We start from the raw sequence: 144,179 nt of genomic DNA on the forward strand, positions 1-144,179 counted from the left end.
ACTTACTTCCCATATTAACTTCATCAAACTCCATAAAACCAGTTATTACATTAAGATGGCCACACTTAAAACATTCTTCACTAAAATACCCTTATTTCGATCCGTTAAAGAAGCACTTGTTAAAAGGTCAATTACAAACTTAACGTTGCCGGGCACTAATACGCCTCGCTTTACTTTCCCATATTGCGCGGCCGGTGTGACCGAGCGGTTCTAGGCGCTACAGTCTGGAACCGCGTGACCGCTACGGTCGCAGGTTCGAATCCTGCCTCGAGCTTGAATGTGTGTGATGTCCTTAGGTTAGTTAGGTTTAAGTAGTTCTAAGTTCTAGGGGACTGATGACCTCAGCAGTTAAGTCCCATAGTGCTAAGAGCCATTTGAACAAATTTCTTTTTATTTTCCCATATTTAGAAAACAGAATTACTGACATACTTCAGAAATTCAAGCTCCTATATAGGATTTCCCTCAAAATACATATAATGGAAACAGTTACCAATAAAGGGTGACTTAATGACACTTCAACACTAGTGCCAAGCTAAGATTAAACTACATAACATGATAGAACCACTTACATAAAAAAACTACAACAGAAACACTGATCTTTAAAAATGAATGTTCCCACGTGTTAATAAAAGACTACTAGAAAGAGCTGCGCAAGGAACCCAGCAAATGCTATGGAATTCAAAGTTTAGCCAGTTGCCAGTCGCTAATATTTAAGGAAACATGTTCGTATAAGAACAGGTTACATACAATATAAACAGGGTGGTCCATTGATCATGACCGGGCCAAATATCTCACGAAATAAGCGTGAAACGAAAAAACCACAAAGAACGAAACTTGTCTAGCTTGATGGGGGAAACCAGAAGCCGCTATGGTTAGCCTGCAAGATGGCGCTGCCATAGGTCAAACGGATGTCAGCTGCGTTTTTTAAAATAGAAACCCCCATTTTTTATTACATATTCGTGTAGTACGTAAAGAAATATGTATGTTTTAGTTGGACCACTTTTTTAGTATTGTGATAGATGGCGCTGTAATAGTCACAAACATACGGCGTGATTAACTGTACCTAACACATTAATGTAATAAATGCTCCGTTAACTTCAATGCATTTGGGAGTACGTGTACCGATATTCCTCTCAACAGCGAGTAGTTCGCCTTCCGTAATGTTCGCACTTGCATTGACAATACGCTGACGCATGTTGTCAGACGTTGTCGGTGGAGGCGTTGTCGGTGGATCACGATAGCAAATATCCTTCAACTTTCCCCACAGAAAGAAATCCGGGGACGTCAGATCCGATAAAGGGCGGGCCACGGTATGGTGCTTCGACGACCAATCCACCTGTCATGAAATATGCTCTTCAATACCGCTTCAACCGCACGTGAGCTATGTGTCGGACATCCATCATGTTGGAAGTACATCGCCATTCTGTCATGCCGTTAAACATCTTGTAGTAACATCGGTAGAACATTACGTAGGAAATCGGTACACATCGCACCATTTAGGTTGCCATCGATAAAATGGGAGCCAATTGTCCTTCCTCCCATATAATGTTGCATCATACATTAACCCGTCAAGGTCGCTGATGTTCTACTTGTCGCAGCCATCGTGGATTTTCCGTTGCCCAATAGTGCATATTATGTCGGTTTACGTTACCGCTGTTGGTGAATGACGCTTCGTCGCTAAATAGATCGTGTAGAAATAATGTGTCATCGTCCCGTAATTTCTCATGTGCTCAATGGCAGAACTTTACACGACGTTCAATGTTGTCGCCATGCAATTCCTGGTGGATAGAAATATGGTATGGGTGCAATCGATGTTGATATAGCAATCTCAACACCGACGTTTTTGACATTCCCGATTCTCGCGCAGTTGGTCTGCTACTGATGTGCGGATTAGTCGCGACAGCAGCTAAAACACCTATTTGCGCATCATCATTTGTTGCAGGTCGTGAATAACGTTTCACATGTGGCTGAACACTTCCTGTTTCCTTAAATAACGTAACCATCCGGTGAACGGTCCGGACACTTGGATGATGTCGTCCAGGACACCGAACAGCATACATAGCACACGCCCGTTGGGCATTTTGATCACAATAGCCATACATCAACATGATATCGACCTTTTCCGCAGTTGGCAAACGGTCCATTTTAACACGGGTCTCACGAAGCAAATACCGTCTGCACTGGCGAAATGTTACGTGATACCACGTACTTATACATTTGTAACTATTACAGTGCCATCTATCACAAAGCGAGAAAAGTGGTCCAACTAAAACATTCATATTTCTTTACGTACTACACGAATATGTAATAAAAATGGGGGTTCCTATTTTTTAAAAAAAACGCAGTTAATATCCGTTTGACCTATGGCAGCGCCATTTAGCGGGCCAACTATAGCGCCATCTGGTTTCCCCCTTCAAGCTAGACGAGTTTCGTTCTTTGCAGTTTTTTCGTTTGATGCTTATTTCGTGAGATATTTGGCCCGGTCACTATTAATGGACCACCCTGCATTTATGTACCTACCAGCTTAACCCGCGTTGGCGGAAGGAAGATAACTACTAAACTTTGTAAGGCGGTATGTGAACAACTCCTGGTAGTGGCCAGGTACTTAAACACTGCCAGGCCTAGAACTCGGATGACATTTCACTCCCCGCCAAGGCGCTGGCACAATCAAAGATTTTTCCGCGAATCAGAAAGAGATTCCAATAACTCTTAAACATAGAAACACTCAGAAAAACCTTTGACTCGGTATATGGGGAAGCGTGTAAAGAAACAAGTTACACCACTGACAAATTCGCAACTTTGACCTTAAGCATTTTACACATGGACAACTTTGAAAACGCCAACATAAAATCATTTGATTATAAGAAACACAGAGCACTAGTAAAACTTCTGAGAAAGCTTTCAAATAACGGCCACCATTTAACTAGGCCAACTGAACCCTTCCACACCACCTTAAAGTTCGACTATGAAAGTCTCACCATAATAATGAAATTTAAATGCCTCTGAGTGCGTCGGTCAACAGAACACCATTACGAACACTTACTCATATCACGCACACAATAGTAAGGAACGGGTTCCACAGCTTCACCGCTTCACTTCAAATTTTATTCCCAGCGAAGTCACAGAACTTGTAACTCCAAGCAGCCCATGTCGCCAAAACGCCCGACGAACTTCACACCACGACATATAACAGTAATCACGCTCGTTCGGCAGCCGTTGACACTCGTCTCCCAGCGATTGTCACGAGATCTCCGGGGTCTCGCACTTGTCAGCTCTTGCCGTCTTCGGAATTGTGTGGATGATGCTTTTCCGAAAGTCAGATGGTATTTCGCGAGACTCATACATTCTACACACCAACGTGAATATTTGTTTTTTTGTCATTTCCCCAAATGATTTTAGCAATTCTGATGTAGTGTTATCTATAGCTTCTACCTTATTTGATCTTAAGTCCTCCAAAGCTCTTTTAAATTCTGATTCTAATACTGGATCTCCTATCTCTTCTAAATCGACTCCTGTTTCTTCTTCTATCACGTCAGACAAATCTTCCCACTCATAGAGGCTTTCAATGTAGTCTTTCCACCTATCCGCTCTCTCCTCAGCATTTAGCAGTGGAATTCCCGTTGCTCTCTTAATTTTATGACTCTAATTTTTAATGTCACCAAGGTTGTTTTGACTTTCCTGTATGCTGAGTCAGTCCTTCCGACAGTCATTTCTTTTTCGATGTCTTCACATTTTTCCTGCAGCCATTTTGTCTTAGCTTCCCTGCACTTCCTATTTATTTCATTCCTCAGCTACTTGTATTTCTGTATTCCCGAGTTTCCCGGAACATTTTTGTACTTCCTCCTTCATCCATCATTTGAAGTATTTCTTTGTTACCCATGGTTTCTTCGCAGTTATCCTCTTTGTACCTATGTTTTCTTTCCCAGCTTCTGTGATGTCCCTCCTTAGATATGTCCATTCCTCTTCAACTGTACTGCCTACTGAGCTACTCCTCATTGCTATTACTATAGCCTTAGAGAATTTCAAGCTTGTCTCGTCATTCCTTAGTACTACCGTACGCCACTTCTTTTCATATTGATTGTTCCTGACTAATGTCTTAAACTTCAGCCTGCTCTTCATCACTACTATATTGATATCTGAGTTCTTGTTGCTCTTGCGTACGCCTTACAATCCTGTCCTGATTTTTGAACTCTGTCTGATCATGATGCACTCTGACTGAAATCCTCCCGTAACACCCGGCCTTCCCAATTATATCTCCTCCTCTTATGGTTCTTGAACAGAGTATTCGCTATTACTAGCTGAAATTAATTACAGAACTGAATTAGTCTTTCTCCTCTCTCATTCCTTGTCCCAAGCCCATATTCTCCTGTAACCTTGTCTTCTACTCCTTCCCCTACAACTGCATACCAGTCCTTCATGACTATTAGATTTTCATCCCCCTTTACATACTGTATTACCCTTTCAATATCCTCATACACTTTCTCTATCTGTTCATCTTCAGCTTGCGATGTCAGCATGTATACCTGAACTATCTTTGTCGGTGTTAGTTTGCTGTCGATTCTGATAAGAACAGCCCTGTAACTGAACTGTTCACAGTAAGATACTCTCTACCCTACCTTCCAATTCATAACGAATCCTACTCCCGTTATACCATTTTCTGCTGCTGTTGATATTACCATATACTCATGTGACCAGAAATCCTCCCCTGCTATATCTAGATTGAGCCTTTGCATTTCCCTTTTCTGATTTTCTAGTTTCCCTACCACGTTCAAGTTTCTGACAATCCGCGCTCCGACTCGCAGAACTTTGTACAGTGGGGGCCGTTACTGAATGGATCTAATAGTATAAAATTTGATTTGATTTTTACTTGAGGTTCGTCAGTGACTTCTTCCTGGTGGCTAGTTGCAGCGTATGAGTCACGTTGTACGAAAGAGGACAGAACCAGTTTGAAACTCACGTACCATCAGCAGCTGAACTCACGTGTTGCTGGCGAGGTAACGCTACCAGACTGCGCGTCTACAACTTGGCTCTCCAATAGGTTGAGTTGGTTGCGGTCACGGTGGTTGGGGAGGTGGAGGGTTGACGGGGTGCAACCGCGGACAGCCGTCTGCTCTCTTGTGCTGGCAGCTTCCGACCCGACCAGCAGATGCTCACCTCTCCTGTTCTCTTGGGCAGCAGCCCAATCAGTTTCGGCGGCTCCTCTAGGCCTGACTTTCTTTCTTACTGCATTAAATAACCATGCTCTTAAAACATGTTTGACTTCTTCAACTCAACGGGTGCCCACTGCTTTCCCTTCCTCGCCAATCCTGACACTTTGACAACGTTATCCTTTCGTTGATTATTCAATATTTTTCTCATGGAAACCTCCGCTTTGGCAGTCCCCTCCCAGAGATCCGAATGGGGGACTACTCGAGAATCTTTTGCCAATGGAGAGGTCATCATGACATTTGTTTAATTACAGGCCACATGTCCTGTGGATACGGGTAACGTGTCTTTAAAGCAGTGGTTTCCATTGTCTTCTGCATCCTCATGCCGTTGATCATTGCTGATTCTTCCACCTTTAGGGGCAGTTTCCAATCCCTAGGACAAGAGTGTGCTCTGAACCTCTGTCCGTTCCTCCGCCCTGTTTGTGAAGGCCGTTGGCAGGATGATTGGTGATTTCTTATGCCGGAACTCTTCGGCCGCCAATGCTGATTAATAATCAAATTTTAAGCAGCGACGGGATTCGAAACCGGGATCGAATCCGTTTCTAATTATGAATCAAAGACACTACCCCTAGACCACTGGTCAGACGAAAATGTAGTACAACATCAGAAATACCAGTATTTGATTGTGGTACTTGAAAATTATGCTAACGGACACCACTGATGCTAACGGATAATATTATGGAATGAAAATTAACACGAAGAAAATAAAAGTATTGGCACTAGGAGGAAATAAAGAAATAAAAAATAAGCTGCTTGGAGAAATATTAGAACAGGTGCAAAATTTTTTAAGTATCTTGGAAGCAGGATAGGCACCGACTGGATGTGCAGCATAGAAATTAAAACAAGGATAGCAATGGTGAAAGAGGCATTTTATAAGAAAAGGAGAATTTCCTGCAGCAGTCTGGAGAGAGAACTGAAGAAAAGATTCATAGATTGTTTTGTATGGAGTGTTCTTCTCTATGGCGCTGAAACATGGACTTAGAGGAAGAAAGACAGAGAAAGGCTGGAGGCTTTTGAGATGTGGACAGGGCGGAGGATGGAAAGAATAAGTTGAATGGACAGAGTAGAAATGAAGAGGTACTGAGAAGGGTGGGAGAAAAAAGGCAGTTACTAGACGTAATAAAAAGAAGAGAAAGAAACTGGATTGGACGTATATTAAGAAAGAATGACGGACTGATAAAAACAATTTTCGAAGGTTATGTAGAAGTAGAACGGAAAAGGAAGCGAGGAAGGAAGAGATTTCAGATATTGGATGACGTGATGGACGGTACAACATACAGCAGCCTTAAGAAGGAAGCAATCTTCCTTTCTTTCTTTTGCTTGTGCCTTTTCCCACGATGACGCAGGGTCGGCATGGTTAATCGGATTTGGCAAGGTTAATTTAAGGGGTGGCTGGATGCCCTTCCTGCCGCCACCCCGTACCCCCCCCGGGACGGAATCAGTGTACCCCAACTGTCTGCGTCTAATGTAATCCATGGAATAGTGCGAATGTGTTCAGATGTCTGCGAGCCGTGTAACTGAATCGAGACGTGGGGACCAGCTCGGTATTCACCTAGTGGGACGTGGAAAACCGCCTAAAAACCACATCCAGGCTGGCTGGTACACCGGCCTCCGTCGTTAAGCCGCGGGACGGATTCGATCCGGGGCCGGCGCACCTACCCGAGTCCAGGAAGCAGCGCATTGGCGCTCTCGACGAACCTGGTGGGTCCTTAAGAAGGAAGCAATGGATCTCAGAAAATGGAGAGGCAAAGGACCTGCTAATATATAGCAGAAAACTGATGATGATGGTGACTTGGAAACGGCCAAAAGCTGAAATCATGATTGCACAGCAGAATTAAACAGTTTATTCACTCATATGGGGAAACTTTCATCTAAAGTGTTTTATATGACTGTAGCCCCAAACTATAGAAATATTACCGAAATTTAGATTTTCGATAAATTATCGATAAACTACTCATTATTCTTCCCTGAATGAATGCCGACTTCCTCAGTTGTAGCTGTTCCCAGTTTCTCCCGTAGTGAACATATTGGAAGGCCACTACAGTTAAGGTCAGAAATGATCTTTCACTGGTGGCCGCAGGAATTCATGGAAGGGTCAAGCCCCAGGTTCAACATCACTTGTGCTTGACAGCGTCAAGGTTAATTTCGTGAAAACATTTAAAATTTTCCCTTACCGTGGAATGAAGCGAAAAGCCAGTTAACAACAACCGATAATCACAGAGCACCGGCAGGCTTAGAATTTTCATCAAAATTCTCTCTTCAAAAGTTTACAAGATCAAAATCAATAACCACCAAGCGCCAGAAGGCTTAGAAACTACCTTGAAATTTTTAAGTATTACAAGGTCGAGATCAATACAGGATCCCAGAACGCTATCAAATACAGCCTTTTTAAAAAATTATAAAGAAAACTCCTTAAAAGAAATAGATCGTGACATTTTACTTTTTTCCAGGTTGATTCCGGGAGGGGTATGCACGAAATAGCGTATTTAACGAGGAATAGAAAATTAAGAAGATCGCAGTGGCAGAGCGTCGCAATAAGCATAAGAACTTAAGTGACAGACGAACCGCAACGGCAACTCGGCATGGAATAGCGGTCCCAGTGAGATCCTAGAACAGTCTTCCGCCCAAAAATGCACCCGTGCCTTCTCCCGTCGTCAAGTCGCATCAAGTCGACCGGCTGGTGAAGCACAGCGGAACAGTTTGTTGGCCGGTCGGAAAACCAGGAGCTGGGTCAGCAAACAATGTGGCTAACTAGGCCAGCCTGCAAAACTGACAACCTGATATTACTGTTAGATCAACATAGACAGTAACGACGTGAAAGACGAGGATAAGTCGCGTGGGATTAGCCGAGCGGTCTCGGGCGCTGATGTCATGGACTGTGTGGCTGGTCCCGGCGGAGGTTCCAGTCCTCCCTCGGTCATGGGTGTGTGTTTTCGTCCTTAGGATAATTTAGGTTAAGTCGTGTGTAAGCTTAGGGACTGATGTCCTTAGCAGTTAAGTCCCATAAGATTTCCCACACATTTGAACAAAGACGAGGATAATTCACCATTTGAACCTTCTGAAAATTTGTTCCTTTAAAACAAATAAATGAAAAACACATAAAGAAGGCCATAACACCTGAAATAGAAATCAGTACCCATAACAACACCCTCTGGCCGTAATAACGGTCTTGATACGCCTCGGCATTGAGTCAAACAGAGCTGGGATGGCGTGTACAGGTACAGCTGCCCATGCAGCTTCAACTCGATACCACAGTTCATCAAGAGTAGTGACTGGCGTATTGTGACGAGCCAGTTGCTCGACCACTATTGACCAGACGTTTTCAATTGGTGAGAGATCTGGAGAATGTGCTGGCCAGGGCAGCAGTCGAACATTTTCTGTATCCAGAAAGAATCGAACAGGACCTGCAACTTGCGGTTGTGCATTATCCTGCTGAAATGTAGGGTTTCGCAGGGATCGAATGAAGGGTAGAGCCAAGGGTCGTAACACATCTGAAATGTAACGTCCACTGTTCAAAGTGCCGTCAATACGAACAAGAGGTGACCGAGACGTGTAACCAATGGCACCCGATACCATCACGCCGGGTGATACGCCAGTATCGCGATGACGAATACACGCTTCCAATGTGCGCTCACCGCGATGTCGCCAAACACGGATGCGACCATCATGTTGCTGTAAACAGAACCTGGATTCATGCGAAAAAATGACGTTTTGCCATTCGTGCACCCAGGTGCACGCAGGCGCTGCTGTCTGCGATGCAGCGTCAAGGGTAACCGCAGCCATGGTCTCCGAGCTGATAGTCCATTCTGCTGCAAACGTCGTCGAACTGTTCGTCCATATTGTTGTTGTCTTGCAAACGTCCCCATCTGTTGACACAGGGGTCTAGACTTGGCTGCACGATCCGTTACGGATGCCTTTGATCTCGACTGCTAGTGTTACGAGGCCGTTGGGATCCAGCACGGCGTTCGTGGAGGAAACTGCTGGACTTGCTTCCGTTTCCTGACTTTCCAATCTTGGAGCTGCAAATCTCTCGCTCTATCCCTTAACTGCCCCACTCTGGCAACTTCAGGTTGGCTAAGTTGCAAGGAGGTAATGACCCTCAAACGATTGCCCAAATGTGCTAGGTGGGTCAGAATTTTACCAATTATGCCAATTTTGCAGGTTGACTGTCCTGCAGAAAGGAGAGGTTCCGCTGCACCTCATCCAATGCCCCGGAAATATCATCGAGAGAAAAACTTACCTCCCCAGTGGAGCTCGCTGAATGCAACCTGGCCTCCAGCTCTAGAACACTACCCTCGGTGCTAAGCTCTCGAATTCTAAGCTCATACTGCAAGTGCTCCTTCTGTAGATGCCCGATTCTGGGGCAGCACTTTGGATCTATAGCAAACTAGCTTCCTGCGAACAACAGAATAAATGAATACAATGTCGACAGACAGTAAGTAATCTTCATGCACTAAGGAAATGATCACAGCAAATGGCAAATGACCAGAGAAAGGGTAGACAATTCTAGACCCTCCTCCAGGCCTTGATTAATAAGAGTTCCAACTAACCTAAATTAGGAAGTAGCTCTTAATTTAATTAAAATGGAACTGACATGCCCCCAATAACAACAGCTTCTCTTAAGTGAAATTACCAAATAGAGAACAGGCAGGCCTTCTTTAATAAGTAAAGATAAAATCAGGTAGGCCATCTTTAATAACAGCTTCAGTTAAGGTAAAGTAACAGATAGAAAACGGGCAGACCTTCACTGATAACAACTTCAGCTGAGCAAATTACCTGTAGGTACCAATAAAAAATGATAGCTAAGATCTGAAAATCCAAAACGTACGTGAAGTTCACGAATCAGAGCTGAAGCTTACCGGTTATAAATAGGGTCCAGAATGCAGCACAGCGAGACCCACTTCAACTCTATCATCGGTGTGCCACGTCCCATAGCTGGCTGGCCAGGCTACGCACGAAGACGGCACTCGAAGTCAGCCAAGAATTCAAATCGACCCACCAATATGCCCAGCAAGCACATTCCGGACTGATTACCCAAGACGTTTGGGCAAGTGTTCGCCTTAGTCGCTGGACATATCTCTCATACCGTCCTCCTCGCTCCGTTACGACACCCCAACTCGCCACGTCACAACACGCCCCATCAGCAACCACGAGCAAAGATCTTAGTGACGTCAAACGAGAAGGACATCAGACGACAGAACGCGCTACTGGCGCCAGGAATTCGAAAGATGACGCCAGCAATGTCAAGCTCAACCTCCCCTCAGTAGGACTTCTGTTAGTTGGAGCCTTCACAGATCCACCAAAAAACAATACCTTAAGCAACTCCAGCAACACTAAACCCAGTCACTGTGCAGCAACAGGGACGAAGTGCAAGTAATTCGGAGCACACAGAACCTAGAAGCGGCGAAAAGACCCAATACACTTCGTCTACTGAGACGACCAGCCAACGGTCATTCCTTATGAAATCACAGGCAAGGATAAAGTCTGCAAATGAATCGCCAACTGACAGCTTATTACCAAGAGGTCACTTCGACGGACGGCAGCACAATAGGTGGCGGCGGCAACACACTTTCGATGGAAAACCAATAACCATCAGCCTCTTGCGGAACAGATCCTTTGATTACTTCCTGTAGAATCGACCAACCGTCGTCCCGATAGCTCGGAGCGCCAACTCCTCGCAGAGCTGTCGAAACGACACTCGCATGTCGTAAAAATTCGGCCTACCGGTCAGAAGAGAAACCGAGGAGAGGAAATCGCCCGGAAGAGAAATCGATACGAGCCGGTGCGGCTCAAGGCCTGAACGCTTGTTTTACCCATCAAGTAACAATTACTTAACAATAAAACGTGGCTCCACAGCCAGAAAAACGTATCTCAAGTACTTCTGGCTGAGAAAGCGTACGATTACACGCTTACATACCTCTCGAACGTTTCATTTTGTCCTATATTAGCATACCTTAACTTGAGGCACACTAACATCGAGAATTTCCCACTCAATTGTTGGAGGCCTGCCCGGTTTGTCTGAAAAACAGGGTTCAGGCGCTTTTTGTGACATAAAGATTCTGAGCCAGATGCATTCGCTTGTCCTGTTTCAGGGGAAGCCACTCGGTCTGCAAGATATGGGCATTAACTGGGGGTGGAATTGCTGTTTGTTGGGGCCTCCAATGTTAGACGCATAATGGGGTTCCTTAAGAATATGATTGCCAAGCTGGAAAAGAATTCCACCATGCTATCCGTGTGCACACCAAGGGGAGTCATCCAGATGTAGAACGGATCTTTCCAGACGCCATGAAGAGCACATGGTACTGTCAACTGCAGGTTGTGGTTCATGTCGGTACCAACGACGTGTGTCACTTTGGACCGAACGAGTTTCTCTCAGATTTCTGGCGGCTGCCTGAAAGGGTAGTGACTGCCAGTCCTACTTGCCAGGCGAAGGTTGAGCTCACCGTCTGCAGCATCATCGACAGGACGAGTGCGGATGTGGGACAGAGCCGAGTGGATGGCCTGAATCAGAGGCACAGACTGGTTTGAAACCTTATAGGCTGTAGATTCCCTGCCTTGCACCATAGGTTGGCGGGATATCGGGCCCTGCTTACCATGCTAGTGGTCCTAAACACACAAGAGGCGGCTACGGGTAGCAGGGGCTGTGTGGAGTGGACTAGGTGATTTTTTAGGTTAGAGGGCCACGGGAAAAACAAAGAGGGTCTCAGTCTCAAGGGTAACTCGCCAAACACAGGACTAGGGTAGATCTAGGTGGCATTGGTATTATAGTAGTAAACTGTCATAGCAGTACTGGGATAGAACCAGAGCTCCAAGCGCTAATAAAAAGCACTGATATCATTATTTACTCAAAGCTGGCTGAAGCCGGAGTTATGTTGAATCAAAATTTTAGCAAAGGACCTAAGAATGTTCAGAAAGAGTAGATAAACGCAGTTCGTGGCGGCATGTTTGTTGCTGTTGGAAGTAGTTTCTCTTCTAGTGAAATTTAAACATAGTTCCTGAGAGTTATTATGGGCATAGGTTATACTTGACAACCGGAATAAATGAATAATTGGTTCCTTTTACCGACCCCTGACTCAGACGATACAAGATTCAAACCACTCATACTACAATCGATATGTTGGCGAAAAAAGTAGGTTCAAAGCCGGTGGTAGGTATTAAACATAGTCCGAAACTGTACTAAATGCTTCCTCTGAAAATTATTTTGAGCAAGCACTTCAGGAGCCATCTCGAAATGTAAATGGTTGCAAAATCATACGTGACCCTCTTAGCAACAAATAATCCCGGGCAAACAATAAGCATCATGACGGATACAGGGATCAGTGACCACAAGGGGGTTGTAATGAGGCCCAATAACGTAACATACAAATCCGCTAAAAATAATCGCAAAATACATCTATTTAAAAAAGCAGATAAAAGTTTGCTTTACGCCTGCCTAGGAAACAGCCTTCATTACTTCCTAACCATGAAGGATAGATCAGATATGGCCTAAATTCTAAGAAAAAGTATGGACAAGGATTGAGAGATCCACACTAAATACATTAGTCAGAGGCGGATATGATCCCTCACGGTATACAAAACACGCCAGAACACCGTCACAGGACCAATGAAAACAAAATGACAAACTTAAAAGAGCACAAAATCCCAAAGAATGTCGAAGTTTTACAAAAGATCGAAACTTGGCGCTATCTTCAGTACGATTTTCTTTCAATAGGTTTCACAACGAATCTGTCTCGAAATCTGGCAGAAAATCTAAAGAGATTGTAAACTACGCCAGAGGCAAAATACAATCGATACCTAAACGATATTTTGAAGCTCAGTCAGCACACATTAAGATAATATCGCTCTTGTGCAATACGACTCACTCTTTATTCTCAGGAGGTAAAGGGTACTATCGAAAGGGGAGCACAAATTGTTTTCGTATTTCTATATTTCCCGAATGCTTTTGATATTGTTCCTCACAAGCGGCTTAATAAAATTGCGTTCCTGTGGAGTATCATCTCAGTTGTACGGCTGGATTCGTGAATTCCAGTTAGAAAAGTCACAGTTCATAGTACCTGACGGAAATCGAGCAAAAGAGAAGGGATATCTGGTTTCCCAAAGAAAATAGTATAGGCCCTCTGCTTTTCCTACTCTAGTAGGTGAAATGAGCAGCCTTCTTAAATTGAGTGCAGATGACGCTGTCATTTACCGTCAAGTAATAGCATCAGAAGATCAAAACTAATTGGAAAATGATTTGGACAAGATATCTGACCGGGGTGAAAAGCAGCCATTGGCTCTAAATAACGAAAAGTGTGAGGTCACCCACATGAGCACTAAAAGGATTCCTTTAAATTTCGGTTACACAATAAATCACACAAATCTAATGGCTGTCAATTCCCTTAAACTCCTAGGGATAACAATCAGGAAATACTTAAACTGGAACGATCATATAGATAATGTTGTGAGGAAGGCGAACCAAACAGTACGTTTTATTGGCTGAACACTTAGAAGGTGCAAGAAATCAACTAAAGAGACTGCCTATAATACAGCGCTGCTGTGTGGTAATGGATCATTACCGGATAGGATTGACAGAGGACATAGAAAAATTCAGATCAGGATAGCTCGTTTTGTACTATCGCGAAATAGGGGAGAGTGTGGCTCGAATGAGACAAGCGATTTTGGTTGACAGTCGTTAAAACGAAGATGTTTTTCGATGTGGCGAGATCTTTTCACGAAATTTTAATCGCCAACTTTCTCTTCCGAAAGCGACCATTATTATCGACGATCAATTACACAGAGAGAAATGAAGAAATGATCATCGTCATGAAACAAGATAAAATCAGGGCTCACACAGATAAACTGAAGTACTCGATTCTGCCACATGCTTTTCGAGAGTGGAAGGGTAAAAGAATAGTTTGAGAGTGATTCGATGAACTTTCTATCTGTTACAAAGGTGTGAAATACAGAGTACACTACTGGCAATTAAAATTGCTACACCATGAAGAACTGCAGATGATAAACGGGTACTCATTCGACAAATATATTATACTAGAACTGACATGTGATTACATTTTCGCGCAGTTTGGGTGCATAGATCCTGAGAAAACGGTACCCAGAACAACCACCTCTGGCCGCACTAACGGCCTTGATACGCCTGGGCATTGAGTCAAACAGAGCTTGGATGTCGTGTACAGGTGCAGCTGCCCATGCTGATTCAACAGGATACCATAGTTCACCAAGTATAGTGACTGGCGTATTGTGACGAGCCAGTTGCTCGGCCACTATTGACCAGACGTTTTCAATTCGTGAGAAATCTGGAGAATGTGCTGGCCAGGGCAGCAGTGGAACATTTTCTGTATTCAGAAACGCCCGTACAGGACCTGCAACATGCGGTCGTGCATTATCCTGCTGAAATGTAGGGTTTCGCAGGGATCGAATGAAGGGTAGAGCCACAGGTGGTAACACATCTGAAATGTAACATCCACTGTCCGAAGTTCCGTCAATGCGAACAAGAGGTGACCGAGACGTGTAACCAATGGCACCCCGTACCATCACGCCGGGTGATAGGAATACACGCTTCCAATGTGCGTTCACCGCGATGTCGCACAAACACGGATGCGACCATCATGATGCTGTAAACAGAACCTGGATTCATCCGAAAAAATGACGTTTTGCCATTCGTGCACCCAGGTTCGTCGTTGAGTACACCATCGCACGCGCTCCTGTCTGTGATGCAGCGTCAAGGGTAACCGCAGCCACGGTCTGCGAGCTGATAGTCCATGCTGCTGCAAACGTCGTCGAACTGTTCGTGCAGATGGTTGTTGTCTTGAAAACGTCCCCATCTGTTGACTAGGGATCGAGACGTGGCTGCAAGATCCGTTACACCATGCGGATAAAATGCCTGTCATCTCGACTGCTGCTGATACGAGGCCGTTGGGATCCAGCACGGCGTTCCGTATTACCCTCCTGAACCCACCGATTCCATATTCTGCTAACAGTCATTGGATCTCGACCAACGTGAGCAGCAATGTCGCGATACGATAAACCGCAATCGCGATAGGCTACAATCCGACCTTAAGTCGGAAACGTGATGGTACGCATTTCTCCTCCTTACACGAGGCATCACAACAAAGTTTCACTAGGCAACGCCGGTCAACTGTTGTTTGTGTATGAGAAATCGGTTGGAAACTTCCCTCATGTCAGCACGTTGTAGGTGTCGCCACTTGCGCCAACCTTGTGTGAATGCTTTGAGACGCTAATCATTTTGCATATCCCAGCATCTTCTTCCTGTCGGTTAAATTTCGCGTCTGTTGCACGTCATCTTCGTGGTGTAGCAATTTTAATGGCCAGTAGTGTAGTTTCACAGGGTCGTTATAATTGAAGTTCCAGTCTGTAAACGGCCACTGCGTTGTCTATGGTGAGACTTAATGCCTGGAATCTGGTATTCGCGCCACACTCTAACCACCGTGGATCTCGGAATATTGAATTCCCTAACGATTTCCGAAGTAGAGCATCCCGTGCGTCTAGCTCCAGCTACCATTCCGCATTCAAAGTCTGTTAATTCCCGTCATGCGGGCATAACCGATTCGGAAACCTCTTCATATCAATCACCTGGGTGCAGATGACAACTCTGCCAATTCACTGCCGTTTGATACCTCGTATGCGTGTTACTACCACCATTTGTATAGAGTGGTGCAAATAAAAGTGGCCCCATAGAGTGCAAACCGCTTGTGGGAGCATTAAGGTAGCAGGAAAAGACGTACAGTTACTTCCAGCACGATGGAGCAACTGCCCAGACAACTGGCCGAACCTTGGAGCATCTTCACGGGTGACGGAGTTGTTAGCAGAGGTCCGTGTGGCCGCGGCCCTGACTGTCGAAAAAATGGCTCCGAGCACTATGGGACTCAACATCTGTGGTCATCAGTCCCCAAGAACTTAGAACTACTTAAACCTAACTAACCTAAGGACATCACACACATCCGTGCCCGAGGCAGGATTGGAACCTGCGACCGTAGCGGTCGCGCGGTTCCAAACTGACGCGCCTAGAACCGCACGGCCACACCGGCCGGCTGACTGTCAGTGTGCGATTGCTTTTCGTGAGGAGCCCTCAAGTCTGAGGGTATCACAACAACCCTCACAGTCTTCAGGAACTGCAGAACATTCCAGCAGTCCGGCTTCGGTCCGCTTCAGCAACTCTCTGACGAGGGCCGAAAAGTACCAGGAGCTGCACGGTGGTCAGTTGCAGCTTCTGCTATAGTCAGGTCAGTGCTGTATTTCCTTTCCTCTTCTGTTCTTCTCTGTTCGCCCGACCACTTTTACTTGCCACAACCTGCATATGTGCGTATGACCATCCCATGACCTTTGTCACCCCAGCCTAATGCAGAGCAGCCTCTACTTCCTGTTCGTGTGTCCCAGGCTACAAATTACACACGCGCGTCCGTTTGGAGTGTCTCCTTCTGGGAAATAGCCACCGTATCGCCTAGTCAGTGCGTATCACCGCCACTCCACAATCTCTGATAACACCTACACTTATCTGCCCGGCGCCACGAGGAGCGGCTCAAGAGCGACTTGCACTCGCTAACCTAACCCGCAACAAGCGGGTATTTCTTGCTGCGACCACGCACGCCGATTAACAACAGGTAAGTTTCAACAACCAGTTACTAGGAGAATGAATACCAATCTACTGTGTAAGTCGCTACAGTTATAAAACATGTTTCACCTTAATCTTCCTTGTTTGTGGTTTCCACCTGATAAAAGTTGTGCTGCACGAGTGATATACGTGTTCTGACGCTTCACAAGCATTCCAAGCGTCGTAGAAATACCTGCAGTTGGGACACAAATTGCTGTTTGTAGTGCTGTATGCCATCATCATTATCATCAGTGTTCTGCCAAAAGGCAGGTTTTCACATGGTAGTTCTCCATGCTGTCCGATCTTCTGCCATCCTCTTCAGGTTTGCATAATTTCCTCTTCCCTTTATGTCGTCTATCATCTTGTATCTCCTTCTTCCCCTCAGTTTTCTCCCACAAACCAATCCTTCCAAAGCATCTGCTAGCAAGCACTCCCTTCTCAATGAATGTCCGAACCAGTTCTTTTTCCTTTCTCTTACAACCTTCAGCAGACATCTTCTCTCACCAACCCTTTCCAATACCCTTTCACTACTTACTCTTTCCATCCAGCTTATTCTCTCCATTCTCCTCCACATCCACATCTCAAATCCTTCTAACCTTTTTCATCGTCTCGTCTCAGCGCCCATGTTTCTGCCCCATGTATTGCCACACGTCAGACAAAACATTTGCCAAGCATTTTCCTTAGTCCTTTATCTAATTTGCCACATAAGAGTCTCCTCTTTCTGTTGAATGCCTCCTTCGCTATGGCAATTCGAGTTTTCACCTCCTGGTGACATCTCAAGTCTTCTGTTATTGTGCTTCCAAGATATTTAAATGCACTTACTTGGCTAATGGTAGATTGTCCTATTTTAATATTTGACAGTCTGCGTCTTGTTCTGATGACCATACTCTTTGTTTTTCCTGTGTTTATTTGCATCCCATATTCCACACAAGCTTCATTCAGATCTTTCAGCATGTTATTCACTGTCCGCTCACTTTCTGCCACTAATACCATGTCATCAGCAAATCTTATACCTTCTATTCTCTTTCCACCAATACATATTCCGCTTTTCCCATCTATGCATTTCGCAATAATCACTTCAAGGTATACGTTAAACAACAGCGGGGAAAGGCAACAACTTTGTCCAACACCTCGTTCAATGCTGCTTCCTTCTGACATTTCATTTCCAATCCTTGTCCTTACTTTCTGGTGTAAATATAGGTTTTGTATCATTCGTCTCTCTTTCCAATCTACTCCTTTCCCCTTTTGCTGTATGCCAAGATCTATTAAATAGTCCAGTCAACCATTTTGTGGTACACACTAGGGATACACATGTTGGTAGAGCACGGTTTCTGAATCGCTAAACAACCTACTTTAACTTAAATTTATCGCCTGGTATGTATTCGTTGGAGACGAATAAATGTATTCACATGTGAAAATAGTCTTTGTTTTAACGTAGGAGCAATCGAACCTAATTTCGCAAGGGTAGAGCTAATTATCAATGACAGGACGACTCGTTTATGATGTGTAGTGATATCACCAACATTCCTCATGAATCAGCCTACCTATCTGTGAAGACCGTATCAAAATCCCTACAATAGTTCTTAGGATTAGCCTTCACATACAATGACATCGTGTTGGAACTTTAATTGGTGGTATGTATAGACATTTCGCTGTTCTCTGGAGTTCTACCATCTGTTTGGTTTTCTGCTTTTCCCGTCAGATATCGCCTCCTCTGTAGCTGACCAGCTAGTAGCTCCTATCACTGCCACTAAATATCGTTCCGGACGCCAGTTAAGTAAGAAACACGCAACAAAGCCTGTATCACGTGCTCACCGTAACTACACACTGAGATGACAAGAGTCATGGGATGCCTCGTAATATCGTGTCGGACCTCCACTTTCCCGGCAGCAGGTCGACGTGGCGTGGGCTCAACAATTCACTGGAAGTCCCTTGCAGAAATATTGAACCATGCTGCCTTTATAGTCATCGAAATTCCAAAAGTGATCCCGGTGCAGGATTTGTAGCACAAGCTGATCTCTCGACAATGTCTCATAAATTTTCAATGGGATTCATGTCGGGCGATCTGGCTGGCCAGATCTTCTCTCGAATTGTCCATAATGATCTTCAAACCATAAGCGAATAATTGTTGCCCAGTGACATAGTGCATTGTCATCCATAAATATTCCATTGTTGTTTACGAACATGATGTCCATGAAGGGCAGCAAATGGTCTCCAAGTACCTGAACATAATCAGTTCCAGTCAATGGTCGGTTCAGTTGGACCAGAGGACTGAGTCCCTTCCATGTAAACACACCCCAAACCATTATGGAGCGACAGTGTCTTGCTGACAACTTGGGTCCATGGCTTTGTGGGGTCTGCGACACACTCAACGCTGTCATCAGCTCTTACCAACTGAAATCGAGACTCGTGTGATCAGGCCACGATTTTCTAGTAGTCTAGGGTCCAACCGATATGGTCACAAGCCTAGGAAAGGCACTAAAGGCGATGTCGTGCTGTACTCGCGTCGGCCATCTGTTTCCATAGCCCATTAACGCAAAATTTCGCTATACTGCCCTAACGGAAACGTTCATCGTATGTCACGCATTAATATCTGCGATTGTTCACGCCGCGTTGCTTGTCTGTCATCACTGACAACTCTACGCAAACGCCCCTGCTCTCGGTGGTTATGCGAAGGCCGTCGGCAACTGTGTCGCCCGTGGTGGGAGGCAATGCCTAAAATTTGATACACCCGGCACACTGTTGACATTGTGAATCCCGGAATATTGAATTCCATAACAATTTTCGAAATGGAATGCCCCATGCGTGTAACTCCAACCATCATTCCACGTACAATGTCTATTAATTCCCGTCGTGGGGCCATAATCACATCGGAAAGTCGGAAATCTTTTCCGCATGAATCACTTGAGTGCAAATGACAGTTCTGACAGTGCATTGCCTTTTACACTTTGTATACGCGACAGTACCGCCGTCATGTGCATAACGCTATCCTATGACTTTCGTCACCTCAGTGATAATGTGCGGTGTGTCACATTTAATGTTCCTTTAATACATCTTCATCCATTTTGCGATCCCATACGGTGCAACCGGTATTTAAAATCAAGAATTTCATTTCACAGTCTCTTGGAATTTTCGTATCCTTTTCCTTTAACTTCCCTGATTCGGCGTCAAAGCCCAGCGCAGGTCTTAAAAAGCGTATTCTTCTCATGGACTAGGTGATGTTTGAGTACGTTATTAATGACTCCTATAGGTTTTGTACACCTAGTGGCTTTTCGAGCTAGGACTGTCTCTTCCAAGAAGAATACTTTATCGCCTGAGTAATGTGAATGTGTGCACTGTGAACGTGGTTCGATGAAGCCTCTGCCAGGCACTTCAGTGTGATCGAAAGAGTATCCATGTAGATGTAGATGTATGCCGGTGAGCTTATAAGGACGCTGCTGAGAAGAAAAAGTAGGTACCACGTAGGACAGGACCGGTTATGCCGAAAGCTAAGGCTTTTACTCGGTGAAAGGGCTCAAATAGTAAACAATGCAGACTCTATAACAAAACGTAAAAATAGCGACTGCCTTCCCCTACTATCTACTTCAATTTAAGTTTTTAAAGAAAATAAACTGTACAGTCAGATCCAAGATACTATTAAATTCTGAAACGATGTGGTAAAGAATAAAAGACCTTGTCATGAGGCTATCGACGTTCACAACATCTATTTGTCTTTAGAGATGCAGCAATACACCAAGAAATCTGATAAGTAAGTTGCTGATGCCGAGCCCTACAGAAAATCTAAAGGTCAAATTCCATTAACATAGTAACGTTAAATAAGTATCTACGAAAAAATCTTGTAGAATAAAATATTTCATTACAAACGTAAGTTTTGGTAGTCTGTGAATTTCGGTGTAAGTGCATCACGTACCACGAGCAGGTGAATGAAATTCTGAGACGTCGTATTCAAGACTGACGTCCTAAGACCATCACTTCCGACCATGGCGAATACTACTCATTACCATGAACGAACCACTTAATCAGCTAATCAGTGAGAGCGCATGCGCTTCTCCGATACTGATGACGATATCTTCCTGTTCACTGTTGACCTTCTCTCGCTGTTCTGTGTGTTATCTTCTGCTGTAGAGCCAACGGATGTAGATAAATGTGCCTTCAAGTAATCTATCAGGCATGCGAAGCGATGATTTGCCATCAGTTTATTGCCTCCAATATCTACAAACGTAATTCAATTATTAGGCTCACCGCTACGGCAGCTGCCCACACTTGTGAACGTCATTAAGTAGCGACTAGGAGCGCAACAACATCTCACACTTGTTCGCTTCTTCTGTAAATGTCGATGAGAGACCTTTCTCTCGACGTGTGATAATGGTGACACTTTTCTGAAAATGTTATTTCTTCTGCGAGCGCCGTTCAACTAAAACTATTACCAAACTGAAAAGGGAGAGAGGGCGGCGATGATTTTGATAGTGGATGTACTGTCCCCCAACATACGCTGTACAGTATTTACACGCACATGCTTGGCTGAGATAGCTTAAGGGGCCACAGTGTACTCGTTGTTCGCAGATACTTTCAACAAAAGCTGCTCATATTAAGAACTGGATCGGCCATTACTACTTCTGTCCGATACTGTGGAATTAGGAAAGTTGTTCGGAGAACTCTGAAGAGAGTATACTATTAACACAAAGATTTCCAATTTCTGTCGACTAAGGGAGGACCTGGACTAGACGTTATATGGCTCTGAACACTATGGGACTTAACATCTGAGGTCATCAGTCCCCTAGAACTTAGAACTACTTAAACCTAACTAACCTAAGTACATCACACACATCCATGCCCGAGGCAGGATTCGAACCTGCGACCGTAGCGGTTACGCGGTTCCCGACTGAAGCGCCTAGAACCGCACGGCCACACCGGCCGGCTAGACGTTATATGGGAGCAAGCATACAGTAAGGTGGGTGCCAGGAGATGCCTTTTTTTGCTTTTTTGCATGCCTTCCCAGACGTCTCTTTCAGTTGGGTTCAAATGGCTCTGAGCGCCATGGGACTTAACATCTGAGGTCATCAGTCCCTTAGAACTACTTAAACCTAGCGAACCTAAGGACATCACACACATCCATGCCCGAGACAGGATTCGAACCTTCGACCGTAGCAGTCACGCGGGTCCGGACTGAAGCGCCTAGAACCGCTCGGCCACACCGGCCGGCCCAGTTGGGAATGTACGAAGTTTAAAAGTCATCGTTTCTGCTTTCGGTTTCTACATCGACATCTAGACATCGATCACCGTCAGTAATCCGGCCGATACATCGATATTGTCTAACTTCGAGGTAAATTACAAATTTACTGCATGGCTAAAAAGCAATATACACATGTATGAGACGTCGAATTTGTTAAAAAATAAGAACAGTTCTAATAAGCATAAATATACACAACTTTTTGCCTGTTGATTTTAGAGACAATATTTTTAAAGAGTAGCTGACGCTGTGTTTATGCCGATCTTGAGAGCAGTCTTCCAGATGCTGACGTTCTGACTATATCACACAAAATCTGTGTACAGTTACTACATCTTTGGACTGGCAGTACGGATGAAGCGAGTCTGCACTTCTAATGGCGCTTTTTCAGACCTTCAACTGTGATGGTAGGTCCATTTCTGTTCCAGTTGGCAGTGTTTTGTCTCGTGTTATTTTGAACAGATACAGGCATGTCGTTGATTGTTTTCATTGCTACTGAACATACTAAATATCTTGAAAGTGTAAGTTACGGCCCTTTCACTGGCATTTTAAAAATGAACCTGATAATGTGGTCTGCTATTTTTTCCCTCAGTCGGAACTTTCCAACCAGCTTTCTCCAATTACGACATTCGAGTCATACATTTTATTGACCAGTTACTGTGACCTATGATATATTCAATTCCTTCATTATTTTATATGTTTCCTGTTTTTCGCCTACAGACTTGAGTAATAATCACAACAAAATATATTACACGAGAATATAATCTTTAGAGGTGACTTTCTTGGATAAAAGTTCCTAGGATTTCCTCATGAGTTGGATTTGTATGTAAACTCAAGCTTTCAACAACATCTCCTGTCGTCGTCAGTAGTTATCTGTCGTAATAATGGACCGTGTGATACTATTGTAGTTGGGTGGTGTGCTCTTTCAGCCGGGCAACGCACGCCCACACACGGCTGCTGTAATGCATCGAGCTACTCGTGTTGCAGAGCAACTGCCCTGGCTAACAATCTCACCGGATCTCTCGCCGATATTGAACGTGTATGGGGCACGATGAAGAAGGAACCTGCTCGTTCTTCAGAGTTTCAAACAGCCATTGCTGAATTTCAACAAAAAGGGCAAGGTGATTGAGGCAAACTGTAACAGGAAGCCATTGGGTACCTTTATGATGATTGGCATGCGAGAATTCATGCTTGCACTTCAGACAGAGTATTGATAGGACTGTCTGGACATGTTTAACAGTGACACGTGTGTTTCATTTGGTCAGAAATTCTTATCATATGATGAATTACAATGAAGACCTACTTGTTACATGACTATTCAACATGACGACCGTTTTCTTGAAGGAGTTGCAGCTTCTTTTTTCCAACAGCGTATGTATTCAACAGTGTACTAACAAAGATACATTCAATTGTTTATTTATCAAGGGTGTTAGTGAAGGTTTTTTACGAAACCTTTCGATACTTTCACGTTTGTTTCGCTCACGATCTGAAAATGTTCTTTATGTTGTACCCACAGGTTGGCAGGTTCCTGTTTCACAGACGGAAAGTGAATACGTTGCCACAACCGAGACACGGTTGATTGGTTTCTTGCCTTCTGCATCTTTTCTTTCCCTTCTTTGTTCTTACTGGAAGCAATCACATCCGTTAAATTTATGGGTATGTTACCCTACTGAACAAGAACAAAAAAAGGTAAAACAGAGGAAAAATCGTCAAGTCGTAAATTTTTGCACATTACTAGGAGGAAGTGTGCTGGACGACAAACTAGAAAGCCTGACCGGTGGCATGTGACTCTTCGGATGGGAATGAGGCGAGTAACGGAAACTTTTGATGTTCTTCTCGATTAACTCGAAATCCGCTGCTCCTAACGAAAATATTTACAGTACAGAATTAAAACACATTAAATTACTCATATCAACCTACCACAACACACCAAATTGAAGCACTGCCGACGCACTGCACATTATCACCGTCCAGTGGTTATTTCGCACAACATGCGTTAACACTACATGGAAAGCAGATAACAGGTATGAATACCACTGACGCAAGTAACGCATAAGGACAGAAACTATGCAAATCTCTACACAGCTAGAGATGACATTGATTCTTAGTCATCCTGTACGGCATCTGTAGTGTTTTTCCAGTAAACACGTCTTTCCCACCCGATTTTCAGTTCACAGACACAATATACCTCCCCAGCATTTCCTGTCCAGTTCTCTTATGTGAGTCGATAAGCACCGAGCTCTTTCTTATGTACTGGAGCTATTTTCAGTTTAATAAGTGACTACTTATTTCGATTGTTTCGAACACTGTAACGTAAAAATGTCTGAACAGTTGCCAGAAATTCAGTAAATTATTTTGCAAGTTCCCTTTACTTAACTTTTATTCAACCTTTACCAATTTCTACTGAAAGAACATCACCTCAAGCCACTTCTCCCTGTTTTGTAGATCAATTTACTGAAACAATTTGAGCAGCCGTCTTCGGTTGTTTGCAGATGACGCTGTCGTTTATCGACTAATAAAGCCATCAGAAGATCAAAACAAACTGCAAAACGTTTTAGAAGAAATATCGGAATGGTGCGAAAAGTGGCAGTTGACCTTAAATAACGAAAAGTGTGAGGTCATCCAAATGAGTGCTAAAAGGAACTCGATAAACTTCGGTTACACGATAAATCAGTCTAATCTAAAAGCCGTAAATTCAACTAAATACCTAGGTATTACAATTACGAACAATTTAAATTGGAAGGAACACACGGAAAATATTGTGGGGAAGCAAACCAAAGACTGCGTTTCATTGGCACGACACTTAGAATATGTAACAGACCTACTAAGGAGACTGCGTACACTACGCTTGTCCGTCCTCTTTTAGAATACTATTGCGCGGTGTGGGATCCTTACCAGATAGGACTGACTGAGTACATCGAAAAAGTTCAAAGAAAGGCAGCACGTTTTGTATTATCGCGAAATATGGGAGAGAGTGTCACAGAAATGATACAGGATTTGGGATGGACATCATTAATAGAAAGGCGTTTTTCGTTGCGACGCAATCTTCTCACGAAATGGCCGGCCGCGGTGGTCTAGCGGTTCTAGGCGCTCAGTCCGGAACCGCGGGACTGCTACGGTCGCAGGTTCGAATCCTGCCTTTGGCATGGATGTGTGTGATGTCCTTAGGTTAGTTAGGTTTAAGTAGTTCTAAGTTCTAGGGGACTGATGACCACAGATGTTAAGTCCCATAGTGCTCAGAGCCATTTGAACCATTTTCTCACGAAATTCCAATCACCAACTTTCTCCTCCGATTGCGCAAATATTTTGTTGACACCGACTTACATAGGGAGGAACGATCGCAAAGATAAAATAACGGGAATCAGAGCTCGTACGGAAAGGTATAGATGTTCATTCTTTCCGCGCTATACGAGATTGGAATAATAGAGAATTGTGAAGGTGGTTCGATGAACCCTCTGCCAGGCTCTTAGATGTGATTTGCAGAGCACCCATGTAGATGTAGATGTAGATGTAGATTTAGGAATGGCTGACAGTTTTCCTGAAATATCTTTGGAGGGGGGCGGGAGTAAGAACCGATTTTGCGGTGACACTCAACTACGTCATAAGAGCTAAATATCCCGGAACATGGAAACAAACATTAATTGTCAGACGAAACTAATAAACTACTTACGGTGTTCAGTAAGTAAAGCAACAAATTTATTTCCTGAAAGCAGGTTGCTTTCTTTCAGGACTCAAAAACATCATGTTTTTCCCCACACTTTTGGCTACAAACCCCTGTTTTTCAATGTAATCTCCGTTCACTGCGACGGCCTGGAGCCACATTACTGGGAGGGTCTGTATGCTCGCATGTTACCACTCTTTTGGTCGATGTCGGAGCCAACGTCGTGCTGCCTCAGTAAACTCCCCCTCATCCTCATACTGCTTCCCGTGGAGTGCATCGTTCATTTGGACAATCAGATAGGAATCGGAAGGTCCGAGATCCGGGTTGTAGGGCCGATGAGACAGAACAGTCCAACGAAGATTTGTGAGCGCCTCTCTGGTGTGAAGACTTGCGTAAGGCCTTGCGTAGTCATGCAGAAGGAACAGTTCGTTAGCGAAGCGAGCACTGAAGTCGTTTCTTCCATTTCCTGAGAGCAGCACAATAAACTTCAGAGTTGACCGTTTCACCATGAGGGAGGACATCAAACAGAATGGTCCCTCCAGAGTCCCAGAAGATCCTCACTATTACTTTACCGGCTGACAGTGCGGCTTCAAACTTTTTCTTCGGAGGAGAGGTGGTGTAGCGCCACTCCAGAGATTGCTGTTTTGTTTCCTGTTCGAAGTGCTGAGCCTATGTCTGATCACCTGAGACGATGTCTGACAAAAATTGTTGCCATCAGCCTTGTAGAGCGCAAGCAATTCCTCACAGATGGTCTTTCTTGCTCTTTGTGGTCTTCGGTTAGACGGCGGCAAACCTAACGGACACACACCTTTAAAAGAGTACCCCATCTGGTACACGGTTATGTCCGCACCATCAACAGAGTAGCGAGGTTGCTGGTTGTGATCCGTCGATCTCCTGGAATGAGAGTGTGCGCACGTACCAACACCACAATCGCGGCAGTTGTGTGCGGCCGGCCTGCATGCAGGAGATCGCACAGATTTTCCCCACGTTTTTGCGATGAAGATAGAAGCCTCGCCCAACAACTGACCATACTTTTGTTCACTGCCAGATTTCTGCAGACGTTCTTTAAGTGCCTATGAATATCTGAGATGCTCTGGTTTTCTACATCTACATCATACCCCGCAAGCCACCTAATGGTGTGCGGCGGAGGGTACTTTCGGTACCACCATGTGATCCCTCCAACTCTGTTCCACTCGCGAATAGTGCGTGGGAAGAATGATTGTCGGTAAGCCTATGTATTGGCTTCAATTTCTCGAATTTTTCCTCTTGGTCAATACGTGACATGTATGTGGGGGGAAGTTCAAATGGTTCAAATGGCTCTGAGCACTATGGGACTCAACATCTGTGGTCATCAGTCCCCTAGAACTTAGAACTTCTTAAACCTAACTAACCTAAGGACATCACACACATCCATGCCCGAGGCAGGATTCGAACCTGTGACCGTAGCGGTCACGCGGTTCCAGACTGACGCGCCTAGATCCGCACGGCCACACCGGCCGGTAGTGGGGGGGGGGGGGGGGGGGGAAGTAATATGTTGTCGGACTCTTATTGAAAAGTTAATAGCGGTGGCTCGTTATTTTCAGGTTACTATTCCTTGCTGTAGGGGCTGTGATTTTTGATATTTCTGTCTAAAGCAGCAAGATAAAACAGAGGCCACTACATCCACCACATCAAGTGGATTTAGTGCTCACGTACTCACACTGAGCCGTGAACACTTCCCAGTTTATCAATGGGGAATAGTTTAACATGACTACTACTGTTATCGGTGCCATGCGTGCAATGGTCGTGCCAGGCGCGCGATATTGAATCTTTATACTTTCGTTAGTGTCGCGAAACCTGCACGACCTTCTAAACGATGGCCGTATTATCCAATAGGGTCCAATTTACTAAAGGGGGGTGTTGCAGGCATGCAACGACCACCACCATGAATCAGCCAAAGACTAAGAAAGATGCTACTTGCGTGAATTGCTAGGTAGCCTCCCATACTAAAGCAATAAAACCCGCAAGACGCGAAACTATTCAAAATGACCTATCAGGTTCCCTCTGGGCCGCAGGGCGAGAATCTACGGTGCACGTCGGCGCTCATGCTTACCGAACTTCATCTCTTGGAAGCAGCACCTCCGGTCTCCAGCACGGTCACACTAGAACTGACCTACTGCCCCTTTTGTCCACACTCCACCCGCGGATGGCGGTTGGCGCGTACCCGCGAAAAACGGGCGCGCACCTGGACTGGCCAATCATAGGGCCAGAATCTCACAGGGAGGTGACCTCGTGACATTAAAATCGAGCAGAAATAGCAGTCACAAGGTTGGTAAGGTAGGTTGGGGAACTGAGAACAGGAGAATATTTGACCAGTACTGAACTTCCAAACGACGCCACGTGCTACCCTGGCGATCGGAAAAGGGATGGGAAACGGGAAGCCATCATGGCTGCTAGGAAGACTGCTACCCTCGCCCATAAATAAAGAAAATTTCTAGCGCCAGGCTCCTCTCACAGATCAGTGTGAGACAAGCTGTAAAAATGGTCAAATAGAACCCATAGAAATTGTTAATATTACCTGAATTATTATTTTACCGAGTACCAGAATGCTGGGATTAGAAATATGAAATACGAGCACTGAATGGTGAATGAGGTGCACGTCTTTCAAAGTGCTGTCCCGGAATTTCAATAGCAAATCTCTCCGTGACGCACAACGTCACTCTTGTATCGTCTGCCAGTGGAGTTTGAAGCATCTCTGTAACGCTGTCTCGCCAGCTAAACGATCCCGTGACGAAATGCGCCCCTCTTCGTTGGATCTTCTCTAACTCCTCCATTAGTCCTACCTGATAGGGATCCCAGATAGATGAACAATCTTCAAGAATCGGGGAAACAAGCGCCTTATAAGCGAATTTTTTCGTGGATGAGTTACATTTCCTTAAGATTCCTCCGATGAATCAGAGGCTGGTATCTGCTTTTCCGACTATCTGTTTTACATGGTCATTCCACTTAAGAGAGCTCTGGATAGATACGCCTAGATATTTTATGGCACACGCTCTCTCCAGCTGTTTGTCATCAATAGTGTAGCTGTACAGTACTGGAGTTCTTTTCCTATGTATGCGCAATATGTTACATTTGAAACTGTGTGCCGGACCGAGACTCGAACTCGAGACCTTTGCCATTCGCGGGCAAGTGCTCTACCAACTGAGCTACCCAAGCACGACTCACGCCCCGTCCTCGGAACTCTACTTCTGCCAGTACCTCGTCTCCTACCTTCCAAACTTTACAGAAGCTCTCCTGCACAGTTCTAATCTGCCAGGAAGTTTCATACCAGCGCACACTCCGCTGCAGAGTGAAAATCTCATTATGTTACATTCATTTACGTTCAGGGTCAACTGCCAGTGTCTGCACCATTCATCAGTTCTGTCCAGCTCGTTCTGCAAATTCTTACTACCTGCTGTCGTTGATACTTTGCTATAAACAACTGTATCATCTGGGAATAGCCTTAAAGGTCATCCGAGGCTTTCTACTAGATTATTAGTGCAGGGTGTACATAAAGTCCGAGAACACTTTCAATTATTTATTGCACAAGAACTAAACATTGCACAGATGTCAAACGTATTGCATTTTGAAGATTTTTATTTTTTTTTTTTTTTTTTTTTTTTTTTTTTTTTTTTTTTTTACAATCATTCTATATGTGAACCATGAGTGACCCGGCAGACGTCAATAGGGTAATGGAATTCTAGCCATACCTGTCCGAGTATGGCATCATTGACTGTGGCAGTCCCTTCCCGTATTCTCTCGCGGAGCTCTGCTACAACACATGGTAGAGGCGGTACATACACCAGATCTTTAATGTGTCCCCACAGAAAAAAAGTCACACGGAGTGAGATCTGTTGATTGGGGAGGCCATTTCATGAAACAGCTTTCCCCTTCTGTAGCACGGCCGATCAATCGATGCGGCAGCTCCGTGTTCAGGCACCCACGAACGTCACCATGCAAATGGAGTGGAGTCCCATCCTGCTGAAAGATGAACGGAGAGTCCGATTGCGTTTGAGGCATCAGCCATTGCTGCAACATGTCCAAGTAGGAATATCCAGTGGCAATGCTCTCGGCGAAGGAGAATGGCCCGTACAGTTTTCGACGTGAAAAGGCAGAAAAATCATTTAAAATTGGAGAATCACTTTCAAATTCAATGCATTCGTGTGGATGCTTTGTGTCCCAGATTCGACAATTATGTCTATTCACTTTCCCATTATTGTGAAAAGCGACTTCATCACTAAAAATTAAGCGATCGACAATGCCACCCCCATCCTCATTTGACCTGTTGCAACTGAGAACAAAACTCAAAACGGTGGTCATTGTCGCCGTCATTGAGCTTCTGTACTAGATCCAATTTGAATGGTTTCATAGACAGCTTCTATTGCAGGACTTTCTACACTGTCATCGGAGCCATTTCGAGTTCATGGGATGCACGACGCATAGATTTCTTTGGACTATTTACGAATGTCTCTCGTACGTGCTCCAAATTCACTTCCCTGACACTGGGACGTCCGCTTCTCTTTGCCGGGCACAAGCAACCCGTCGTGCAAAGTTTGGTTCTTGTGCAATATATAATTGAAAGTGTTCCCGGACATAATCTACACCCTGTATATATTGTGAACAGCAACTGTCCTATGACACTTCCCTCTGGTACTCCGGATATTACCTGTCGATTTTCCGCCAAAGAAACTCACTGCCAGCTCTCGGCTTAGAATGCATCTCCGTTAAAGGTACCATTTTGAAGGCCTCCGGCCTCCGGCATGGATGTGTGTGATGTCCTTAGTTTGTTGTTGTGGTCTTCACTCCTGAGTTTCATGCAGCTCTCCACGCTACTCTATCCTGTGAAAGCTGCTTCAATTCCCAGTACCTAATGCAACCTACATCCTTCTGAATCTGCTTAGTGTATTCATCTCTTCGTCTCCCTCTACGATTTTTACCCTAAACGCTGCCCTCCAATACAAAATTCGTGATCCCGTGATGCCTCAGAACTAACCGATCCCTTCTTCTAGTCAACATGTGCCACAAATTCCTCTTCTCCTCAATTCTATTCAATACATCATCATTGGTTATGTGGTCTACCCATCTAATCTTCAGCATGCTTCTGTAACGCCACATTTCGAAAGTTTCTATTCTCTTCTTGTCTAAACTATTTATCATCAATGTTTCACTTCCATACATGGCTACACTCCGCACAAATACTTTCAGAAACGACTTCCTGACACTTAAATCTATACGATGTTAACAAATTTCTCTTCTTCAGAAACGCTTTCCTTGCCATTGCCAGTCTACATTAAATATACTCTCTACTTCGAACATCATCAGTTATTTTGCTCCCCAAATAGCAAAACTCCTTTACTACTTTAAATGTCTCATTTCCTAATCTAATTCCCTCAGCATCACCCGACTTAATTCGACTACATTCCATTATCCTCGTTTTGCATTTGTTGATGTTCATCTTATATCCTCCTTTCAAGACACTGTCCATTCCGTTCAACTGCTCTTCCAAGTCCTTTGCTGTCTCTGACAGAATTACAATATCATCGACGAACCTCAAAGTTTTTATTTCTTCTCCATGGATTTTAATTCCTATTCCGAATTTTTCTTTTGTTTTCTTTACTGCTTGCTCAATATACAGATTGAATAACATCGGGGACAGGCTACAACCCTGTCTCACTCCCTTCCCAACCACTGTTTCCCTTTCATGTCCCTTGACTCTTACAACTGCCATCTGGTTCCTGTACAAATTGTAAATAGCCTTTCGCTCCCTGTACTTTACCCCCCCCCCCTCCCACCTTCAGAATTTGAAAGAGAGTATTCCAGTCAACATCGTCAAAAGCCTTCTCTAAGTCTACAAATGCTAGAAACGTAGGTTTTCCTTTCCTTAATCTATCATCTAAGATAAGTCGTAGGGTCAAATGGTTGAAATGGCTCTGAACACTATGGGACTTAATTTCTGTGGGCATTAGTCCCATAGAGCTTAGAACTACTTAAACCTAACTAACCTAAGGACATCACACACATCCATGCCCGAGGCGTGGAAGTTCTTGTCCAAATTACTGTGTGATCTGATTTGTGAGTAAAACAAGTAAAACAGTAGCAATTTTTCTAGTAAGCTAATACACGTTCTAACAATACCACCACTTTCAAAGTAAGTTAGAAATTAGATTAATAATGTTGCTCACGCAGCATATGTTCGCTTTATCAGGCAACAACAAAGTTATTGAGTGTGGATGGTATCGACAGAATTGAAATAATGAAGTCACTGCAAAAAAGTCATTAATTTTGGCACTTATCTTGCATGGATTCCCAAGTACATTTCATCGAAGTTGTTATGGCTCATCTTGTTGATTCTAGGGTGATTCCACTTTGACTGATAGAAGGTCCAGATCTGTATTTTAGCAATATTTGAAGACCTAACAAATGCGTTTTTCAGAAAATTCTTATTGATCAAACAATCCCAGATCAGAACATTGGTATGGTAGAAATAATTTTTGACTTGGTGTTCACGATCCACATTTTTATTAAACTTCTTGTAAATTCACATATACTTCTTCATAATTGTCACGTTATCAAGAAAACAGTTTTGTATCAATATTTAATTTCCACTTCAACCAAACACAAGACTTGACTGTTCTTTTACAAAGCGAAATAACAACTTAACTTCTGCAAAGTGAAACAAAGACTGCTCTGCGCGCATTCGCGCCAAAACGGTTACAAGTCAGTCAAAGATTATGACAGTCTCACAGAAATGAATACATACAAGAACCATATCACTGTAATATATCGATACATCGGAGTACCTATACATTAATAAAACCAAATGTGAATATTATCACAAAAATATGTCTGTTACTTCGCAGAAAAGTAGTACGATATTGCTGGTATCGGGAACTGGGGTTGGTGTGCCGTAATGGTCACGTAAATAAAGAACCATTACAACGTGCAAAACACACTGGTGTGCAAAACCTTACAACGAGAGTAAATTTCGCATGACATGTCACTACGCAGTAACATAGCTCGACAAAGCTTAGACAGTGCTAGAAACAAATGTTACATTGTAGTACAGAAGGTAACTGGGAAAAATTGCTATGAGATGAAGAGACATGCCACTTTCATTCTAATGCAATAATTACACTGAAATCACTGCGATTTGTGAGGGACCAATGGACATTACGAAAGGAAGGGCTTAGTTCTCAACAGGGTGTATGATCATCACAGACAACAGAGCATGCTCTGCAACACGGTCCGAAGCTGGCCACAAGGTTATTAGTAAAGAGCTGTAGTGGTAGGGCGTTCCATTCCCCACGGGCGCTGTTAACAATTGCTGGTTGGTTGGTGGTGAATGTGGATGTGCTGCAGTATATCTGCCCAACGTGTACAAGTGCTTGATGGGAAGGGCATGCCAGACCTTTCGCTGAATATCCTCTGGTCCCACTTACGTTATCCGATGTGATCGTAGAGTTTCATCCATGTATACGAAGTCAAGGCCGAATGGACCACTGAAAAGACGCACCTGGGCAAGGAGTATAGTATCACAACGTTGACCTTTGAGTGTACCGTGTTCAAAGGTCTGTGAAGGTGCCAAGAACATAGGGACTGGCCCAGCAAGGAGTGGGGCCACGTGCTCTTACTAGATGAGAGCAGATACAGTCTGCTTAGTGATTCTGGATGAACGCTCATACGTCGAGAGGTCAGAAAACGTAATTGTCGAAATTTCTCATTTTGGTGGTCCAAGTATTTGGTGTGTGGAGGCGTAAGGTTGCATGGGCATACTAACCACCTAATCTGGAGAAAACACACACACACACACACACACCACACACACACACACACACACACACACACACACATACACTTGGAGGGTGTAAAGGGTATAAGATATTTCTATTTGTGAATGAGAGGGGTATACTGAACAACATTACACCATTATTAACGTCATTTGCAAACCAATGACTATAGGTAGTTGCGTCGTCCTGTAGCCAACCACAAACATTTTTCTGTGAAGTCATTACTCGTCTCGTTTCGCAGTGGAATAAACGTATTAACAGTTATGGCGATTACTTTTAATATCGTGAGCAGCTTACTTAACTTTTTTCCATGTGTCTCGTTTTCATTTCACTGCGAATTATGCGTAAACTAATGCTCTGCATAGTAATTTACTATACTACTCTCAGTATCATCTCGACCTTTCCCCGTTGAAGCTCTTTAATTCGTTGTATAAAATCTCCAGACTCTCGTATATAGTCATCTTCAACTTTTTTAGTCCTGTCTTCCTCAGTTGCGTGTAATATTACGGTATATTGATAATTTTTTCTTATGGACCGTCTGACAGTAACTGAATAAAACACAATTTTAGTGTCATACGCGTTTCGCCTTTATTTTCTGCAAAGCATCATCAGTGACCTGGAATATGTAGATATATTTGCTATTTAATTTAAATTTTTGTCACTGTACCTATAAGTTATAAACAGGTCTGGTGGTTGATATTTCCTATTAGGTAGTAATGTTTTGAACTGTACTTACACGTTGCGTGCACAATTTCTTACATATTACGCTCCTGTTGCATTTTTTGTGTTCTTCGTCTTATGACTGCCAATTTGCGTTTTTTTCCCACATTCCACAGCACTATGAACTGAACGCTTCTTTCAATGCAATGTTTTGGTTTCTGTTGCCGACTGTCAAATGTTTCTGCCAAAGATCGAATGTTATTGCCAAACTTTCGAGTGTAATTAGTTAAAAATAAGTAAAAATTATCAATATACTCGTGTATAATGTTTGCCCTTTATGACGTGTGGATCTATACTGCGGCTTAAGTGGCCCGTATCACAGACCTCCGACGTTACTTATACTAAACAACTCGCCCGTTTTCAGTTACACTTCAACTGAGCAGACGTCTTAATGCAAGTGTTAAACATTTTAGAAGGAATCCAGTGTCTGATACCCTCTAATATCCATATTTGTCTCAGCTTCTAGCTTAACTTCTTGAACTTTTCAAACCCTTTAACAAATGTAAAAAGGAATAACAAACATAATTCCAGTTTTAAAAATCTAAGAATATTGTATGTTGATAAACATCTTCTCTTCCAGACATGGCTCTCACGGAGGTTGTCAAGGGCCCACCCTTCATAATTAAAGCTGTCACACTGGTGAGTTTTCTTCGACCATCAATGTTCAGAATGCTACTTCCGAAAATGATGATTAGTTTTAGCAAGTAAAACTAAAAATTAACAACGAAGGCTACATGTTACATTAATTACCAGTCGTAAACGAATCTACAGGCAAGTACTACACGTTTTATTTACGCTATCGACTGATATTACTATCAATATAGTGTACCTACCACTAGCGAACATTCACGTGTGAATTCGTTTAGGAGATATCCACGCTGTCAGTAACGTGCCAGTGTGTTCAACGTAAATCGTAAATGTAAGGTTTCAGCAACTCAAGTGTTGATAAAGAAAATTATTGTTTAGTTAACAGCTAGATACTAAAAGCTGTAATGTACTGCCTGAAAGCACTATGAAAACACTTTTCTTGACGCACTACACTGATTAAAAATGTAGCTGTTTGTAGCCGTCAGTTCAAGTTAATTAGAGGAGGTCCTAGGTTACGAGGTTATAAGCAATTTCTGGCTGTAAGGGCCTATTGCATGCCTGAAGTGGTGTACTTCATAACTTTGCGATACGACCTGATGTGTCTTGCGAACTTTTGCCTGAATGCCTGTTTCCTTTACTTTCTCGCAAGCGGTTTCCCAGTTACCACCGAATACTACATTCCTAGTCAATAGCAACTTTGGGCGCTCATAGTTCACTTAATAATGAATCTGTTTCTCCCTGCTTATTACTTCCAACGAATGTCAACAGGGCCTGCAGTGGCCTAGATCGTAGTGGGTTCGATTCCCGCCAACGGGTCCCAAGTTCAAATCCTGGGAAGGGGATTTTCATCGTTGCAGTCCACCCAGAACAGCCTCAGATCCACTCATCCTGCTGTCGGAATCAATACCAGGGGCCTTTTCCATGTGAAGAGTACGGACAGTCCAGGGACTCACCAACAACCAACCCTACTCCTACTGCCACGGCGTACAGAAAGGAAATGCATTCAAGTGGAGTCTGCCCGATAGGTCGGATACGGGTGTGCTCCACAGGAAACAAAAATGAACTTCTTCGCTGCAGTTAGCGTATAATAATGACGCAGCCATTGCACAGAACTGGACAGAACTGGTATCACATACTGTGGCCTCTAGTGCGATCTACCTGTTTGAGCTAGTGAACGACAGTTTTCTATTCGTAAATACTTTTTCTCTCTTTCCCGAAGTTAGAAATCATCAGGCTAAAGGCGTGCTTGTGGCTAAAACTGAAGCCTCTAGAGGCTCTTTGTGCATTGCTTTAGATACCTCAAGTCGTGTTCATTACGGTTATCTCCAAGTAAACGTTTGTACCCAAACGCATTGAATTGGTGCATAACTTCATAGAGTTTTTCCGTAAGTTTTGTAACCACAACAGATACAAATAACAGACACTGTCGTCATAAATAATATATACTCCTTTACTCTTCACAACAGTCTACCACCGCTGGGTAACTTTTCGATTCCGCGGTTGTAGACGTCATGTGGTTTCAAGGTTAAGCCATGTTCGGAGCTCATATTCATCTGTAAAGGAAGTTCCTTGAAGGTTGTTTGTTGTAACCGTGACAGGAACGCTCGCGGGGGTCGCCGCTAACGAAAGCGCAGTGGGACCGAATGGGAGCGGCCCGCGAACAAACAAGACTGACGAACGAGAACTGAAGGACAAGCACGACGACAGACAACCGAGCAAGACACCAAGATCAACAAAAAAATTAAGCAACGGGGTCACAAGAGATAACCTCACGAAATCAAAACAACGTCCGCTCGTAAACGGGGAGGAAGGACACGCAACGTAAACACTATGTCTGTAAGCGAGATATCAACCGACTCAACGCGAATACCAGACTGACTCGCTGAGTTTTTTTTTTCCTTTATTGTATTTGGATTCCCCCTGAAGGGGGCGGGCTGGCAGCAGCTTATTACGCTGCTCTGCAGCCTACAGACTTTTTAAAACGTAAGAAGAAGATAAGAAACAATAAACGCAGGCGAGAAAACGCTGACTGAAATTATAAAACAGCGGAAAATTGCTGAAAGTTAAAACATAAAGCAAAGGGTTGGCAAAGCTAATAAAATACACAGGAAGCAGAGAGGGAACATAGTAGACAGACAATTAAAAAACATGGCGACAGTCTGGTTTCTGTTCACAAGAGATATAAAAATCACACCCAGCGACAGTATGATGTCCGTTCGCAACACTTCGGAGAAGACACACAACACTGAACACTCACTGTAAGCACTGTACTAAAATGTCGGCACAAAGATAACACACAACACACCATAGCCGAGGGCAGATGGGGGGGGGGGACCTGGATAGATGGGGGGGGGAGGAAAACAAGGAGGGAGGAGAGAAAAAACGAAAGGGGGGGGGGGAACCAAAGGAGGGAGAGGACTCATAAGGGGGATGGGGCAGGGCAGACGCGACAGGGAATGGGAAAAGGCAGAGGAGGGAAATGCAAAAGGACTCAGGGGAGAGAAGGGGGCCGAGATAGGCTAGGTGGGGAAAAAAGAGGATGGAAGGGGGGAGAGGGAGCCCAGGAAAAGGACGGAGGAAAGGAGAGGAGGTGAGGATCAGAGGTGATAGGAGGGATAAATGGAGGGAGAGAGTGTATCATCTGGGAGGGGGAGTTGATGGAAGCCACCTTGGGAAAGGAGATGAAGGGTGTAGAGATGGAGGATAGGGGGGACACAACAGTGAAGACATCGCAGAGGGTGGGGATGGGAGAGGAGAGGAGCAAGTAGAGGGTGAAGGAGATCAAGGCAGCGGGAGGTGTAGAGGATGCGGATATGTTCGAGGAATAGGAGCAGATGGGGGAAAGGAATGCGGTCATAGAGGATCTACATGCGGGACGGGAGGCGTATACAGAAGGCGAAGCGGAGTGCATGATGCTCAAGGATCTGGAGGCACTTATAGAATTTGGGGAGGGGGGGGCAGATATCCAGGTGGGACTGGCATAACAGAGGATGGGACAGATTAAGCATTTGTAGGTGTGGATGATGGTAGAGGGGTGCAACCCCCATGTCCAGCCAGAGAGGAGTTTGAGGAGTCGGAGGCAGTTGTGGGCTTTGGATTGGATGGAGTGGAGATGAGGGATCCAGGTGAGGTGACGGTCAATGGTGAGGCCAAGGTAGGTGAGGGTGGGGGTGAGGCGGGCAGGACAGGTTCAGACGGTAAGGGAGAAATCCAGGAGCCGGAAGGAGCGAGTGGTATGACCTAAGATGATTGCCTGGGTCTTGGAAGGATTGATTTTCAGGAGCCACTGGTTACACAATGAAGCAAAAAGGTCAAGGTGATTCTGGAGAAGGCGTTGGGACCGTTGGAGGGTAGGAGCGAGGGCGAGGAATGCGGTGTGATTGGCATATTGCAAGAGGTGTACTGGAGGGGGTGGTTGGGGCATATCTGCCGTGTACAGGTGGTAGAGGAGAGGGGAGAGGACAGAGCCCTGGGGCACACCTGCAGAGGGGTAGAAGGTGTGGGAATTGGCATTATGGATGATAACATAGGAGGGGTGGCGGGAGAGGAAGGAGGCTATCAGACGGATGTAGTTGACAGGAAGGGCGTAGGTTCAAATGGCTCTGAGCACTATGGGACTCAACATCTTAGGTCATAAGTCCCCTAGAACTTAGAATTACTTAAACCTAACTAACCTAAGGACATCACACACACCCATGCCCGAGGCAGGATTCGAACCTGCGACCGTAGCAGTCCTGCGGTTCTGGACTGCAGCGCCAGAACCGCACGGCCACCGCGGCCGACGAAGGGCGTAGGTTTGGAGTTTAAGCAGGAGACCGGGATGCCAAACACAGTCATAGGCCTTTTCGAGGTCAAGGGAGACAAAAATGGCGGAGTGATGGGAGTTAAGCTGGAGGGAGAGGAGATGAGTGAGGCGGAGGAGTTGGTCATCGGCAGAGAAGAAAGGTCGAAAGCCACATTGGGTGCCGAGAAGGAGGTGGTTTTGGTGGAGGTGGTTATGGATACGCCAGGTAAGGATGGATTCCAAGAGCTTGTTGAACACCGATGTGAGACAGATAGGACGATAGGAAGAGGTATCAGATGGAGGCTTGTTGGGTTTGGAGAACATCAGGATACGGGAGGTTTTCCTCAGGTCGGGATAGAAGCCAGTGGCAAGGATGACATTGTGGAGGGTGGCAAGGACTTAAAGGAAGGAGGGAGGGCAGTGTTTGAGGTGGCGGTAGGTAATGCAGTCGTGGCCGGGAGCAGTGTTGCGTTCAGTGCGGAGTGTGAGGCTGATGTCCTGTAGAGTGATGGGAATGTTAAGTTCAGATGGTGGTCTCGCTGAGTGAGAGGTAGCCGCCTAAATACACGACAGGGTATGTCGTTATTGGCCACTGGGATCACGTGCTCCACAGTGGCGCCGTCACTTTAGTCTGGGGCCAGGAGCTCGCGCAGCCACGACTTACGGTGCGACTGCTGCAGAGACCTCTAGTGGTCATCGAGTTTCGAGCCGTATGGAGCAGATTCGAAACCCATGGCGCTCGGTACCAGATTGTTCAATAGAGAGTGGGAAAGGTGAAAATCTGAGGGCGCAAGATCAGGTGAATAAGGTGGGTGCGGAATGACTTCCCAACCAAAGAACAGTGTTTTTCTGAGTCTAGCTGAGTGCAGGCGGTCTTTATCGTGGAGTAGCATCACTTCGAGCAGTATTACAGGCCGTTGTTATTGGACAGCATCTACAAGACGTCTCAGTTGCTGACAGTAAATTTCAGCAGTGATGGTTACACCTCGGCGAAGAAATTCATTATACGCCACGCCGTCGCTGTTCCATCAGATCCATAACATTATCTTTTGTCTGCGCAAGCAGGTCTTTGTACGTGCAATTGCTGCTTTATTTGGGCTCAACCATACCTTTCTTTTCCCATGTTAGCATTAAGACACCATTTCTCGTCACCAGTAATGATACAGGACAGTAATGGTTGGTGTTGATCATAAGTCAATTGACGATAAGCAAGCAAAACACATACGGCCACACGCTGATTTTTGTGATTTTGGCTTAGAGCATGCGGTACCCATACACCGGATTTATTAATCTTCCCCATGTCACACGATGATGGAATCATCAGAGATCATCAGATTCTCTAGTTCTCGAGTACACTTACGTGGATCATTGCGGATTAACATGTTTAAACGATTTCATCCAACCGGGAAGATCTTCCTGAATGTCGAGAGTCACTAAAGTCAGAAAGATCCTCCTCAAAACTTGAAAACCGTTTTGTTGCCGTGCTCTGTCCAGTGACATTGTCCCCGTACATGGCGCAAATATTTCTGGCTGTCTCCACTGCTCTCATCCCTCTACTGAAATCAGGCAGAAAAATATGTCAGAAATGTTCCGGTTTATCCATTTGGCACTCCATTTTCTAGCGTCCACAGCTCCACTCACTGTCTCCAAATGAGAAATTGACAACATGTACACCCAAATAGCAGTGAACTACAAACAAAGATAAATGAACCCATAGACCCATAGCAATCGGAATATCAAAAATACAAAACAAAAACCCTACGAACGTATGCACCAAACTAATTCGAGCTGTACAGCGACGATGCAACAGTGTTTGACAGTTAGTCGGTGGACCCTAAGAACATTAAATATGATTACAGTGTGACATTTATAGGAGCAATATTTATCGCAACAGTGAACCAGACTGAGTCTGGGATCACGTCGAAATGTTTGTCAAGGTATTCCTCCAGCAGTCGGTATCTTGGTATGGAGTTGTGGGGTACATCTACATATGCACTCGATAAACCATGTTTACGTATGTAGGTGGTGGAGGGTACCACTACGATTTCCCTATTCCAATCACGAATGGCGTGAGGGGTGAACCAGTATCGCTAAGCCTCCGTATGAGATCGAATTTCTCTTCGTGCCGATTTTGGGAGATTCATGTGAGAGGAAGTTGTAGAATTTAGGAACACGTGTCATGGTGGAATATAATGACTTTTCTGGAAACTAGAAATCTACTCTGTAAGAATCATCATGGGTTTCGAAAAAGACGATCGTGTGAAAGCCGGCTTGCGCTATTCGTCTACGGGACTCAGAGGGCCATAGACACGGGTTCCCAGAGAGATGCCGTGTTTCTTGACTTCCGCAAGGCGTTTAATACAGTTCCCCACAGTCGTTTAATGAACAAAGTAAGAGCATATGGACTATCAGACCAATTGTGTCACTGGATTGAAGAGTTCCTAAATAACAGAACACAGCATGTCATTCTCAATGGAGAGAAGTCTTCCGAAGTAAGAGTGATTTCAGGTGTGCCGCAGGGGAGTGTCGTAGGAACGTTGCTATTCACAATATATATATATATATATATATATATATATATATATATATATATATATATATATATATATGACCTTGTGGATGACATCGGAAGCTCACTGAGGCTTTTTGCGGATGATGCTGTAGTATATCGAGAATGGAAAATTGTACTGAAATGCAGGAGGCTCTACAACGAACTGACGCATGGTGCAGGGAATGGCAATTGAATCTCGATGTAGGCAAGTGTTATGTTTTGCCAATACATAGAAAGGAAGATCCTTTATCATTTAGCTACAATATAGCACGTCAGCAACTGGAAGCAGTTAATTCCATAAATTATTTGAGAGTAGGCATTAGGAGTGATCTAAAATGGAATGACCATATAAAATTAATAGTCGCTAAAGCAGATGCCAGACTGAGATTCATTGGAAGAATCCGAAGGAAATGCAGTCCGAAAACAAAGGAAGTAGGTTACAGTGCACTTGTTCGCCGACTGCTTGAATACTGCTCACCGGTGTGGGATCCGTACCAGATAAGGCTGATAGAAGAGATAGAGAATATCCTACGGTGAACAGCGCGCTTCGTCACAGGATCATTTAGAAATCGCGAAAGCGTTACTGAGATGATAGACTCCACTGGAAGACTCTGCAAGAGAGACGCTCAGTAGCTCGGTACGGGCTTTTGTTGAAGTTTCGAGAACATACCTTCACCGAGGAGTCAAGCAGTATATTGTTCCCTCCTACGCATATCTCGCGAAGAGACCATGAGGATAAAATCAGAGAGATTAGAGCCCACACAGAGCATACCGACAATCTTTCTTTCCACCAACAATACGAGACTGGAATAGAAGGGTGAACCGATAGAGGTACTCAAGGTACCCTCCGCCACACACCGTCAGGTGGCTTGCAGAGTATAGATGTAGATGTATATGTAGATGTAACGCGACCCGCCAGGAATCCCTTTTCTGTGGTGTTCTCTTCATCAAAGACTAGCACTTGCAACCAACGTCTTCAATTATGTGTATGGATATATTCTAATCTCTGCCTTCACGTAAAGTTGTTACTCTCTACAGCTCCCTTTCGTGCTATGGAGGTTACACCGCGGTTATTCTCTGAACCCTCCACAGATTTCGTACCATCCTGACCCTTCTGCTTCTCAGCGTTTCTTTCCTCGCCGATTCTGTGGGGAACCTCCTCTTTTCTGATCTTATCCCTTTACATAATTTTTAACATTTTTCAGTAGCACCACATCGTAACGCTTTGTCTTCTCATCCAGTTTCTCCACAGTCCATGATTCACTTCCGTACGATACTGCGCTCCAATCGTACCTTTACAGTAAAATCTTTCTCTAAATTAGTTTAATGTTTAACACTACTAGACATCTTTAACAATCCCTTTAATACACTGTCCAGTCATATTAATGTAACCACCTGCCAAAAGCCTGAATAACCAATTTTTCAGCGTGGACCGATGCGATAGCTGCAGGAAGAGAGAGTCATTGGGGTTCCGGAAGGAGCGGACGTCTACATCTACATCTACATCTACATCTACATACATGCTCCTCAATCCACCATATCGTGCGTGGCGGAGGGCACCTCTTACCACAACTAGCATCTTCTCTCCCTATCCACTCCACAAACAGAAGGAGGGAAAAATGACATCCTATATGCCTCTGTACGAGCCCTAATATCTCTTACCTTATCTTTGTGGTCTGGCCGCGAAATATAATTTGGCGGCAGCAAAATTGTTTTTGCAGTGAGCCTCAAATGGTGGTTCTCTAAATTTCCTCAGTAGCGATTCACGAAAACAACGCCTCCTTTCCTCTAGAGACTGCCACCCGAGTTCCTGAAGCATTTCCGTAACACTCGCGTGATGATCAAACCTACCAGTAACAAATCTAGCAGCCCGTCTCTGAATTGCTTCTATCTCCTCCCTCAATCCGACATGATGGGGATCCCAAACGCTCGAGCAGTACCCATAACAGGTCGTATTAGTGTTTTATAAGCGGTCTCCTTTACAGATGAACTACATCTTCCCAAAATTCTACCAATGAACCGAAGACGACTATCCGCCTTCCCCACAACTGCCATTACATGCTTGTCCTACTTCATATCGCTCTGCAATGTTACGCCCTAAAACTTAATCGACGTGACTGTGTCAAGCGCTACACTACTAATGGAGTATTCAAACATTACGGCCTTCTTTTTCATATTCATCTGCATTAATTTACATTTATCTATATTTAGAATTAGTTGCCATTCTTTACACCAATCACAAATCCTGTCCAAGTCATCTTGTATCCTCCTACAGTCACTCAACGACGACACCTTCCGGTACACCACAGCTTCATCAGCAAACAGCCGAAAATTGCTGTCCACCCTATCCAGAAGATCATTTATGTAGATAGAAAACAACAGCGGACCTACCACACTTCCCTGGGGCACTCCAGCTCATACCCTCACCTCCGATGAACACTCACCATTGAGACAACGTACTGGCTTCTATTACTTAAGAAGTCTTCGAGCCACTCACATATTTGGGAACCAATCCCATATGCTCGTACCTTAGTTAGGAGTCTGCAGTGGGGCACCGAGTCAAACGCTTTCCGGAAGTCAAGAAATAAGGCATCCGTCTGATACCCTTCATCCATAGTTCGGAAGATATCATGTGAAAAAAGGACGAGTTGCGTTTCCCTGGAGGGAGTCTGCAGTGGGCCACCGAGTCAAACGCTTTCCGGAAGTCAAGGAATATGGCATCCGTCTGATACCCTTCATCCATAGTTCGGAAGATATCATGTGAAAAATGGACGAGTTGCGTTTCACAGGAGCGATGCTTTCTAAGGCCGTGCTGATGCATGGACAGCAACTTCTCTGTCTCAAGGAAATTCATTATATTTGAACTGAGAATATGTTCGATAATCCTGCAACAAACGGATGTTAAGGGTATTGGTCTGTAATTTTGAGGATCCGTCCTTCTACCCTTCTTATATACAGGAGTCACCTGTGAATGTGGAGCCAGGCCGATTCCAGTACCGTGGGCAGTTCTGCTAGGTTTCTCGGCTACGAACCATGGCGGGAACTCACCGATCCAGCTGGTCCCACATATTCTCGATTAGGTATGAATTCGGGAAGATTAGTGGCGAGGGGAGTACGGTAAACCCATCCTCTTGCTCTGCGAACTGTGTGACACATTGCATTGTCCTGCTGGCAGATGCCATCGTGCCGAGGAAACACAAACTGCATGTAGAACTGGACATTGTCTACAAAGATAGGTGCACAATTCCGTTGATCCTTTGTGTCTTCCATAATTGGGAAAGCACCCAGATAATGCACGAAAACATTACCCAGACCGTAACGCATGCAGTGTGCCTGCTTTCGGACGTTTCGCGCCATACACGCCAACGGCCATCCATCTGATGGAACATAAAATGTGATTCATGTGGAAAAGCCACCTTTTGCCACTTGTTGGAAGGCCGGCTCAGTAACGCTGTGTAAATTCCAACCTTCGTCGCCAGTATGGTTGCATGAACCAGCTACCTGTGTCGGAGGCCCATACGCACGAATAAACAATCGATGAGGAGACACTGTTGCTAGCCTCTTGGTTAGTCTTGGCCGTCAGTTGCTGAACAGTTGCACATCTATTCGCCCGTAAACTTTTCCGCAGGCGTCGTTCCCCCATTTCATCCTTGGCCCATAGTGCACCACAGCTGCATTGGTGATGGTTTTGGATGCCACCATTTTCCCATCATCGGTATTCTTTAACCACGGTGGCGCGCGAACAGTTTACAAACTTAACCGTTCCGAAAATGTTTCCACCCTCGTTCCGAAAGCCAATGATCATGCCCTTTTAAACACTAGACAAATCGCATTACAGCAACGACTACCCTGTTTTTGTGTCCCTCTGACACGCTTTATACAGGGTGAAAAGTATTTAAACCGACAAACTCTGGGAGGTTGTACGGGACATCAAAACAAATATATTTTTCCCTGATGTCATTTTTTTCCTATGAGGAGCATTTAAACCGGCAGAGGGAGATTTCTCTGGCGGCAAATTAATTAAACCAACAAACATTTTTCCATTTTTTTATGACCAAGAGACAACACATTAACACAACCCAATTTCAATTACAGTAGATTTTCAAAAATGCCTACATTGATACGTAAACAAAGGTTACACCGTCGAATCATTTTCTGTCTGACACGGGAAAAAACCCCAGGAGTATCCTGAATTGTTCCTGTTGCTGCTACTATCTGGGCAACCAGATCCTCTTCTGATGCAACAGGAGTTGCGTAAGCAAGGTTGCGCATCTCTCCCCACACAAAAAAGTCCAGAGGGGACATATCTGGGGATCGAGCAGGCCACGGTACAGGACCACCTCTGCCAATTCACGTTTCTGGGAACCGTCGGTCCAGGAATCGTCGCACACGACTACTGAAATGTGCTGGCGCCCCGTCATGTTGGAACCACATGCGTTGTCTTGTAGGGAGCGGGACGTCTTCCCGCAATTCTGGCAATGCTCTGGCGAGAAAATTGTAATAGTGCCTGCCATTTAATGGCCTAGGTAGCAGATACGGCCCAATTAAACAGTCCACAGCAACACCGACCCACACATTAACGAAGAACCGCACTTGATGAGCGCTTGTAACTGTGCCATATGGGTTATCCTCACTCCAAACATGCGAATTGTGCATGTTGAAGACTCCATCATGCCCGAACATTCCTTCATCAGTAAACAACACAGAGGATGGAAAAGTAGGATGTATTTCACACTGTTCCCGGTACCACTGAGAAAACCGTGCTTTGGGTGGATAACCAACTGGTTCCAGGTTGTGGACACGCTGTTAGTGAAATGGACGTAACGATTGCTCTCGAAGGACTGTTCTTACAACCGTCTGATTCATCACCATGTTACGTGCAATTGCACGAATGCTGTTGAAGGATCCCGCTCCACATGCTGCAAGACAGCTTCCTCAAGTTGCAGCGTTCTTACCATGGGGACGGCGTCTCTGTCCAGGTAATCTGCTAAATGACCCCTGTCTCACGCAGACGTTGGTACCCAGCGGCAAAGGTCGTATGATGCGGGATACGGCGATTAGGATATTTTTGTTGATAAACTCGCTGTGCACCTCGTCCGTTGTGGTGCGCTACGTAGTACGCACCAACGGTATCAGTGTACTCACTCTAGGTGTATCGCTCCATCAGTAAATAGAGACAATGCACTACTGTACTGGTGGACAGCAGTTGCCTACAGCTGAAGAGCGTAATACGCCCTCTAACAACTGAAGAGCGTAATACGGCCTCCACCGGTTTAAATAATCCCCATAGGAAAAAATTACATTAGGGAAAAATATTTGTTTTAATGTCCCCTACAACCTCTCAGAGTTTGTCGGTTTAAATACTTTTCACCCTGTGTACCCTCCACTTCTAGCGCTACCACCTACCGTCTGTGTGTGGTTGTTTCACGTTTACGTCGAACACAGGGGGTGGTCACGTTAATGTAACTGGTCCGTGTGCTACGTGAGCGCTAATTTTGATGCTAAATTTATCATAAATTTCATTTCTGCTAATCCTGATTACTTTCTTTTTTCGGTTTACTCCCAGTACATATTATGTGCTCAGCAGACTGTTCATTCCACGCGTCCCGTAATTCTTTCTCATTTTCACTGAGGATAGCAATGCCATCATAGAACCTTATGGCTTTTGCCTGAAATTCAATCGTACTCATGACTCTAACTTTCATTTTCGCCATTGCTTCTTCGATGTACGGATGAAACAGTAGGGAAGAAAGACTACGCCTCTGTCTTACACCCTTTTAAACCCAGCTACATCGGTCTAGGCCTTCCGTTCTTGGTTCTTACAAATATTGGGTATTACCCGTCTTCCCCTGTAGCTTACCTGCGGATTTCTAACATATTGCACCATTTTACATAGTCAATAACTTTTTCTAGGTTGACAAATACTATGAAAGTCTCTATATTCAGAAAGAGATTTTCACTCTGCAGCAGAGTGTGCACTGATATGAAACTTCGTGGCAGATTAAAACTGTGTGCCGGACCGAAACTCGAACTCGGGACCTTTGCCTTTCGTGGGCAAGTGCTCTTCCTACTACATACAGTCGAATCACTGATACGCAGAATCGGTGATGTACCTCGTTCCAAACAGGAACAGACAAGCTGTCAGGCAGGTGATCGTAATGTTTTGGCTCATCAGTATATATATTACTGAAGATCGTCAGATAAGCACAGTATCCTTGCTGTACTCCTTTGTGATCATTCACTGTGTTGTTACATTCCCCATATCTATGACATTTTCGGTAGTTGTGTATAGACTCTTAATAGCATTTATGAGGTGAGGTGGGTAACCTCGTTCAACCACGATACTCCATAGCATTTCTCCATTCACATCATCTAACGCTTTCTCAGAACCACAAAAGCATGATGGGTGCCCCTATTGAACTCTCCTCGCTGTTCAGTAACTTCTTGCAGCGTAAAATCATTGTCAGTAGTTCCTCGTGCTTTTCTAAGACCTGACTGTTCTTCATATATTAGCTTTTCGACGCTATTTTTAAGTCTTGCTTTCAGGACTTTGGCATTAATTTATATGCTGATTCCAGGAGGCTTATATTTCGATAGTTACCACCTTTATTTTTACGACCCTTTGTAAAGATGGACATTACTTTGGCTTTCAGCCAGTCCTTTGGTACTTTCTTATTTCTCCAGTACTGATAAAATGTGTCAAGAAGTCTTAGATGTAGGAATAACCCTCCATTTTTCCACATTTACATATACCAGTAGCTTTCCTATTTTTTGTAGCTTTTAGAGGTTGCGACAGTTCTCTCGTATCAATATCGTCTATGCCTTTTATGTCATTAAGTTCAAATAACGTCCCAATTATAGTACGCCTTACAATCTGTAGGGAAGCAGCCTAATCACGCTGTAGTAAATTCACATCAGTTTCCATTGTGTGCCAGCCAGTCTGCTGTAACTAGCTCTGACGTCATAAATGTTGCGCAATACCTTAAAAATCAAGCAAATGAACTAAAACTTTTCTAGCATGTCAGAAATAATACTAAATTAATGTGTGTTAAATATCAGCTCGATAACTTCAGCCATTTTCGAAATTTGGACGTTTTTCTGGAAAAATCATTGGCGCAACAGAAAAGAGCTAGAGACTTCAAAATTTATATTTAGATTCATCTTTCATAATGATTTAATAAAAACAGTACTTTGGATTTCACAAATTAAGACTTTAGTGGAAATTCATGATTTTCTGATTTTCATCTCAAAACTGAAGGAAGCAAGATAGATTAAGTAGGCTAGTAAATAAGGCTAGGATGTTTAGATTTAAATAGGTTGGAGGTCCGCTATGATTATGAAGATGTGTAAAGTTTCTTTTTAATACCTATAAAATTATAGCGATAGCGGATCTAAAAAGGGACAGTTCAGAGCTCATCTGCTGCGTGCAGTGTAATTTAATTAATTCTCTCGCTCAAAGTATTTAACTTAGCCACGTCAAAATTTTATTATCAATACTTACCTGCGTGCTGAATGCACGTTTAAATTAAGAGCTTCTTCGGCCATCAGCCAAAGAAGCTATAAATTATTATGTAACTTGAAGTGGTGCGTTATTAGCCCAGCGGCTAGTCGGGATAGCGGATTTGATCAGGCGTTCCCTCAGCCGTCCGCACCGCGGCTTTATATATAAGAACACTGCGCGAGGAAGCAAGGCCCCAGTTCTCTCCAGACGCTGAATGACACGCCATCTGTGTCGGTAGTCGCGTCGCATCAGTGCATCTGCTACAAACAGCCTCGGGTGCCGTATTAAGTTACTAGAGATACGCGGAACCATGAGAACATTTCATGTGAAGTGTTAATTCTGGAATGATTTTCATTAACTAGCTTCAGTTTGCGTATTGTCGTATTTTCACGTGCCGTCGCGGGACAGTCATTCTACCAAATATTTAGCGTGGCGTTTGATGAAATATTTTCATCAAATTTTGGCGAGCATTCTTTTTAGCATTTGATTCGGACATTTATAGTTGCATCAGCGTATTAGACTCTGAACTGTTCTGTTAGTTAGGTGGTAGGGATACTTGTGGTTTTTATCAGTGAATTTCAGAATATACTCAACTATTTTGGAAAACCGTTTTTGATTAGAAATCCCGGACAATCTCCTAATTCCTCAGAGCTATAAGCTGCAGCTATAATAACATTCTCAGGTAAAGTGGGCACTAGGATATCTATTTACTGGCTCCAAGTTTTATTAAATCACTTTCTGGGGGTCACGGAGTAAATAGAGAGCCAGTGTTGAGAACGGCAAAAGACAGCAATAACAACATTCTAAAAGCTAGAAACTGATTCAACACGCAAGCGTTTATCCAGCAATCAGATTTTAGTTTACTTGTTACAAACTTAAACATCCGCCGCCCCACAAATCCAGTATCTGATTTCGATATCTGCCTGGCCATGACCATCTAACAGGAGCTTTCCCGTACCTCCCAACCTTTTCCAACTATACCTTCTTCTTTTGTGATTCCTGAACAGAGTATTCGCTATTACTAATAGATTTGTTGCAGTACTCAGTCATTTCTCTCTCCCATCCGTACTTCAAAGACCATGCTCTCTCATAACCATTGCTTCTATTTCCTCCCCTACAACCGCATTCCAGTTCCCATGACTATTATATTTTCAGCTCCCTCTAGGTACTGAATTTCCCATTCAATATCCTCATATACGTCGTCTATCTCTTCATCCTCTGCTTGCAATGTCGACGTGCGTATCTGATCTATGCTTATCAATGTAGGTTTATTGTCGAGTCCGATGATAACAACCCTATCACTAAACCGTTCACAGTAACTCACTCTCTACCCTGTCATCCTGTTAATAACGAATCCTACTGTAATTATACCATTTTCTGCTGCCGTTGATATTAACCTAGTCGTCTGACAAGAAATCCTTGTCTTCTTTCCATTTCACTTCACAGACCGCCCCATTCCTCCCCCCCCCCCCCCCTCCAACATTTAGATTAAGCGTTAGCGTTTTCCGTCTCAGATTTTCTAGCATCCCTATTACGCTCTAACTTCTGACATTCCACGCCCCGACTCGAAGACAGCTACCCTTTCGTTCGTTATTCAATCTTTGTCTCATTGTTACCTCAACTTTGGCAGTCCTCTGCTGGAGATCCGAATCGGGGATTAGTCAAGAGTGCTTTACTAATGGAGAGATCATAATGACACTTTCCAATTACACATTCTGTGTCTCTAGTGTAGGGGTTTTCATTGCCTTCCCATTGTTGTGCAGCTGATCATTGGTCTTTCTTCCGCATTTTAGGGACGTTTAACCACCCCAAGAGCAAGAGAATGCCCTAAACCTCTGTCCTTTCCTCCGCCCTCTTTGATGAGGCCGTCGACAGAACAAGGATGACTTCTTATGCCGGAACACTTTGGCTGCCATTCCTAACGATTTTCATTCAAAATAAATCAGTGGCGATGTTCGAAACTGACAAAGAGAGCAGGGGTCACAATCCGAGGACTGGCCACCATGTCCCATTCCCACGTCTAGGGACCGACGAAAGCGAAGGGAACGTGGTACAGAGGTCAAGGCAAATCAGTTCGCCACATGGTTTTTCGGAGAAGAACATTGCAGTGACCAGAGAATAGCAAGTACTAAGAGTGCAGCACGCATTGATCAAATCCTCATTGTAGGAAAGCCCCAACTCTGGATTCGGTTAAGCAAAACACAACAAAGAAAATTAGAGAATATTATCTGCATTTCGGATTGCGGACAACAGCACAATGTTATTCGTTAAGAAAGTTCCAAAAGTAAATTACAACTTTCTAGCCGTCAGCAAACGAGTAGTGAAGTACGTGTCCACAAATCAATTTCATGGAGGTCCATCTTTCTTTGTGGGAAGCATCCGAGTTCGGAACGAGGAGCAGGTGTGGAAAGTATCCGAGTCCAGAATGAGGAGCAGGTGAGGAAGTATGTGGTGGGGAGAGGTACGGCATTTGTCGCACCAAAAACCAGACACCTGTCGCCGTTCCGCACACCACGCGTTGTCCGCGTCCAGAAAATCAGTGGCGGCACATCACATGGCAACAGGGTGTCTGCAAGATGAATCCCCTGAAAGCGTGACTGGCACACTTGTTTCCGTTGATGGCCTAGCGGTTCTAGGCGCTTCAGCCCGGAACCGCGCTGCTGCTGCGGTCGCAGGTTCGAATCCTGCCTCGGGCATGGATGTGTGTGATGTCCTTAGGTTATTTAGGATTAAGTAGTTCTAAGTTCTAGGGGACTGATGACCTCAGATGTTAAGTCCCATAGTAAAAGAAGGGCACCGGGACGTCCGAAAGTTGGATATGGGCTGAGAGAGAGCGTGGTACAAGGATCTCCAGCAACAGGTCGGTAGGGCACGTGGAACAATGGTGCCACAGCACGATTTGAGCACTGACAAAAGGGGCTATCGCTCTGTCAGGAACATGACACAGGCCTAAACTGACCCTGTACCGGCCGGCCGCTGTGTTCGACCCGTACTAGGCGCTTCAGTCCAGAACCGCGCTGCTGCTACGGCCGCAGGTTCGAATCCTGCCTCAGGCATGGATGTGTGTGATGTCCTTAGGTTGGTTCGGTTTAAGTAGTTCTAAGTGTAGGGGACTGATGACCTCATATCTTAAGTCCCATAGTGCTCAGAGCCATTCGAACCATTTGTCCCTGTACCGCCGGAGGGTGAGGGTGTCGTACTTTACCTTGGACAGCAAGCCGTGACAGAGTATGAACTCAGTGTCGCTACCTTGAGGTGGGCCATGGATTGGAGAATGGGCAGTGTCTGTGCCACGTGAGGGATACGTGACACCAAATGTACTTATGTATGTATCCATGCAGCAGATCGAGGGTTCTTAAACGTTGATATAGGCGCCCAGCTCGTAATTGGGGCAGTAGGCGCCGACAGTTAGAACAATCCTGCGCCACAGAGCACTCGCGAACTATAGTTTTAAGCATTGGATAGCAGCCTTTACATTTCTTATCTAGGTTTAAGGTTTAACTATTTTTGATTGTCTTTAGGTTTATCTGGTGGAGTTATTGTTACGTTTATTTGAGACAGAGAAGTTGCTGTCCATGCATCAGCACGGCTTTAGAAAGCATCGCTCCTGCGAAACGCAACTCGCCTTTTTTCACATGATATCTTGCGAACAATGGATGAAGGGTATTAGGCGGATGCCATATTCCTTGACTTCCGGAAAGCGCTTGACTCGGTGCCCCGCTGCAGATTCCTAACTAAGGTACGATCATATGGGATTGGTTCCCAAGTATGTAAGTGGGTCGAAGACTTCTTAAGTAATAGAACCCAACGAGTGTGAGCAAGAGTGACTTACGTCTCGACATAATTATCTCTCGACAGCGATAGAGATAGGATGTTACTGGTACCTCCCAAAGAGGTTTGAACAGGGAAAGTCACGTACTCGGCCGCCTGTTTAAGCCCTGCAGTCAGCTGCCAAGTAAAGACCTTTGTGTTACTGTTCAGAAACGTCAAACGGCGATAGTCGCATAAATTTGATGTACCGCGAGGCTTGTTGATGGTAATGGGGATACCGTTGAGGAGACCGTCGGGGATACAGTCTGGGATCTGCACGATAGGCAACATAAGGTATCGACAAATATCCGTCCACACCGACGCCAGTATGGGACGAAATGTCCGATATAACTCCAGTGCGAGGGCGTTGGCGATGGGTGACTTATTCGTAGAACCCGCCTGGATGGCATCATGGACTTCGTCTTCCATGACGTCGACAAGCAGATCCATCGTTGCATCCCCACGAACTGAGCCAAAGAAGAGTCGGACCATCACGGTAATGTAGGAAGGGTGGTGACGTTGGGCAGAGTACAGCATCACGTTATGTGGGTCGAGGGCAGATCCGAAATCGGTTTGCATATTTAAGGGCCGCCTGTTATCAGTCGTAAGAACATTAACTGAAGTCTTCCGATGGTGGCGCCGTTCCGCTATCACACGGTAAACAGACGGACGCTCCTGTGCTAGCCCGTCGGGTGTGCAGGCCCCGACCACAGCTCCTCCGAAGCAACATCGAGAGAGGCCACTGACCAGTGCCTTGGCATGATTCGCCATCGCCTGACGCTCTGGATAATACGGTTTCATAGTACATTCTCAAATAATGGTGAAGTAGAAATCCTCCCTTCCGCATCAATCAATGCCTTGCGGAAGGCAGGCTTCGCGCAGAGGACCCACCATGGCAGGGCATATTGATACGCATCGCAGAGTCGACGACAGGCTGTCCGCATGGTCTCGATGAGCTGCCGACCTGACAGTCGGCTGAAGTGAGATGGATTGTGTTCATTTTCCACGGTCCCAGGCCGGACTACACCCTTTGGCGGAAGAGATTGGAGGCACAAACATGCGCGTCGTGGCGACAGAAAGCAACAGGCCAGACTTCAACAGCCTCCACCCTACCAGCAATACTGCGAGAGATATGAGCACGATCGAGGCGACTTTGAAGAATGTATAAGCCCCAGACGCTCGACATGAACATCCCCAAGAGTCCACAGGGTGAAGTTGCGGTGCTGGACAATTGCAGCAGCTAGAGAGTGACGACGTAGTTGGTTTTTGGATGCCCGAGTGGATTTGAAGTAACCTCACCCCAAGGTCAAGGCGTGCTGCCGATCCAGAAGGAGGCGCGTGACCGTCTCAGAGAAGAAAGTTCTTAATGGCGACCCAAACCAGATGGCGCATAGACGTCGATCCTGACACGACCAAAGATGAGAGCCATACATCTCGCATTGGGGAATAGGCAACTGCATGAGAAACGATACTGTCACGTAATAGGATTACTAACCCACTACCAGTAGGGGAAGCATGAGAGACTTGTGCCATAAAGCCATGGGTAGTAAAAAAGTCGCGACATGCACCTCCTGAAGAGGGCGCCACCAATGTTCGTCACAGGGTTATTTGGTAAGCGTGATAGCGTTAAGGAGATGTTTAGCAAACTCAAGTGGAACTATTATTAAGATCGAGCTGGCTGCATGGGCCATCGCCCACGCCAAGCTCGAAGGCCGCGCAGAGGAGTTAGAAAAGGAGAATGAAAGATTAAGAAGGCAACCAACGAAGACTTGGGCTGGAGTGGTCGCGCAAGCACCGTCAAAGCCACAAACTACGAAAGAAACGGTCGTCAAGGTGACCAAGCGGCCAGACACAGCGGTCTTCCTCAGAACTCTACCAGGCCAAGACACGAGTGTGAAAAAAATACAAGAGTTGCTGACCAAAAGTATGGATCCAGCAAAAGATAAAATCAGAATAAATAAAGTTAAACCTAGTAGGAACTCAGTGATTGTGGAGGTGACTACAAAGGAAGACAAAGAAAAATTTTTAAAGAATCCCAAGCTGAACTCGGTGGTCAGGTGTGAACCGCCGAGAAAAAGGAACCCTTTGGTCATCCTATACGATGTACCAGCAACAATGACAAAAGAAGAACTGTACCAGACTATAAAGGACCAAAACTTTGACCAAATGAATGAAAATGAGTTAAGGATTTTTTTAAGCTGAGATTTAAAACGGGGTCTCGGGATCGTGATGTCGTACATCACGTCGCCGAGGTCACAGCACAAATGTGGAAGCAGATAATAACAATGGGCAGACTGTATGTTGGCTTCCATGCCATTAATATTAGGGACTACCTTGTGGTACCTCGTTGCCATAATTGTGGAGACCTGGACCACATTCTAAGGCACTGCACCAGGGGGTCGGCGTGCTCCAGGTGCGGCGAAGTTGGTCACACACGAAAAGAATGTAAAGCTGCAAGTGTATGCATTCCCTGCAAGAGACGTGGGAAGAAAAGCTGCGGAGCCTCAGGACGAAAGTGCCCTACGTACCGCATGCTGGAGCAGAGACTGATATCCAGAACGGACTATGGCTGAGTACGTCAAACAAAAAAGGATACCAAAGCGAAAATCCCCTAGCAAAAGGAGGAGGGATGCCATCAGGGCAAATAGGTTCAAAGAATTTATAAAGTCTCTTTCGAGAAATCCGATAACTGAGACAGCTGACAAAAGTATCCAAACAGATCCGCCGAAAATCGATAAATGTATCCAGACGGAATCTATCCCTATGGCTACTCCCTCCTCTCTCAGCAGGGAAGTGAAGCCGATAAAACACCAGCAACGGCAAAGGCATCCTGTACCTGTAATCCCAATAGATGAAAGCAACCTGAAAGAACAAAAGCCTGTGCAAGAGAGCACAATAACAAGCTCTCAAGACACCCCAGTGGTAAGACTACCGCCAGTAGATCCGGTTCGGATATATCCAAATCTAGAATGTACCATGCAACTGGCAAGATTGGAGCAGCCGGCTACCCTGACCATTGCCTTACGACATGTGGTCCGCGTAGGACACGAATATGGAAGAAGAATCACCTTCTCGGTAATGGAGGCTGTAGACAAAATACGGCTTAAGTCAGTGAATCTCCCCACCGACTTCGGAGCCCTGCGAGACTTACTAAAGAAAGTATTCGAGAGAAGAGGAGAAAAATTTGACCTAAACGACATTTACGAACAGTCAGTTCTGGCTAATAGACGTATTACGTTTGACTGGAACAAGACATGGCCAGAAGACCACATACATACATACTTTCCGTAGATGACAAAAATTACCATTGGCCAACTCAACACACATAACAGTCGACTTGTAATGCAGGAGCTACGTAAGGAAGTGGAGGAGAGGAGGGTGGATGTGCTCTGTCTACAAGAGCCGTACTCCCTAGCTGGAAAAATTGCATTTGTAGCCGCGACGTGGCAGGTCATCAGCCAAGGAGATAATCCGAAAGCGCCAATAATAATCACGAACAAAGCCCTGAAAGTAACTACACTATCACAGTTCACTAATAGTCACTGCAATGTCGTGGAGCTGCTATCTCCCGGTGGAACAATAATACTAACTAATATGTACTTTCAGTACGGGGATGACATTGAAACACATCTTCACCATCTAGCTACAGTAAGCACGGCATTGCAAGGACGAAGGATGATAATCACTGCTGATATCAACGGAAAATCACCCCTGTGGAACAGCGGCACAAGGGACACCAACGGAGAGAAGGTAGAGGATTTTATCATGGCATCACACCTAGTGATAGCTAACAAGCCTGGCAATCCTCCAACCTATGCCGGGGGAGGAGGACCAGGCACGAACATTGACATAACTCTAGCCACCCCCAATGCAATTAACACAATACAAGAGTGGAAAGTAGAAGAAAACGCTACCACAAGCGACCACAACCTAATAACATTCATTGTAGGTGGAAGAGTGTCCCGCTGGGCCATGGGGTGGGAAACGCAGTTTAATTACAAAAGGGCTGATTGGGAACGACTAGCGAGGGAGTGCGTCATTCCTGCTTTGCCAGAAGGTGGCGCACACTCTGACATAGACGTAAACGACCGAGCAGAGGAACTGACCAATGCAATAACTAGCGCGGTGAAAGCTGCCGTACCGACCAGGAGGAAGGCCATAGCAGCCTCTCCATAACCATGGTCGTCTGAACTCGAGGATATGCGCCGGTCTGTTAGAAGGTTGAGAAGATATTACCAGCGCAGTATCGTCTGGCCGGAACGGCAAAGATGGCTGATGCAGTATCGGGAGGCTAAACTTCGTTTCCAGAAGGAACTCCAGGCTGTTAGAATACAAAGCTGGGAAAACTTCGTCCAGAGCCAATTGGCATTGGACCCCTGGGGTACACCATATAAATTAGTACGAGAGAAGATCCACTCTCCACTGGAATTATCAACAGTCAGGCACGGGGACAGGATGACGGAATCCTGGCAGGAAACTGCTGAGGTCCTCCTCCGGTCCCTGCTGCCTGATGATAGCGCGGATGGGGAATCTGATCAGCAACAACAACTAAGACATGACAATCTCAACGAATACACCAACAATACGGCAGTCTACCCTTTCTCGGAGGAAGAGGTGGCTGCCCACATAAAATCACTTAAAAGGGGTAAAGCTCCCGGGCCAGACGGCATTGTAGCCGAGGTGGTGCAGTTCCTAGCTCCCCAGCTAACTGCACCACTCACTCACTTATATAACGAGTGTCTGATACAACAAAAAATTCCAAGGGGTGGAAGACCGCGAATGTAGTTATTATTCGGAAAGGGTTAGATAAAGATCCAACAAATATAAAATCCTATAGACCAATCTGCTTGATTAACATACTAGGGAAAATTTTAGAAAAGTTACTAGCTGACAGGCTGGCTGCACATCGGGTGCTGCGTGGGGTGAGCGACAGGCAGTTCGGCCTCAGGCCTGGGCGATCGACATCTGATGCAATTGCCCTGGCTGCTGAAGTCTGTGGCTCTACCCCACATAAGTACGTGGTGGGCATCATGGTTGACATCAGTGGCGCCTTCGACAACCTGTGGTGGCCTTCGCTCTTCTCCTGCTTGCGGGAGAAGGAGTGCCCAGGGTTGCTATATGGTTGTCTGAGGAGCTATTGCGAGGAACGGGAGGTCTGGCTATCATCTTCTGGCGAGAGAATTGGAAAATCTATAACAAAGGGCTGTCCTCAGGGTTCTGTGTTAGGGCCCCTGTTCTGGGACATCCACATGGAGTCTTTACTAGACGCCCTACAACAAAGTGAAGAAGTGCTAGAGGTGATAGCCTATGCAGGTGACCTCCTCCTGTTGGTCGGCGGCCGCAGCTGCGAAGACATTGAACCTAAAATAGAGAGTGCCCTGGACAAGTTACAACTGTGGTGCCAAAACACCAAAATGACGGTTTCACCAAGTAAGTCCACCTACTTACTACTGAAGGGACAATTAATCCGTAACCCGACTGTACGAATCGAGCGCTCGCCGGTTCTTCGGAGACGTGACGCACGATACTTGGGCATCATCATTGATGAGAAGTGGAATTTTGGGAAACACATCGAAACCGTAACCCAGAAAGCCCTCCAAACACTGAAAAACCTCATATCCATAGGACATAAAAGATTTCATCTTCCACCTCATCTCATAAGACTCTATCATAATAGTATACTAACATCGATAGTGGGTTACGGCTCGGGAGTCTGGGCACACAGGCTCACGAGGGTGGTGCTCGCCATGACAGTGAGAAGGGTTCAAAGGAACATGATACTTAGATCGGTAGGGGCTTACAGAACATCACCAGGAGGAGCACTACTAGTCATAATGGGGCTTTGCCCCCTGGACATTAAAATCAGGGAGCAGGCTGCATGGTTCTGGATTAAGAAGGGAAATGTAACAAAAATAGAGGAGATCTTAGGCATTGGGGTAGGGGACAAGGGTGAGATTCGGCAAAGGGGGGTACAACTATGGCAAGAACTGTGGGACACGGATGAAACAGGGCGCAGGACATACGAGTTGATTCCAAGCACTAGAGAATGGCTAAAAATGAAATACTTTGAACCCACAAGAGGACTAATCCATTTTCTCACTGGACATGGGCCTTACCCGGCATACTTATGTCGGTTCGTGAAAAGGGCCACACCCGCGTGTGAATGTGGTGAACCGGAGGGCACTCCCGATCATGTGATTTACGAGTGCCCCCTCTTCAATGATGTTGCTTCCACACTACGTGACCAACTACCCGACCATGACACATACCACCTGATAAGACAAGAAGACACCTTCCAAACACTGAATAGACTTGCCAACAAGGTATCACAAAAAGTTCTAAGAGAATACATGAGGGAACAAAACTAAATAGCACAGATTACGACAAATACGCGCCCTACTCCCATACCTCCTGTGCGTGGATAGGCCGACCCTATAGTCTGGAATCCGCCACGTACGGGATTAGGGGGAGGGGGGAATAAAAACAACCAGGATTTGACAATGCACTGGAGTTGACTTAGGATTGAATTAGTTAGTAGAAATTAGACTAGAAATCTAGATTTAGGAACCTGCAGCGATTAACATCCTGGCCTGCCCAGTGTCAGCGGGCACGCTCATCGGGATTAGCTCGATGGGCAAGGCAATAAAGTAGGTTTGTACATTGCTGACACATCTGTGACGCTACAGGAAGTAGTATGTAGGTTTAGTTAAAAAATCTTAGAAGTTAAAAACAAATAGGTGTATATAGCTGCCCATTGTAATTAGATTATAGCTGTAGCTCACGACTTAATATATTGTAATTAGCTGCTAATTGTAACAACAGTAGCAAGTAAGACCCACTAATCAAATAAGGTAGTGGGTTATGATGTATAAATATTATTATTGATGGTAAATAAAGATTTTTTTTTTTAAAGACTCAAGTGGCAGACTCTGCAAGAGAGGCGCTCTGCATCGCGGTGTAGGTTGCTGTCCAGATTTCGAGAGGGTGCGTTTCTGGATGAGGTATCGAATATATTGCTTCCCCCTACTTATACCTCCCGAGGAGATCACGAATGTAAAATTAGAGAGATTCGAGCGCGCACGGAGGCTTTCCGGCAGTCGTTCTTCCCGCGGACCATACGCGACTGGATCAGGAAGGAGAGGTAATGACAGTGGCGCGTAAAGTGACCTCTGCCACACACCGTTGGGTGGCTTGCGGAGTATAAATGTAGATGTAGATGTAGATACAGCATTACATGGAGTAATGCTAGTTTATGGCGCACGCGAATTTTATTGTGTTTGACTGTGGCCATGCGACAAGTCTGAAAAGCTGCCATCGAAAGGAGGGCAGGAAAAGCAAACAGGACGTACAGGGCACTCCCCTCTAGGCCCCTGTGATGGGGAGGAAGCCGACCTCACCAAGGGGATTCCATTGCCCTGTATACCTCCCAAACGTCCATGCTCAGCATCGACGTCGCCCACCCAGGAGACGGATGTCTCACTGGTCCGGTTCAGTGGAACGCTTTCAGAGGTGCGCCAACAGATAGCATGAGACACAGAAAAGGGGACAGCCGCATCAGATGCAGAAGGGAAGGATCAGTGTCCACAGGTGGATGCTGACGAGATGTGAAGACAGGGAGAGACGTCGCTCCATCTACTTCCAGGGCGTCGGAGGATAGTGCATTATCAATAGGAGAGTCGTTGGCATGTGGACACACATCACAAAGAGTACAGCGCTGTCTCTTCAGTTTTCTCGGCGATCAGTGCTTCCTAACATGTTGTTCCATGACGGAATGCGAACGGATGTCGTCCAGCATGTGGCCAGACGGCAGAAAGCCGGTACAGCTCCATGATCAACTGATCAACAATTATGGGGTCGGGACAAACGTCTCGTTGCTGCTGATGGCCTCCGGCAGGAGTGTAGGGCAGACAGGTAAAACGTCCATCGCTTCGTCAAGAGGAGTCGCCGCTGGTGCTGAATGATTCAGAGTAGCCACAACAGGAGGTAGTCCTGCAGGGTGACACAGTGGGCGCCCCAGGTAGAGAGACGTCCCTGAGCGGCGTCTGAACCGGTCTACATAGGGGACATCCACCACAGAAGTGGCCTTCCTGGCCATAACCTGAACAAGTGCGCGGCTGGCCATCGTACACGACTACAGCCCTTCAGCCGGCAGTAACAAAGTAAGAAGGCGTTTCTTTCCTCATTTTAATTTCTGTCTGACGGTCATCATTGAGGACACGGCAGGTTTCGAACGTCTTCCGCGTTTCAGTGACGTGACTGACGACGTTGTTGCAAGGTTGAAAGGCGGCCATCACAACATCTGATGGCATCCCAAACGGGAGTACGAACATCCTCAACGCTCGGAGGCCAAAGCCACCGTGATCAACCACGACATTCCCCCCCCCCCCCCCCCCCCCACTGGACATTTTTTTTTTTTTTTTTTTTTTTTTTAGTCACCAGTTGCAACCTACGTCTTCACTACTGGATGTATTCCAGTCTCTGTCTTCCTCTACAGTTTTTGCCCTCTACAGCTCCCGCTAGTACCATGGAAGTTATTCCCTGATGTCTCGCCAGATGTCCTATCATCCTGTCCTTCCCCTCGTCAGTGTTTTCCACATATTCCTTTCCCCTCCCACTCTGCGCAGAGCCTCCTCATTCCTTACCTTATCAGTCCACATAATCTTCAACATTCATCTGTAGCTCCACATCTCTAACGCTTCGATTCTCTTCTGATCTGATTTTCCAACAGTCCACGTTTCACATCCATAAAGTTCTGTGCTCCAAACGTACATTCTCAGAAATTTCTTCCTCAAATTAAGGCCTATGTTTGATGCTAGTAGACTTCTTTTGGCCAGGAACTCCCTTTTTGCCAGTGCTGCTCTGCTTTTGGTGTCCTCCTTGTTCCGTCCGTCATTGGTTATTTCACTGCCTAGATAGCAGAATTTCTTAACTTCATCTGTTTCGTGACCATCAGTCCTGTTGTTAACATTCTGGCTGTTCTCATTTCTGCTAATTCTCATTACTTTTGTCTTTCTTCGATTTACTCTCAATCCATATTCTGTACTCATTAGACTGTCCATTCAGCAGACAATGTAATTCTTCTACACTTTCACTCAGGATACCAACGTCATCAGCAAATCGTAACACTGATGTCCTTTCACCTTGTATTTTTATTCCACTCCTGAACCTTTCATTTATTTCCGTCATTGTTTCTTCGATGTACAGATTGAACAGTAGGCGCGAAGGACGACATCTCCGTCTTACACCCTTTTTAATTAGAGCACTTCATTCTTGGCCGTCCGCTCTTATTATTCCCTCTTGGCTCATGTACATTTGTACATTACCCGTCTCTTCCTATAGCTTACGCCTATTTTTCTCAAAATTTAAAACATCTTGCACAATTTTACGTTGTCGAAAATTTTTTCCAGGTCGACGAATCCTACTAACCTGTTTTGATTTTTCTTTAGCCTTGCTTCTATTATCAACCGCAACGTCAGAACTGCTTCTCGGGTTCCTTTATCTTTCCTAAAGCCTAACAAACTAATTTTCTTTTCCATTCTTCTGTATATTATTCTTGTCAGCAACTTGGATGCGTGACTTTTAAGCTGATGTAAGTAGGCTGTTTAGGTTTTTATGTTGGTAACGCCACGTAGCGCTCTATATGAAAATCACTGACTGTACTGCGTGAAGGCAGTGGTTGGTTTGCATTGTTGGAGTAATATTCGCCATTGTAGCGTTGGGCAGTTGGCTGTTAATAGCGCGTAGCGTTGCACAGTTGGAGGTGAGCCGCCAGCACTGGTGGATGTGGAGAGAGAAGTGGCGGTGTTTTGAGAGCGGATGATCTGGACGTGTGTCCATCAGAAACAGTACATTTGTAAGAATGGAGGGCAGCGTGCAGGGTAAAAATCGTAAAGGGAGACCAAGAGATAAATCCACTTAACAGATTCAGAAGGATGTAGGTTGCAGTAGGTACTAGGAGATGAAGAACCTTGCACAGGATGGAGTAGCATGGAGAGCTGCATCAAACCAGTCTCTGGACCACACCAACCAACCAACCCATGGTTTCTTCACAGTTACCTTCTTTGGTTCTATGTTTCCCTTTCCAACTTCTGTGATTGGCATTTTTGGAGATGTCCATTCCTCTTGAGCTGATTGCCTACTGAGCTATTTCCCAATGGCGTTTCTATGGCCTTAGAAAACTTCAAGCGTATCTCGTCATTCCTGAGTATACCGGTATCCCACTTCTTTGCGCACTGATTCTTCCTGACTGATCACCGAGATGTCAGCCTACTCTACATCGCTACTACATTGTGTTCTGAATCTATATTTGCTCCTGGGAACGCCTTTCAATCCAGTATCTGCTTTCGGAATCTCTGCCTGACCATGATGTGATCTAACTGAAATTTTCTCGTATTACGCGGCCTTTACCAAGTCCCTATATGTCCGTTAGAGTATCAGAACATAAGATCGTTAATATGGCGCCGCACTAACTCGGTGCACAGCTCTTCACTAGGCAGCTTTATGTTTCCAGTGGTACTAACGTTCCAAAAACGAATTCCGAGAAGATGCTGCGCCGGGAGAAGCATTTCGTCCAATATAAACTGCTCTACTTCATATTCTTTTGGTCGTTCATGGTCCAAAGGACGAGTAAATTTAATTGTGGCTCGGCGTTAGGAAAATGCATGATGCTCGATGAATTCAGACACGAGGAATAGCCGCTACGCAGAAGTAAGCAAACGTGCGCACGTTCGCAAGCAGCACAACAGGCGAGAAACAAACCGCACGTGCTCGCCTCACCATTGCCAAAGTCATACTATCCCTACACCACACATGTTCAATCAGTAAAAAATGGGATTCGAAATCCTCTGTTCATTCTCTTAGTAACCACAGTTGCATCGAAAAGGAGGATAACGGAGGGAACGCCGAAAATCTGCATTCGGTCTTCAGAAATACACTACTGGCCATTAAAATTGCTACACCAAGAAGAAATGCAGATGATAAACGGGTATTCATTGGACAAATATATTATACTAGGGCTGACGTGTGGCCGGCCGAAGTGGCCCAGCGGTTATAGGCGCTACAGTCAGGAACCGTGCGACCGCTACGGTCGCAGGTTCGAATCCTGCCTCGGGCATGGATGTGTGTGATGTCCTTAGGTTAGTTAGGTTTAAGTAGTTCTAAGTTCTAGGGGACTGATGACCTCAGAAGTTAAGTCCCATAGTGCTCAGAGCCATTTGAACCATTTTGAACTGACGTGTGATTACATTTTCACGCAATTTGGGTGCATAGATCCTGCCTTGATACGCCTGAGCATTGAGTCAAACACAGCTTGGATGGCGTGTACAGGTACAGCTGCCCATGCAGCTTCAACACGATACCACAGTTCATCAAGAGTACTGACTGGCGTATTGTGACGAGCCAGTTGCTCGGCCACCATTGACCAGACGTTTTCAATTGGTGAGAGATCTGCAGAATGTGCTGGCCAGGGCAGCAGTCGAACATTTTTTGTGTCCAGAAACGACCGTACAGGACCTGCAACATCCGGTCGTGCATTATCCTGCTGAAATGTAGGGTTTCGCAGGGATCGAATGAAGGGTAGAGCCACGGGACGTAATGCATCTGAAATGTAACGTCCACTGTTCAAAGTGCCGTCAATGCGAACAAGAGGTGACCGAGACGTGCAACCAATGGCACCCCATACCATCACTCCGGGTGATACGCCAGTATGATGATGACGAATACACGCTTCCAATGTGCGTTCTGCGCGATGTTGCCAACCACGGATGCGACCATATTGATGCTGTAAACAAAACCTGGATTCATCCGAAAAAATGACGTTTTGCCATTCTTGCACCCATGTTCGTCGTTGAGTACACCATCTCAGGCCCTCCTGCCTGTGATGCAGCGTCAAGGGTAACCAAAGCTGATAGTCCATGCTGCTGCAAACGTCGTCGAACTTTAGTGCATATGGTTGTTGTCTTGCAAACGTCCCCATCTGTTGACTCATGGATCGAGACGTGGCTGCACGATGCATTACAGCCATGCGGACAAGATGCCTGTTATCTCGACTGCTAGTGATACGAGGCCGTTGTGATCCACCATGGCGTTCCGTATTACACACCTGAACCAACCGATTCCATGTTCTACTAACAATCATTGGATATCGACCAACGCTAGCAGCAATGTCGCGATACGATAAACTGCAATCGTGAAAGGCTACAATCCGACCTTTATTAAAGTCGGAAACGTGATGGTACCCATTTCTCCTCCTTACACGAGGCATCACATCAACGTTTCACCAGGCAACGCCGGTCAACTGCTGTTTGTGTATGAGAAATCGGTTGGAAACTTTCCTCACGTCAGCACGTTGTAGATGTCGCCACCGGCGCCAACCTTGTGTGAATACTCTGAAAAGCTAATCATTTGCATATCACAGCATCTTCTTCCTGTCGGTTAAATATCACGTCTGTAGCACGTCATCTTCGTGCTGTAGCAATTTTAACGGCCAGCAGTGTAGTTTGACCGCGGAAAATCGTAGCTGGGTCCCTCATTTCAAAACATCTTGGGAACTTCGAAATGCCAGATACTGAGATAGCCGTTCGCCGAATAGAAAAGCAACTACAATCGCTAAGTAGTAGAAAGGCATCATGACCAGATGAGATACTTATAAGAATCCACAAACATTGTGCAAAAGAACTTGCTCCCCTTCTGACAGCAGTTTATGTAGATCGCTGCAGCAACGAAGGGTACCTAGCGGCTGGAAAAAAGGAGCTGGTCATTTCCATTTTCAAGAAGACCGTACGACAGATGCTCGTTATTATAGGCCTATAACATTGACGTCAGTCAGTTGTAGAAATATGGTACACATTTTATGCTCAAGAACTATGATATTTTTGGAGAGCGAAATCACTTGTCTACAAATCAACACCGATTTAGCAAACAGAGATCTTGCGCGTCTCAACTAGCTGTGTTTCTCCATGAGATCCGTAGAGCAGTAGACTACAGCGCTGAGGTTAATCCCGTGTTGCTTGACTTCAGGAAAGGAGTTTGACACTGCCCCACGCTGCGGTTAATAAAAAAATAGGGAATTATCGAATATGGGACCAGAACTGAGACGGGATTCATGACTTCCTTGCAGACAGAACGAGTCGCCTTTAGCGTAACAAAACTGACAGATGTAAAGGTAACTTCTGGAGCACCCCACAGAAGTGTGATACACTGTTATTGCATATAAATGATCTATTAAAAAGCGTCGGAAGCTTTTTAAGAATGTTTTCGAACGATGGATGTCTATAAGAAAGTAGTCAGAAGACTTACAGATTTGGAGAATGATCTGCAAAGGATTGATTACTGGTGCAGGCTCTGGTAGTTGACGCTGAACGCGAATAAATGAAACATATTGCGCATACGTAGGAAAATAAATCCACTACTGTGCAAATGGCTCTGAGCACTCTGGGACTTAACTTCTAAGGTCATCAGTCCCCTAGAACATAGAACTACTTAAGCCTAACTAACCTAAGGATATCACACACATCCATGCCCGAGGCAGGATTCGAACCTACGACCGTAGCGGACGCGCGGTTCCAAACTGTAGCGCCTAGAACCGCTCGGCCACTCCGGCAGGCACTACTGTGAAACTCCACTATTGATGACAAACTGCTGTAAAGCAGTATCCACGTTAAAATATCCAGGAGTAACTATCCAGAGCGACCTCAGGTGGAGTGACAGCGTATCAGTTATTGACGCCAGAAGTACCCTTTGCCATTCACCGTTTGGTGGCTTGCGGAGTGTTACGTAGATGTAACAGAGAAACTCACGGCGAAGCTACCTTGCGAGAGTGACATAAACCGAAAAAGACAGAAAATGAAATACGATGCTGGGTTCAAATTAAAATTAAACTAACGACGCTCTTATGATTTTAAACGACTCTCAAAAACTGTAAATTTTGCTGATGGCAGAAACATTAATTAAGAGCTCAAGATCAAACCATACCTGACATGATTTAGATGCCAACTAAATAGGGATTGCGTTCACTGGAAACTTTTAAGATCTTTATATACAAAAAACATTTATATTCTTCGGTTACAAGCAAATAAAAATATTGTGCTGGCACCCGCTTACAAATATAACTTAATGACAACTTAATGGTCGTACTTTGAAACAAATGTTGCAGGCAGTACCCTATTTGTCCAGTTTGATAATAAGCCTTTGTGCACTCACAAATAGTTTTTCATTGAGTTTAATTGCACATGAAGTCGCTAACTTATTTTATGAACTGTCACTCACTGTTATCCAACAGTTGGTAATGTAACTGAAAAAAATCCATGAGAAATGAACAGTGAGAATATTGTGAGAATTAGTTACTAAATTTTCCAAGGGGTCCACAAATTACCTGAAGAAGTAGATGCCAGAACTGGAATCCCTACAGCGACGTAATTCTCCATACGTATTGTAAATATACTATTGTTCTTACAGTATTTAGATATCTGCATTTTTGAGAGATAAACCTAAAGATAATCAAAAATAATTAAACCTTAAACCCAAATAAGAAATAACCTTTATAACACGGAAAATTCCATAACTACCTAACTTCAATAAAACACCAGCAAGAATTATTCTACCTGCACACATAAATAATAACGCCTTAAACAAAGCGTGAGCCAATAAATGAAAGAATGCAAGCTTTCGATAACCTGTAGCAAAAATTCTTATTATTAAACCAATTTGTTTTAAAGTAGAAAGAGCAATAATCTTCCTTAAATCAAATTCAAAATTATCACCCAGTCCAGCCCTAAATATAGTTATACAATCAATTAAAAGTAAAAATCAACCACAATTACTAGTATTTACATGTTATTATCAAGCAAGCAGAAATAAACATCCAGCAGAGTAGAAGCTTTCCTGCTAATTTAATTACTTATGTTTATAGTCTTTAATTTTTCTAAGGATGAGCATAGCATTTTTGTCACCGTTTATGTGACCTGAAGAAGTATCTTCTAACAGGTACTTCTCGCACTTAATGCATTACTCAATTTATTATTCATATCTGCCATATTTCTTTCATAAAACGGTCTTTGGAAAGTATAAGACATCTAATGGAGCATACATCATAATTTATTTCTATCAGTGAATCGTTTACTTTTTTTTACAATTTAAAACGTCAATTTAAACCTATTGGATGTTTTTTTTTATTTACTTATTTATATAGTGCACAACACATACAGGACTTCGAAGTACTGCATACTATAAAAATACACTGAGGTGACAAAAGTCATGGGATAGCAATATCCACATATACAGATAAAGTACACAAGATATAAGACGACAGTGCATTGACGGAGCTATCATTTGAAGTCAGGCGATTCACGTTGAAAAGCCTTCCGACGTGATGACGGCTGAACGACGGCATTTAACAGACTTTGAACGTAGAATGGTAATGGGAGATAGACGCGTGGGACATTCCGTTTTGGATATCGTTAGGGAATTCAGTACTCCGCGATCCACAGTGTCAAGAGTATGCCGAGAATACCACATTTAAGAAATAACCTTTCACCATGGAAAACGCTGTGGCCGACGGTCTTAACGACAGAGAACAGCGGCGTGTGCACAAAATTGTCAGTGCTAATAGACAAGCAACACTGCGTGAAATAACGGCAGAAATCGATGTGGGACATACGATGAACGCATCCGTTAGTACAGTGTACCAAAATTTGGCGTTAATGGACCAGCACAACATCGCCCATATGGAATCTCCTGTGCTCGTAATCATATCGACTGGACCCTAGACAACTGAAAAAAAAATCCCGCTGCCTGGTCATACGAGTCACGATTTCAGTTGGTAAGAGCCGATTGTAGGTTTCGAGAGTGGCGCAGACCCCACGTAGCCATGGACCCAAGTTCTCAACAAGGCACTGTGAAAGCTGGTAGTGGCTCCATAATGGTGTGGGCCGTGTTTAGTCGGAATGGACTGGGTCCTGTGGTCCAACTGGAACGGTCATTGACTAGAAACGGTTATGTTCGCCTGCTTGACACCATCTGCAGCAGTCCACAGACTTCATGTTCCCAAACAACGATGGAATGGGTCCTCTGGATGTTCGGTTACTTGAAAACCATTTACAGCCGTTCATGGACTTCATGTACCCAAAAAACAATGGAATTCTTGTGGATGACAATGCGCCATGTCACTGGTCCACAAATGTTCACGATTGGTTTCAAGAATATTCTGGACAATTCGAGCGAAAGGTTTGGCCATACAGATCGCCCGACATTAATCCCATCGAACATTTATGGAAGATAATCCAGAGGTCAGTTCGTGCACAACATCCGGCACCTGCAACACTTGAACTGTTATAGAAATTATGGGTGGTTATAGAGGCAGCATGGCTCAATATTTCTGCAAGGAGCTTCCAGCGGCTTGTTGAGTCCATGCCACGTCGACTTGCTGTACTACGTCACACAAGAGGAGGTCGACAAGATATTGGATGACCATGACCATGACCATGACCTTTGTCACCTCAGTGTACGTCTGTTAGCATTTCTATATGAACATAGTCTGTTTGCACCTGCGTCTCACTGCATATTGACATGACTGAATTACCTATTGGTCTTTGTACCATAACAAACTGTGTATCACTCATGCTGTAAATATATGATTGAATCTACTGCCTACCAATACATTTGCGTCCAACAGAAATAAATGTCTTGAAAAAATCACCCTGAACAGGATTTTTGTATGTTGTCTATACGTAGCCCACTAATATTTGTATGATTTCTTTTCAGGTTATATCCATTATCATAGCCTGTCTCACAACTAACCAGCAAGTTGGCTTAGGTCCTTCTACTCTTGTGCGTACGGCAGTTGTCGACGGCACGATAGTAGCTTTTATCATTCTAGGTATCCTAATCCTCATTGGCTATTTAATCGGGTCTCCTCTACACCTCTACCTGGTGAGTTTACCGAAAAACATTTTCTCTTCGGCTAGATTCTAAGTTAGATACAGTTTTTCTTTTTTCTACTAAACGTGTGACATTTATGTATATCTGAAGAAATATCGACTCTACATATAAGCTGCTAGGCAAAACGTTATCGTCACTCAACACTTTGACGTAAAAACACTTACAAATACGTCAGTTTACAAAACTGACCGTTAATAACATTGTTTTGAACGTTTGTGCCGTGTTTTATTTGATATTACCTAAACATAAGTACATATGGTAAAGATGCAGGCTTAGAGACATATTTACACGTTTATTGTAATATGCTGATGATAATTACAATACATAATGGTAATGAAAGAATGAAGTGTTATTTCCTGTACAGAAAGATGGATTTTCAATTTTTGTGTGGGGAGGAATCTTACAGTCATCCAGATGTTCACTTTCTCCTCTGATATCTGTTTTGCTGTAGACTGTTTTGACTTTTCTAAACAAATTTTACACTCTTCAGGGTGGAGGGAAAATCATCATGTCTAAAGCAGAACTCTGCTTATAATGTTAAGTAATATATAACATATACATGGACATAGGCGTACCTTCAACTTAACACGCTGGCAACGTTACCAGTTATAATTGTACATCACCAAATACATCCGTTTGGAATTTATTTCAAAAGAATGGGAATAAATGGTTATTCTACGCAACAATAGTATATCAGCTGACGTCCTCCTCTCTTAATTAAAATAGAAGAGGAAAGACGTTATTCATTCATTTGTTTCTTACAGTGTACTATATCTACGTAATTCTTTATTGAGATTGAAAGTACAATATTCATTATTAAAAAGTAGAAATAGGAATAATACGTGGTATCCATCTTCATGTTTGTTGTTGACTACTCTTTAAACCATAACAGAACTAATTGGGTCCGAAAGACACCATGCCTCTTTTATTTTGCGCGATGAAGGGAGATGGCTTTGAAAACAGTCGACTCTCAGCTTCCATCAGTCTTCTAATACTGGAGGTAACGACCTGTAATATTGCTGTTTCAAGTTGAAATAACAAAAGATTTTTTTCGTTTGGGTTCTACCACACCAAAATTGTATGTAGCTATCACCTTTAAGGTCAAGTCCCACTCAGTTCCTCAAATCTCTCCCTATCTTTTGTTTTCTAAGAGTTGTCATTAGCTATTAGTCTTATTACACGACCTGATAGATATAAATAATTTTTTATATCACAATGGCTTCACGATAACTCTCTAACAGATATCATACTGATGCTGAAGTTCTTGCTCAATGGTTTTCACTTCTGCGATTTAGAAGATGAAATTGGCCCTTAGGTAAATGATATCATCTCAAGTACCTTAAACAGTTTTTCATGTTTCTGAGCAAGAGTCATACAATGATTTTTAAATGAACACACCGCCATTTCATTGTGTTGTTGTGTATTTAATTACTATCCAGGTTTCGGCCTTTTATACCATTATCAAGTGGCTGAGTTTATATCATTAATACCTACTGCAGGACATAAAGCTCAAGATACAAATCAAGTACATGAATCTGAATCCGACGAGTGTTCATATGGACTTTCTGAAGGCAATGAAATCAAAACTCCAGATCCTTAAACAAGGTTTGGTTTTGGAATGTAACGGACTAAGAATGTAACCATGTATTCGAAGTGGAGTAAAAATATTACTGTTCCCATTCCAGGTCTGAAAAGTATTTCTAGAAAATCTGAATCTACAGCTATCTTGGATGTCTGGTATTTGTTTTGACCCCCTGTTGAATATCATATTGTTATACACGAAGGGGAAGATAAAAGCAATAAGAGACAGTTTCAGGAAACCACATCTATCTTAGACAAAAGCGATATTTCTGAAAAGATGACTTTTATGTTACTCTTGTATTAGGCAAATAAATGAAGTCATGCCATGAATGTGTTTTCACATTGTTTGCTTCATACAGGGCTAGTAGGGACGTACTTCGTCACAGTTTTTGTTAATTTGTTTTCTTTGAGATCAGTGGTACTCTGCGAAAACATTTCTAAAAGAAATCGTGTAGTTGTACTGTCGTCACGATCAAGAAATGAGCCCATAAATGTAAATCTAGGTGTGACAAACGACTAAAGCCACGCTTAAGGTTGGGTTGACAACCTGGATCAACCGTGCAGCAGCTATTCAGTATCCTGACGAATCACACTTAACATTGCTTTGGTAAAAGCTGTCAGTATTGTGAGGTGCAGAGGGAATATATTATAGGACGTAATGTCCGTCTTTCGAAGTAGCACTGAATACACTGTATTACAATAGCGTCAGACAACTAGTCCGACAACTTATAAGTGAAAAAAGTATTTTAGATTTCCGGGCTACAAACACAGACAAACAGCCGACCATTATGACTTTACATAAACGATGGTCACGAAAGGCAAAATAAATAATAAATAAAACGTGGAGAGTATTTTTCTTTGCTCTGACAAGCAGTCCACTATCAGCGAACTTGAAGTACGAACTGAGAACATTTAATTTACATCTACAAAATCAGAAGAATTGTGTGTAAAACTGGAAGACGTCATAGAAAGGCGGTCCATATAAAAACGTACCAATTGAAGTATTAAAAGACGTCAGAGACATACCGTGGTTTATTTGTGCGATTCAGAGGATGTTGCGAAAACAAAGACTACCATACCTTCTCTATAAATGAGACAACAGGAAAATCTTTAAGAAGGGTTGTATGTGACATTTCAATAATTCTCGCAGTTAAGTCACGGGGGGAGAGCCATCATGTAATAAGTCAAGCCTGTACTGAATTTTTACCTCCAACATCAATATAAGATACTACCTAATTTATGGTCCTATTTGAACTTAGATTTCTGGTACACGGATGAAACTTTGCCACATACGTATTTTTCCGTTTGTATAACGATAATTATTTATGGTACTATATTATACCACGAAAATTAGTTTGCCAATAAATGTCAGAAACACCCGATAGAATATTATCATTTATTCTTATTTTGCAAAGTTATTTTAAGCCATTTAAGACAATTGTATGTATTTATATTGTTATTGACTTACAGTCAACATATGATTAAGTTATTAACTTAATATAAAGCCAATAGCTTTAGGGATATTTAGTCTAATTTTAGAATGCTGTTATTACCTGTCACTTTCATAAATCTCTAAAAGGATTTAAATTTTGGAAACACAAACTTTAAATTCAGAATATTACTTACATAGTAGTTGTACATGGAATCTCATGGAACCTTTCAGAACTAACCGTGAGATATATACTACTCTTGTTTGGCACTAATTCGGTCACACTCGTTCCGCATCGGAGGACGTGAACACGCTGTGAAGGTCTTTGACTTGTGGCTAAAAAGACATTGTATCTCTTCGTAACTTTTATGTGTATTCCGAATTTACATTTTCCTTGTGATTTTGGACAGTATCTGTGATCACTGACTGATTAATGTTAAATAGAAATAAAACACCGTAATCAGAAAGCAAGTTATTAAGCTTCTGACATGTCATTTCAATAATGCGAGATATGGCAAAAGTAATTACACAGCAGTATTTCTTGTCTGCAACAGAATCTTAGACTGACGAGCCAAAACATTATGGGCACAGCCAGTGTAAGACTGAATGCTTGGCGTTGTGGGCACTTGGAAGTGGCAAGGGTAGTGTATACTCGGCACAGAGGTCAGTGAGGCATCAATATGGACACGGGCTTCAGATGTGGAAGTCCACAAACATTAGCGACTATGACAAACGGCCCACTGTTATGGCCCGGCACCTGGGTAAGAGCATTTCGGAAACGCCGCAAATCGTTAGCTGTTCGCGTTGTAATGTCGTCAATATCTAGGAAAAATGGTTGAGGGATGGTGACAAGGTAGTGGACGTCAATGTCTGGTCACGGAACGAGGATGTCGGAACTTGCCCGTACTGCAAAGGAGAATTGGCGGCGATCTGTAGCATACCTAAAAACAAACTACAATAATAGTGCGGGCACACCGTTCAGTATGGATTGTTAAATATATGGCACCACAGAAGACGACTCTCTGTGTTCACAAGGTGACCCTACAGTAGCGTCAATTACGACTGGAATGGACACGAGGTCGTAGAGTTCGGTGTGTGGATCAATGGAAACGTGTCCCCTGGTCGGATGAATTACATTCTTGTTGCACTAGGTCGATGATCGTGCTTGGATACGCTGTCTTCCAGGGCAACGTGTGCTCGAAACGTGCAGCACACCATAGACACCGGCGAGTGGGAGCAGTATTTTGCTATGGTGGACATTCACTTGGACTCTATGCGATCTGTGGTAGTAATCGACGCCACCATGAATCCTGTGGACTACGTTAACATTACTGCAGACCACTTACATCGTTATCTGCTTCCTAACGTGGCCATTTTCTGCTGAAACTGTCCACTGACATATTTCAGAGGTTGGTTGTTGGGTTGTTTTTGGGGGAGGACACCAGACAGCGAGGTCATCGGTCTCATCGGATTAGAGAAGAAAGAGGAAGGAAGTCGGCCGTGTCCTTTCAAAGAAACCATCCCGGCATTTGCCTGGAGCTATTTAGGGAAATCACGGAAAACGTAAATCTGGATGGCCAGACGCGGGATTGAACCGTCGTCCTCCCGAATGCGAGTCCAATGTGCTAGCCACTGCGTCACCTCGCTCGGTTCAGAGGTTGGTATGCAAATTCCCTTGATCGAGTACTCCTTAAGTACACTGCTCTGTAATTACACATCTCCATTAGCTTTCCCAGAGTCTGGTGTCCGTTTCTGTTCCACCTCTTTTATGTAGTTGCTGGTGGTTCTGATGACTGAAAACCTTACAAGATGGATGCGCGAGATTAGAGTCTCTGTTAGGAGGAATTTGCCGCTATAAAACTGTAGCACTTCGGCCAGTGGCTCGTTGGCATGTAACGAGCCTGGCATTCTCATCCCCCTGCTCGCTCCCTAGAAGGGATGAGGAGAATGAAATCGTTCATAAAATATCGAATTCTTCGCCGAAGCACTTTTAGCCAGATAAGAAATTTCTAGGCACGTGTGCCTCTCTCAAGGCGTGTGAGTATTTGTTTCGAGGCCTCGGAGTAACGTCCAGTTCAAACTTTCAGTATACGTCCTCGTAATTGACTCACCCTGGCATTTTCGACGGTGCCCTCGTGCGCTGTGCCCACATGCTGAGCTTCTCATTTTTCCATTTCAGAATCACTTAATGGAGCGGGAGAAATTTTCTGGTTCTTGGTGCCTGCCTCTGAGCGGCTGCCTGAGGTATAACGTGATGAAGACGAGTAAGGGATTGTTTAAACGCTGTTACGGAGTTTTCATTCATCGGAACCCGAAATCTCCACGCTCATTGGGCAATCATTTTCCAGTTCCGGCAGAAAGACAAGCAAGTTTCAGCCAGCTCTTGGAGAACTCAATGCTTGTAAGGTTGTTGTAGAGAAAACACTTAGCTTCAGACCTTCCCTTCAGTGATGACTCCGCTTGAGGCCGGATGAGTGACTGAAGAGCAGGACCTTGCTACCGCCGGAAACATGTCTGTACTTCAGCTCTAACTGTAAGTACTAAAGGAGGTTTGAAATCATCTCTTCTAGTCGCTGCTGCGGCCAGCCTGTTTATGGTGAAATCTTCTCCGGTTATCAGCCGAGTGGTGGCGTCGTCTTGTCTCAACGTTTCGATGAGTTTCGTACCCATCATCTTCTGGCGAAGTGTCGGGATCCTGCACTCACTCACTCACATCTAATACTTTCCCCTCTGTGGAGAAGTGTGTGGGGTAGTTTGTAGCCTTGCGGCTTTTATTCCACTTTGTACTTGCACGTGTGTTTATTTCTGTGATTTTTGGGTATCTGCGTGATGTGATGATTGTTCTGTGTGTGTCTGGTACTTGCCTGGGGTTGGCGAGATGATTGAAATTATGGGGGAGTGAGAAGGATGAGGACTTATATATAAGGATGTTCTCTTCGGCTTACAAGGGGAGGCCGCCAATTGTGAAATTCAGATTCGATTCATACTGCGCATAATAAAAGCTCATGGCCAGAGGTGTAAAGTGGCAATGCACCAAGATGCACTTCTCAGCCGTTGTCGAGAAAATCGACAGTTAAAAGAAACCGTTGCGGTGAAATACTTTCTACGATTATTAATTTTTTACAGCGTCGTGGCGCAGCGGTAGGCGCTCGGGTTCGTAATCCGAAGGATGCCGGATCGAATCTCGCGCCATGCAACTTTTTTTATTATTTGTTTTTTGTAATTCAAATGTAAACACACACACACACACACACACACACACACACACACACACACACACAAACTATTAATGAATTGCTTATGCATGTTGGTGAAGGCAGAGCGCTCTCCAATTGTACCGCCTCCATTTTTCCGTTTGTTTAACAGGGTGTACCAAAGCTCTCACGTACGCACTGATTTTCGACGATGTTACAAGTTGCGCTTGGGACCGCATCTACCTTCTTTCGAAGTTAGCAGGCAACTACGCTGTTATGCTGCGGCTAGTTTTGGCTCCTTCAACATCTGTCCTTCAAGTGTAACGAGCGAGTAACGGAGTTTATATTTCATACCTGCCACACCAAATTTGTGTTCGTGGGGTCTCTATTCTAATTCGAACGATTGACTTACACTATACGTATTCGTTTTGTAATATCGTTTCTACGTCTTCCGTGAACTATATGTGGTAAGCATTATGAAGACAATTAATAACATTTGTGAAATACAACTTTGTTTGCGGAAAACATAATGATGTTCGAAGTCGCCAGTTCTTCCACGACAAACGACTTTCAACAACTTATTATATGTATAATTGTTGCAACTGATTGCCGGGAATTATATATATATATATATATATATATATATATATATATATATGGATTAAACAAATACTAAAAAAAGGTTGCATGGCGCGAGATTCGATCCGGCGACCTTCGGAATACGAACCCGAGCTATTACCGCTGCGCCACGACGCTGTAGAAAACTATTAATCGTGGAGAGTATTTCACCGCAACGGTTTCTTTTAACTGTCGATTTTCTCGACAACGGCTGAGAAGTGCATCTTGGTGCTTTGCCACATTACACCTCTGGCCATGAGCTTTTATTATGCGCAGTATGAATCGAATCTGAATTTCACAATTGGCGGCCTCCCCTTGTTAGTCGTCGAAGATCATCACTGGACGTTTGTGCTTGTCGCGGGACATGTCATACCGACCTTGGGAGTGGATGAGGACGTTTCCTGACCTGGAAGAGCCTTCACCAGATCTTGGAAACTCTCTTTTAAGAGTGGAATTTCAGCTGCGGCGTGCAGATCGTCCATAGGGAATCCGAGGGGTAGACGTGATGCCCTCCTGAGGCCGCGGTTCTGCAGCCTCTGGAGTTTGTCCAGGTGCTGCTTCGCCGCGTATCCCCAGACAAAACATGTATATTCCATCACTAGTCTTGTCAGGGCCTGATATACATTCACACCCACAGAGCAGGGAAGGGAGCTGCTTGAGTTGAGGACTGGGTATAGGATGGACTTTCTGGCATAGACCTTCCTGTGGACCTCGTCTATGTGGGGTTTCCACGTAAGACGAGGGTACAAGGTTACGCCAAGTTATTTGGCGATTCTGCGCCAGGGAAGTTGGGTTCCGTTTAGGTGAAGGTTGAGGGGGGGGAGGGGGGAGGGGGCGGGCGTTGAGGAGGTCCGAGCCTCCGAGTCATCAGCATAAGCTGTCTGCGTCTTTTCAGAGTTGATGGTAATGCGCCAACGACGGGCCCAGGTTTCTGTGTCATCTAAAACCCTTTGTACCCTAGAGATGACCAAGTCCTTGTTCGGCTTTCGTGTGTAGAAGGCTAGAAGGCTGGTCGGGATGCTGTGTTCTGCATATCTATATAGGTGCTTGGCCGTCGTCCGCTACTGTAAACCGGCCAATCACGTTCCTCTGGAAGGGGGTACCGCGTTGATGGGGGTTATTATTATTAATGGTTCTTCTTCAACATCTACATACATACTCCGCAATCCACCACACGGTGCATGGCGGAGGGTACCTCGTACCATAACTTCTCTCCCTTTTCCACTCCCAAACAGAACGAGGGAAAAATGACTGCCTATATGCCCCTGTACGAGCCCTAATATCTCTTAACTTATCTTTGTGGTCTTACCGCGAAATATAAGTTAGCGGCAGTAAAATTGTACTGCAGTCAGCCTCAAACGCTGGTTCTTTAAATTTACTCAGTAGCGATACGCGAAAAGAACGCCTCCTTTCCTCCAGAGACTCACACCCGAGTTCCTGAAGCATTTCCGTAACACTCGCGTGATGATCAAACCTACCAGTAACAATTCTAGCAGACCGCCTCTGAATTGCTTCTATGTCCTCCCTCAATCCCACCTGATAGGGATCCCAAACGCTCGAGCAGTACTAGAGAAAGGTCGTATTAGTGTTTTATAAGCGGTCTCCTTTACAGATGAACCACATCTTCCCAAAATTCTACCAATGAACCGAAGACGACTATCCGCCTTCCCAGCAGCTGCCATTACATGCTTGTCCCACTTCATATTGGTCTGCAATGTGACGCTCAATATTTAATCGACGTGACTGTGTCAAGCACTACACTACTAATGGAGTGTTCAAACATTACAGGATTCTTTTTCGTATCCATCCGCAATATAATTTACATTTATCTATATTTAGAGTTAGCTACCATTCTTTACACCAATCACAAATCCTGTCCAAGTCATCTTGTATCCTCCTACAGTCACTCAACGACGACACCTCCCCGTACACCAGAGCACCATCAGCAAACAGCCGCACATTGATATCCATCCTATCCAAAAGATCATTTATGTAGATAGAAAACAACAGTGGACCTACCACACTTCCCTGGGGCACTCCAGATGATACCCTCACCTCCGATGAACACTCACCATCAAGGACAACGTACTGGGTTCTGTTACTTAAGAAGTCTTCGAGCCACTCACATATTTGGGAAACAACCCCATATGCTCTTACCTTAGTTAGGAGTCTGCAGTGGGGTACCGAGTCAAACGCTTTCCGGAAGTCAAGGAATATGCCATCCGTCTGATACCCTTCATCCATGGTTCGCAAGATATCATGTGAAAAAAGGGCGAGTTGCGTTTCGCAGGAGCGATGCTTTCTAAAGCCGTGCTGATGCATGGACAGCATGTTCTCTGTCTCAAGGAAATTCATTATATTCGAACTGAAAATATGTTCGAGAATCCCGCAACAAACCGATGTTAAGGATATTGGTCTTTAATTTTGAGGATCCGATGACAGTGGGTAATTCTCGCGTTTAAGATCAACAAACGACCATTTCAGGTGGTTTCTCAATCTGTTAGGCACGACAATTTGGTATTGTGCATTCCAGGGATGTGCTCCGACCATACCCAACATTCCGCAGCTTGACATCTTCGTCAACGCCGACGGCATCTTCCAGCGTGATAACTAACACAGTCACGGTGCCAGAGTCCTGCTACAGTAGTATAAGGAACGTGATAGTAACTCCTGTCGTAGTATGGCAGCCAAATTCACCTGTTCCGAGCACGATGGAACACATTTGAGACGCTGTTGGGACCAACTCTGCGCCTGCAAACCACTGGCCCGTTATTTTCGTTGTTGTGTGAAATGTGTGTAGACATCTGGTGCTACACGGTTCCGGGAACCTACCAGGCATCCATGCCACGCGAAATTAAACACTGATTACATTTCAAAGGTGGATCAACACGCTTCTAAACTGATGGTCATAATGTTTTGGCTCATCGGTGAATATTATTAATAATTACTAGTTTCGTCTTAAAATATTGTAGCAGAATAATAGACAAAATTCTTATTTTCAGATACTACTTTCTTCAGCAGCGGGAGCTATATTGTTCTTGGTATCTGGAGGACTTATGTTGGATTCATACGTCCGAGATACTTATAAATATGGTGAAGTATGCGGTGCAGGAATACTAGCCCTTATTAATGGACTCGTTTACGCTGGTGATGTATTTCTGACATGGAAGTACAGCTAGATACTACCCACTCCGTGTTAATACGTGGCAATACGTCTTAGCAGTGTGTATATTAGAATTATCTGCTGTTCTGGTGAGGAGCACTCAGAGCTGTTTGAAACATCATCAAATGAACTTGACCGAAAGCACCCTCAGCTTAATTTCCTAACCGTCTCTTCACCTAAGGCAGATATTTGTTTTCAAACAGTTACATTTATGTATATAATGTGTTGAATAAGTTATTAAACAGTAGTATTAAGATGTGTCGTTAAGTGTTTATATCAAAAAGATTTCATTCAGGTTTCTTCTCTTGCTCTCATATTGATTAAATTATTAGTCAAGCAGTCTTGATTGAGAAGAACTGATCTCGAAGTACCTTTACATATGGAAACATTTTCTTACAGAGATAGTCATAAGGTGCCCTACTAACATTTTCAGTGAGATGACATGGGCAGTCGTAGCCAGTTTGTGAGCGTTGGATATTCTCTGTCTACAGACCGCCATTTGTAATTTTTATGTCTAACGAAAGAATGAAAATCTGAGTCTACAGAAAATTAACTAATAGGAGTGTGATGTTATATTCAAAGAGGTCATAATGTAATGCTTTCCGATCCTCCCAAAATTGTGAAAATGTGTATATAATTTCTGTAAGCTGATTTTTCTTTAAACTCATTTTCTTCAGAAAATAAAGTAGACCTGTTACATGTTTTACTTTAAACACGTTACACTTTACGTAGAGGTCTAACAAGGACAAAGTTTTGAATACGGAATCACCTTTTCCAGTATTTCTTGATACATGCTTCATGAGAAGTGTTGTACATCTATATCATCTATGACAAAAACTGAGAAAGTTTCAGCTAGAAACATTCATGTACCTAACCCAACGGACTGAAAGATAATGGTACGTACACTTAAATTGTAGCAATGTATTTACATTGTTCATGATGACTTACTTATTAAAGCCTTCATTCCCCCATTATATTCTGTAGGTTACATAATTTTATAAAAACTATAAGGGATGTGCCAACAGCCTTACGAGTAGGTGGCAGCTCGTGTTACAGCAGCGCCACAGGTGAGTACAGTGGGTTTGATTGTGAATTACCCTACTGGCCGTTAAAATTGCTACACTAAGAAGAAATGCAGATGATAAACGGCTTCTCATTGGACAAATATATTACACTAGAACTGACATGTGATTACATTTTCATACAATTTGGGTGCATACACCCTGAGAAATCAGTACCCAGAACAACCACCTTTGGCCGTAATAACGGCCTTGATACGCCTGGGCATTGAGTCAAATAGAGCTTGGTTGGCGTGTACAGGTACAACTGCCCATGCAGCTTCAACACGATACCACAGTTCATCAAGAGTAGTGTCTGGCGTATTGTGACGAGCCAGTTGCTCGGCCACTATTGACCAGACGCTTTCAATTGGTGAGAGATCTGGAGAATGTGCTGGTCAGAGCAGCAGTCGAACTGTTTCTGTATCCAGAAAGGCCTGTACAGGACCTGCAACATGCGGTCGTGCATTATCCTGCTGAAATGTAGGGTTTCGCAGGGATCGAATGAAGGGTAGAGCCACGGGTCGTCACACATCTGAATTGTAACGCCCACTGTTCAAAGTGCCGTCAATGCCAACAAGAGGTGACCGAGACGTGTAATCAATGGCACCCCATACCATCACGCCGGGTGATAACGCGAGTATGGCGATGATGAATACATGCTTTCAATGTGCGTTCACCGCGATCTCGCCAAACAAGGATACGACCATCATGATGCTGTAAACAGAATCTGGATTCATCCGAAAAAATGACGTTTTGCTATTCGTGCACCCAGGTTCGCCGCTGAGTACACCATCGCAGGCGCTCCTGTCTGTGATGCAGCGTCAAGGGTAACCGCAGCCATGGTCTCCGAGCTGATAGTCCATGCTGCTGCAAACGTTGTCGAACTGTTCGTGCAGATGGTTGTTGTCTTGCAAACGTCCCCATCTGCTGACTCAGGTATCGAGACGTGGCTACACGATCCGTTACAGCGATGCGGATAAGATGCTTGTCATCTCGACTGCTAGTGATACGAGGCCGTTGGGATTCAGCACGGTGTTCGGTATTACCCTCATGAACCCACGGATTCCATATTCTGCTAACAGTCATTGGATCTCGACCAACGCGAGCAGCAATGTCGCGATACGATAAACGCAATCGCGATAGGCTGCAATCCGACCTTCATCCAAGTTGGAAACGTGATGGTACGCATTTCTCCTCCTCAGACGAGGCATCACAACAACGTTTCACCAGGCAACGCCGGTCAGCTGCTGTTTGTGTATGAGAAATCGGTTGGAAACTTTCCACATATCAGCACGTTGTAGGTGTCGCCACCGGCGCCAACCTTGTGTGAATGCTCTGAAAAGCTATCCATTTGCATATCATAGCATCTTCTTCCTGTCGGTTAAATTTCGCGTCTGTAGCACGTCTTCTTCGTGGTGTAGCAATTTTAATGGCCCGCAGTGTATTTTTGCGAGCTCCAATCACAAGTGACTTATTTTCATTTACCTTTGTGCTTACTAATTTAATTCGTGAATTTCTTGAGTGTTTCTGTGCTTAGTTGCGACGGTCGTGCGTTTTAATAACTGTGTACTGTATATCTCCGCCACATTTAGCACGGGTAGGGTCTGTGATTGCTGTGTTAGGATGCAGGCTGTGTTGGTGACCCTTCACTCACAACTCCAAACGGTGCTCACTTCAGTGACGCAGTCTGAAGCTGTTGCCAGTGGACATCATCGTGCAGCATCGAAGATGGAGATCCAAGGAACGTCCAGCATGTGCCAAGAGTCCTATATGTGCCTCCTACATAATACGAAATTACACACTAAATGTACATACTACCTGTGAAATAATTTTATTCGGCCTGTTCATTTCAGTCAATGTGCTCTTCAGTGTTTAATTATCTACAGTAAATGACATGCATCTATTTAGCAGAAGTGGCATTAGCTCTGAGAGGTATTATGCAGTCATTATGTGGTTCACTCTAATTACACTACTGGCCATTAAAATTGCTACACCACGAAGATGACGTGCTACAGACGCGAAATTTAAACGACAGGAAGAAGATGCTATGATATGCAAATGGATAGCTTTTCAGAGCATTCACACAAGGTTGGCGCCGGTGGCGACACCTACAACGTGCTGACATGAGGATAGTTTCCAACCGATTTCTCATACACAAACAGCAGTTGACCGGCGTTGCCTGGTGAAACGTTGTTGTGATGCCTCGAGAAAGGAGGAGAAATGCGTACCATCACGTTTCCGACTTTGATAAACGTCGGATTGTAGCCTATCGCGATTGTGGTTTATCGTATCGTGACATTGCTGCTCGCGTTGGTCGAGATCCAATGACTATTAGCAGAATATGGAATCAGTGGGTTCAGGACGGTAATAGGGAACGCCATGCTGGATCCCAACGGCCTCGTATCACTAGCAGTCGAGATGACAGGCATCTTATCCGCATGGCTGTAACGGATCGTGCAGCCACGTCTCGATCCCTGAGTCAACACATGTGACCATGGCTGCGGTTACCCTTGACGCTGCAGCACAGACAGGAGCGCCTGCGATGATGTACTCAACGACGAACCTGGGTGCACTAATGGCAAAACGTCATTTTTCGGATGAATCCAGGTTCTGTTTACAGCATCATGATGGTCGCATCCGTATTTGGCGACATCGCGGTGAACACACATTGGAAGCGTATATTCGTCATCGCCATACTGGCGTATCACCTGGCGTGATGGTATGGTGTGCCATTGCTTGCACATCTCGGTCACCTTTTGTTCGCATTGGCGGCAGTTTGAACAGTGGACGCTACATTTCAGATGTGTTACAACCCGTGGCTCTACCCTTCATTCGATCTCTGCGAAACCCTACATTTCAGCAGGATAATGCACGACCGCATGTTGCAGGTCCTGTGCGGGCCTTTCTGGATACAGAAAATGTTCGACTGCTGCCCAGGCGAGCACATTCTCCAGATCTCTCACCAACTGAAAACGTCTGTTCAATGGTGGCCGAGCAACTGGCTCGTCACAATACGCCAGTCACTACTCTTGATGTTTTGTGGTATCGTGTTGAAGCTGCAGGGGCAGCTGTACCTGCACACGCCATCCAAGCTCTGTTTGACTCAATTCCTAGGCGTTCAAGGTCGTTATTACGGCCAGAGGTGGTTGTTCTGGGTAATGATTTCTCAGGATGTATGCACCAAAATTGCGTGAAAATGTAATCACATGTCAGTTCTAGTATAATGTATCTGTCCAATGAATACCCATTTATTATCTGCATTCCTGCTTGGTGTAGCAATTTTAATGCCCAGGAGTGTATTACAGATCTGTTTGGTAAGAATAACATTATATTTTTTAATAGGTTTGCATACCTTAAGATAAAAACAGTAGCTTTCTCTGGAGACAAAAAAAAATAGGAATTTGGAAGAGTACAAAATGTGTTGTCAGGATTCTAAAACAAATCAGGGAAACCCTCCTTCTGAATGTCATTACTTGTAAATAGATAGACTGTGGCAGAGTATTGGTTATAAATAGATTTTAATGACATCATTTAGCAACAGAAACTCTTCGTCTCCAAGAGAAATGTATGGTAGAGTCGAACCTCTGTTTCAAAGTTGAAATAGAAGAAATAACGTTCCCCTGCACTCCTTAATGAGTTCATGAAGTTTAGTATTTGTATTCACTGTACAGCTTGGTATACTGCCATTGCTGCCACCACCATTGGGGATTTTTTGCCATAACAATCGCCAGTAATGGATGACGTATGTGCCTTCGTTCTACCAACATCAGTTAAGAGGGTTTCGTAATTTGAGGTAACGATCGCCAGTAAAAAAAATGATGTATAATCTTACGTATGTGTGATACCTAGACCCAAATCATGACCGAATTTTTATTTGTACATGGTTGCAATTCGCAGATTCTAGGTGTTATGAAGGCTGTTAGCTCATGCAGAGTTCCTGCACTGCACGAACCCATCGTTCTTCCCCTCACAGAACATACAACTACGAATATAATAGAACTGCATGTTTAGTTCCTGGGATGCATTTGAAATTGTCGAACGCTCTTCCCAGGTCGACAAATCATACGAAAATGTCTATTTTTCTTAAGCCTTACTTCCATTAACAACCACAACGTCAGAACTGACTCTCTGGTGTGTTTACCTCTGCTAAAGCCAATCTCAACATCACCTATGAGATCCTCAGTTTTCTTTTCCATTCTTCTATATATTATTCTTGTCAGTAACTTGTATGTATGACCTGTTAAGACGACTGTGCGGTAATGTTCGCACTTGTCAGCTCTTGCCTTCCTCAGAACTGTATGGATGATGTCTTTCCGAAAGTCTGATGGTACATCGCCAGTCTCATATATTCTACACACCAACATGAATATCCGTTTTGTTGTCACTTTACGAAGTGATTTTAGAAATTCCGATTGAACGTTAATGATACCTTCTGTCTTAATTGATCTTAAGTAGTCCAAAGCAATTTTAATTTCTGGTTCCAATACGGGGTCCCTGATGATGATGATGGAAGTCCCATACTCCGTGACGGAGCGTAGGGGAACGATGCGGGAGACCCGCACCGCCGTACTAGGCAAGGTCCTAGTGGAGGTGGTTTGCCGTTGCCTTCCTCCGACCGTAATGGGTATGAATGATGATGATGAAGACGACACAACAACACCCAGTCATCTCGAGGCAGGAAAAATCCCTGACCCCGCCGGGAATCGAACCCGGGACCCAGTGCTTGGGAAGCGAGAACGCTACCACGAGACTACGAGCAGCGGACACGGGATCTCTACTGACTACTATTTCTTCTTCTATCACATCAGCATACGAGTTCTCCTCCACATAAATTCCTTTAATGCACTCTTTCCACCTGTCTGTTCTCCTCTGTATTTAACATTGGAATTAACGTTGCACTCTTAATGGTACCACCCTTGGTTTTAGTACCATGTTTCAATCCTTCCGACAATCATTTCTATTTCGAGATCTTCGCATTTTTCATGCAACCATTTCTCCTTAGCTTCCATGCACTTCCTATTTATTTCATTCACAAGTGACTTGTAGTTTTATATTTACCAGTTTCGCTGCACATTTTTGTATTTTCTTCTTTCTTCGATCAACTGAACTATTCCTTCTGTTGTCCATGGTTTCTTCCCAGTTATCTTCCTTGTAGCTAATTTTTTCTTTCCAACTTCTGTGACCGCCCGTTTTAGAGATACCAATTTCCTCTTCAACTGCCGGCCGCTGTGGCCGAGCGGTTCTAGGCGCTTCAGCCCGGAACCACGCTGCTGCTACGGTCGCAGGTTCGAATCCTGTCCCGGGCATGGATGTGTGGGATGTCCTTAGGTTAGTTAGGTTTAAGCAGTTCTTAGTCTAGGGGACTGATGACCTCAGATGTTAAGTCCCTTAGTGCTTAGAGCGATTTGAACCATTTTTTAATCCTCTTCAACTGTACTGCCTGCTGAGCTGTTCACTAACACAATATCTATGTGTATATCCTCAGAGAACTTCAAACGTATCTCTTCATTCCGTATAGCACTCTTTGTACACTGATTCTTTCTAACTGATCTCTTAAGTTTCAGTCTATCTTTCATCATTACCAAATTGTGATCGTAGCTTATATCTGCTCCTGGGTACGCATTACAGTCCAATATATGATTTCGAAATCTCTTCCTGACCTTGATGTAATCTAACTGAATCTTCCCGTATCTCCCGTTCTTTTCCAAGTATACATCCTCCACTTGTGGTTCTTGAACAGAGAATTCACCATTACTACCTGAAATTTATTGCAGAACTCAACTAGTTTTTGTCTTCTCTCGTTCCAACTACCAAGCCCACATTCTCTCGTAACCCTTTCTTTCATTCCCACCCCCACAACCTCAGTCACATCAGTCATGAGTATTAGATTTTCATCTCCCTTCACATAATAAATTACCCGTTCAACGTCCTCACGTGCTTTGTCTCCCTCATCATATTCTGCTTGCGGCGTTGGCATTGAATACATGAACTATTGTTGCCAGCGTTGGTGTGCTGTCGATTCTGATGCGAATAACCCTATCACCGAAATGTTCACATAAACTCACTCACTTCCCCACCTTCCTATTCGTAACGAATTCTACTCCAATTATACCACTTTCTGCCGCTGTTGATATTACCCTGAACTCACCTGCCCAGAAATCCTTGTCTTTTTTCCATTAAAATAACACCAACTACATCTAGAGTGAGCCTTAGCATTTCCCTTTTCACATTATTTAGCTTCTTTACTATGTTCAAACTTTTGACATTCCACGCCCTTACTCGTAGAAAGTTACCGCTTAGTTGCTCATTCGGTCTTTCGCTCGCGGTTATTTCCCCACTGTCAGTCCACTCCTGGAGATTGGAATGGTGGACATTGTTTCAGTTACAGAACACATAACCTGTGGAGTCACAGTTTGTGTCCTTAATGCAGTGGTTTCCACTGCCTTCTGCATCCTTCTTTTGCCAGAAGATTTCGTTCGCCATCTACATCTTACAAAAAGTTTTTGTTGAGGGCAACCGAAGCTGCAGTAACTCTCGTTTCATAAATAAACCGCTTCCAGCTAGATTTGAACTTATGTTTAGAAGAGCACGACTGGTTTCGTGACATCAGATCACATCTTCAGGTGTACATCTACGAGATAGGAAACATACCATCGAGATTATGTTAAAAAACGGTACCTATCCTAATAACTTACGCTCTATGACAGCAATATAAAGCCACGCGGAGTGGCCGCGCCGTTTGAGGCGTCATGTCACGGATTGCGCGGCCCCTCCCGCCGGAGGTTCGAGTCCTCCCTCGGGCATGGGTGTGTGTGTTGTTCTTAGCATAAGTTAGTTTAAGTTAGTTTAACTAATGTGTAAGTCTAGGGACCGATGACCTCAGCAGTTTGGTCCCTTAGGAATTCACAAACACACACAACAATCTGAAGTACTCACATGTCAGTAAAACGAGGCCCGCGATACAGAAAGAAGGGGATTAAACCGTCTCAAAAAAAAAAAAAAAAAAAAGACTGTTACCCACAAGCAGGATGTCTAGATCAAATTGGCATGTTAGAAGTACATTAATCTGCAATGAAATGAGAAAAAATAGGGTAATATGGTAAAATTCTCAGCTAGTGATTTTAAAAGCTCTGCTACTATTATTTCAGGTTTTCTAGTTATGCACTATATACTTATGACTAAAGCTGAAAGTGACATTGGTGCTCTGCTTCCCGCCTATGCCAGTGATATTGTCTTATGGTGCAGATACGTTGACGACATGTTTCTGTTGTATATCGGTTGTAATGTGAAATGCTGTGATTTTGTTGATAAAATTAATGCTATATATGAAAAGTTACAATTTGCCATAGAATATAGTGTGGGACGATGGCTACCGTATCAAGATTTAAAAATTTCCTTGCAGGATACAAGGACTGAATATGACAGTTTTAGAGGGATTGGGTTGTTTAGGGAAGGAGACCAGACAGCGAGGTCATCGGACTCACAGGATTAGGGAAGGACGGGGAAGGAAGTCGGCTGTGCCCTTTGAAAGGAACCATCCTAGCATTTGCCTGGAGCGATTTAGGGAAATCACGGAAAACCTAAATCAGGATAGCCGGACGCGGGATTGAACCGTCGTCCTCCCGAATGCGAGTCCAGTGTCTAACCACTGCGCCACCTCGCTCGGTGACAGTTTCAGAAAAACCCCAGTTACGTGTACAGTTAATCTTCGCAGTTCTGATGGTCGCCTTGTGCACAAGATGGTAGTTTTTAGATCAACGTTGTATCGCCTTCACAGTTTACCCTCCTCTAAGGAGGCGCATGATAGAGAAGTATTCTGTACATTTCCTATGTCACTGGACACGATTCTACTGATATAATGAATGTTAGTAAAGGTATAATGCGTAAAATGAAATTTCTAACTATAGGCAAATGGTAATGAAATCACATTACGGAAGCTGGACAAGTGGCACGGTGAGTTCATTAGTTACCATAGGACACCATACTAAGGCAAGATTTCACAGGAAGCAGGCAAAAAGCTAAGGACAACAAAGATAAAGCCAGTGTTCCCCATTCCATAGAATCTTGGCGAAGGACTGCTAAATAAAGATGAGGCAGCTTATAGAAAGCACGACGCTACTGTTGTATATAGCATCAGTTGCGGCAGCTGCCCTTCCAAGTATGTGGGGCAGAGGATTTGGCATTAGGTTCCAAGAACACCAAAGTCTGCGGAATTCGATGTCTACTTTAAGTAACCACTTACGTGATTCTGGCCACTTGAAAACAGCTGCTCCTAATAATTTAAAAGCCTTACACAGTGGAGTAAAGAAGCAGACAAACATTCTGGAAGAGATTGAAATTAATGCAGAGTCTAAAGCAGTACCCTCAACATACCCTTCATAATCGGGTGGGATTTAGACATCACAACATGCTACCTAAGTTTGCCTTTCATGGACATAACGTCATAATATTTGAACTGCATGGTTACTGATCCTGGGCTTGTTATTTGCCCTTGCTTCTGGTCTGTTTGGTTTTATCTATTTTTTGTGTTGAAGTATCTTATAGTTTATGGCTCTGTTGTGTAACTGGGGCGTCAGTATTTCCCATGATATTTGAATACGCGAGAAAATGTTTGTAACTTTCCCCGCTATGTGTGTTGGCGCGCCCTCCATGGCACTCACGAGCACGTTGCCTAGCAGTGTGCCGCTATGTGGTGACGTAGTTGGAGGTTTACTGTCTCCTACTTCCTAGTTTGTAGTGAGTTTTCTTAACCATAGATCTTTCAACGTTACCAGCTGGAATTTTTACCTTAATTTCTAATGCTGCTCTTTTCATTCTAGTTTAACACACTTACAACGCTTCAGTTATTCAACCTCTCAGTTTGATCTAAACGCCCTGCTTGTTGCAGGTAACAGTACTCTATTTGGGAAAGTTGACCACCCTCCTCCCCATACCATACCCATCACGTTTTACTGACATGTGAGTGTTCCATATTGGTTGTCAAGGAGCTGAAATTCATAACGATATGTATCCCGTTTTTTATCACAATGTCGATTGTATGTTTCCTGTCTTGTAGGTGTACACCCGAAGGTGTGATTTGATACCACTAAACCGGCCGTGTTCCTGTAAAAATAAATTCACATACAGCTGAAAGCGATTTATTCCAGAAACATCTACATTTTATATATCACAAGGAAACTCACGTTTCTAATTTAGAAATCGCATTTCAACGTTGTTTGCTTGTGAGAAGACCGTCCAAAGCCTCATGGGAGAAGGAGAAAAGTCTACTGTAATAAACATTTCGAATGGATGAGTTCGGGAGGACCATACTCTATGCAAGGTCTGGCCTACATTTGTGCTCCTGGAGCGCGCATTCAATGAGTGTAGTCAGGTCTGCTGAGCGCTGCGGCTTCCCCCACCACTACGCTATTCTGAGACAGCTTTATGCTGAAGGCTACACATGTGGGAAACTTATGAAGAGGTTTGCAACACAGTGCAGCTACTTCTAAGACACAAATACTGCAGGATACTATTACAAGCAGGAGTTTATCACAAGTGTCTATTTTCAACTTTTTGTTTTCCTTCCAAAGCAGTAACTTTTGTTACTTGCTTAAATAAATACATTAGGTGGTGCTAATATAGTGAGCAGAAGTACATAAAAAGCAGTACATACAGGCATTTAAAATTATGCTGTGATGTTTATAAATTCATACACATACGCTGCTGCTACTAGACGGAGGGGTCCGACAGCCGATCAGTTCCAGTCATTCCACCAGGAAGGAGGTACATGGCTCGTGTTGTCTGCAGTTCAGTCATGCCTAGGCGGTCAATACCACGGTTCGATCACGTCCGCGTTGTTACTTTGTACCAGGAAGGGCTCTCAACAAGGGAATTGTCCAGGCGTCTCAGAGTGAACCAAAGCGATGTTGTTCGGACATAGAGGAGATACAGAGAGACAGGAGCTGGCGATGACATGCCTCGCTCAAGCCGCACAAGGGCTACTACTGCAGTGGATGAGCCGGCCGAAGTGGCCGAGCAGTTCTAGGCGCTTCAGTCTGGAACCACGCGACCGCTACGGTCGCAGGTTCGAATCCTGCCTCGGGCATGGATGTGTGTGATGTCCTTAAGTTAGTTAGGTTTAAGTAGTTCTAAGTTCTAGGGGACTGATGACCTCCGGAGTTAAGTCCCATAGTGCTCAGAGCCATTTCAACGATTTTGCAGTGGATGACCGCTACCGAAGGATTAAGGGTCGCAGGAACCCGGGCAGCGATGCCACCATGTTGAACAATACTTTTCGTGCATCCACAGGTCGTCGTGTTACGACTCAAATTGTGCGCAACAGGTTGCATGATGCGTAACTTCACTGCTGAGGTCCATGGCGAGGTCCATCTTTGCAACCAAGACACCATGCAGCGCGGTACAGATGCGCCCATCAACATGCTCAATGGACCGCTCCGGATTGGCATCACGTTCTCTTCACCTATGAGTGTCGCATATGCCTTCGAACAGACAATCGTCGGAGACGTATTTGGAGGTAACCCCGTCAGGCTGAACGCCTTAGACACACTGTCCAGTGAGTGCAGCAATGTGGAGGTTCCCTTCTGTGGGATACGTGAGTGCTATCATACGGCCGATAGTGCAACCATATTGGCAGCATATTGGCAAGGCATTCGTCGACATGGACGACAATTCGCTCTCCCATATACCGAGCGAGGTGGCGCAGTGGTTAGCACACTGGACTCGCATTCGGGAGGACGACGGTTCAATCCCGTCTCCAGCCATCCTGATTTAGGTTTTCCGTGATTTCCCTAAATCGTTTCAGGCAAATGCCGGGATGGTTCCTTTGAAAGGGCACGGCCGATTTCCTTCCCAATCCTTCCCTAACCCGAGCTTGCGCTCCGTCTCTAATGACCTCGTTGTTGACGGGACGTTAAACACTAACCACCACCACCACCACCACCGCTCTCCCATAGTTCACATCTTGTGAATGACTTCCTTCAGGATAACGGAATCGCTCGACTAGAGTGGCCAGCATGTTCTCCAGACATGAACCCTATCCAACATGCCTGGGATAGATTGAAGAGGGTCAGTTTATGGACTGCGTGACCCACCAACCACTCTGAGGGATCTACTCCGAATCGCCGTTGAGGAGTGGGACAATCTGGACCAACAGTGGTTTGATGAACTTGTGGATAGTATGCCACGACGAATACAGGCATGCATCACTGTACGACAAGCTACTGGGTATTAGAGGTACCGGTGTGTACAGCAATGTGGACCACCACTTCTGAAGGTCTCGCTGTACGGCAGTACAACAATCAATGTGTGCTTTTCATGAGCAATAAAAAGGGTGGAAACGATGTTTATGTTGATCCCTATTCAAATTTTCTGTGCAGGTTCCGGAGCTCTCGGAACCGAGGTATACTAAACTTTTTTGTTTGTGTATAAGCGACTCCACACAACTAAAGCACACCAGTAAACGCAGAAGAAGGCCAGTGTCACCGTGCTCGATACGTTGGTTTCTCCAGTATAGTTTTTTACAGTATACCGCGGCACGATATTCAGGAAAGTTTAATGCGGCCTAACTCGCGTATAGGTTTGAAACAGCATGGAATCATGTAACTGCATTTTCAACGAAGTCTGTTGAGTTCGACACCAAGCCGAGTTAGAGCCACCTTTGCTGCCAGAGATGACATCTGTGTGCAGTCAACTGCATTATCACCAAATGACACAAATTTCTATTGTATTTTATACACACGATAACTAAAGTTTCGCTACGTACTGTCCTTCCTGATGTTGCAATTTTAATAGCGAGCACGGTATAATAAGATATGTCAGTTGCTTGTCATCTCTTGTGTAACTAATGATAGAATGATGGATATGAAGAAATCATTGTGGGACGTCTCAATACTACCTTAAATATTGCAACGAAACATGCCATGTATTACGAACGTAGCAGGTTGCTACAGGTGACATGAAGTCATATACAACACTACACTCATTTGTTTCTTCTCCAAACAAAACACGTTCACTTCCTGCTCCTTAAGGAAAGGAAATCATTTCATGACCCATGAACTTTTTGCACTGCATCTGCAGAAAGGAGATGATTGTTCAGTGGCGCCCTCACACATCGTATGTTATTATTTGTTCTACTCGACGTCTGTCTGGCCATTTATTGTAGTGTTTAATAGCACGTCATCCAAAATCCGTATACGTGGCCTGACCAACAAATTAATCATCCAGAAGAAGGGAGAGTGGCGGGGAGGGTGGGGGGCGGACGAAACGAAATCAAACTTCACGGGTTCAGAGGATATGTGACGTTTTATGAGTGATTACAAACTTGAGTCAAATTTACAAAGAACTTTGCAGTATGAGCCTACTTAGTAGTATGATGAAGCACTCAGATGGCCTAGATAAGTGGTTCCCAAGCTGGGGGTAATTACCGCCTGAAGGGTAAAAGGAAATTGTCTGAGGAGTAAAAACTAAACTATTCGATTCTGTTTCAGTCACGAGACTAAATTATTTTCAGAAGTTCATTACTATTATCAAAATTTTGTATGAGTCTAATATTGCTTACAGAAGTTATCAGTAATTACTTTTACTCAATTAGTAGCATTAATGCTGTGGAGGTTACAGAGTCCTCACTTAGTCCACCCACAACACACACCTGTTGTGCTTTGTCCCGTACATTACTGATGATAAAAGTGAGACATATACGAAACAAATGATACATATCTCAAGAAAAGTCTTCTCCAAGTTGAAGATAGTGCCTGCACTAGTCCATAAATTGCTTCATTACTCGCTTCGAAACGCACAAATGAATTAATTGTCAGCACGACACATCAGCAACTACATAATGGCTACTATAGTGCTGTACACAGTGTTATTACATATTATTATTAAAGTGGTTAGACACAAAGAATTAACGACCAAAAGTCTTCCAATTTTTTGGCGGTTCAGAAGTAAGGAGTGCGGCAAGCAAGTAATTTACGAACAGTAAGTATAGAGCACACATCTGAACTTGTTTGATTCTAAATGAGGCTGCAATGTGCAGATCAAGAAAGTGCTGCAAGGGAGAGGAGTAATGCACGGGAACTATATTTTGTAACAAGTGCCTACTCTCACTGTGGATGGTTAGTCTTCTTATCTGAGAAGGATTTGTAGGTAGCACTTGCACCAAGAATTCCTTCGTAATTAATTGTAACACCCCTCTCCCTTCCCCTGCCACTTGCGAACCCCCGCCCTGCCAACCACCACACAGCCCCCCCTACCACCCACCACACAAACTAAATATCATTCGTCTCTCATCATTTTAAAAGTGTTCCAAGAAAAGCCATTTATTCTACGGTTTAGTTGGATGCTAAAGTTGGTGATAACCTGGGGGATGGGGGGGGGGGGGGGGGGAGGGGAGGCAATAGATAGTTGTGAGGGGGGCGCGGGTACTAGCTAATGTCTGACAGTGATCAGTGGTAATGGTCTAAGAAAGGTTGGGAACCACTGGCCTACATGCATGCACTGATCCAACTGGGAAGAGTGTCATAAAACTGTTGTATTTCCCCTTGAGGCAAGTTGGTCCATAACTGTTGTAACTGGCCCATGATATCCTGGTTACTGGAACAGGGAAAGAGCTGATCTCAGAGTTAGTCACACCCATGTTCTGTAGGGAACAGATATTTGGATCTTCCTGGACACAGAAGTACCTCAATGTCACTTACACAGTTCATAGGGAGAAGTGCTATGTGTGAACGAGCACTGTCCTGTTTAAAAATGGCATGAGAGGTAACGGGTGAGAACACAGAATGTTCGCAGCATACCGTTGTGATGTTAGAGTTCGCTGATTCACTACCGCCTGTGAAGTCACTCCCAATGGCTCCCTGCACCATGGCACCAGCAGTAATCAAGACATTGAAAGGACAGGGCATCTGCCAATGCTGTCACCATACAGGCAACAGATGGTCACCCATGGTAGTTCAGGACCACAATTCATTGTTGAACATAATGTGATGAGGCTCATCAGAGCTCCATGCTTCCTGATCGCGGCACCTCCCCAAACATTTGAGTTTATGAAATGCTGTCTACAGCAGCCTTTTGCATGGGATGGTAAATCGCTAGTCCAGCTGCTGCAAGACTTCAACCAGTCATGTTGCAGTGAGTCCATTATGTCTTCTCGGATGGCAGACGCTGATGTGAGAACCTCACAGTGCACATTGTGCACTGTACGGCGATCCTCCCGACCAGTAAGTTGCCCTCTGATAACGAATTGTGCTATGACAACGAGTCTTGATGACGACTGTGGCTACTCTTATGTCCCCATGCAGAACAACATCAGGCTATTGTCAATCCAAATGCATCACAAGTCTCAATGGTGCATGATTCGATCACATAGTTGGACGTCCTCTGCATAATTCGATCACACGGTTGAACATCCTCTACTACATCCTCTCGCATTTCACGTTAATTTGATTTGGGACATTTTAATACCAATCGGAAGGAAACTTGTCAGTGTCAATGAGAGAAAATAATTGCTGTCCAAACCCTAACAAACAACTTATCCCAAATAAACTTATTGTATCAAGAAGTGAAAGTCCAATATTGTATCAAGAAGTGGAAAGCAGACCTAGCCGTTGCTTCTGCGTCTTCAAAGTCAAACCGCACAACCTCGACCCTTTGAACTCACTTGATCTTTAATATGAACATAAAAAGCGTCCACCGCAAGAAGACTTTATTTTGTGGTTGATGGTTTTGGTCTATTGCTGACCGTCTTCAAGCCTCCTACAACGATGTAAGCGGTGGCAGAGAATGGAGCAGGCGTTATGAACTCCACAAACATCAACTGCGGTCGAGACTGTTTATGTTCATTTTGAAGTACTAATAAAAACCACTGTTCTCCACGAGAACTGTTATCAAAAATTACTTGACCTTACCTGCAGTGCTACTGCCAGTACGTTGCCCTCTGATAATGAATTGGGCTATGATAACAACAATGGAGGAGGTTGGTAAAACTTCAAATGAATCTCAGACAACTCTCTTAGAATCTTAATATATTGTTGAGGTACAGTGTCGTCCAACTTCGTTGATGTAAACTACCGATACTCAAGCTCACCCAGCTAGCCACGCGGTCTAACGCACTGCTTCCCGAGCAGGAAAGCATGCCGGCCCCGGCGCGAATCCGTCCGGCGGATTAGTGTCGAGCTCCGGTGTGCCGGCCAGCCTGTGGATGGTTTTTAAGGTGGTTTTCCATCTGACTCGGCGAATGCGGGCTGGTTCCCCTTATTCCGCCTCAGTTACACTATGTCGGCGATTGCTGTGCAAACACTGTCTCCACGTACGCGTACACCACAATTACTCTACCACGCAAACATTTGGGGTTACACTGGTCTGGCATGAGACGTTCCCGGGAGGGGTCCACTGGGGGCCGGACCGCACAATAGCCCTGGGTTCGGCGTGGGGCGGCGGTGGGGTGGGTGGATTGCTGTGGCCTGTTGTGGGGTTGTGAATCACTGAGGGCTACGGTGGGACGAAGCCTCTCCGTCGTTTCTAGGTCCCCAGTTCAATACATACACACACCGATACTCAAGCAAAAGTTACTCGCTCACGTATTTACTTTGCTAAGTAGTCACAACCTTGCTATACTTTGTAGCATATGGTTGTTGCTACCTGCCACGCGGGACTTTAAATCAAAACTCGAGGATGGTTTAGAAGTTGCTGCCCATTAATAGCCTGATATTCTCCAAGACACAAAAATATAAAATAACCTCACTCTCGTATCCTTGCAACGAAGGCAAAACTCAAAAACTGAGACAATGAACACTGGAATAGTCAAAGCATCAAGATTATGGAGTAGTCGAAGCATCTATATTATCAACATTCGTTGTAGTGGTGCCGTCTCGTCTGGTGTAGGCTTTGCACGTTATCTGACTTCATCTAAGTCTACAGAAGTTGCCACAAATCAAAATATGCTTTTATTCTTTATTTAAATTTCTATCACAGTTTTGTGTAATTTGTACTACTTTCTAACGTAGCTGTTCATTTTCAAACCAGACCAGCATCAAAAGTGCTTATCGGAGTAAACCTCCATTCCATAGCTCTCTTTCTCATCTGTGGGCTACGTTCACAAATCTCAGAATTTTGGCCTCCGAATGTTTCCTGATGTCCATCAATTGTCTTACTGCACAACAAATTTTGTTTTAAACCTAGATCCAGGTTTCTTTGTTAAATTACGTTTTCCACATGGTTTCACAGTACCTCTACTCACTGTTTGAAAAATATTGTAAGCTTACCATTATTACTCTTCATGGTTTACTGTGACCAATGACTACCACTCATGAGACCATTGACTTTTCTCTGACAATTTCTCATGGTCAAGATTCATAGATATGCAGGATTTTTTTCGACCAAACAGCCTCAGGTCACATGTAAACAGGGTTTAAGAACACTGACTTATATCGATTAGTGTTAAGTATGTTAACATTGGTAACAGTTCATGTAAATTAAATCATTTCACAACGTACAGAGCTTCGTGCCCGTTCGATGTTACTGTACTCCTACAGTTAAATCGGTCACTTCTGACAATGAAATATACACATGTTGGAGGATTTTAAGAATGACATGTGTTGAACGGAAAATCTTTCGCAGTAACACTTGATAGTGCTTCAAAGGCCGAAACTGCAATTTTTAAATAATAATTTATACAGATAATGGCTAATATGATGTCCCTTAGAAAATTTTCTCTGTCATTTTCTATACTTTTTTTTGCAGGATGAATATCATACTTTCTTAATTGCATGCTATGTTTTCTTAACTCTCTATAAATTCATGTCTAGTCATCACTTACTCTTCCTTTCCTGGTATTCACAGCTGCTCAGTCTTTATTTCAGTGTGGCAACCTTAGAACTATGATCATCAAAGACTTTACACTATTCTGGCACTTGATGTGTCTCGGTTCACACTTTTCCAAAAGCATAGTGTATGCAAATTTTTCCCACTTCCTATTATTCTGGAACTGTATGCTGCCGAGACTCTGTTTACTTAGCCTAATACATAATATTTACAGATTAATTACTTGCCTTGGCACAAAACACTTATCCCCTTGACACAAGATATTCGCCCTCATACATATTCTACCTTACGTCCTGTTACCTATGTTTCAAGCAATATTACCTTTACACTTAGCAAACTTTTAATCTCTTTAATTTACACCAAAAACACTATTAATCCATAAGTATCTCGAGTGTTGCTTTCAATATCCTGATTTGCACAGAATTATATCTGGTTTCTATGTCATTAATTTTCCATTAGGATAATAGTGCCGCCACTGACAGTCATTCATCAGCCTCCCACTCATCATGCCAGGTTCCCTCTCTAGATTATACCTTCCTCATCCTTTTCTTGCTTCCCTTTGAACTCCAAATCCTTATAAACTTATATTTCATACTGTTTTTGGCAATTTCGAACCTACTCTGAAGTTTTAAGATTCCGATAACACCTCCTTTTGCTCCAAAACTGGTTTCACTACTATACACTGTCATCCATTCATCTGCCCACCACTTCCCTGTTCCAGTTCCCTTTCTGGAGGATATCTCCCACATCCTTTTTGTTCTTCCCTTTGACCTCTAAACCCTTATAAATTTACATTTCTTACTTTTTTTCCTTGTCAATTTCGGACCTACTCTAAAGTTCTAAGGTTTCCATAACGACTCTATTTTCTGCAAAATTGGTTCCACTATCACCTTTCCTTTGACAAAAATTTTTATACACACGATTCAAAGCTTCAAAAATTACCTCGCAATAACATAAATTTAGAAAATCTGCACCTATAATCATGTCAACACAAAGTTTAGGAATCATTAAAAAATGTGTGCTCTATTATAACACCATTAAATTGGGTGATAGAATTACTTCATGCTGGATTGCTTTGGATAGCTTGCCAGTAACACTGAACATTTTAACACTGGGAATTGGCAGTGCTACCACATCTTTTTGGTTGGCAAAATTTTACAAAATATTCATGCAAAATCGCTGAAATCTCTGAACCACATTCAACTCATAGCTTACTCTACAAACTACTAGTTCTTTTACATTAGGATCTACTTAAGCTGGAACATGTACTGGTCCTTCTTCTTTAATTATGCCTTCTCTTTGGAACCTGGATGTAACTGACGAATTTTCCATCTTTAGTCTTCTTACAGGCAGACATTTTAACTCTTGAAGCAACTGTAATGAAGTGACAGTTCACTAAGGCAGTGGGAGTCTAAAAGCATTGCACAGTCATTATCCATTCTTAAAGACAGTTCATATTCAGAATCTCCACGACATATAAATTTATAGATAACTTCACTACTCTCCAGACACTTTTGCACTTTCTATTGTACTTACTTGTTCAAGGTCTATTGCTTGTAGTTAGGAAGTAATTGCACTAGTACGTTTCTTAGTATGCTCTTCTGGAACCCAAAGTACCAACATTTGCCATCTCAATGAATTACTATTCCTTTTTGTACCTGTTACAGTCAATTCCTGTTCATCAAACAGTCAAAAATCATGTTTGTGTCTTACAATAACACACACAGTTCAGAATCTCAATAAAAATACAAGTACTTCAATGTCATATCCATGTACATAGCCAAATCGGTACCAGTCTGACATACAATGATCTGCAAATGGAGTGAAGTCAACAACGGCACAAACCATTACAGAATGAGCTACAAGCAACTTCACTCTGGAGTTAAATAGAATGACATGTGACATTCGCACTTGGTTGGACTGAGTAGTGTCTACATGTGTAGCTCTTGAGGAATGGCTGTCAGTGCTGTCTGAAAGTGCCACCTCCTGCTGACCAAACTTAGCCACTATGCATCCGTGTGGACTGATTGAATGAGAAGTGATGGGACAGCTGGCCTTTGATGGACAATGATGTGCTGATGCTATTGTGGTGGTAATTGCAGGTGACCGTAGTCTTCTCCTTTTTTCTGAGCGCCTGTAAACTGGTGCTACTCCAACTTCCATCCCCTGTAGTGTGTTGTGGCACTTAGTGGCGATTCTATGTCTTCTGTGGCGCCGCTGGTAGATTCCTTCTGTGCTGTAAATAGGTCCTTGTCCAACTGCACTGGAGTATAGGGACGAAAGTGACCTGAACGGTGACGGCATCGTTGTAGGTGGATGCCCACTGGAGGGATGTCAGCTGGTGTGGAGCCGATGCTGGATCCATTGGAGCATCATTGGGGTAGGAGTGGGTAGCAGCTCTGGCAGAAGCGGCGGTAGTTGTCCATGTGGCGACTATGGCTTATGTGTATAGCCATCTGCCCCGAGCCCATGATAAACTTGAGGACTACAAACAAGAACGGAGGAAGGCGGGCAGGGCCTAGTATCATATAGGGGCAGAATCAGCAGAAGGGCCATCGAGGGGTGAGGTGAGCAACAAAGGCAAGATGCAGAAAGAGCGGACGATGTCATAGGCGTGTGAGAAGGCGGCCAGCCCACCACTCAGAGTGGGTTTGGATGTTATGGCGGGACACCAGCCAGTCGTCCATCTGCAGTGTGAAGATGTGCTGACTGAGCTGACTACAGATGTCTGCCTGGATTCAATACTCATGATGATGAAATGCACGACTCCAGACCAGCACAGGCCTGTACTGCATTATTGGATGGGCTCTGGGAAGTCCTACTGTAGCATTTCATTCAGAACAGTGTGGGGCTGGTGGCTAAGCAATAGTTCTACCATGCTCCTCTCATCGGTTAGCATGGACCTGGAGGAACTAAGAAAGCATTTGAGATCCTGACCCAAGGAGTCATAACTAATATACTTCTTCATTTGCGTCTCAAAAGTGCAGATGAGGGATTCCATATCCCCAATTAACTGAAGATGAACATGGAGGCTTTAACAATGTGATAACTGGTAATAGGGAACCCATCCTCAGTCCGCTGAGCTTCCTTGTCAATGTAATAACAAATACTCCATCCTGATCGAAACCAGCGTCAGGTCCCAGAGGTAAAGGCGAAAGAGCACCTGCATCTGAATGCTGAGGCGCAGGGTGGAAATGAACCACATAGTTATGTCTAGTAAGGAACGTTGCCCGCCTTTGGAGTCTATGAGCTGTCTTGTATGGCAAGAGAAAAACTAACAGCTTATATAACCAGTCACCAAATGAAAATTAACTCCTTAGATAACATTATTAATAGCAATAGGGTCCTTCTCTATTTGAAAGTTATTCTTCTGTGTACCACCAAGCTGCTTCGAGCAAAAGCAATAGGCTGTTCCTAACCATCTGCATGACAATGTGACAACACGGCCCCAAGGCGTACTGCGAAGCCTAGAATATAAGAATGCACACGTAATTAAACAATGATACATTATTTACTTAAATGTCCTTGTGTGCCTTGAAAAACATTACAAGATGCAGCATGGATTATAAGAGTTTAAAATACTTTGAGATGAAGCTTTCCTCACTCGACCGAATGGCAGTTTTGCCGATTAATTTTCGCGTCTTTGATGTTGCACTGGCGACAACATTATTCGCAATTAGGCACCGGTAGCTTACTTTCCTGAGTAATCAGGGACATGTACCGGTTCCTCTACACATGTAACTGCATTCTTCAAGATAAAGAATGATACACTGTCTATTACCTTGTAAAAGTCACACCATAACCTTGAGTAGCAGAATCCAAATGGTCAGTTGATCGTACAACATGGAGTTTAGAGGTACATATATAAGCTTATGCAAGCACATTACGAATCCAGGAAAAGTTATGTACACGTCCGTATGATTATAATATGCGACAGTAGTATACGGATAACAAATATAAGTACATTGTGTAATCACTAACTGCATGTAAAAAGATGTCGTAAGTGACGTAAGAAAAACTATAGGTTCGATATATAAAGAATTAACAGTGGTAACATCAGTGACGAGTGGAGAAACTCAAAAGCGACTGTCAAATTTCCTGTAGAGTGCTGCGCATTAAAAACTGAAGAGCAACAAATATGTCGAGATTTTCAGGACAGACTGTTACAGTAACAGCGCAATGGCGCTTCGTAAACCTATGGGTAACGGCGTCTGGCACTACTAAAGCTAAATTATGAAAACTTTTGAGTGCAAAATAAATATTTCTAAGGCCGATAAGAAAATGCACATATTTGAAGCCACCACTGCGTAGTGAAAATTTGAATAACGTTCAGAGAGACAGTGAAAACTGTGAAAGTAATGTTTATTGCGTTCAGAACAATAACTAATTTTAAATATGTGAGCGAATCCCATTCAGTATTCCGTCTATGAAAAACAGGCGTGTGAGATGGTGGTTCACTATCCTGCACCACAAGATTACATTCCATGAACGCTGACGTTCCACATGACGAAGCCAATGGGAGTTTGTCAGCAGACCAGTAGCGCATGTTTCGGCGATTTACCTGGCCGTGATTGGTAAATGTGGTTTCATCACGAAACAAGATACATGATAAATCTGCTGTATCCTGTCTGAAATGCCCATGTACGGAAGTTAACACGATTCTCATAATCGTTTTCTTGCATCTCTTAATGGAGAGAGCCGTGATAGGAAAGGAACACTACTTTGACCGTCACACGTTAACTGAGTAGGAAGTCGTATTGCACTCAAGGAACACACAAGCACACTGTAAGAAAAAGGTAGCAGCGTCGTACCTAGCAACTACGCAGGTTGAATGGTAGCTTTTCAAAATAGGATATCTCGTAAACGACTAGCACCAGTCTTGCAACAAATACAACTGACATTTTAATTTACCCTACTTTTAGTCTGTTAATGTCAGTAGGAATCGTTGCATTTAAAGAAGTGTATGTTTGCAGAAAAAATTACACTTTATAAGTATTATGACAATCTGTTTATTGGATAACAATATGAGCCACTGACTACCAATCCTCTCTGTGAATATCGCACATCAATAGCATTTTCCATTTCTGTGATATACGACACTCATCGCTATGGACAAGCCTGGGATTATGTGAAAATAACAAGCGGGACAGGGACTTGTGGAAAATTTTCCGTTTCCGAAAGTGTACTGGAACGTGGGTACCAGCTGCTGTCTGAATTGGCTCTCGGTAATTCAGTCCAAAAATCTGATTGCCAGCGGCACGAGAAACTTCAAACTCTTGAGCTATCTTGAGAATTTCTTCGAAAGAGGGATCTTAAACTGTAGTGCCCTATATGTACCGAAGAGTCTAAGAAATTGGTACACCTGCGTAATATCGTGTAGTGCCCCTGCGAGAACGTAGAAGTGTGGCAGCACGACGTGGCATGGACTCGACTAATGTCTGAAGTAGTGCTGGAGGGAGTTGACACCATGAATCCTGCAGGGCTCTACATAAATCCGTAAGAGTATGAGGGGGTTGAGATCTCTTCTGAAAAACACGTTGCAAGGCATCCCAGATATTCTCAGTAATGTTCATGTCTGGGGAGTTCGGTGGCGAGAGGAAGTGTTCAAAATCAGAAGAGCGATCCCAGAACCCCTCTGTAGCTCTTCTGGACTGTGGAGTTTCGCATTGTCCTGCTGGAATTGCCCAAGTCCGTCGGAATGCGCAACGTACATGAATGGATAGAGGTAAGCATACACGATGCTTACGTACGTGTCACCTGTCAGAGCCGTATCTAGACGTATCAGGGGCCCCACATCTTTCCGGCTGCACACGCCCCACAACATTACAGAGCCTCCACCAGTTTGAACAGTCCCCTGCGGACATGCAGAGTCCATGGATTCATTAAGTTGTCTCCACACCCGTACACGTCCATCCGCTCGATACGATATGAAGCGAGACTCGTCCGACGATGCAACATGTTTCCAGTCATCAACAGTCCAATGAAGGTTGACGGGCCCAGGCGAGCGTAAAGCTTTGTGTCGTGCAGTCATCACAGGTACACGAGTGAACCTTCGGCTCCGGAAGCCCGTATCGATAATGTTTCGTTGAATGATTCGCGGTGACACTTCTTCGTTTTTTTAATTTATTTTTATTTACCACGTCAAGTTCCACTGGACCAAATCGAGGAGCAAATCTCCAGGGTCATGGAACTTGTCAGTATATGAAATTACAACATAAATGTAATAACAGATAAAAATAAAATGTTTAAGAGTCCGAGAAAAGTCAATCCATAAGTTTAAGTAAACACAATCAACAATACAACAAGAATGCGCTTAATTTTTCAAGGAACCCCTCGACAGAGTAGAAGGAGTTACCCATGAGGAAACCCTCAGTTTCGATTTGAAAGCGTGTGGATTACTGCTCTGATTTTTGAAATCGAGCGGTGGCTTATTGAAAATGGATGCAGCAATATGCTGCACAATTTTCTGCACAGGGCTTAAGAGAGTCCGAGCCAAATGAATGTTTGATTTCGACCGAGTATTAACTGAGTGAAAGGTGCTTATTCTTGGGAATAAGCTAATATTTTTAACAAGAAATGACAGTAAGGTATATACACTCCTGGAAATGGAAAAAAGAACACATTGACACCGGTGTGTCAGACCCACCATACTTGCTCCGGGCACTGCGAGAGGGCTGTACAAGCAATGATCACACGCACGGCACAGCGGACACACCAGGAACCGCGGTGTTGGCCGTCGAATGGCGCTAGCTGCGCAGCATTTGTGCACCGCCGCCGTCAGTGTCAGCCAGTTTGCCGTGGCATACGGAGCTCCATCGCAGTCTTTAACACTGGTAGCATGCCGCGACAGCGTGGACGTGAACCGTATGAGCAGTTGACGGACTTTGAGCGAGGGCGTATAGTGGGCATGCGGGAGGCCGGGTGGACGTACCGCCGAATTGCTCAACACGTGGGGCGTGAGGTCTCCACAGTACATCGATGTTGTCGCCAGTGGTCGGCGGAAGGTGCACGTGACCGTCGACCTGGGACCGGACCGCAACGACGCACGGATGCACGCCAAGACCGTAGGATCCTACGCAGTGCCGTAGGGGACCGCACCGCCACTTCCCAGCAAATTAGGGACACTGTTGCTCCTGGGGTACCGGCGAGGACCATTCGCAACCGTCTCCATGAAGCTGGGCTACGGTCCCGCACACCGTTAGGCCGTCTTCCGCTCACGCCCCAACATCGTGCAGTCCGCCTCCAGTGGTGTCGCGACAGGCGTGAATGGAGGGACGAATGGAGACGTGTCGTCTTCAGCGATGAGAGTCGCTTCTGCCTTGGTGCCAATGATGGTCGAATACGTGTTTGGCGCCGTGCAGGTGAGCGCCACAATCAGGACTGCATACGACCGAGGCACACAGGGCCAACACCCGGCATCATGGTGTGGGGAGCGATCTCCTACACTGGCCGTACACCACTGGTGATCGTCGAGGGGACACTGAATAGTGCACGGTACATCCAAACCGTCATCGAACCCATCGTTCTACCATTCCTAGACCGGCAAGGGAACTTGCTGTTCCAACAGGACAATGCACGTTCACATGTATCCCGTGCCACCCAACGTGCTCTAGAAGGTGTAAGTCAACTACCCTGGCCAGCAAGATCTCCGGATCTGTCCCCCATTGAGCATGTTTGGGACTGGATGAAGCGTCGGCTCACGCGGTCTGCACGTCCAGCACGAACACTGGTCCAACTGAGGCGCCAGGTGGAAATGGCATGGCAAGCCGTTCCACAGGACTACATCCAGCTACGATCGTCTCCATGGGAGAATAGCAGCCTGCATTGCTGCGAAAGGTGGATATACACTGTACTAGTGCCGACATTGTGCATGCTCTGTTGCCTGTGTCTATGTGCCTGTGGTTCTGTCAGTGTGATCATGTGATGTATCTGACCCCAGGAATGTGTCAATAAAGTTTCCCCTTCCTGGGACAATGAATTCACGGTGTTCTTATTTCAATTTCCAGGAGTGTATATATATATATATATATATATATATATATATATATACATATATATATATATATATATATATATATGAATTCGGAGACAGTGTCTAAATATCCAGACTCGAACAGGGGTCGACAAGAGGTCCGTCAATTTACACAACGCATTGCCCGAAATACCCGTTTCTGAGCCAAAAATATTCTTTTAGAATGGGAAGAGTTACCCCAAAATATAATAAAATACGACATAAACGCATGATAATGCAAAGTAGACTAATTTCCGTTTCGAACACTCACTCACTTTGGATACCGTTCGAATAGTAAAAATGGCAGCATTAAGTCATTGAACAAGAACTTGAATGTGGGCTTTCCACAACAGTTTACTATCTATCTGAACACCTAGAAATTTGAACAGTTCAGTTTCACTAATCATATGCCCATTCTGTGAAATTGGAACGTCATGTTTTGCTGTGTTGTGTGTTAGAAACTGTTAAAACTGAGTCTTTCTGTGATTTAGCTTTAGTTTTTGATCTATGAGCCATGAACTTAGGTCTTGAACTGCACTATTTGAAACCGAGTCAATGTTGCACACAACGTCCTTTACTACAAAGTTAGTGTCATCAGCAAACAGAAATATTTTAGAGTTGCCCGTAATACTAGAGGGCATATCATTTATGTAAATAAGGAACAGGAGTGGCCCCAAAACTGATCCCTGGGGCACCCCCCACTTGACTGTACCCCACTCATACCCCGCATCAGAGCCATTCTGAACATTGTGAACAATGTCCTTTTGCTGTCTGTTGACAAAGTAAGAGGTGAACCAATTGTGAGCTATTCCCCGTATTCCGTAATGGTCCAACTTCTGGAGCAGCATTTTGTGATCAACACAAACACCTTAGTTAAATAAAAAAAATATGCCTACCGTTGGAAACCTTCTGTTTAACCCATCCAGTACCTCACAGAGAATATAGCATTTTCAGTTGTTAAACGACTTCTAAAGCCGAACTGTACATTTGATACTAAATCCTGTGATTTGAAATGATCAATTATCCTTACATACAAAGCCTTTTCAATAAGTTTAGCAAACACTGATGGCATAGAAATAGGTCTTAAATGTAGAAATTGGTCTACATTATCCTTTTATCACTTTTTATAAAGCGGCTTTACAAGATAATACAGGGTGATTCAGAAAGAATACCACAACTTTAGGAATTTAAAACTCTGCAACGACAAAAGGCAGAGCTAAGCACTATCTGTCGGCGAATTAAGGGAGCTATAAAGTTTCATTTAGCTGTACATTTGTTCGCCATTTCAGCCAATAAAGTTTTTGGTCACTTTTTCTTCGAAGGTGCTACTGTAACTGGACTACAGTATCTGGAGATGTTAGAGAATTGGCTGTTCCCTCAGCTCGAACAAGAAGCACAACAATTCATATTTCAGCAGGATGGAGCGCCACCACATTGGCACTTATCTGTCCGTAACTACCTGAACGTCAACTACCCGAGGCGATGGATCGGCCGCCAGGCACCCCGTGACAGAGCACTTCATCACTGGCCTCCAAGAAGCCCTGATCTTACCCCCTGCGATTTTTTCTTATGGGGGTATGTTAAGGATATGGTGTTTCGGCCACCTCTCCCAGCCACCATTGATCATTTGAAACGAGAAATAACAGCAGCTATCCAAACTGTTACGCCTGATATGCTACAGAGAGTGTGGAAGGAGTTGGAGTATCGGGTTGATATTGGTCGTATGTCTGGAGGGGGCCATATTGAACATCTCTGAACTTGTTTTTGAGTGAAAAAAAAACTTTTTAAATACTCTTTGTAATGATGTACAACAGAAGTTTATATTATGTTTATTTCATTAAATACACATTTTTAAAGTTGTGGTATTCTTTTTGAATCACCCTGTACTTTAATCATTGAGGAAACTGACCACTCCTGAATGAAAAATTACAAATATGGCTAAATACAGGGCTAGCATGTGCAGCACAGTACTTAAATATTCTGTTAGGCACTCCATCACACCCATGAGAGTGCTTAGTCTTATTGCGGCCCAGGATTGAAATCTGCAGCAATTTGTGGAAGGTTAGCACTTCTGTCACGTTGAACGATTCTCTTGAGTCGTCCTCGGTCTGGTTCTTGCAGGATCTTTTTCTGGTCGCAGCGATGTCGGAGATTTGACGTTTTACCGTATTCCTGATATTCACGGTACACTTGTGTAACGGTGGTACGGGAAAATCCCCACTTCATCGCTACCTCGGAGACGCTGTGTCCCATCACCCGTGCGCCGACTGTAACACCACGTCCAAACTCACTTAAATCTTGATAACGTGCCGCTGTATTTGCATTAGCCGATCTAATAACTGTGCCAGATGCTTGTTCTAATATTTAGACGTTGTTGGCTGCAGCGCCGTATTCTGGATTTTACATATCTCTGTATTTGAATATGCCCGCCTATAGCAGTTTCTTTGGCACTTCCGTGTAACTGAAACTGTTTAATCACAATGTGGCGTCTCGGACTGCTTGAATAATACGTGAAGGGCCGGTTCCTCGCATCCTGCTCAACCCTGACGGATGGCGAGGTGCTGGTGTGATTAACGTCGTAACCATGGGCGTGACATTCGTCAAGATCGTCATGGTGGTCTGAACTACCGCCGTGAAAGTCAAGCCACACTATACTTACCCTCTGCTCAGCAGGTGTGTTTCTCTGTCACTCCTGCAGTCTACCGGTGTTCCACTCTTACCAAAGTCACTAGAAGACGCCAGCCACTACTCAGCAAAGCTGGTCTGTAGACCTACTTCCCCCACCGTCTGCGGTTCTGTACCACCAAGGTTAACGGTGGCGTCTGCTGTTGGGAGTTCGTTTATAGTCATTATTTCAAAATTGTGTTCCAGTTTTCTACTTACATTTTGGACCTCGTGGCCAACCCCAGAACAAGACCCTGCCTAGTTTAACAGGTCATGTGGAATACGATCACTGTCATATTGTTCGCCCCTGGTAGCTGAGTGGTCAGCGCGACAGAATGTCAATCCTAAGGGGTTCGATTCCCGGCTGGGTCGGAGATTTTCTCCGCTCAGGGACTGGGTGTTGTGTTGTCCTAATCATCATCATTTCATCCCCATCGACGCGCAAGTCGCCGAAGTGGCGTCAAATCGAAAGACTTGAACCCGGCGAACGGTCTACCCGACTGGAGGCCCTAGTCACACGACATTATTACTGTCATATTATGAGTGATCATCACGATGGCTTCCACTCTGTCGCCTGTTACGTGCGTTTGCGGTGTCGCCACAACTGGGCATAAGACACATGGGCCTCACACCAGCCTACAGCCGCTGCCGTACGTTATGCTGTCTGCCATAATAGCTGTGCAAGAAGTCTATTCTTTCTAGGAACCGTACATTATTATCTTAATTATTACGCTGCACTGCAACCTTTTCTCTGCTAATAAAGAACGGTCTACACCCGCAGCAAATAGCTCCATAGTCAAGCCTGTGACAAAATATGTTCTTGTGCTGACGAGGATATCGTTAACAAGTCCACAAATTCCTGTATGAATAATTTCAGTTTCGCATTCCCGTGCAGATCGAAATAACTAAATTTTCGACAACGAATAATGCAGCTTCCGCTGACGTAACGGGTGAATGCTGTAAAACAGTTCTTGACAACTTTGAGGTCTCTCTGTCAGGTTTGACCAGTTTCTCGTCAAATACTTTATAATGTACCACCTGCTCTGTTTGAAACGAGTCATGTGCTGTCCAGTCGAGCACAGAAAGCTACCCATCTCGTTTGCATGCACCTTAAAATTAGTGCTTTGATCAATTATCTCCGATATTAATTAATTTTTGGACTACTTCCTACTAATGTTCTAAACACTTTTGGTCTACTTGTGATTGACAGTTTTGTGAGCTTCATGACTTTTCATGATCTTTCCTTTAGATTCCTTAGCTCATGCATTTCAGTTTTTGTGCACCACGCTAAGATCTGAATCTACTTTCGAAATCATTTTCCACTTTTCGTCAACCTGTTGCTCTAACTGCACTCCGTATTCGGAAAACTGTTGTTCAACGTCATGCCTTACATCAAATTGTAATATCGTAGTTTCTACATCTAAATACATACTCCGCAATCCACCACACGGTGCGTGGTGGAGGGTACCTCGTACCACAACTAGCATCTTCTCTCCCTGTTCCGCTACCAAACAGAACGAGGGAAAAATGACTGCCTATATGCCTCTGTACGAGCCCTAATCTCTCTTATCTTATCTTTGTGGTCCTTCCGCGAAATATAAGTTCGCGGTAGTAAAATTGTACTGCAGTCAGCCTCAAATGCTGGTTCTCTAAATTTCCTCAGTAGTGATTCACGAAAAGAACGCCTCCTTTCCTCTAGAGACTCCCACCCGAGTTCCTGAAGCATTTCCATAACACTCGCCTGATGATCAAACCTACCAGTAACAAATCTAGCAGCCCGCCTCTGAACTGTTTCTACGTCCGCCCTCAATCCCAGCTGATAGGAATCCCAAACGCTCGAGCAATACTCAGGAATAGGTCGTATTAGTGTTTTATAAGCGGTCTCCCTTACAGCTGAACCACATCTTCCCAAAATTCTACCAATGAACCGAAGACGACTATCCGCCTTCCCCACAACTGCCATAACATGCTTGTCCCACTTCATACCGCTCTGCAATGTTACCCCCAAATATTTAATCGACGTGACTGTGTCAAGCGCTACACTACTAATGGAGTATTCAAGCATTACTGGCTTCTTTTTCCTATTCATCTGCATTAATTTACATTTATATATATTTAGAGTTAGCTGCCATTCTTTACACCAATCACAAATCCAGTCCAAGTCATCTTGTATCCTCCTACAACCACTCAAAGACGACACCTTCCCGTACACCACAGCATCATGAGCAAACAGCCGCACATTGATATCCACCCTATCTAAAAGATCATTTATGTAGATAGAAAACAACAGCGGACCTACCACACTTCCCTGGGGCACTCCAGATGATACCCTCACCTCCGATGAACACGCACCATCGAGAACAACGTACTGGGTTCTATTACTTAAGAAGTCTTCGAGCCACTCACATATTTGGGAATCAATCCCATATGCTCGTACCTTAGTTAGGAGTCTGCAGTGGGGCGCCGAGTCAAACGCTTTCCGGAAGTCAAGTTTCGATTGACATACGCGCATTGACCCTGTCAGTCTCTGCTTAACCTTTTTGTTATACTTACTGATGTCAATCGCCAGTTCAATCTTGAGATTACCTAACTTTCCGTTTAGTGACAATAGCAAAACATTTGATCCAACCGACTTTACCTCCGGAGCTAGCTGCTTCACTACCGTCATCAACGCCTACAAATATTAAAGCGCTCACATGTAAAGAGCGCGACAGTTGTCGCGGAGCATAGAACAAAACTATTTTTGTTTTGTCACTGACTAGAAAGAAAAGCGCTTTGTAAAGTTTTAGCTGCTATGTTGTAGCGTCATTGACATGAAGGGAGGGACAAGTGGGACTGTGATATAGTCGTATTTATTCTCTCAACTAAAGCCCCCCATTTGCGTATCGATCTGCAAGCGGCGCAGTACGTCGGATGGGCTTGTGTTTGCTATTAGAGTACATCAGATTAACTTTTTAGTGTGGAAGAGTGTTTATAGATATTGTTGTGGTTGGCAGGAGAGCCAACACCATGTTACTAGAGGCCGAAATGCACGCGTTTTAGCTCACGAAGGCTGGCGTGAGGTCTGGAACATGACAAGGAAATTAGAATTTAGAAAAGCGGACGTAGCTGGTGGAATACTTAACTTTAATCCATTGATGATGAACATCGGTCTTGACGGTACATGATTCACAATATCAATAGTAACTGATAATGGCGCCTTGCTAGGTCGTAGCAAATGACGTAGCTGAAGGCTATGCTAAACTATCGTCTCGGCAAATGAGAACGTAAGTAGGCAGTGAACTACCGCTAGCAAAGTCGGCTGTACAACTGGGGCGAGAGCTAGGAAGTCTCTCTAGACCTGCCATGTGGCGGCGCTCGGTCTCCAATCACTGACAGTGGCGACACGCGGGTCCGACGTATACTACCGGACCGCGGCCGATTTAAAGGATACCACCTAGCAAGTGTGGTGTCTGGCGGTGACACCACATTCCTCCCCCGCAAATCAGCGTACGGTTGTGGTATAAGGCTTCCGCCCGGAGTGGGGAGGACCCCATGTTGACGTATGCGACGAGGTGGGGAGCCTAACAACAGGCGTGGCTGTGCCACCCGCAGCCTGCCATTCGGACCGCGGGGAGCTAGGAAACGCCTGAAAACCTGCTCCAGGGTGCACGCCAACATGCGGTGTATGCGCCCCTAGAGAGACAGGAGGGGCCGATGGGTCGATCTCCATCGGGCCGAGGCACCCGACGGGCGAAGACGACTCATGGTCCGGAGCGGGCAAGAGTTCCATGTCGGAGGACAACTGGTCCCGGGAAGCGATCGGCGGCACGTGACCCAGGGAGGCGCCCGGCGGCTGCAGCGAAGCGTCCACTGCGGGCGTCGCCGGCGGGAGAACAGGCGGCGGCGGCGCGTCGCCATGGGGCGAAATGAAAGGCAGCGTCGGTAACACCTGGGGCTGAGGCGAGCCAGTAGATGGGTCCCCAGGGCGCTGACCGGACGGCACCGTCGCTGAAAGCAGACGGGGAGCGGCAGATCCCGTGCGATGACAGGGGCGCAGCTGATTGGGATGCCGACGCACATCACCAGAGGCCCCCAAAACCAGATACATAGTGCGGCCGAGGCAGCGAAGAATGCACCCTTCGAGCCAACGCCGTGAACCTCGATAGTGGCGATAATAGACAACGTCGCCTGGAGCAAAAGCAGGTGTCTGCCGCTGCTCAGGAACCTGATGCGGCAGATGTAGCAAAGACACCAAGGTTCGATGATGACGACCGTGGAGCAACTCAGCTGGCGAGCGACCATCTCGGGGCTGAGAGCGATACGACGACCAAAAGAGCAATAACGCGTCCTCCCGAGAATGCGACTCTTTCAACTTCAACATTTGTGACTTGAAAGTCCTGACCAATCGCTCAGCGGCACCGTTTGACTGTGGCGAAAACGGCGCGGACGTCAGATGTTGAATACCATTGGCCTTGCAGAATGTCTGAAATTCTGCGGACATGAATTGTGGGCCATTGTCGGAAACAATAGTCTGTGGATGACCTTCAATGCAAAAGATAGCAGATAACGCTTGGATGGTGGCAGATGACGTCGTGGAAGACATCCGGACAACAAAAGGAAAATTACTGAATGAATTTACCACAACCAACCATCGACCATTCCAGAATGGACCAGCAAAATCGATGTGTAAGCGTTGCCAAGGGGAAGTGGCTTTTGGCCATGCAAAGAATTCCCGCGGTGGGGCTGATTGTTGTTCGGCACACACCATGCAAGAAGAGCACATATTCGTAATCGCGGCATCGATTCTGAACCAAGTACAGTGCTGACGAGCAAGTTGTTTCGTTCTCACTATATCCCAATGTCCTTGGTGGAGAAGCTGTAAGATAGAGGACTGCAACGAACGTGGCACCACGACCCTGGACTGATCATTATCAGAACGCAACAGCAAAACACCACGTCGAACAAAAAGTCTCTCCTTGTGAGCAAAAAATCGGCGAACCAACAGGTCCCCGATCCGTGACTTTGACAAGGGCCATTGCGTTGCAACAAAACGCAGAACGGTAGCAAGGACAGGGTCTGCAGCTGTGGCTGTAGCTACACGACGAAAATCAATCGGAAACGATTCGACCACGTCAACGGTTTCCGAATCAATGAACATGCAAGCAAGTTCAGAGGAATCGAATGCCCTATCCCCAGCAACAGGCAAACGGGACAACGCATCGGCGTTTCCGTGCTTAGCAGTGGACCGATACAAGATATCGTAGCGGTATTGCGAGAGGAAAATAGACCAGCGAATGAATTTCTGCGCTGTACGTGGAGGTACAGGCTTGTTCGGATGAAAAAGCGATGTCAAAGGTTTGTGGTCTGTGATGATGGTAAAGTGACGACCATACAAGAAATCATGAAACTTTGTAACACCAAATACGAGAGCCAATGCTTCTTTCTCGATCTGTGAATAATTTCTTTGCGCAGACGAGAGCAATTTGGACGCAAAGGCAATAGGGCAATCGTGCGATCCATCTTTGTGCGCAAGCACAGCACCGATCCCGAAATCTGATGCATCCACCATCAACAAAAAAGGCTTCTGGGGATCGAATGGCGTAAGGCAAGTATTGGAAAGCAACGCCGATTTCAACTGGCGAAAGGCGCGTTCGCAGTCCGTCGTCCAGACGAACGGAACACCTTTACGGCGTAAGCGATTAAGCGGAGCTGAAATGGAAGAGGCGTGTGGAACATATCGGTGATAATAGTAGATTTTTCCCAGCACACTCTGTAGCTACTTCAAATTCTGCGGCGAAGGCAAGTCTTGTATGGCACGGAGGTGCTCGGGACTGGGATGTATGCCTTGGGCATTGAGTACATGTCCCAGGTATGGCAAGTCACAAGCAAAAAACACACATTTGTCCTTCCGTAAGCGAAGACCATTGTGTCGCAAGACCTGAAATAATGTTCTGAGATTGGCTAAATGTTCTTCTTCCATGTTTCCGGAGATCACAATATCGTCCAGATAATTTGCTGCAGTAGGGACCGACGCACAAACAGTTTGTAGATATTGCTGAAACAATGCAGGGGCGGGTACACACCCGAATGGCAGTCGTTTGAATCGATACAAACCAAGATGCTTGTTAATCACCAAAACGCGCTGGGATCCTTCGTCCCGCCCGCATCTCGTGGTCGTGCGGTAGCGTTCTCGCTTCCCACGCCCGGGTTCCCGGGTTCGATTCCCGGCGGGGTCAGGGATTTTCTCTGCCTCGTGATGGCTGGGTGTTGTGTGCTGTCCTTAGGTTAGTTAGGTTTAAGTAGTTCTAAGTTCTAGGGGACTGATGACCATAGATGTTAAGTCCCATAGTGCTCAGAGCCATTTCCTTCGTCCACCGGTATTTGCAAGTACGCATCTGCGAGGTCCAACTTCGAAAAATATTTATCCACGGACAGTTTGTCAAAAAGATCTACCGGGCAGGGTAAAGGAAAAGATGCAAGCACTAGATGCGGGTTCACTGTTGCCTTGAAGTCCACACAAAGTCTCAATTTTCCCGAAGGTTTTGGCTAAATTACTAAGGGTGATGCCCAGAGAAAAGCCTGCACACGTTCAATTACACCTTGTGATTCCAAATCGTGTAATTTTTTTGCGACCTCATCAGGCAATGCGTGGGGAACATTGCGCGCTCTGTTGTGCGTTTACTTTCAGTTCCAAATGTGCTTTATAGTTCTTAGTGCAACCAAGTCCAGGTGCAAAAATGTCTGCAAATTCTTCACATATACGAGAAACACTGTCGGAAGGCACAGTCTGGTTCACTGACAGGACCTGATTTACTATAGACAAGTTAAACAACTGTAATAAATCGAAACCAAACAAGTTCACTACAGAAGAAGAATGAAGGACGTAAAATGACACAAGTTTTGTTTCTCCTTTGTATGTTGCAAGAAGGCTGCACTGACTTAACACAGGGATATCTTGACCTGAATAATTAGTTAACTTAACATTTGCGGCACGCAACGGAAGTGTGCCCAGCTGTTTGTACGCGTCTTGATTGATCAGTGAAACTGCAGCCCCGGTATCGAGCAGGAATGGTATCACTTTGCCGTTAATGTCCAAGTCCACAAAAAGTTTATTGTCCTGCTGACGACAAGAGCGACTGTCTCGTGCGACGTGAACTGACACTGGTACAGAATCACTTGTGACTTGACGGGAGTTCCGGCGATGTCGACGCACACTATTTGTGGGACGAACACAGTCACTGTTAGAGAGAGTGGCACTGGGCGGAGTGGAATGAACTACATGAATTTCAATGGGCGAAGTTTCGTGAGCCTGAGTATCCTTGGTTCGATTCCAATTCCGGCGCGAAGCAAAGGGCCTGGAATGATTGTGAGTTTCCGATCTGAGCTTTTTCTGGCAAACACTCTGAACATGTCCTTTTTTATTACAGAAAAAGCAAATAGCTTGGCGTGACGGGCAATTCTCGCGGAAATGTCTAGTAGCACACTGCATTTGCTTGCCGGCGTGGCACACGTGGCTGAGAGCCTGGCGGCAGCAGCGCGGCTGGGTGCGAGGGCTGTTTACTTCTCCATGCAGCTCGCCCGGCGGGCCGGTTAACCTGACACACGACTGGTGAAGTTTCAAATGATTCCTGAACAAAGTCAAGTGTGTCCTGCCGACCCAATATGTCCATCACTTGTTGAAGGGAGGGATTGACTAGTTTCAAAATTTGTTCCCTTATACAAACATCAGAAACGTTCTGTGCAATTGCATCACGTACCATAGTATCTGAATAAGGGAGTCCACATTGACACGCAAAAGCACAATCCCTAGTAAGTCCTTGCAAGGTTGCAACCCACTCCCGATTAGTCTGACCTGCTGTACGTTTTGTACGAAAGAAGGTATACTTTTTCCCAACTACATTGACTGATTCTTTGAAATATGCATCTAATGCAGACAAAATTTATTCGTAGGACAGAGTTGCTACGTCACGTCGGGGAAATAATTTGACTATCACACGGTACATTTGTCCGCCGGCTGATGATAAGAGATAAGGCCGCCGCTCGTTACCCTGAATTCTGTAGGCGGCGAGATGGAATCCAAATTGGCGCGACCACTCCGTCCAGCTTTCCAGTGCAGCATCAAAAGGTCGAAAAGTTGGTGCAACAGCGTGTTACTGCTGCGTTAGCGGTGGAGCGGCGGCTGCCGCATCGTTTTGCATTGCACGTTGACCCTGGACGAGCTGTCCAAGGGCATCCAGTAATGCCTGCATCTTCTAATTCTGTAAGCGATAAAATTCGGACAGTACATCTGGAGATTGTGGCGAAGCCATTACACAAGTAAATCAGGGCAGTTTAGAGAAGAACGCGGTTTTGCCTCGTCGCCAATGTTGTGGTTGGCAGGAGAGCCAACACCGTGTTACTAGATGAGGCCGAAAGGCACGCGTTTTAGCTCATGCAGGCTGGTGTGAGGTCTGGAACAGGACAAGGAAATTAGAATTTAGAAAAACGGATGTAGCTGGTGGAATACTTAACTTTAATCCATTGATGATGAACGTCGGTCTTGACGGTACATGATTCACAATATCAATAGTAACTGATAATGGCGCCTTGCTAGGTCGTAGCAAATGACGTAGCTGAAGGCTATGCTAAACTATCGTCTCGGCAAATGAGAACGTAAGTAGGCAGTGAACCATGGCTAACAAAGTCGGCTGTACAACTGGGGCGAGGGCAAGGAAGTCTTTCTAGACCTGCCGTGTGGCGGCAGTCGGACTGCAATCACTGATAGTGGCGACACACGGGTCCGACGTATACTACTAGACCGCGGCCGATTTAAAGGCTACCACCTAGCAAGTGTGGTGTCTGGCGGTGACACCACAGGTATAGTAAGTATTTCACCCTGGGCAATGAGACAGGCAGTGATTGTGAAACTGATTCAATAGAATTGGTTGGACCCTAGACGCCTGGAACACCGTGAGCTGGTCAGATGAGTCCCAATTTCAGTTGGTAAGAGCTGATGGTATGATTCGAGTGTGGCGCAGACCCCCCCGAAGCAATGGACCCAAGTTGTCACAAAGGACTATGCAAGCTGGTGGCGGTTCCATAATGGTGTGGGCTACGTTTACGTGGAATGGACAGTGTCCTCTGGTCCAACTGAACCGATCATTGACTGGAAACGGTTATGTTCCTGCAGAAGGAGACCGTTTACCGCCAGTCAGGGCCTCGATGTTCCCAAAAAAAAGATGGAATTTTTACTAGTGGCTGAGCGCCATGTCACTGGGTCACAATTGTTCGCGATTGGTTTGGAGAACATTCTGGTCAGTTCGAGCTTGGCCAGCCAGATCACCCGACATGAGTCCCGTCGAACATTTGTGGGACGTAATCGGGAACTCACTTAATGCATAAAGCCTGCACCAACAACACTTTTACAGTTATGGGTGGCTATAGAGGCACCTGGTTACCACTAGAATGCCAACAGCAGTAGATCAGGAAATGTTAAGAGTTGGAGACATGCAGTTTGAAAAAGTGAACACATTTAAGTATCTAGGCGTGGACATCACTTCGAGAAATGAGGTTCAATCCGAACTGAAGAAGAGATTACTGGAGGGAAATGCGTGCTACTTTTCACTGAACAGATTACTTTCATCACGGATATTGTCTAGGAATTTAAAGATTAGAATATACAAAACTATTATTCTACCAGTTATGCTGTACGGGTGTGGGACTTGGTCTCTCACTGTGCAAAATGAAAAGCCATTTCGAGTATTTGAAAACAAAATTTTGAGGAAAATTTTCGGAGCAAAAAGGAATGACATTAGCGGACAGTGGTGAAAACTGCATAACGAAGAGGTTCACGAACTCTATTCAAGCCCTGACATAATCAGTATTATTAAATCACGTAGGCTGCGATGGGCGGGTCACGTAGCTCGAATGGATGAGGGCAGGGCAGCGCGCAGAGTACTGGTAGGGCACCTAGAAGGAAAACGTCCTGTGGGGAGACCGAGGCGTAGATGGGAGGACAATGTGAAGGCTGATTTGAGGAGCCTAGGTATTGAAGGTGAATGGAAGGAAATAGCCCAAGACAGAGACAGATGGCGAAAATACGTTGCTGCGGTAATGGACTCTCGAGTCCGGTATGACCAGTGAGTGAGTGAGTGAGCATAGAGGCAGCAGTGATCAATATATCTACAGGGGACTTCCAACGACTTTTTCAGTCCAGGGTGTCACGTTGAGTTCCTGCACTACGCCGGCAGAAGATGGTCCGGCACGACATTAGGAGGTATTCCATCACTCGGTGTCACCTCAGTGTGTGTGATAATGTCTGATATTTTGATGGATGGTCCGCTGCTACCGCTTTTGCATGTCCATGTATCGTAGTCCACCGCCCATTTTCCTTCCAAATATGAATATAAATTTACCGAACATTAAGGCGTTTGCTAGCAAATCTGCTTATATGACAAAGAATGATTTAAAAGTCTTGCTAGAAGAATAACGTGGCCGGATACACAAGAAAAAACTATAGCCCTTCATCTGGTTGACTCCTGGACAGCAAATGGAGATGGTAACCACTCATTCTCTCGAATTCCACTACAGGTATCTCTGGATCGTAGTAAAGCACAACTGTATAGAACGTGATCTACTTAAATAAATGTAACTGATGGTAATCTTTTATTGGTGTCATTTTACTTCTTATGGGGCTTACATCTGTTTGAGAAAGATGGTGAGATTTAGACACAAATTGTCAACTACTATGTCATTCTACTACTACTGAAACTTTCCAATGGGGAACAAACGCCGGCCGGTGTGGCCGTGCGGTTCTAGGGGCTTCAGTCTGGAACCGCGTGACCGCTACAGTCGCAGGTTCGAATCCTGTATCGGGCATGGATGTGTGTGATGTCCTTAGGTTACTTAGGTTTAAGTAATTCTAAGTTCTAGAGGACAGATGACCACAGATGTTAAGTCCCATAGTGCTCAGAGCCATTTGAACCATTTTGAGGATCAAACGAAAGTACCTCATCATTCGCAGATCTGGTACCGTCGTCTTTACTATTCAACGTGAAATAAATATTGAAATCTCCAAGTATGACAGTTTCAAAGCTGTTTCCACTAACTTACTTGTGTACTCTCTGATACTTAGTGCAAAACATTTCGTGTTGAGCTTCTTCGCTGTCATACCCGTTATGTTCTATGTTTCTAAGTCAATTACTGAACTACAGCACTCAAGAGAGCTGTTTAGAGCAACAACAAAAAATGGTTCAAATGGCTCTGAGCACTATGGGACTTAACATCTGAGGTCATCAGTCCCCTAGAACTTAGACTCTCTGTGTCTTCGAGTGATGCCTACAATAATTTGATATTAAACTGTATCGATCTAGCTGCGTCTCCTCAACGCTGTACTTAGCCTAGCACATCTGGAGAAATACGAGGGCTATTCCAAAAGTAAGATCCGTTCGATCGTGAAATAGAAACATGGTACCCGCAGTCAAAATCACAAATGTTTATGTCAGTTTGTCACATCTTCCAACTACTTCTCTACATAGTCACCGCTCCAACTTTGACATCGGTCGTAGCGTTGTACCAACCTTCAATTTCCTCCTCGCAGAAGGAACTGCCTGTGATTTGCGCCACTTCTCCTCAGCGCTATATCACCCTACATAGAGGGTGTAACCATGGAGTGACTACGACTTTCGCATGTACTGAAAAAAGAAGAGAAATATAAAATGGAAACTGACTTGACAGAATCTTGAGATTCGCAATATTAGTACTGCATACACATTCCATTTCAGTGAGTTCACATAAATTAACTCTCAATAAATCCCCTGTACTCTGTTTTTTAAAATTAAAAGTATATACCTTTCCAGGAGATCATACAAATATGTGCACTTCATGATTATTTAACGATTAAGTGAACGTTACGGATATGATCGGTTATGTTATACGTTGTGGTCACTTCTTTTTCAACAGAGGTGCTTGTCATAGAACATGTAACTACAAACTAAGAGATGTGATGTAGTAGTTGCTTATGATGCGTAGAAATAGAAACATATTGAACAAATGAGAGTCTAACACTCCATACGAGGGGGACTGCTCTGTTCCATGCACTTCATAGTGAATGGTAGATTTTGGGTTGTAGATGTAGATGTGGTCCCGTTTTCTTGATGGGCTGTATGGAAAACTATGGGTGAACGAATGAATAAATGAATGCTACATTTATATATATAGAACGATTCTTTCTAATATGATGCTGTAATTGTGACAGCTACAGGGGCAGCATACCACTGCTCGTATCTCGGTTCTTAGTTTCGCCATCTCGATCTGCACTTCAAGCGCAGGTGGCTCCCGGGTGATTTTCCGTCTGCGTGGTCTGTCGGAATAGATCTGCAGACTACTGGGTGAGACTGGAACTCTAGGCGGATAGGAAGAGCCAAAGACTTTCTCCTCTTCATCTCCGACATCAGACAGGTCAAAATGCACAGTTCTTGGCCTCGGACCAAACTGTGAAAAAAAAAAAAAAAATTACCACGTCAGTAAACGTGTCCGCTTAACATCATCGGAATTCATTTCTACGAGGGTGAGTCAAATGAAAACCTTAAAAAAATTTTAAATATTATTTATTGTGCAGAAGTGGTACAAAGCTGTATCATTTTTCAACATTATCTCCCCCACGCTCAATGCAAGTCCTCCAGCGCTTACAAAGTGAATCAATTCCTTAAGAAAAAAAATTCCTTTGGTAGTCCGCGCAACCGCTCATGCACCGCGTGGCGTACCTCTTCATCATAATGGAACCTCTTTCCTCTCATTGCGTCTTTGAGTGGTCCAAGCATATGGACATCGCTTTGGGTAAGGTCTGGTGAGTATGGTGGATCAGGAAGACACTCAAAATGTAGGTCTGTGATTGTTGCAACTGTTGTACGGACAGTGTGGGGCCTCGCATTGTCATGTTGCAAAAGGACACCTGCTGACAGCAATCCACGTCGCTTTGATTTGATTGCGGGCCGCAGATGATTTTTTAGGAGATCTGCGTATGATGCACTGGTGACAGTGGTCCCTCTAGGCATTTAATGCTCCAAAATGACGCCTTTTTCGTCCCAAAAGAGAGTCAGCATAACCTTCCCTGCTGATGGTTCTGTTCGAAACTTCTTTGGCTTTGGTGGTGAGGAATGGCGCCATTTCTTGCACGCTCTCTTCGTTGGAAGTGAAGTCAGGTTTCGTCCCCAGTAACGATTCTTGCAAGAAAGCCGTCACCTTCTCGTTCAAAGCGCCGAAGAAGTTCTTCACAAGCATCAACACCTCGTTCTCTCATTTCAGGACTCGGCTGCCGTGGCACCCATCTTGCAGACACTTTGTGAAACTGGAGCACATCATGCACAATGTGGTGTGCTGACCCATGACTAATCTGTAAAAATGCTGCAATTTCATTCAGTGTCACTCGGTGGTTTTCCTTCACTATGGCTTCAACTGCTGCAATGTTCTGTGGAGTGACAACCTGTTGCACCTGACCTCGACGAGGAACATCTTCCACTGAAGTCAAACCATTTGCGTCCTTCTCCATTCGTAGACTTGCTGCTGTGACAAACATGCGGAAGGCGAACGAGGGAGTAGGCCGTGCACCTGGCTCCCTACGTCTTAACAACAGTTACAAGGTGCTACTCAATGTTGATGATAACTCTAAGCACGGGATGCCTCTCCTGTTGGGCCAGCGGTCGATTTTCGTGCCCAATCCGGAAAAGTATTTGGGGTAGGGGAGGGGGGTATTCATGTCACTGGGAGCTCCAATGTTAGGCGGGTGGTGGAGCCCCTCAGGGAGATAGCAGGCAAGGAGGGAAAGAATTCCAGTGTGCATTCGGTATGTTTGCCGGGTGGTCTCATCCATGATGCGAAGGAAGCCCTGCCGGTGGCTATCGCGCACTCTGGATGCAACCGGCTGCATGTAGTGGAACATGTCGGCACGAATGAAGTCTGCCGCTAGGGTTCTGAGGCCATACTCGGTCCTTTCGGCGGCTGGATGATTTGGTGAAGGCAACTAGCAACGCACGAGGGGCGCAGGCTAAGCTGTCTATTTTTAAGGTCGTGCCCAGGGTTGATCGCGGTCCTCTAGTTTGGAGCAGAGTGGAAGGTCTAAACCAGAGGATCAGGCGACTCTGGAACGGTATCAGATGCGAATTTCTCGACCTCCGCTACCGGTTGCAGAATTGTAGGGTTCCCCCTAATAGGTCAGGCGTGCACTGTAAGCAGGAAGCGGCTACGGGGGTAGCGGAGTACGTGTGGCGTGCACATGGGGCTTTTTTAGGTTAGGGAACCCCTCCCTGTTAAATCAGCCACAGCGCCCTCGGAGAACCTTGGTCCTCGCAGAACAGAGATAGAAAAGATTAATATGATTTTAGTAAACTGCAGGAGCATTCAAGAAATGGCTCCAGAATTAGTATCGCTTACTGAATGTTATAATGCACAGATAGTATTGGGAACGGAAAGTTGGTTGAAACCAGACCTCAATGGTTCAAATGGCTCTGAGCACTATGGGACTCAACTGCTATGGTCAAAAGTCCCCTAGAACTTAGAACTACTTAAACCTAACTAACCTAAGGACATCACACACATCCATGCCCGAGGCAGGATTCGAACCTGCGACCGTAGCGGTCGCGCGGTTCCAGACTGTAGCGCCTTTAACCGCTCGGCCACTCCGGCCGGCCCCAGACATCAATGACAACGAAATTTAAGTACAGAGCGGAATGTTTATCGTAAGGATAGGTTAGTCGCCAATGGGGGCGGCGTGTTTATTGCCGTACAAAATTCGATTAAATCTAGCGAGTTTATCACTGATTCCGAATGTTAATTAATCTGGGTGAAACTGAGTATCAAGGAACGGTCAAAAATGGTGATCGGATGCTTTTATAGACCACATGGGTCAGGACCTGTAGTTGTAGAGCGCTTCAAACAAAACTTGCAGAATGTCATTTGTAATTTTCCTGATCATAGTGACTTCAACTTGCCAGGTATAGATTGGGAGTGTAAGGTAATCAAAACTCGTGCCAGAGACAGAGAATCGTGTGGCGTTGTTCTGGATGTCTTGCCCGAAAATTACCTTGAGCAGATAGTTAGAGATCCAACTCTTAAGAGTAACGTCTTAGACCTCCTGGCAACAAACAGACCTGAACTTATCGGATCAGTTAACGTAGAGGAAGGTGTCAATGATCATAAGACTGTAACAGCATCTATGACGATGGGTCCTACAAGGAATGTTAAGAAAGGTAGGAAGAAATATTTGCTCAGCAAGGGTGACAGGATAGAAATTTCAGATTATGTCAGCTGTCAGCATCATATTTTTGGTGACGAGGATGAAGATGTAGAGAACAAGTGGAAAAAATTCAAAGGTATCGTTCAACATACCCAAGACAACTATGTTCCGAGTAAGGTTTTAAGGGATGGAAAAGATCCACCATAGTTTAATAGCCGTGTTAGAAGAGCGCTACGTAAACAAAGAGCATTTCATCTCAGATTAAAGACAAGTAAAAACCTAGCTGACAGACAAAAGCTGAACGACGTGGAAATGAGCGCAAGGAGATCAATGAGAGAAGCGTTTAATGATTTTGAAGGTAAGACGTTGTCAACAGACCTGAGTAAAAACCCTAAGAGATTTTGGTCGTATTTAATCAGTAAGTGCGTCAAAATCATCTATTTATTCTCTCAGCGACCACACCGGGACTGAAACTGAAGGTAACAGACAGAACTCCGACATACTGAATTCGGTCTTCCGAAGTTGTTTCACCGCGGAAGATCGTAATACTGTCCCTCCTTTCAATCGCCGTACGAACATAGATATGATAGATATTGAGATAACCGATCGCGGAATTGAAAAACAGCTACAATCGCTTAGTAGTGGAAAGGCTTCAGGACCAGATGGGATACCTATAGGATTCTATAAAGAGTGTGCGAAAGAACTTACTCCACTTCCAACAGTAATGTATTGCAGATCGCTTGAGCAGCGAAAGGTACCTAACGACTGGAAAAAAGCGCAGGTCATTCCCGTTTTCAAGAAAGGCCGTAAGACAGATCCACACAATTAATGCCCTATATCGTTGACGTCAATGTGTTGCAGAATTGTGGAACATGTTTTATGCTCAAACATTATGACGTTTTTGGAAATGGAACATCTGCTCGATAAAAATCAAAATAGATTCCGCCAACAGAGATCCTGCGAAACTCAGCTCGCTCTGTTCCTCCATGAGACAACGGCGCTCAGGTTGATGCCGTGTTCATTGATTTTAGTAAGGCAGTTGACATCGTCCCTCATTGCCGTTTAATGAAAAAAAATACGAGCTTACGGAGTATCGGAGCAGACCTGCGATTGGATTCAAGACTTTCTTGCAGATAGAAGTCAACACGTCGCACTTAACAGAACAAAGTCGACAGATGTAAAGGTAATATCCGGAGTATCACAGGTAAGTGTGATAGGACCGAGGCTGTTTCCAATATATATAAATGATCTAGCAGAAAGCGTCGGATGCTCTTTAAGGCTATTCGCAGATGATGAAGTTGTCTATACCAAAGTAACAACGCCAGAAAGTAGTTAGAATTTGCAGAACAACCTGCAGAGAATTGATGAATGGTGCAGACACTGGCAGTTGACCCTGAACGTAAATAAATGTAGAATATTGTGCATACATAGGAAACGACAGCTACACTATTGATGACAAGCATCTGGAGACAGCGTCTGCCGTAAAATATTCAGGCGTAACTATCCAGAGTGTTCTTAAGTGGAATGACCGTATAAAACAGTTTCGTCACGGGATCGTTTAGCTGGCGAGAGAGCGTTACGGAGATGCTCAACAAACTGCACTGGCAGACGTTGCAAGAGAGGCGTTGTGCATCACTGAGAGATTTCCTATTGACATTTCTGGATGGCACTTTTCTGGAGGAGTCGGACATCATATTACTTCCCCCCACATACATCTCTCCTACTGACCACGAGGAGAAAATTCGAGAAATTAGAGCCAATGCAAAGGCTTACCGACAATTATTCTTTCCATGCACTATTCGCGAGTGGAACAGGGTTGGAGGGATCAGATAGTGGTACCGAAAGTACCCTCCGCCGCACACCATTAGGTGGCTTGTGGAGTATGATGTAGATGTAGAAACAGTCACCGTGAGTTCCGAAAATATCGACCGTGCGAGACAATTGCTCGCGTAGTTCGTCCACGAGATCCAGGAAACAGTAAATGTCGACGTCCAGACAAGCTGTGTTCGTTGACTTCCGGAAGGCATTCGAAGTAATTCCTCACAGCTGCTTTATGAAGAATGGAGTGTACGGAATATCAGACCAGCTGTGTGACTGGATTGAAGAGTTTCTGCTCAGAGAACAAAGAATGTTGTTATCAACGGAGAGAAATCTTCTGGCGCTAATATTTCTTCAACAGCACTCCAAGTTAGTATTAAAGAAGCATCATTACTTTCACAAAATATATAGATGACGAAGTGAGTAAGATCGGAAGTTCCATGAGTCTTTTCACAGATAGTGCTGTTGTATACAGGGAAGCGATAATGCTAAAAAATTGTAGCGAAATGCAGGAACCCTTGCAGAGGATCGACACATTGTGCAGGGCGTGGCAGTTGAACCTCAACATAAACAAATGTAACGTGTTGCATATAACCAGGCAGAAAAACCTATTATTGCATTCCAGAATGAGATTTTCACTCTGCAGCGGAGTGTGCGCTGATATGAAACTTCCTGGCAGATTAAAACTGTGTGCCCGACCGAGACTCGAACTCGGGACCTTTGCGTTTCGCGGGCAAGTGCTCTACCAACTGAGCTACCGAAGCACGACTCACGGCCGGTACTCACAGCTTTACTTCTGCCAGTACCTCATCTCCTACCTTCCAAACTTTACAGAAGCTCTCCTGCGAACCTTGCAGAACTAGCACTCCTGAAAGAAAGGATATTGCGGAGACATGGCTTAGCCACAGCCTGGGGGATGTTTCCAGAATGAGATTTTCACTCTGCAGCGGAGTGTGTGCTGATATGAAACTTCCTGGCAGATTAAAACTGTGTGCCCGACCGAGACTCGAACTCGGCTAAGCCATGTCTCCGCAATATCCTTTCTTTCAGGAGTGCTAGTTCTGCAAGGTTCGCAGGAGAGCTTCTGTAAAGTTTGGAAGGTAGGAGACGAGGTACTGGCAGAAGTAAAGCTGTGAGTACCGGCCGTGAGTCGTGCTTCGGTAGCTCAGTTGGTAGAGCACTTGCCCGCGAAAGGCAAAGGTCCCGAGTTCGAGTCTCGGTCGGGCACACAGTTTTAATCTGCCAGGAAGTATTATTGCATTATTACACGATGGGAAATCGTGGAACCAGTTACTTCTACGAGATATTTATGAGTATGCGTACGGAACTGTTTTAAGTGGAACGAACAAACAAAACTAATTACTGGTAAGACAAATGCCTGACTAAGACAAATTGGAAAAACTTTCATAAAATGGGTCAACCCAAAAAGGAAGCACAACGCAATCCTCCTTTAACCAAGATCAGAATACTGTTCGTCAGTATTGAATCTGTACCGGATAGGATTGGTAGAAAATGTCCAAAGAAGAGCAACGCCTTTCGTTACAGGCTCATTTAGTAAGCATGCTCAACCAATTCCGGCGCCAGGCGCTGCAAAAGAGATGTTGTGCATTACGATATGCTTTAATGGTTCAAATGGCTCTAAGCACTATGAGACTTAGCATCTGAGGTCATCAATCCCCTAGCACTTAGAACTACTTAAACCTAACTAGTTAAGGTCATCACACAGATCCATGCCCGAGGCAGGATTCGAACCTGCGACCGTAGCAGCCGCGTAGTTCAGGGCTGAAGGGCATAGACCCGCTTGGCCACAGCGGCCAACTGTGCTTTAATGAGAAAATCCCGACCGTGCGTTTCAGGAAGAGACAACCAATACCTTTCTTGCTCCTGCGTATATCTCGCACAAAAGACCACGGAGGTAACACGGAGACTTACCAGAAATCGTTCTTCCCGGGGAACATTCACGACTAGACAAGGAAAGGAGGGAAGTGAGAGCAGTACACAAAGAACTCTACGCCACACACCGTAACATGGCTTGCGGACTACAGACGTAGACGTAGACTGAACACTTGAAATTGATGTGTGATGCAGGAAACTAATTCCAACTTTTCCAATAGTGACCCGTCTTTCGGAATTCATTCGCTCATTGCATCTGCCCATTCAGTCCGTCAGAGAAAACGATACAATGCAGACATGCAAATACCAGAACATTAAATTACTAAGGATACAGCTCACAAAAACACGAATATCAGCAATAAAAAGCACCAAATTCAGACAACGCTTTAGATATACACTATAGAACCAAAGAAACTGGTACATCTGTCTAATATCGTGTTGGGCCCCCGCGAGAACAAAGAAGTGCCGCAAAACACGATGTGACATGGGCTCAACTAATGCCTGAAGTAGTGCTGGAGGGAACTGACACCATGAATCCTGCAGGGCTGTCCATAAATCCGTAAGACTATGAGGGGATGGAGATCTCTTCTGAACAACACGTTGTAAGGCATATCAGATATGCTCAATAATGTTCATGTCTGGCGAGTTTGGTGGACAACGGAAGTGTTCAAACTCAGAAGAGTATTCCTGGAGCCATTCTGTAGCAATTCTGGACGTTTAGGGTGTGGCTCTGTCCTTCTGGATTTGCCAAACTCCGTCGGAGTACAGCACAATGAACATGAATGGATGCAAGTGATCAGACAGAATGCCTACTTGCGTGTGACCTGTCAGAGTCGTATCTAGATGTATCAGGGGTCCCGTATCACTCCAACTGCACACGCCCCACACCATTACTGAGCCTCCACCAGCTTGAACAGTCCCGTGCTGACATCCAGAGTCCATGGATTCATGAGTTCGTCTCCATACCCGTACACGTCCACCCGCTCGATACAATATGAAACAAGACTCGTCCGACCAGGAAACATATTTCCTCTCAAAAATTACATGATGACTGAACGGAACTGATATTCAGACTGAGCATTTGGAAGTGATGAACATACCAGCCTACACAAGTAGAACAACACAACGTTGTCAGATCGCTCGCTGAGTTGTCAGTTTCATTATTTTTCTCACACACCTTGTATGAAACTGGAAGTGCTTTCATAACAGTGGTGAAACATTTACTGTTCGATTGAGTGATCACACCATTATAGTTAGAATCATCAAATTAATTGTTGATGTAGAACCATTAGTAAAATGTATCTGGGACTTTATGTTGACTTATTGTACCTTTCCACCCTAAATTAGCCCGCAACTCGTGGTCTAGTGGCTAGCGTTGCTGCCTCTGGATCACGGGGTCCCGAGTTCGATTCCCGGCTGGGTTGGGGATTTTCTCTACGCGGGGACTGGGTGTTTGTGTTGTCCTCATGATTTCTTCATCATCATCATTCGCAATAGTGGCTAGATTGGACTGCGTAAAACATTGGAGAGTGAAAAAATTGAGACTTTATGCGAGCACTGAAGACCGCGCAGTTGAGCGCCCCACCAACCAAACATCATCATCCTCATCCCAAATTATTATAGCCCGTACATAATTGTTATAGGCCTGAGCTTTGTTCTGCAGAGACAATAAAACTGAAATGAGTTGTACACCATCTTCTGCCCAACTCCCACACCTACAGTGGCTAACACACTGGACTCGCATTCGGGAGGACGACGGTTCAACCTTGCGTCCGGCCACCCTGATTTAGGTTTTCCCTGATTTCCCTAAATAGCTCCAGGCAAACGCCGGGATGGTTCCGTTGAAAGGGTACGGCCGATTTCTTTCCCCATCCTTCCCTGATCTGATGAGACCGATGACCTCGCTGTTTGGTCTTCTTCCCCAAACAACCCAGCCCAACTACCACACCCCGATCATAGCCACCATATCGCACCGTGTGTATCGTCTAGTTTCAAAGGATTCTCATTCTTTCATTTACATCTTTGCTGTTGTCTGTAATGCGCAGCTCTACGGTGCAAGATTTTAAACAGCGCTCTTCAAAAATCGTATTCAGATGTTATGGTTTATATTCTGTAAATGTTATACTGGCGTCTTCTTTTTTTTTATTGGAAGCATTTTTCTTTAGAGCGATGCTTGCTATTGTGAATTCCTCGCATCTACATTCTTATTATTCCCATTTCCTAGCCAGCAAAATTTGCCAGTTTCTTTAAGAGTTTCTAGTCCCAGTTTAAGGTTTAGAAGTCTAGCATTTCGAGCTGTCGTTTATATCATCATCTTATTTTACCTTTTCCGTTTGTGTATATCACGGGTATAACCATCGTCCAATACATACTCCGTTTCGGTGAGCACTTGGTTCCCGTGCAGTGCCACCAGCGGACTGTATCTGGCTGATTTCCTTGCTGTGACAAATCCCTTCCTCTTCAATACAGTCCTCTGCTTCCCTCACTACAGCCGCAGAACACAAATTAGACAGCAAAAGGCAATGAACAGCTCAGGCTTTCCTATTTGGTGCGCTTGGAGGTAGCACCAGATCCTCATTGATAACTGCGTAAATATGCTTCGCGTAAGACAATAGTTTATTCTCAGTCCCTGTATTCGCCTATGACCAAAAAAGAAATTTTGGCCCTTTCTGCATTTTAAAAAACCTTCTACAAATCAACGAACTTAAGACACACAAAACATATTTTGTAACGGGAATTCCAACGTACACAAAATAACGCAGTTAGTCTTATTTGTCTCACACTCGATAACGAAACCTTGTAGTACATCAATATCGGCTCCGTTCACCCCTGGTCACACCCCATTTTATATGAAGTTTTCGATTTCTGTCAACCAGAGTTAGCACATATTCTTCATGTAACAAAGATATATCTTTTCGTGACAATAAACACTGAGGTGACAAAAATCGTCGGGTACCGATGTGCACATACACAGATGGCAGTAGTATCGCGTACACAAGGTATAAAAGGGCAGTGCACTAACAGAGCCGTCATTTGTACTCAGGTGATTCACGTGAAAAGGTTTCCTACGTCATTATGTCCTCACGATGGGAATTAACAGACTTTGAAAGTGGAATGGCTGTTGGACCTAGACGCACGGTATATTCGAATTTGGAAATAGTTACAGAACTCATCCTTCCGATATCCGCAATACTAAGGGTGCGCCGAGAATACCAAATTTCAGTTATTTCCTCTCACTATGGACAACACAGAAGACCAGGACCTTCACTTAACGCCTGACATCAGCCGTGTTTTCGTAGAATTGTCAGTGCTAACAGACAAGCAATACTGCCTGAAATGTTCGTAGAAATCTATGTAGGATGTATGGCGAACGTACCCGTTAGGGCAGTGCGGCGAAATATGGCGTTAATGGGCTGTGCCAGCAGACTGCCGACTCGGTCGGACCCTAGGCGACGAAAACGGTGGCCTGGTCAGACTGACTACCAATTCCAGTTGGCAAGAGATTACGCTAGGCTTCGAACAGACCCCGCCAAGTCATGGACGCAAGTTGCCGATAAGGCACTTTGCATACTTGTGATGGTTCCATAATGGTATGGGGTGTGTTTGCACAGATTGGGTGACCTGGTCCAACTGAAACAATCATTGCCTGAAAATGGTTATGTTCGACTGCTTGGAGACCACTTGTACCCATTCTTCATGTTCCCAAACAACGTTGCAATTTTTATGGATGAAAATGCGCCATATCATTTGTTCGCGATTGCTCTGAAGAGCATTCTGGAGAATTAGAGTGACTGTGTTGGCCACCCAGATCGCTCTACAAGAATACCATCGAACATTTGTGGGACACAATAGGGAGTCCTGTTCGTGCGCAAAATCTTGCACCGATGACACTTTCACAGTTATGGGCGGCTGTGCAGGCAGCGTGGTTCAATATTTCTGCAGGGGACTTTGAACGATTTGTTGAGTCCATGTTAAGTCGAGTTGCTGCAGTACGCCGGGCAAAAGAAGTGAAACGTCACCTTAGAAAAATTAAGGATGACTGTGCTGGTAAACCTCTTACGTTATTTGATTTTCAAACAGCTGAGCAAAACTGAACGTACTCAGACATTTCTCTCTTTACCTATTCTGATCAACAATAAACTAACATACACACTTTTTTTCGTTTTGCGCAACACAATCTGACTTTCAATAATGCCTACGAAAGAATGGCCCTAACTAACTATACCTTCCATGAATCACTTACCTCACAAAAAACTTCGTTACTCGAACTACTGCAATACAGCGAGCGCCAATACTGCCAGCTAAATAAAAGATTCTAACTACTGAAGGCACTAACTACTGATAGGCATAGTTAGCAAATGAAAGATTTTGGTAGAGAATAAACAATGTATTTACCTTAATAGTGTTCAAAAGTCCAAGATATCCAGTATTACAAATTTATTCTTTCTGACAGACACACGTTCAGATCGTCCGCTCTCAAAATTCCGCCGTCTCTCTCCCCACATCCACCACTGCTGGCGGCTCACCTCCAACTGCGCAACGCTACGCGCTGTTCACACATCCAACTGCCCAACGCTACAATAGCAAATATTCCAACAATGCAAATCAACTATAGACTGCTCACAGCACAGTCAGTGATTTTCACACAGAGCGCTACGTGGCGTTACCAACATAAAAACCTAAACAGCCTACTTACAGAAGGTCTGTCACGATATTTAGAGGTATGCCACAACATTCATCACCTTGGTATAAACTGTGTTATTAGCATCAACACTAAAGGCAGACGTCAGTTTCATATGAATCTGTGTATGTTAGTCGTACACAGGAGAATTTTTTAACAAATTGAACCATTTTGTTTTCCTATTTTGCTTGTCGCCGAGATAGATTAATGACCACCTGAAGGCTGGACAGGTTCTTCACTACCGTTTTGATCTTTGACAGTATTTGAAATAATGATACACCATCGGAAAATGAAATAGACGTTTTTGTGGTCATAGTAGTGGGACAAAAACATTACTAAATTATACGTAAACTAAGTTAAAAACCTGACTTTCCATTTGTGGGTAACTACACTTCTGAAATAAAATAGTTTCACGTAATAACATACAACGACACTGAGTGTTCTCAAAACAATCAGTTCATCGAAGGGATTGCTACGCCATGTCTTCATTCAGACGCTGGATACTGAAAACTATTAGCACTTAACTTCGTATGGTGCGTATGTGACAGTCGTAATAAGTCGTAGTTACGATTAGAATAGCTTTTTCCCGTCAAGAGCTGAACTAAAGGATAACGTATGTTTGTGGAAATATGACATGCTTCCACGACCCAGAAGAAGGCAAATGGTTCCCACAGTTACGCAGCAAGCACTTCGAAAAAAGAAAATGAAATTCCCCTGCTCTCGGCTTTCATCTTTATAGTACTTCGCTAGTCCACACAAAAAACAAATTCAACTGCCAGTCTCTGATCCGGAGTCCGGAACTAAAGAAAAACGTAAAACTAAATGATCACCTACCTCCTCACGTCTTCTCACAGCCCAAAGGATGCGAAATAGACTTCCTAGAAAGCGCCCTCCGAAATGGACGCTTTCTTCGGAAGGTTTGTCTATGAGACTGATGCTACGCAACGACTCGGTTGGTTTTGTGCCCGAACGCATTGTTGAAATTGACGTCACTGAGAAACGTTGACGTACGCAGTCTGTTATGAAGTGGAACGCAGTGAGTGATCGTGATAAAGAGGTAATCTATGTGGGAAACACTTGGACATGATCTGAAGGGAGGGGTGGTAGGGTTTAAGATAGTCTCGTTACAGTCGCATACACTCGACTTGTTTCAGATCCTTTACCAATAAAAAAATTTTTTCTGTGGAGTAATGACTTAGTCTAAGCACGTCTACTTGTATTTCAATAACATATTCTCTTTATTCCCCTTTCTGAAAATTTGCAAATCTACAAAGACATCTTTCCTCCCAGTTTATGGTACGAAAAATGAATATAGTCCACCAAAGCACGATAATAAGAAAGAGATCGCCGCTGGAGGTAAATTTCAGAACAATGGTAGCCGGCTATAAATCTGTACCTACACTACTGGCCATTAAAATTGCTACACCACGAAGGTGACGTGCTACAGACTCAAAATTTAACCGACAGGAAGAAGATGCTGTGATATGCAAATGATTAGCTTTTCAGAGCATTCACACAAGGTTGGCGCCGGAGGCGACACCTACAACGTGCTGACATGAGGAAAGTTTCCAGCCGATTTCTCATACACAAACAGCAGGTAACCGGCGTTGCCTGGTGAAACGTTGCTGTGATGTCTCGTGTAAGGAGGAGAAATGCGTACCATCACGTTTCACACTTTGATAAAGGTCGGATTGTAGCCTATCGCGATTGCGGTTTATCGTATCGAGACAGTGCTGCTCGCGTTGGTCGAGATCCAATGACTGTTAGCAGAATATGGAATCGGTGGGTTCAGGAGGGTAATACGGAACGTCGTGCTGGATCCCAATGGCCTCGTATCACTAGCAGTCGAGATGACAGGCATCTTATCCGCATGCCTGTAACGGATCGTGCAGCCACGTCTCGGTCCCTGAGTCAACAGATGGGGACGTTTGCAAGACAACAACCATTTGCACGAACAGTTCGACGACGTTTGCAGCAGCATGGACTATCAGTTCAGAGACCATGGCTGCGGTTACCCTTGACGCCGCGTCACAGACAGGAGCGCCTGCGAAGGTGTACTCAACGACGAATCTGAGTGTACGAATGGAAAACGTTATGTTTTCGGATCAATCCAGGTTCTGTTTTCAGCATCATGATGGTCGCATCCGTGTTTGGCGACATCGAGGTGAACGCACATTGGAAGTGTGTATTTGTCATCGCCATACTGGCGTATCACCCGGCGTGATGGTATGGGGTGCCATTGGTTACACTTCTCGGTCACCTCTTGTTCGCATTGACGGCACTTCGAACGGTGTACGTTACATTTCAGATGTGTTACGTCCCGTGGCTCTACCCTTTATTCGATCTCTGCGAAACCCTATATTTCAGCAGGATAATGCACGACCGCATGTTGCAGGTCCTGTACGGGCCTTTCTGGATACAGAAAATGTTCGACTACTGTCCTGGCCAGCATATTCTCCAGATCTCTCACCAACTGAAAACGTCTGGTCAACGGTGGCTGAGCAACTGGCTGGTCACAATACGGCAGTCACTACTCTTGATGAACTGTGGTATCGTGTTGAAGCTGCATGGGCAGCTGTACCTGTACACGCCATCCAAGCTCTGTTTGACTCAATGCCCAGGCGTACCAAGGCCGTTATTACGGCCAGAGGTGGTTGTTCCGGGTACTGATTTCTCAGGATCTATGCACCCAAATTGCGTGAAAAAGTAATCGCATGTCACTTCTAGTATAATGTATTTGTCCAATGGAGAGCCGTTTATCATCTGCATTTCTTCTTGGTGTAGCAATTTTAATAGCCAGTAGTGTACATCTAAATCTATGCTCTGCAAACCACTGTGAAGTGCACGGCGAAGGTTACTTACCACTGTACGATTTACAAGGGCTTTCTTGCTTTCCATTCACGTACGGAGCATGGGTAGAATGATTGCTTAAACGCCTCTGTGAACACTATTATTAGTGTAATCGAGTTTTCGCGATCCCTGTGGAAGTGATACGTAGGGAGTTGTAGTTTATTCCTAGATTCATCACTAAAAGCTGTTTCCAGAAATTTTCTAAGTCGGCCTCAAAGGATGAACTGCCTCAAAGTTCCGTCAGTCCATTCTCTCAGCATCTCTGGGACATCCTCTTACGGGTCAGAAAATCCGGTGAATATTCATGCTGCCCCTCTTTCAACACATTCAGTATCCACTGAATGTCTATTTGATATGGGTCCCGCACACCTGAACAATGCTCCTGATAAGTTCGCACAAGTATTTTGTATGCCATCTCCTTCGTAAGCTGATTGCGTTTCCCTAGCATTCTATAAAAGAACAGCTATCTGCCACCTATTATACCTGCGGCTGAGCCTGTGTGACCGTTCAACTTCATCATACCCCTGCAAATTGTTACAGCCAGAAAATTGTACGTGTTGACCGATTCAAAATGTGACTCACTAGAGTACTAGACATAGGATATCGACATTCTTTACGTTTTGTGAACTGAAAAATTTTAATTTCTGAACATCTGAAGTAAGTTACCAATCTTAGCACCATTTTGAAATCTTGTCAAAAGTTAACAATATTTTCTGCAGCTTTTTTTTTCAGACAGTGCTCCCTTAGAGAAAACCGCATCGTCTGGTTAAATTCTGAAGTCACTATTAGTATTGTGTACAATATCATTAATCTGTGATACGAAGACCGAGGGTTCCAACACACATCACTCGGAAACACCTACGGTTACTTCTACATCTGCCGATAAGCCTCCATCCAAGCTAACATGATGTGAGCTCTCCACGAAGAAATCTCTTATCCAGTCACGAATCTCGCTTGATCACTCTTATGATGGTGCTTTCGATAGTAATCGTGTGTGTGGTACTGAGTGAAATGCCTTTCGAAAGTCAAGAAATGCTGTGTCTACCTGACTACATGATTCCTTGGCTTTCAGTGCCTCATATGAGAAAAGGGAGATTTGGGCTTCACATGCTCTGTACGTCCAAAATCGATGCTGGTTAGATTTGTTGAGATACCCAACTACATTCACCCGATCCAGTTGCAGAAACAGCTTCCATTGGTTCCATCCCGATGTCTGAATATCTGAGGTCTCATTCACACTTGATATACACATTTCATGCTGCTGATGAAGTTCTTGTATTTTTGATAAATGATACAGATGTGGAGATACTGTAAGTTGCACCCTTTACGCATTTTTGATAAATAACACACATCATTTGGATGGTTTTGACCATGGTGCCAATTACCGGGAATGTAATTCAGCTGAAGCTTACGTAGTTTTGATAAATAATATAGATGTGGAAATACTGCAGTATTGTCAATATATTTTCATGTTTTTGATAAATAATTCAGGTCATGCAGATGCACCTTGGTTTTGTCGTCACAGCAGTTACGAAATGCAAATGGGCTAGTTCCGATATCTTGTTTTTTTTTCTGGACGTCTTAAACTTAGATCAAATGGAATACTTTTGCCATCTTGGATTTTTAAACTTCCTTCCACGGCCACCTTACATATATTTGAATTTACCACCACCACCGCTTCAGATTCACGTGATTTTGTAGTTTTATCAACTTCTACAGAGTGTCTGTCTTTCTTCTCATGCTGTGGAGGGGGGGATCATTCTGACAGCTGGACTGTTTCATTTCCATTTGATATTCGGCATACCACCTAATTTTTACCACCTTTTCTCTTCACAGATGATCGCTACTTTGTATGAACATTGGTGCTATTTCAATAGCATGCACATCAGTAATTCTGAAGGACTTTCTCAATTCAGTTTTGTAGCAGGGTTTGGGAAGGGCCATTGAATTTAATTTTTCGATTCTGGCTTGGAGCGCCAGACTGGTGGGTCAATAATGTGGTTGGGATTTCGTAACGCCAGGCTGGTGATTGATTCCTTCAGATTCACGAGCAAGGCAACCGCTTGTTCACATTTTAGAGGTTGAGCCAATGTAAAATTTTGAACAAAGAGGTCAGGTGTTGTCTCTCCTACAAACTAATTGGAGGAGACGCTGGTACCACTTAAAAAGTCACCTTGTCGATTGGTCAATTCACTAGTGCAAGTTTTTTCTGTGTTTGTGCACGAAGGCGAGGCAGATTGGATTTTGTGCAGTGTTAGGCACTTGGTGTGCTGATGTCTTGGGAATATATGTGCCTCTTACGTCCGAACTTGGAAGGCGATATTGGATGGTGTCAGTTTCTCGTGTTAGGAATTTTCTATGTAATTTTTAAATCCATTTGTCAGAAGTATTACTGATTTCTCGAAAGTCATAGTTTCGCTATCGTTTAACTAGATTTAGATGGGACCGACTTTGTTCTTCCACCGGTCACAATTCACCTCCTGCAACCTGACCCTAAATTAAACTTCGTGCTTTTTTTCGCTATGAGTCACAAGCCAGATTTGGCAACCCAATCTTAACTAGAAAACGGTGTATTTGCCATTCGGTTATTCTGTGTATGTTTGAATCTTTGTGTGTGAGAACATGAACGCCCATGTTGCGTTCCTTAGTCAGCCTAATCCTCGCTGAATGAGGAAGAATAATGTGAAGACAAATTAGTTCCCCTTAGACTTAGGATTTTGTACCTGCTAAATTATTATTGACGCTGAGAAGTACGCTCCACTTTATTCCTTAAAATATCTTCAATGTACATACCAGCTCACCATCCCACCCCCTGTGGTTATAACCTCATTTATCTAGTAAGAGAGAAAGACACTAGGAAGCATTTATCATTTCTTCTTCTTCTTCTTCTGCTTTTACGGCCTCATTGGACCACTTCAGTCAATCATTTCTGGTCCTCTTCTTTGGTATTTTCCCCTTCCGAGTGGCCCAGTATCTCTTCATTCGTTCCGATGCTTTTCGTCGTTCCTCATCTGTAAATACCCTTTTCATTGTATGTCGTTTGTCAATTTTTGGTTTAAATTTTATTTCTGTGTCCCTCAACTTCTTTAAATTTGGCGTTTTGTTCTGCAAATCATCCAGAGTTATTTCCAGTTCTTCCATATCCTCTCTTATTTCCTTAAGCCATCCTCCTTGTTGTTTCAAATTCCAGAGTTTCTCAATAATTTTCCTTGATAATCTGGTTTCTGGTGTCCTCAGAATGTGACCACAAAAAGAGATCCTTTTCTTTCGTATAGTATCGGTGATGGGCTCCAATTCTCTGTATACCACTTCATTTGGAACTATCCGCCATTGCCCAGCTTTTTGATATTTCTTATTTATGCATGTTCTAGCAATTCTTCTCTCTACTTTTAAAATTTTGTCAATTCTGTTTTTCTGGGTGACTTTAAAAAGAGTTTCACTTCCGTATGTAACCTCTGGTTGAACCACCGTCTTGTAACGTTTTAATTTTGTTTTAATTGATAGACATTTTTTATTGTACGTAGACCATGTTAATTTTTGAGCTTTTATCATTTTATTAGTTCTTGCTCGCCATGCAGGTTTCTCGTCCAATTTATGTATTATAATTTCACCCAGGTATTTAAATTGTTTCACTATTTTAATTTCCCTATTGTTCACTCTGATGTGATCTATTACAAGTGGATCCATTACCATTATTTCAGTCTTTTCAAATGATATCTGGAGTCCTAATTTTTGTGCTATATTTTGTAAGCTTGTTATTTGTTTCGTGGCTTCCTGAATATTATTAGCTAGTAATGCTAGGTCATCAGCAAATCCCAAGCATTTTAGGTTTGTTTTATCTTTCTTAGTTCCAATTTTAATATTCATAGGATTTTCCTTGTACCATTCTCTCATTACATATTCAAGAGCACAATTGAATAGCAATGTTGATAAACAATCTCCCTGTCTCAACCCTGTTTTAATCGTAAATGGTTCAGATATTTCTCCTCTAAATTTTACTTTGGATTTGGTGTTTGTTAAGGTTAACTGTATCATTTTCATTAATTTAGGATGAAGTCCAAAAGTCCTTATTATTTTCATCATTGAAGATCTATGGATGCAATCATACGCCTTTTTGAAATCTACAAAGGTTATGACAAGTTGTTTTTGCCTCCTTTTGTAGACATCCATAACTAACTTCAAGGTGATTATCTGTACTGGGCAGCTTCTCCAGGATCTAAATCCTCCTTGATATTCTCCCAGTTCCAGTTCTAGTTGATCTTTACAGCGGTTGTATAGTATTCTTGACATGATCTTATACGTGCAGTCCAAAAGGGAAATTCCTCTATAGTTGTCTGGATTTGATTTTTCTCCTTTCTTATGTAATGGATGCATTATAGCAGTAGTCCAGTTTTCTGGTAATTTCTCTTCATTCCAGATTTTTACTATGCATTGGTGTAATGCTATCTTTACTGGTTCTGCTGCATATTTCCAAAGTTCAGCAAACGTTTGATCTTCTCCACTTGCTTTGTAGTTTTTGAGTTCTTTCAAAGCTCTGTAGACCTCATTAATTGTAGGTGGATTTATATTTTCTGCTGGTGTTTTAATTGGGCTTTCTGTGTTTATCTGAAGAAGTTCTGGGGGATCTTCACAATTTAGTAACTTGTTAAATGTTTCTGCTAGAATTTCTGTATTTTTACTATTGCTATGGGCTAGGTTATTATCTTTATCTTTTAACATTAATGTTGGAGGATCATATCTTTGTAATTGTCTGCCAAATATTTTGTAATAGTCTCTTGAGTTTGTTTTTTCACTATTTGTTCCTATCATTAGAAGTATATCTTTTTGGTACTGACGTTTAACTCTCCTTATTATTTTTTGTGTTGTCTTCCTTTGTTTTGTGAGTTCCAAATATGATTTTTCTGTTTTTTCATTTTGATGCCTTAACCAGGCTTGGTGTCGACCCAACACTGCTTCATCACATTCATCGTTCCACCACTGGTGTTTTTTCCTTGGATTTATAGGGGCAACTTGTTCAGCTATTTGTTTCAATTTGGGAATTATTTCTTCTAGATCATCTGTTATTTTTATATCCCTGGTTTGTGCTTCATAATCCTCATTTTGTATCAGTTTATGAGGGTCATAGGTTCTCTTCTTCTTTTGGTGGGATTTTTTCTTTGCTAATGGGGTTAATTTAATTTTAATTTTTATCATGTAATGATCTGATCCGGTATCTGTCCCTCTCAGTACTTTCACATTGTAAATTTCCTTGTGGTAATTCTTATCCATGCAGACATGGTCCAGTTGCCATTCTCCTTTTTTCCAGTCTGGATGTTTCCAAGTTTTTAGTTTACTTGGTCTTCTCTTAAAATTCGTCGACTCTGAGATCATGTCATGGTTTCTGCAAAATTCCACTAGTCTTATGCCATTTTTGTTTGTTCTTCTTTGTGCTGTCCATTTCCCTATTATGTCTCTATATCTCTTTTCCCTTCCTAGCTGGGCATTGAAGTCTCCAATTAAAATTTTGATGTGATTTTTATTAATGTCATTCGTCGTTTGATCTAAGAGCTCCCAAAATTTTTCTACCTCTTCTCTGTGTTCTTTTTTATTATTTTTATCATTTGTCGGGGCATGGGCATTTATTATTGTGTACATTTTATTTGCAGCTTTTAGAGTTAATGTTGAGAGCCTGGGAGATTGTGCTTTAAATTCTATTATGGACTCTATTATTTCCAGACTCACCATGAATCCTGTTCCAAATTGTGGACACTGTTTCATGACTCTTTTCCCTGGTATTTCCTTATAAATCCTATATCCTTGTGACTCTATCGGCTCCTGATCAGTATTTCTCATTTCTTGAAGTCCGGTTATGAGAATCCCCTTGCGATCCATTTCATCCGTCAGAATTTTGAGTTTGCCTGGTTGTATGAGGGAATTTATATTGTGTGTCGCAATGTAGTTTATTTGTCCTGTCTTGAGTTTTGGTCGTCTGTCCATTTTGGGTATTTTCAGATGCTCCGACTCATCCAAGTTATCTTTCAGGTGACTGCCCACCGTATCCGAGTGCAGTCTTCCTTGGTTATTGCCAAGCGGTGGATTATTCCTTGAAAGATTTCCTTCCATGTTTGACTTTCAAAGGTAGTCAGCCTTGTATGGAGCAAGCTCCGAGTTACAACTACGGTTGTTAGCCGTAGAGGTTGTTTAGTGTTTGGTCCGCGAGAGCTATTTTATTTCGCTCAAGTCCGCCGGTAAACCGGTGAGGACCCCCCTATCCGCCACCTGGGACGCGCCACGTCGGAGTATCACCTCTCCGCCTGCTACGACACCGTAGTAGGTTCGTGGCATTTATCATTTATTTATTATTTTATTTATTTTTTAATTGCTTGTTTTTCCTGATAATACCGTGGCTTAAAGACCCTTTTTTACATCTGACCTCGAACAACGTATAACAAAGAAATTGCATAAGAATCACAAGAATAATAATTTGCACTATGAATAAAAATAATGATTCACAATAATAATAGCACTAGTGTTAATAATGAAATAATAGAGGCTTTAAGAATGACATTGATAAGTTAAGAAAAATATTTCTTACCTTTACACGTGTGAAGCCTTGTTTGGTATTATAACAAGCGGAAGGGATAATGAAAGAGGAGAAGACTGAAAGGAAAGTGACAATGGCTGTTAGGAAAGAACAGAATTTCAAAAGAGGATTCTGTATATAAGTCGAAATGGAAAAGTGTTGTTGGAGGGAGGGTTGACGAGAGTGAGTTGCACTATATGGAAGAGATACAGGATGACAATTGTGGTGTCACCGCCAGACACCACACTTGCTAGGTGGTAGCCTTTAAATCGGCCGCGGTCCATTAGTATACGCCGGACCCGCGTGTCGCCACTGTCAGTGATTGCAGACCGAGCGCCACCACACGGCAGGTCTAGAGAGAACTCGCCCCAGTTGTACAGCCGACGTTCATAGGAAAAGTTCACTGACAAATACGCTCTCATTAGCCGAGACGATAGTTAGCATAGCCTTCAGCTACGTCATTTGCTACGACCTAGCAAGGCGCCATAATCCTTTGCTATATATATTGTGATACCTGTACCGTCAGACCAATGTTCACCAATTGTGGATTAAAGTTAAGTATTACAGCAACTGCGTCCGTTTTCTACGTTCTCATTTCCTTGTAATGTTCCAGACCTCACGCCAGCCTGCGTGAGCTTAAACGCGTGCCTTTTGGCTTCCTCTCATAGTGACTTGGCTGTCTGGCCAAGTCACAACAACAATATTGAACTATACGAAATAAAATCGTCATAACTTTTGAACGGTTTGTGTTAGGACGTTCAAGCTGCAGGTAGGCTGCGGCCCACGATAGGAATCAGTATGCGCATGCGTATGGTATAGCGACGATGCCCACTTTCATGTGGATGGGTTTGTCAATAAGCAAACTGGCGCATTTGGGAGACTGAGAATCCGCATTTCGCGATCGAGGCGACTCTTCACCCTCAACAGGTGACTGGTGTGCAATGTCCAGTCACGGAATGATCGGTGTGATATTCCTTGATGGCACTGTAACTACCGAACAGCACGTGAAAGTTTTCAAAGATGATTTCATCCCCGTTATTCAAAGTGACTTTGATTACGACAAGATGTGGTTCATGCAAGACAGAGCACGACCACATGGATGCAGGACAGTGTTTGATGTCCTGAAGGAGCAGTTTCTTGCTCTGGGGTACCTAGAGGCCTCTGGCACTGGCCTCGATTGTCCACCATATTCTCCGGATCTGAACACGTGCGACTCCTTTTTGTGGGGCTATAGTCAAGACAAGGTGAACAGCAATAACCCCAAAACCATTTCTGAGCTGAAAACAGCTGTTCAGGAGGTCACCGACAGCATCGATGTTCCTACACTTCAGCGGGCCATGCAAAATTTCGCTATTCGTCTGCGCCACATCAACACCAATGATGGCAGGCAAATGGAACATATCATAATTTAAATTCGAGAGTTGCTGATAAATAAGGGGGGAGTACAATGCCTGAGAAGACGATAGAGCAAAGGCATAGGGCATAATATTCTCTACTCACATCGGAACGTAACCATGATAATTGTTGATAGGCAGGAGTGATATGGTCAAAATAGCGTACGTCACAAACGTATTGCACACAGGCATTCATCACCAGTTCCAACTGGCGTGAGTTCTCACACGGAATACCTTGGAGGCAACGAACGCCAAAGAATGGGGACTATTAGAGACTCAACGAGGTCTTTTTTCAGCTCACGAAGAAATATTTTTTTCTCTTTTCGTAGTGAATGAAATGATGCTGACACTTCTTGCAGACGTAGCAGCGCGTTCAGTCTAAATGGTGCAGAATAAATCACGCCGTAGGAAATACTGCAACCAGCCATAAGCTTTTTGAAATGAGTTTATTGTAACGTTATTAGTTTCGGGCTGAGTCCATCGTCAGACGGTAAAGTTGACTTACTTGCAAGTTTTACATTTGTGTCATCCTGAAAAGCCCACCTTTACATATTGTAAGACAAAGGTTTGTTTTTCTTGTACGATACATGATGATCAATGAACCGAACTGAGGGGAATTTAAAGCCAGGCATCACGTTATTTCAGCAGATTATGCGGACCATCTGCCCGTATTTAACCAGAGATGTCAGTTGTCCTGTCTTCATCTTGGTGTCTCAAGTATGAACGATTTCTCCCTGTCTCTGCATTTCTCATCAATACTAGAAAGCCTTAAGTGGGGCAGCTCGGGTGCTGCGTATAATTAATCTGTATGGTAGAACACTGCCTCAATTGCGCTCCTTGCTATAGCTCTGCTAGATGTATAGCAATGAGTTAAGATCGTTCTCCTAATTTTGCAATACTGCACTCTTCGTGTGATCTATATTATGATTGTGACACACGGTGTGAATCGGACTTGGTTCTTTTATCGTCTGTGTTAAGAAACATCTTCGAAGATTTATTAGTGCGCCCGGGAACATAGTTGCTGTGCAGCAGTCCTTCCTTAATTTGCGACGAATTTTCGGTTGATGTCACCCCTGAACAACTTCATATACATACGTCACGCTTCAAGAGTGGTTTTATTGCTCATTACCACTGTAATATATTGATATTCGTTGCTACTGTAGTGTTATCTTGAAGCTGTGAGAAAGGAGGACAGGCGCTCCAAGGCGCGGAATCAGAGACTATGCTGAGGGCAGACGAAACTAGGAGAGATATTGTTACATGAAGTAAACCGTGAGGGGAAAGCCTTGCCAAAATACAGACGCCCAACTTCATATGTCGTCTAGACGCTGTGGCAGGATGCCACCGCAGAACTTTGCAACCAACAGGCACGTAGTAGCGTATAAAGCCAGCTTGATACCAGCCCTGAGAACAGCAACGTCAGTAGGCTCACAAGGGTTAGAAAGAGAGCGAAAACGCCAAAGAACTGTTGACCTAGCAGTCCCTACTCAAGGGAGCCCGAGGGGCGGGGCTAAATGAGGTATAACAATGCTGTTGCAAGCCTTATTTGGCAGAGCAGTTACGTTTACCTTTCAGCTGAACAGTGTCGATACCAAATACAGACTTAGTTAGTGCAACTGCATTAACATCCCCGCCTTAGGAGCAGTAGAGGGGACCTAACTAAACCATGATTGGTAGGCACCTGCAAGAGACCTACGGGATTGGCTGGGTGGCTTTAAGTGGGACTCCAGCCTCGCTCCAGCTCCGCGTAAGTCCGCTCTCTCCCTTGGAGTGCCTCAGTGAACAGTGTCACATTCAGTATGTTTTGTTTTGCAACTAAGTTGTTGCCTTAATATGCTGCCAGTGTTTGCTA

General features: G+C 44.3%; 1 protein-coding gene across 1 annotated transcript; it reads left to right on the top strand.

Annotated features, from left to right (window-relative positions):
- Window positions 1–16,736: 16,736 nt before the first annotated feature.
- LOC124545467 lies at window positions 16,737–80,023 on the top strand. Its single transcript, XM_047124395.1, has 4 exons — window positions 16,737–16,825; window positions 34,809–34,867; window positions 69,221–69,388; window positions 79,222–80,023. The coding sequence occupies exons 2-4, from the start codon at window positions 34,811–34,813 to the stop codon at window positions 79,396–79,398; spliced, it is 402 nt and encodes a 133-aa protein (XP_046980351.1). The 5' UTR covers window positions 16,737–16,825; window positions 34,809–34,810; the 3' UTR covers window positions 79,399–80,023.
- Window positions 80,024–144,179: the final 64,156 nt, after the last annotated feature.

This window comes from Schistocerca americana, chromosome 8 (genome assembly GCF_021461395.2).
Source record: "Schistocerca americana isolate TAMUIC-IGC-003095 chromosome 8, iqSchAmer2.1, whole genome shotgun sequence".
NCBI classification, from domain to species: domain Eukaryota; kingdom Metazoa; phylum Arthropoda; class Insecta; order Orthoptera; family Acrididae; genus Schistocerca; species Schistocerca americana.

Bases quoted from the DNA above. Each gene is read 5' to 3' on its own strand.
- LOC124545467 (XM_047124395.1), top strand. From the start codon at position 34,811: ATGGCTCTCACGGAGGTTGTCAAGGGCCCACCCTTCATAATTAAAGCT. The intron at 34,868-69,220 runs GTGAGTTTTCTT...ATTTCTTTTCAG, and splicing joins TAATTAAAGCTGTCACACTG to GTTATATCCATTATCATAGC. The intron at 69,389-79,221 runs GTGAGTTTACCG...TCTTATTTTCAG, and splicing joins CTCCTCTACACCTCTACCTG to ATACTACTTTCTTCAGCAGC.